Source organism: Salmo salar, chromosome ssa25 (genome assembly GCF_905237065.1).
Source record: "Salmo salar chromosome ssa25, Ssal_v3.1, whole genome shotgun sequence".
Taxonomy (NCBI): Eukaryota; Metazoa; Chordata; class Actinopteri; order Salmoniformes; family Salmonidae; genus Salmo; species Salmo salar.
Genome location: NC_059466.1, coordinates 26943700 through 27087878, shown reverse-complemented (window position 1 = coordinate 27087878; position 144179 = coordinate 26943700). Strand labels below are relative to the sequence as shown.

The 144179-nt window shown below is 42.3% G+C and overlaps 2 protein-coding genes across 4 annotated transcripts in view; both read left to right on the top strand.

The window, feature by feature from the left end:
- The first annotated feature begins 56102 nt into the window (after window positions 1–56102).
- LOC106586461 (pre-mRNA-splicing factor CWC22 homolog) lies at window positions 56103–116922 on the top strand. Of its 2 annotated transcripts, none has more exons than XM_014173806.2 (20): window positions 56103–56159; window positions 57749–57845; window positions 67574–67842; window positions 68855–68910; window positions 69080–69166; window positions 69437–69679; window positions 72703–72831; window positions 73013–73181; window positions 73368–73557; window positions 73806–74012; window positions 81314–81376; window positions 81688–81795; window positions 82642–82726; window positions 89827–89887; window positions 108026–108103; window positions 110029–110181; window positions 113109–113236; window positions 113435–113536; window positions 114133–114311; window positions 115708–116922. In XM_014173806.2, exons 1-20 carry the CDS (start codon window positions 56118–56120, stop codon window positions 116448–116450), a joined length of 3189 nt encoding a protein of 1062 aa, XP_014029281.1. In that variant the 5' UTR covers window positions 56103–56117; the 3' UTR covers window positions 116451–116922. The 2 variants fall into 2 exon arrangements, with proteins under 2 accessions (XP_014029281.1, XP_014029282.1); XM_014173807.2 differs by lacking the exon at window positions 56103–56159 and adding an exon at window positions 56363–56486.
- A 10755-nt stretch (window positions 116923–127677) lies between these two features.
- Window positions 127678–144179, top strand: part of LOC106586462 (zinc finger protein 385B) — a 170701-nt gene continuing 154199 nt past the window's right edge. The window contains exon 1 of one of the 2 annotated variants that reach the window (XM_014173811.2): window positions 127678–127789. Coding sequence is in view for 1 of the 2 variants with exons in the window: in XM_014173809.2 (XP_014029284.1) it covers window positions 127827–127875 (49 nt within the window). In the remaining variant the exon portion in view is untranslated. Of the gene's footprint in view, window positions 127876–144179 lie in introns of both variants that reach the window. The other variant, XM_014173809.2, reaches the window with a different exon arrangement.

The following is a 144179-nucleotide window of genomic DNA, read 5'->3' as shown; positions in this document are numbered from 1 at the left end:
CAATATCCATGCAATTGATGGAGACTTTTCATTGAGTGAGAGACTAGATGCAAGAATTGCATTATTTATTTTCGAGGACGGATTTTTTATTTATAAGTATGAAGGCTCTTCTGATTAGACATCAGGTTTACCTTGCCAGCGTCCAAATTAGAACACTAAAAATTAGTGCACTACATAGGAAATAGGGTGCCACTTGAGATGCTACCTAGTAAGTATATGTTTGACTGAGGATTTCCCTACACGTATGTTCATACCACAACTCAATGGATGATTTATGAGCAAGCACAGTTTGAGCATTCATAATGATTCATAATCTAGAATGAAACACCACATGTATTACTTCCTCCTCTCCATTTTTTTGTAGTTGAAAACCAATACAAATCATCTTGATATTTTGAAATATTATGTATTTTGTTACTGTGTCTATGGCACATGTCAGTGCAATGGGAGTAAGTTCACACAAGGCTCCAGTGTGTTTTTCTTCACAGTTTATCAGTGCTGTGATTCTGATGTGAATGGCTATTACTGTCTGTGGAGCATGGGCTATACATGTGTAGTGTGGAGGATAATGAAATTGAGATGCGTCCTGTGAAGAGCTGTATTACTGGCCTGTATTCAGCTGTGATACCCTCAGGAGAAGACACAGCAAATGCTATCTCACCAGGAGGATAGCAGCCTGACACCCCTACACAACAGACTACAAACTACACATACCCATACTGATTCCTTCACTCAGGCTACAAACTACACCTACCTACTGATTCCTACACAACAGACTACAAACTACACATACCCATACTGATTCCTTCACACAGGCTACAAACTACACCTACCTACTGATTCCTACACAACAGACAACAAACTACACATACCCATACTGATTCCTTCACACAGGCTACAAACTATACCTACCTACTGATTCCTTCACAACAGGCTACAAAATACACATATCTACTGATTCCATCACAACAGGCTACAAACTACACATACCCATACTGATTCCGTATCACAGGCTACAAACTACACATACTCCTACTGATTCCTTATCACAAGCTACAAACTACACATACTCCTACTGATTCCTTATCACAGGCTACAAACTGCACATACCCCTACTGATTCCTTCACACAGGCCACAAACTACACATACCCCTACTGATTCCTTCACACAGGCTACAAACTACACATACCGCTACTGATTCCATCACAACAGGCTACAAACTACACATACCCCTACTGATTGCTTCACACAGGCTACAAACTACACATAGCCCTACTGATTCCTTCACACAGGCTACAAACTACACATACCCCTACTGATTCCTTCATACAGGCTACAAACTACACATAACCCTACTGATTCCTTCACACAGGCTACTAACCCGTTGTAGTAAAGTGAGTGTGATGAATTAATTCATTTCCACACGGTGTCTGTCTTATTTGTGATGGTTTATTTAAACTCTCCGTAACAGTAAAACCCATTAGTCCAACTCTGAATTAACAGGACCCCTGCATAGTTATTTACCTTCTGTTTAGGTGGGGTTTATAATGCCTGTATAGAAACACGCCTGTAATACTAGAAAAATGATCTGAAAACACACAGACTACAAACTGAAAAGACTGGAAAATAGGCTGCAAACCCATAGACTGCAAAGTCCACCCCACTATACACTGAAAACATTTTTGTGAACAACACCTCTAGTCACCCAAAGAAATCTTAAGACTTGTGAATGAGATAGATCTATTCTATTGACGCCTGTTGTGTGGTGGTCTGTGCCACAGTAGAAGGACTCAGTCATATTCCGACTAAGACGGATACTGTAAGGGGCTGGTGGCTTGGTGTACTTGAGAAAGTCCTGGGTGATTAATCACAGTGACTCCTCCCCCTGCAACCTGCCATGGGACCCACCAACCTCCATGCCTCAGTACAGACAGCAGGGCCTGACCCAGACATACAGTAGATGCTGGGCCAAAACAAGTGCACTGCTAATGCACTGTGCCAGTCTGTGTGCACGTCCATCACAGAACAAAGGGGGTTCTTGTACAACCATGGATCTAATAGACACACAAGTATCATACCCCCATGACATGCTAACCTATGATATTTATGCCTCTAACTTTCTCACTCACCATTATTCACGGTTCATTTAGGACTATCTGTAATCATGGTAGCATCCACATTAGTGTCGAAGTGTTTAGAAACGTATTCTAATGTTGTTTACATTTAAAGTGACTGGGCACAAAATAATCTGAAACACAACCAAAACAAATAGCAAATGCATCCAACACATTTTTAATCACAAGCTTGATGTAGTCATTGCCTGCTATGCATTTGGGACCAAATACTACACTTTTGACTACTTTTAATACACATACAGTGGCTTGCGAAAGTATTCACCCCCTTGGCATTTTTCTTATTTTGTTGCCTTACAACCTGGAATTAAAATAGATTTTGGGGGGGGTTGTATCATTTCATTTACACAACATGCCTACCACTTTGAAGATGCAAAATATTTTTTTTATCGTGAAACAAACAAGAAATAAGACAAATAAACAGAAAACTTGAGCGTGCATAACTATTCACCCCCACCAAAGTCAATACTTTGTAGAGCCACCTTGTAACGGCTGTCAGCGGGAATAGAGGACCAAAACGCAGCAGGAATGTGGATGCTCATCTTGTTATTTATTTAAAATAAAGAGACCAAAATAACAAAAAAAACGAAGAACGCACGAACAGCAAAACAGTCTTGTCAGGCTCACACAGGCAAAACAAGAAACAATCTCCCACAAACACTTAACCAAACACATACCCATATATAGGACTCTCAATCAGAGGCAACTAGAAAACACCTGCCTCCAATTGAGAGTCCAACCCCAATAAACTAGACATAGAAATACAAAAGACTAGAGACCACATAGAAAATACAAACCTAGAACATAACCCCAAAAACCCGGAAATAATACATCAAACACCCTACTACATAAAACACCACCCCGAACCACATAAACAAAATACCCTCTGCCACGTCCTGACCAAACTACAATAACAAATAACCCTTATACTGGTCAGGACGTGACACACCTTTTGCAGCAATTACAGCTGCAAGTCTCTTGGAGTATGTCTCTATAAGCTTGGCACATCTAGCCACTGGGATTTTTGCCCATTCTTCAAGGCAAAACTGCTCCATCTCCATCAAGTTGGATGGGTTCCGCTGGTATACAGCAATCTTTAAGTCATACCACTGATTCTCAATTGGATTTAGGTCTGGGCTTTGACTATGCCATTCCAAGACATTTAAATGTTTCTCCTTAAACCACTCGAGTGTTGCTTTAGCAGTATGCTTAGGGTCATTGTCCTGCTGGAAGGTGAACCTCCGTCCCAGTCTCAAATCTCTGGAAGACTGAAACAGGTTTCCCTCAAGAATTTCCCTGTATTTAGCGCCATCCATCGTTCCTTCAATTCTGACCAGTTTCCCAGTCCCTGCCGATGAAAAACTTCCCACAGCATGATGCTGCCACCACCATGCGGGATGAGATTCTCAGGGTGATGAGAGGTGTTGGGTTTGCGCCAGACATAGCGTTTTCCTTGATGGCCAAAAAGCTCAATTTTTGTCTCATCTGACCAGAGTACCTTCTTCCATATGAGTCTCCCACATGCCTTTTGGCGAACACCAAACATGTTTGCTTATTTTTTTCTGGCCACACGTCCGTAAAGCCCAGCTCTGTGGAGTGTACGGCTTAAAGTGGTCATATGGACAGATACTCCAATCTCTGCTGTGGAGCTTTGCAGCTCCTTCGGGGTTACCTTTGGTCTCCTTGCTTCTCTGATTAATGCCCTCCTTGCCTGGTCCGTGCATTTTGGTGGGCGGCCCTCTCTTGGCAGGTTTGTTGTGGTGCCATATTCTTTCCATTTTTTAATAATGGATTTAATGGTGCTCCATGGGATGTTCAAAGTTCCTAATATTTTTTTATAACCCAACCCTGATCTGTAGTTCTCCACAACTTTGTCCCTGACCTGTTTGGAGAGCTCCTTGGTCTTCATAGTGCTTGGCGGTGCCCCTTGCTTAGTGGTATTGCAGACTCTGGGGCCTTTCAGAACAGGTGTATAATGTATGTACACTGAGATCATGTGACACTTAGATTGCACACAGGTGGACTTTATTTAACTAATTATGTGACTTCTGAAGGTAATTGGTTGCACCAAATCTTATACAATCCAAGGGGGTGAATACTTTACAGTACCAGTCAAATGTTTGGACACACCTACTTTCAAATTCTATTTTCTACATTGTAGAATAATGGTGAAGACCTCAAAACGATGTAATAACACATATGGAATCATGTAGTGCCCCAAAAGTTTTAAACAAATCAAAATATATTTTAGATTCTTCAAAATAGCCACCCTTTGCCTTGATGACAGCTTTGCACACTCTTGGCATTCTCTCAAACAGCATTTATGAGGTAGTCACCTGGAATGCATTAACATTTTGTATTTTATTTTTATTTCACCTTTATTTAACCAGGTAGGCAAGTTGAGAACAAGTTCTCATTTACAGTTGCGACCTGGCCAAGATAAAGCAAAGCAGTTTGACACATACAACAACACAGAGTTACACATGGAGTAAAACAAACATACAGTCAATAATATAGTAAAAAAATAAGTCTATATACAAAGTGAGCAAATGAGGTGAGATAAGGGAGGTAAAGGCAAAAAAGGCCATGGTGGCGAAGTAAATACAATATCGCAAGTAAAACACTGGAAAGGTAGATTTGCAGTGGAAGAAAGTGCAAAGTAGAAATAGAAATAATGGGGTGCAAAGGAGCAAAATAAATAAATACAGTAGGGGAAGAGGGAGTTGTTTGGGCTAAATTATAGATGGGCTATGTACAGGTGCAGTAATCTGTGAGCAGCTCTGACAGCTGGTGCTTAAAGCTAGTGAGGGAGATAAGTGTTTCCAGTTTCAGAGAATTTTGTAGTTCATTCCAGTCATTGGCAGCAGAGAACTGGAAGGAGAGGCGGCCGAAGGAGGAATTGGCTTTGGGGGTGACCAGAGAGATATACCTGCTGGAGCGTGTGCTACAGGTGGGTGCTGCTATGGTGACCAGCGAGCTGAGATAAGGGGGAACTTTACCTAGCAGGGTCTTGTAGATGACCTGGAGCCAGTGGGTTTGGCGACGAGTATGAAGCGAGGGCCAGCCAACGAGAGTGTACAGGTCGCAGTGGTGGGTAGTATATGGGGCGTTGGTGACAAAACAGATGGCACTGTGATAGACTGCATCCAATTTAATGAGTAGGGTATTGGAGGCTATTTTGTAAATGACATCGCCGAAGTCGAGGATCGGTAGGATGGTCAGTTTTACGAGGGTATGTTTGGCAGCATGAGTGAAAGATGCTTTGTTGCGAAATAGGAAGCCAAATCTAGATTTAACTTTGGATTGGAGATGTTTGATGTGAGTCTGGAAGGAGAGTTTACAGTCTAACGAGACACCTAGGTATTTGTAGTTGTCCACATATTCTAAGTCAGAACCGTCCAGAGTAGTGATGCTGGATGGGCGGGCAGGTGCAGGCAGCGATCTGTTGAAGAGCATGCATTTAGTTTTACTTGCATTTAAGAGCAGTTGGATGCCATGGAAGGAGAGTTGTATGGCATTGAAGCTCGTCTGGAGGGTAGTTAACACGGTGCCCAAAGAAGGGCCAGAAGTATACAGAATGGTGTCGTCTGCGTAGAGGTGGATCAGAGACTCACCAGCAGCAAGAGCGACATCATTGATGTATACAGAGAAAAGAGTCGGCCCAAGAATTTAACTCTGTGGCACCCCCATAGAGACTGCCAGAGGCCCGGAAACAGGCCCTCAGATTTGACACACTGAACTCTGTCAGAGAAGTAGTTGGTGAACCAGGCGAGGCAATCATTTGAGAAACCAAGGCTATTGAGTCTGCCGATGAGGATGTGGTGATTGACAGAGTCGAAAGCCTTGGCCAGGTCAATGAATACGGCTGCACAGTATTGTTTCTTATCGATGGCGGTTAAGATATCGCTTAGGACCTTGAGCGTGGCTGAGGTGCACCCATGACCAGCTCTGAAACCAGATTGCATAGCGGAGAAGGTGTGGTGGGATTCGAAATGGTCGGTAATCTGTTTGTTGACTTGGCTTTCGAAGACTTTAGAAAGGCAGGGTAGGATAGATATAGGTCTGTAGCAGTTTGGGTCAAGAGTGTCCCCCTTTTGAAGAGGGTGATGACCGCAGCTGCTTTCCAATCTTTGGGAATCTCAGACGACACGAAAGAGAGGTTGAACAGGCTAGTAATAGTGGTTGCAACAATTTCGGCAGATCATTTTAGAAAGAAAGGGTCCAGATTGTCTAGCCTGGCTGATTTGTAGGGGTCCAGATTTTGCAGCTCTTTCAGAACATCAGCTGACTGGATTTGGGAGAAGGAGAAATGGGGAAGGCTTGGGCGAGTTGCTGTGGGGGGTGCAGTGCTGTTGACCGGGGTAGGGGTAGCCAGGTGGAAAGCACTGCCAGCCGGAGAAAAATGCTTATTGAGATTCTCAATTATAGTGGATTTATTGGTGGTGACAGAGTTTCCTATCCTCAGTGCAGTGGGCAGCTGGGAGGAGGTGCTCTTATTCTCCAAGGACTTTACAGTGTCCCAGAACTTTTTTGAGTTTGTGTTGCAGTAAGTAAATTTCTGCTTGAAAAAGCTAGCTTTTGCTTTTCTAACTGCCTGTGTATATTGGTTTCTAACTTCCCTGAAAAGTTGCATATCACGGGGTCTGTTCGATGCTAATGCAAAACGCCACAGGATGTTTTTGTGTTGGTTAAGGGCAGTCAGGTCTGGAGAGAACCAATCTGTTCCTGGTTCTAAATTTCTTGAATGGGGCATGCTTATTTAAGATGGTGAGGAAGGCATTTTTTTAAATAACCAGGCATCCTCTACTGAAGGTATAAGGTCAATATCCTTCCAGGATAGCCGGGCCAGGTCAATTAGAAAGGCCTGCTCGCTGAAGTGTTTCAGGGAGCATTTGACAGTGATGAGTGGAGGTCGTTTGACCGCTGACCCATTACGGATGCAGGCAATGAGGCAGTGATCGCTGAGATCTTGGTGGAAAACAGCAGAAGTGTATTTAGAGGGCAAGTTGGTTAGGATGATATCTATGAGGGTGCCCGTGTTTACGGCTTTGGGGTGGGACCTGGTAGGTTCATTGATCATTTGTGAGAGATTGAGGGCATCAAGCTTGTAGGGTGGCTGGAGTGTTAAGCTGGGGTGTTACGCATGTCCCAGTTTAGGTCACCTAGCAGCACGAGCTCTGTAGATAGATGGGGGGCAATCAGTTCACATATGGTGTCCAGAGCACAGCTGGGGGCAGAGGGTGGTCTATAGCAGGCGGCAACGGTGAGAGACTTGTTTTTAGACAGGTGGATTTTTAAAAGTAGAAGTTCAAATTGTTTGGGTACAGACCTGGATACTAGGACAGAACTCTGCAGGCTATCTCTGTAGTAGATTGCAACACCGCCCTCTTTGGCGGTTCTATCTTGTCTGAAAATGTTGTAGTTACGGATGGAGATTTCAGAGTTTTTGGTGGTCTTCCTAAGCCAGGATTCAGACACGGCTAGGACATCCAGGTTGGCAGAGTGTGCTAAAGCAGTGAATAAAACAAACTTAGGGAGGAGGCTTCTAATGTTAACATGCATGAAACCAAGGCTATTACGGTTACAGAAGTCATCAAAAGAGAGCGCCTGGGGAATAGGAGTGGAGCTAGGCACTGCAGGGCCTGGATTCACCTCTACATCACCGGAGGATCAGAGGAGGAGTAGGTTAAGGGTACGGCTAAAAGCTATGAGAAATGGTCATCTAGGACGTCCGGAACAGAGAGTGAAAGGAGCCGGTTTCTGGGGCGATAAAATGGCTTCAAGGTATAATGTACAGACAAAGGTATGGTAGGATGTGAATACAGTGGAGGTTAACCTAGGCATGGAGTGATGATGAGACAGATATTGTTTCTAGAAACATCATTGAAACCAGGTGATGTCATTGCATGTGTGGGTGGTGGAACTGAGAGGTTGGATAAGGTATAATGAGCAGGGTTAGAGGCTCTACAGTGAAATAAGCCAATAAACACTAACCAGAACAGCAATGGACAAGGCATATTGACATTAAGGAGAAGCATGCTTAGCCAAGTGATCAAAAGGGTCCAGTGAGTAGTGAGGTCGGTTGCGGTCACGGCGATTCAGACAGCTAGCCGGGCCATGGGTAGCAAGTTGGCAGAAGATGGTGTCACGTCCTGACCAGTATAAGGGTTATTTGTTATTGTAGTTTGGTTAGGACGTGGCAGAGGGTATTTTGTTTATGTGGTTCGGGGTGGTGTTTTATGTAGTAGGGTTTTTGATTTATTATTTCCGGGTTTTTGGGGTTATGTTCTAGGTTTGTATTCTATGTGGTCTCTAGTCTTTTGTATTTCTTTGTCTAGTTTATTGGGGTTGGACTCTCAATTGGAGGCAGGTGTTTTCTAGTTGCCTCTGAGAGTCCTATATATGGGTATGTGTTTGGTTAAGTGTTTGTGGGAGATTGTTTCTTGTTTTGCATGTGTGAGCCTGACAAGACTGTTTTGTTGTTCGTGAGTTCTTCGTTTTTGTTATTTTGGTGTTCTCTTTAGTTAAAATAAATAACAAGATGAGCATCCACATTCCTGCTGCGTTTTGGTCCTCTATTCCCGACGACAACCGTTACAGATGGTCTGTTTTTAGCCCCCTCGTGCGTTTCCGTCGGTAGATTAGTGGGGTTCCGTGTGGTAGAGGGGACCAATCCAATTGGCAAAAATAGTTATATTTAAAGTGGCCCAAGAAAATTGGCCGATAGACCTATTCAGATAGCAGCCGATAACACAGCTAACGATTAGCTGGCCGCAGATGGGCGTTCAGGTTACATCGCGACGGAGGGGCCAGTTGGATAACTCCCTCGGGCAGATAACGTCGGTAGTCTAGTTATGAAGGCCCGATGGGGCTCTGCATCGGCAGTAAAACGGGTCCGGATAGGTGATTGTAGCCCAGGAGTGGCTGATGGAACTCTTCAGCTGGCTAGCTCCGGAATAATTGATGTTAGCTCCGAGACCGATGTTAGCCAATAGTCACTCGGATAGCAGCTAGCTAGCTGCAATATCCAGGTGTAAATGTCCAGAGCTTGCGGTAGAAATCCGGGGATATGGAGAGAAAATAGGTCCGCTATGCTCTGGTCTGAATCGCGTTGTACAAAACTGGCGATAGCTTTTCGAGCTAAGGGATAGCTGATGACCGCCAACCGTGGTAGCTGAATTCTAACGTTAGCTAGTGAACTGGCTAACTTCTGGCTAACTTCTGGCTAGCTTCTGTTGTGGATTTCAGATTTGAGGTATATAATACTTTTTTTTTTTTATTGGTGAGGCGGGTTGCAGGAGAGTGTTTTGAAGTTGAGTTTTTAGAAAAGAATATATAAAAATATATGCGAAGAAAAGATGTAAATATATATATATACACGGGACACAACAAGACGAGGACAAAGGACGTCTGACTGCTATGCCATCTTGGATTGTTAATTAACAGGTGTGCCTTGTTAAAAGTTTATTTGTGGAATTTCTTTCCTTCTTAATGCATTTGAGCCAATCAGTTGTGTTGTGACAAGGTAGGATTGGTAAACACAGTGGTGAAAAGTACAAAAAATAAAAATACTTGAAGGTACTACATAAGTCTTTTTTTGGTATCTGAACTTTACTTTAGTATTTACATTTTTTACCATTTTTACTTTTAGTTCACTACATTCCTAAAGAAAATGATGTATTTTTTACTCCATACATTTTCCCTGACACCCAAAAGTACTCGTTACATTTTGAAAGCTTACAGGAAAGGAAAAGGGTCTAACTTACACACTTATCAAGAGAACATCCCTGGTCATCCCTGCTGCCTCTGATCTGGCGGACTCACTAAACACATGCTTCATTTGTAAATGATATCTGAGTATTGGAGTGTGCCCCTGGCTATCAGTAAATTTAAGAAACAAGAAAATGGTGCTGTATGGTTTGCTTAATATAAGGAATTTGTAGTTATTTATACTTTTACTTCTACTTTTGAAACTTAAGTATACTTTAGCAATTACATTTACTTTTGATACTTAAAACCTCTTAAATGTAAATCCCCATATTTGGGGACTCTATTAGACTTTTTAAAATGTAATTTAGTCTGGTATGAAAACGGTAGCCCCTATTTGCAAAAGCAGGGTGTCTGTGGAATTATCTAATTTACAGACATATGCCACTTTGGAGAGGTTTTGGGACCATTGGAGAAGTCCCGTGACCACATCTGACACCACTTCCTAAAACATCCGCCCATTTCCAGATGTTTGGTCTATCAATCCCATTTTTTAATGATATTGTTCACATGTTGTGGAAGCCATCTGATATGTTTCCAGCTCTGGGCATCAATAATTCACTTATAGCTTGTCAATGAAAGATTACTTTCAAAATAAAAAAAAAGGTTATTTTGTGTGTGCTTGATATTGTGTATTCTGAACTATGTAACTCCTATCTTTTGATCATTTCCAAATAATCTCCCAGATGTCTCCTTTCTAAATATACCAAGGTTTGGCATGTCAGAATCATGTAATTACACATGAATAGCAGTTACTCTTGGGTATGTCTATTTAGGTGGAAATCTACATTTTGCCATTACATTTAAGAGGTTATTATATTTAAACCCAGATACTTTTAGACTTTTTCTCAAGCAGCATTGTACTCGGTGACTTTCACTTTTACTTGAGTTATTTTCTATTAAGGTATCTTTACTTTTTGTCAAGTACGACAATTGGGTACTTTTTCCACCACTGGGTATACAGAAGATAGCCCTATTTGGTAAAAGACCAAGTCCATATTATGGCAAGAACAGCTCAAATAAGCAAAGAGAAATGACAGTCCATCATTACTTTAAGACATGAAGGTCAGTCAATCTGGAACATTTCAAGAACTTTGAACGTTTCTTCAAGTGCAGTCGCAAAAACCTTCGAGCGCTATGATGAAACTGGCTCTCATGAGGACCGCCACAGGAAAGGAAGACCCAGAGTTACCTCTGTTGCAGAGGATAAGTTCATTAGTTACCATTCTCAGAATTTTCAGTCCAAATAAATGCTTCATGGAGTTCAAGTAACAGGCACATCAACATCAACTGTTCAGAGGAGACTGCATGAATCAGGCCTTCATGGTCGAATTGCTGCAAATAAACCACTACTAAAGGACACCAACAATAAAAAGAGACTTGCTTGGGACAAGAAACACAAGCAATGGACATTAGACCGGTGTAAATCTGTCCTTTAGTCTGATGAGTCCAAAAGTGAGATCTTTGGTTCCAACCACCGTGTCTTTGTGAGACGCAGAGTAGGTGAACGGATGATCTCTGCATGTGTGGTTCCCACCGTGAAGCATGGAGGAGGAGGTGTGATGGTGTGGGATTGCTTTGCTGGTGACACTGTCTGTGTCACCAGCATTCTGCAGCGATACGCCATCCCATTTGGTTTGTGCTTATTGGGACTATCATTTGTTTTTCAACAGGACAATGACCCAACACACCTCCAGGCTGTGTAAGGGCTATTTGACCAAGATGGAGAGTGATGGAGTGCTGTATCAGATGTACTGGCCTCCACAATCACCCAACCAACCTCAACCCAATGGAGATGGTTTGGGATGAGTTGGACCGCAGAGTGAAGGAGAAAGAGCCAACAAGTGCTCAGCATTTGTGGGAACTCCTTCAAGACTTTTGGAAAGAATTCCAGGTGAACCTGGTTGAGAGAATGCCAAGAGTGTGCAAAGCTGTCATCAAGGCAAAGAGTGGCTACTTTGAAGAATCTGAAATATAAAATATATTTTGATTTGTTTAACACTTTTTTTAGTTTCTACATGATTCCATATGTGTTATTTCATAGTTTTGATGTCTTCGCTATTATTCTAAAATGTGGAAAATAGTAAAAATAAAGAAAAATCCTAGGTGTGTCCAAACTTTTGGTCCCCTGAAATGGGGGGGACTATGTACAAAAAGTGCTGTAATTTCTAAACAGTTCAATCGATATGGATGAAGGTACCCTCAAATTAAAGCTGACAGTTTGCACTTTAACCTCATCGTCATTGTATCATTTCAAGTCCAAAGTGCTGGAGTAGAGAGCCAAAACAACAACAAAATTGTCACTGTCCCAATACATCTGGAGCTCACTGTATGTGCTTGGCTGATGGCTTTGTCTGGTCCCTGGAAGCAGCTGTAAAAGCCATTATATCCATTCAACCCAGTCACCTGTTGATGTCAGAAAACACACACACACAGACACACGGACCCAAACATGGACACACGCAGCATAGACTAGAGGTATGACCGAGTTGCTGAAGAATGTGGGTCATGATTTAGTCTTAGCTGTGTAGGTGTGTCTTTCTATGTGTATGCTTGTGTGTGTGTGTATGTGTAATGTGTAGGAACCCACCCGATCTTCCCCATAAAGGTTTGGAATCCATCTATGGGAGCCAGATGAATGTAAAGCATTTGTTTTGCCTTTACAGTCCCCATTTACTCTGCATCACCCCTAAGGGAGTGCCCATAAAACCCGCCCTGACATTTTACACAAAGCTAATTTGTCTCCTGTGTTAAAGGCAGGGCAGGGTATCACTATCACTATCGCACAGGGCCCAACCTCAGTAGGCTAACCATACCCACTTATGGCTGTGATTGGATATCATCACTCATTATTATATATAAGTATCATTGGACTTCAGCAAAAAAAGGAACACATGTTACAATAAAGTAATATCTTCTCATCATTATCATCCATGCAAATGTAAGCAGACAGCCAGGCAGACAGTGTGAGGAAAGAGACAGAACTGAAAGGGCCAGGTCTCAGGTTTATTGAATGACTCAAACAATCTCGATCATCTCCTGTGAGCTTCATCAATAAGCACATACTGTCGTTTTAAAGAGGCACATTTTTTTTTAAATACGCAGCACTAACGATGCAATTAATCCCACAGATCAGACTCTAGTCACAGCACACGCAGGACAGCTGGAACACATAGGCTTAATGCTGAGAATGCATTTCTTCTGCCTTCCAAAAAAATCCCCCAACAATATGGTTTACTCAAATATTTTTGGGCTAGATAACACAGTTCTCTGTAACAATGCCTTTGCTGTCTGTTGGGCCTGCTTGTCTGTGCATTTGTGTCTTAATATGTTTTCCTGTGTGTCTGTGAGGTTCCCCAGCTGAAGGCAGGGCTGAAAATGTGGGCCTACTGACAGAGACAGGGGAGAGGGGGAGACTGGGTAGAGAGGGGGGAAGACACATTCCCTCAGGGTAGCCTTTGGAGGAGGGAGGAGAATGAACAGCACAGGCACAATGGCAGCAGCAGCTGCAGCTGCATACTAAACAATGTGCTCACACTGTGGGGGCAGAGTGAGGAGGGGGGAGCTGGTCTGCATCCCAAATGGCACCCCTATTCCCTATTTAGTGCATTACTTTTGACCAGGGCCCATAGGGTTCAAAGTCGTGCACTAAATAGGGAATAGGGTGCAATTTGGGACACAAACTCTGTCTTACACATTGTTCCTCTACACTACATTAGACAACAGAATGGGAAGGGGCAGGTTGTCGTTGTCAAACAACTACAGCTCTATTTTAGGCTGGCATTAAGTCAGCGCAATTGTCAAACGCACTCTCCTTTGCAATTTCGACCTATTAAATCCGGCACTCTTCTCTTTTCAAACCCTAGCGCCAGGGCAATATATGAGGTTTGTCCTTAAAAAACAGACGCCAAAGTGGCAATTTCAGCAATGCTGATGAGGATATTCAAGACCAACCAAAATCTGGTTTAAGCGGTAACGCGGTTGGTTATGGCATGGGTTACGATATGGATTTTGACAGTGGAAGCGCAGCCTATCCAGCCGTGCCCATATGCTCATGGAACAAGAGATATGTGCTTTTTGTGCACGTAAACCTCGTATTTAGAAACATTAAAAAAGTATGTTTTTTCCCGTTTCGTTTAATTTGATTAAAAACCAAGTATTGCCTCCCCTCCTCTCAATGAAGGCTGTTTTGTTTTGTCCTGCCCAATGCATTCGCCAAGTAGTCTAGACTGTTGATAAAGCGTTTGGCTTGTGAGACCGCTTTGAAATAAATCTTAATCACTAAAGCTTTATTAAAATATCAAGTTTGGGAGCAGAAAAACAGTGAGTGGACATCCCCTTTTGATCTATGTATTGTACATTATTTTAGACAGCTCCTGTTATTATTTTGAATGTGCATAAAACTCCATGTAGGCTATATACCCTTGGAATGAGATGATCTGGTGACATTTGTATTTAGAAGAATTTAGGTTATTTTCCTGTAACAATTGCTTGTTTTCAGTTTTGTTTGATTAAAAAACAAGCCCTTATTGGCTACCCATACCCTGCTATTGTGCTCATAATTCCTGCAGTGAATATAGCAAAAATACTTTTGACACCTCCTGGACCTATCACACTACCCTTGGCACTAAGATTTTCCATGACATGTTTTTACATTTTAATAATTTAACAGACATTCTTATCCAGAGCATCTTACAGTTAGTGCATTCATCTTAAGATAGCTAGGTGGAACAACCACATATCATTCATAGTATGTACATTTCTTTCCTCAATAACGTAGCTATCAGCAAAGTCAGAGCTAGTAAGGGGAGGTTTGTTAAAATACAGCCCTTAGACCTGATCTGATCCCTAGTCAGGATGAGTTGTGGTGATTGTAGCAGGTAAAACAGGAATAGTGCTCAGTCTTGTCTGTCAGATAACCAGAACAGAATCCATCCAGGTCAGGTTGTTGAGGGTGGTTGCACATGGAGATGATGGAGGTGTATCTGTTTCTATCGGTCTCATCTTGCTCTGACAATGGAGGTGTATCTGTTTCTATCGGTCTCATCTTGCTCTGACAATGGAGGTGTATCTGTTTCTATCGGTCTCATCTTGCTCTGACAATGGAGGTGTATCTGTTTCTATCGGTCTCATCTTGCTCTGACAATGGAGGTGTATCTGTTTCTATTGGTCTCATCTTGCTCTGACGTAGGATGTGAGGTTGATGCGTAAACTCAAATAAGCAAGTAATATTGGCGAGTGCAGTGTGGAGGATTTTCATATCTTTCTTATGCTCAAGCCTTCATTTGGTGATCCTCTTCTCATGTGGACGGACACCATTATTCCACAGCCAGCCTGTGAGTCAGTGAAGTGTCTCCTCTCCTCTAAGGAGAGAGAGGGAGGAGGTGATGGATTGGGTGGTGTGGCCCCTGGGAAGCTAGCTGCAGCCAGGGACAGGGGAGGTACGGTGGCTAAGTCTGAGCCCTGCTCCATCCATCTGCAGCATCTGGCCCTCACACCCAGCCAAGTCAGCCTACTCCACTGGGGGACTGGCGGGGGACTGGCAGCCCTCTGTTCCGCTCTTTCATTCCAGGCTGAGAGGAAGAGAAACAAGCTCTGTCTGTCTCTGTCCTGCTGGGGAGTAAGGAGGAGAACATAGGAGCCAGGAGGACAGTTGCATGGCGCAAATCAGACTCTCTCTCCCTCTCCCTTCTTCCCCCTCTCCTCGTCTCCACAGTAGCTACTGTACATCCAGAAGTGTTGCATGGTGCAAATATATCTCTCTCTCAGTTTCCACAGTAGAGAAGCCAGATTAGGTTTACTCTATATTCTGGTAGTCTCCCTCTCTCAACACCCTTGGGATCTGTCATTCTCATTCATGTGCTGTAAAAGACCAGATAGCCGACTCCTCTTGTCTCTTGTATGGCATCCCGTGCCTGTGCTGCATTTGGCTCTAACTACAGCAAGGTGTTGTGTTGTGAGATTGTTTTGTGGAAGGAAGGGGGTGAAGAAGAAGAAGACTAGGGGGAATTAAATGAGCCTTGAAGGGAATGGGTTTAGGTAAGTGAAACAAGTTCAGGTGTCAGTTCACACACACAGGACATTTTACATTTTAGTCATTTAGCAGACGCTCCTCTCCAGAGACATACAGTAGTGAGTGCATACATTTTCATTTGTATTGGTCCCCCATGGGAATCAAACACACAATCCTGGTGTTGCAAGTCCCATGCTCTTTCAACTGAGCCACACGAGGCCATGTCCATGACTGTGTCATTGCAATGTGTCATTGATCATGATTCAAAGGAATCTATTACACAGTACGTGATGCATAAAGATAAGCTCACAAAACTGACCTGGCATCAGTCAATTATTGACTGATGAGTCAATTCTCATTATGGTGGTCCTGTGTGTGTTACTTCACTGACTTGATTGCTGATCAGCCCTCCTGACTAAGCTGATAACATAACATTACATTACATTACCAATTTTAACGTTGAACTTTTATAGACAGTTTAAGATAGTTACAGTTAAAGTTTCAAGATAGTTAACCACATTATGACAACATGCACCTATACTGTACTTCCTATTCTGATCCATGCTGCTTTGACAAGGCTTTCACCACAGAGATCTATTCTCCTGCCCTGTGCAACTGGGTCCTGGACTTCCTGACGGGCCAACCCCAGGTGGTGAAGGTAGGCAACAACACCTCCGCTCCACTGGTCCTCAACACAGGGGCCCCACAAGGGTGCATGCTCATCCCTTTCCTGTACTCTCTGTTCACCCATGACTGCGTGGCCACGCACGTCTTCAACTCAATCATTAAGTTTGCAAACACAACAGTGGTAGGCCTGAAGTCCCAACAACGACGAGACAGCCTACAGGGAGGAGCTGAGTGCCCTAGTGGAGTGGTGCCAGGAAAATAACCTCTCCCTCAGCGTCAACAAAACAAAAGAGATGATCGTGGACTTCAGGAGACAGCAGAGGGAGCACACCCCCATCCACATTGACAGGGCCGTGTGGAGAGGGTGGAAAGCTTCAAGATCCTCTGCGTGCACATCACTGACAACCTGAAATGGTCCATCCACACAGACAGTGTGGTGAAGAAGGTGCAACAGTGTCTCTTCAACCTAAGGAGGCTGAAGAAATGTGTCTACAGATGCACCATTGAGAGCATTCTGTTGGGCCACCTGGTACGGAAACTGCACCGTCCACAACAACAGGGCTCTCCAGAGGGTGGTGCGGACAGCCCAATGCATCAACGGGGTACACTGTCTGCCCTTCAGGACATCTACAGCATCTGGTGTCTCAGGAAGGCCAAGAAGATCATCAAGGAACACTTGAGCCACGGCCTGTTTACTCCACTATCATAAAGAAGACGGAGACAGTACAGGTATATTAAAGCTGACCGATAGACTGAAGTTTCAGGCCATCACTAGCAGGCCTCCACCCAGTACCCTGCTCTGAACTTTAGTCACTGTTACTAGTCAGCTACCACGCGACACTCAACCCAGCACCTTAAAGACTGCTGCCCTATGTACATAGTAATTGAACACTGGTCACTTTAATAATGTTTACATACCGTTTTACACACTTCATACAGTGCCTACAGAAAGTATTCACACCCTTTGACTTTTTCCAAATTTTGTTGTGTTATAGCCTGAATTTAAAATGGATTACATTGAGATTGTGTCACTGGCCTAAACACAATACCCATCATTTCAAAGTGAATTGTGTTTTTAGACATTTTTACAAAGGAAAAGCTGAAATGTCAATAAGTCAATAAGTATTCAACCCCCTTTGTTATGGCAAGCCTAAATAAGTTCAGGAGTAAACATTTGCTTAACAAGGCACATAAGTTCCATTGACTCACTCTGTGTGCAATAACACTGTTTAACATGATTTTTTAATGACTGCCTCATTGATGTACCCCACACATACAATTATCTGTAAGGTCCCTCGGTCGAGCAGTGAATTTCAAACAAAGATTCAACTGCAGGTTGTCCAATGCCTCACAAAGAAGGGCACCTATTGGTAGATGGGTAAAAAAATAAAAGCATACATTGAATATCCCTTTGAGCATGGTGAAGTTCAATGTATCAATGCACCCAGTCACTACAAAGATACAGGCGTCCTTCCTAACTCAGTTGACGGAGAGGAAGGAAACCGCTCACAGATTTCACCATGAGGCCAATGGAGAATTTAAAACAGTTACAGAGTTTAATGGCTGTGATAGGAGAACTAAGGATGTATCAACAACATTGTTGTTACTCCACAATACTAATCTAAATGACAGAGTTAAAAGTAGGAAGCCTGTACAGAATACAAATATTCCAAAACATGCATCCTGTTTGCAATAAGGCACTAAAGTAAAACTGCAAAACAATTTGGAAATGTCCTGAATACAAAGCGTTATGTTTGGGGCAAATCCAAAACATCACTGGGTACCGCTTTTCATATGTTCAAGCATAGTGTTGTCTGCATCATGTTATGGGTATGCTTGTCATCAGCAAGGACTAGGGAGTTTTTTTTTAACGATGTTAATTAACAGTACAGAACTAAGCACAGGCAAAATCCTAGAGGAAAACCTGGTTCAGTTTGCTTTCCACCAGACACTGGGAGACAAATTCATATTTCAGCAGGACAATAACCTAAAACACAAGGCCAAATATAAACTTAGTTGCTTACCAATACAACACTGAATGTTCCTGAGTGGCCTAGTTACAGTTTTGACTTAAATTGGCTTTAAAGTCTATGACAAGACTTGAAAATGGCTGTCAAGCAATGATCAACAACCAACTTGACAGAGCTTTAAGAATTTAAAAAAATAAAAATGGGAAAATATTGTACAATCCAGGAGTGCAAAGCTCTTAGAGACTTACCAAGAAAGACTCACAGCTGTAATTGCTGCCATGTATTGACAGGGGTGTGAATACTTACAGTACCAGTCAAAAGTTTGGACACACCTACTCATTGACATGAAGGTCAGTCAATACAGAACATTTCAAGAACTTTGAACATTTCTTCAAGTGCAGTCGCAAACACCATCAAGCGCTATGATGAAACTGGCTCTCATGAGGACCACCACAGGAAAGGAAGACCCAGAGTTACCTCTGCTGCAGAGGATAAGTTCATTAGAGTTAACTGCACCTCAGATTGCAGCACAAATAAATGCTTCACAGAGTTCAAGTAACAGACACATCTCAACGTCAACTGTTCAGAGGAGACTGCATGAATCAGGCCTTCATGGTCAAAATGCTGCAAAGAAACCACCACTAAAGGACTCCAATAAAAAGAAGAGACTTGCTTGGGCCAAGAAACACGAGCAATGGACATTAGACAGGTGGAAATCTGTCCTTTGTTCTGATCCACATGGAGAGATTTTTGGTTCCAACCGCCATGTCTTTGTGAGACGCAGAGTAGTTGAACGGATGATCTCCGCATGTGTGGTTCCTACCGTGAACCATTACATTTACATTTACATCATTTAGCAGACGCTCTTAGCAGACCATGGAGTAGGAGGTGTGATGGTGTGGGGGTGCTTTGCTGGTGATACTGTCAGTGATTTATTTAGAATTCAAGGCACACTTAACCAGCATGGCTACCACAGCATTCTGCAGCGATACGCCATCCCATCTGGTTTGCGCTTAGTGGGACTATCAATTGTTTTTCAACAGGACAATGACCCAAAACACACCTCCAGGCTGTGTAAGGGATATTTGACCAAGAAGGAGAGTGATGGAGTGCTGCATCAGATGATCTGGCCTCCACAATCACCAGACCTCAACCCAATTGAGATGGTTTGGGATAAGTTGGACCGCAAAGTGAAGGAAAAGCAGCCAACAATTGCTCAGCGTATGTGAGAATTTCTTCAAGACAGTTGGAAAAGCATTCCTCATGAAGCTGGATGAGAGAATGCCAAGAGGGTGCAAAGTTGTCACCTAGGCAAAGGGTGGCTACTTTGAAGAATCTCAAATATAACATATTTTTTGGTTACTACATGATTCCATGTGTTATTTCCTAGTTTTGATGTCTTCACTCTTATTCTACAATGAAGAAAAAAGTAAAAAAGAAAGAAAAACCCTTAAATGAGTAGGTGTGTCCAAACTTTTTACTGGTACTGTATGTAAATTAGATTTTTCTGTATTTCATTTTCAATATATTTGCTAACATTTCTAAAAACATGTTTTCACTTTGTCATTATGGGGTATCATGTGTAGATGGCAGTGAAAATAAACACATTTAATACATATATAATTCAGTCTGTAACAACAAAATGTGGAATAAGTCAAGGGGTAAGAATACTTTCTGACGGCACTGTGTACTGTATTCTAGTCAAGGCTCATCCTATATAAGTATTGCTGTACACACCTTTTCTATTCATATACTGTCCATAATGTCTATACACACTATCATATACATATATGTATTCATATTCTGGACTCTAACATTGCTCGTTGTATTATTTCTCGATTTTTAATTCCTTTCTTTTATTTATTTGTATTTATGTGTATTGTTCTTTTTGTATTGTTATGTATTGCTGCACTTTTGGAGCTAGGAACATAAGCATTTCTCTGCACCTGTGATAACATCTGCAAAATATGTGTACACCACCAATAAAGTTACATTTGATTTCTTCTATGCAGTAGCTTCAGTAAATGGCGACCTTAAAATATATGGGGTGTGAGGCACTTAGCCAGAGTCGTCTTGACTATAATGTGAGTCCCAGCCAAGCCTGCACACTGTGGGAACACCACTTTAAGGAAACCAGTGCTGATTACATGATTATATTCAAATTCCGTCTACTGATCTATACAGCAATTGACTCACATCTCTCAGATCCTCTCCACCTCTACATGTTAAATATAAAATCAGACTTATTTTCTCTCACCCAATAAAATCATAGGGAAAATATAATACACGGTTCCACAGAGAGTAGCTTCACAAAGAGCAGAAAGTGAATAATACATGATAACCAGAATACAAGATAACCAAGAGGGATATGACATCATCTTCATAACTAATACCCCAAGATATTTCAAAACAATGAAATAAAATAACAATTTCATTATAAATCAGGCTATACAGTACAGGTTTCCCCATACAACAGCATCAGGAAGGCAAATAAGAAACCCCAGCTACTGTATATAGCCTATGTGTGTGGTATGGTACAAAGATTACCCAAATTTTTGGGAACTTTGATAATGATAACAGTCTTGTCTAAGCAGCCCACTGGGCACATATGTCAATTCAACGTCTATTCCACGTTGGTTCAACGTCATTTATTTGAAATGACGTGGAAACAACGTTGATTCAACCAGTGTGTGCCCAGTGGGAGGTCTGTGTCAAACACATAGCCTACACAACCAAGAGTAGAGAGCAACACTTTTTCTCTGAGATCAGCGTACTAAGCCTCAGGAGAAAAAGAGGAGAAAGGAGAAATGTTTCGGCAGAGTTTTTGGCCCTGTAAGCATTTCTGTCCATACAGAGTAAATCTGGGGTGATGTGACATACAGACTTAATGAAGCAGTCTGTATGCCTATTGAAGCCTAGAAACTCAGCCTCTGGCTGGATTGCAAATGGCACCCTATTCCATATTTAGTGCACTACTTTTGATCAGGGCCCATAGGGCTCTAGTCAAAAGTATTATACAACTGTATATAGGGAATAGGGTACAATTTGGGACGCACCCTCTGTCTGTTTTTAGCCACCTTATGCTGTAGATAGTACTAGAATCATTGCACCTTGTAGTACTTCAGGATTCAAGAAGCGTGCTTCACCAGTCTGCCTGCTTGCCTGTCAGTGTCAGTGCTTGAAGGCTCAATGCTCATGTAAATCCCCTATAAAGATTAGTGTTGTATTCTTCACCAAAATCTTTTTCACTTGTCTTCCATAAGAGATAATACACATTATTTTCCCAAATGGCATCCTATTCCCTACATAGTGCACTACTTTTGAACAGGGCCCATAGGGTCCCTCACAAAGGTGGTGACCCCTCTGACATAAATAATTATCATCTAATCTCTAAACTGTCTTGCCTAGCGAAAATGTTTTAATCTTTTTTCCAACACACACATTAGACCTTTTCTAGCCACAAAATGTATTCTCAGTCCATCAGTCTGGTTTTCTGGCCAGGTCATAGCACTATATCTGTTGCTTCTTTGGTGATCAATTACATTGTAAATTGCATTGACAAAAGGCAGCTTGTGCTGGTCTTTTCATAGACCTGTCGAAGGTTTTTGATGCTGTTCACCACTGATTATTAAAAGTAATTTTTTATTTATTAATTTAACTAGGCAAGTCAGTTAAGAACAAATTATCATTTACAATGATGGCCTACACCAGCCAAACCCGGACGACGCTGGGCCAATTGTGCACCGCCCTATGGGACTCCCAATCACAGGTGGTTGTGATACAGCCTGGAATCGAACCAGGGTCTGTAGTGACGTCTCTAGCACTGAGGTGCAGTGCCTTAGACCGCTACGCGACTCGGGAGACCAAAATAGGGCATGCCTTCCGTTAAATAGCAGAAACAAATAATTCAGTCGACATTCAACCCAGTTATAGATTATGGTGAAATCGTCTATATGAATGCGGCTGCTGCTGTATTGAAACCATTGGACACAGTTTACCATAACGCACTGCACTTTATTACAGGCGACAGGTTCAGTACACATCACTGTCTTCTGTGTCAGAAAGTAGGCTGGCCCTCTCTTAAGTCTTGTAGATCAATTCACTTCTCTCTTTTTGATTATAAAGCTATCTTGTTCAAACAACCGATATACCTTACTTCATTATTAAATTACAGACATGCGAGTCACCAGACCCGATCACAGGGATGGCTAACTCTAGAGGTCCCGTTGATCTCTTCAGAATTAGCTCAATCTGCATTCAGTTTTTTTTGTGCCCTGTATATGGAATGTTCTGCAGAGCTCTCTGCACGTTGATTCTCTGCTGCCTCTTGGGCAGTTCAAGTTGTTAATGGATGACCTCATTGTTGAGGAATATGTTTTCTTCTTAAATTGATTGTATTATTGAATGTTTTCTGTATTATTAAAATGTATTTAAACAGAAAATCCCATTGAGACCAAGGCTTCTTTTACAAGGGAGCCTTGCACACAATCATACAAATTCAGAATATTTACAATTCCAACACAATAAAAACATACAATATTTACAAGCAATTTAAGAAAAGTAACATAAAAAACACGATCATAAAAAAAAACATTCCTCAGTAAAAAAGTAATCAACCAGCTGTCTGAAATGCCCTAGTGGTACCAAAACATCCAACTTTAGAGAGTTTTTGACATCATTCCACAAGTAAGGTGCAGATCTACCTAATTCAGTGGAGACCGAAGGGATCTCTAGAGTCAGCCATCCCTAAGATCCAGGTCTGGTGACTCATATGTCTGTAATTTAACAATGAAGGATGAAGAATGGCGGAAGTTTGCACAAGAGGGCTTTATAAACAAAGAGAGAGCAGTGCATTGATCTACGAGATTTATTACGTTGTATGTTTTAATGTTGTACATTTTATAAATTGTGTTCATGCAGGGCTCCCTTGGAAACGACACTGTAAGGTGAAAAAAAAAGAATGAAAACAAGTATAGGGGATAGGATGTCATTTCAGACACTGCCAGTGTCTCTCCTCATTGTGTGAGGAGACAGGCCAATGTCCTGAGACAGTGAGACCTCATCCTGACCACCTAACTTCCCTCTAGCCTGGCACACACGCGCACACACACACACGCACACACACACACACACACACACACTATAGCTCTGTTCCGCCACAACACAATGTCTTGCTTCACCTCTCCCACATCACCAGGCTCCATCCATCAATATATGTTGACTGACTGTCTCAGTTAACAATGTAGCAGGAGGAAAAAAGGCATTGTTCTTTGGTGAACAAAATGTGTAACATACACAAATTATTGGCTCCATAAAAGACACATTCCACATATCAATTTACAGTGTTTTTCAATTGCTAACATGCACTGGTCAAAACTGAAGTCACATTGTCAAAACTCTTCACACAGTCAGCAAAACAGAAGTGTATGTGTACCAAACTGTGAATCATTTTTCATTGCTTTCACACAAAATGCATCCAATCACCACATTCTCCAAAATCCATGAACTCTTTTCTCATTCACACTCCACCACCTGCAAAACTATATATTTGCAGCACATGTTTTCAAATACTAACACAAAACTGTTAAAAACACAATGAAAACAGAATGATGGCAAATGTTGTGCATTTCTTCAGTAACCAGATTGAAACATATAGAAAATCTCAGCAGAATATTTAATCATTCCAAACACAGCTGAAAGCCTACCCAAGTGTCCTGTTCTTAGTCTCATTACCAAACAGACAAAAGAGGACGGCTTAGGAATGATTTAGCTTGGAAACATGGATCAAGGAAGACAGGTTGGTGGGGAAAGAAGAGTGGCAGGGAGAGGGAGAATGTGTGGAGGACAAAGGAGAGGAAGACCAAGAGCGGTGGTCTCTGATGAGATAAGGGCCACAATTATTGACCATGTTGTAAACCATGGTCCCTCTTTGAGAGAGGACGGTTTAAGGGTGCAACCAAATCTTGAGCTGCATCAATCGTACGTATTTTCTGGCAAAACAACAGGTGAGATGTGCATGCTTCAATGACAATTGAATTACATATTACAGTATGTTCACATTTTTACATGTACTGACATTTTGAAATATATTGACTGTTTTGTGTTTTTCAGTAGGATCCAAAGGTTGCCTCCCACAGAAAGGAGAGGCAGAATATTATCAGATACGCAGGAAAATGCTATTGTTGGCGTGGTAATTGGCAACAATGCAATAAAACTGTGGGAAATTTGGGACAGAGTGCTGGCACTTTTGGGAATGTGAATACGATCAGCACAACGACAATTGCCAGAGTCCTAGAGAAACATAAAATAAGGATGAAGCAGTTTGAGGGAAACGGTGAATGTGTGAAAGAACATTCAATAATGTCAATTACTGTAAAACTGTGTATTTACTGTATTTTAGAGAGTAATGGAGATGGAAGTGCAAACTGCACACACATTCATCTTTATGGATGAAGCTGGATTCAACCTGGCAAAAACACACCGCAGGGGAAGAAATGTGATTGGACAGAGAGCAGCCGTGGATGTCCCAGGCCAGAGAGGAGTTAACATCACAATGTGTGCAGCACTGTCCAATGATGGTTTGCTGTTAAACAAACCACTCATTGGCCCCTACAATACAGAGAGGCTACTTTATTTTCTGGTTGACCTGCATAATCGACTTGTGCCAGCGGAGGAGAGAGGGACAAGAAACTCCCGTACCTTCGTTGTTGTGTGGGATAATGTGGCATTCCACCACTCTGCTGCAGTCACAGACTGGTTTACTACACATCCCAGGATGTCAGTACTATTCCTGCCTCCATACTCCCCCTTCCTAAACCCCATAGAGGAGTTTCTCTCTGCGTGGAGGTGGAAGGTTTATGACCACCATCCACATGACCAGATGTCCTTACTGGATGCCATGAATGTGGGGTGTGGAGACACTTCTCCTGAAGACTGCCAGGGTTGGATTAGACATTCCAGAAGATACTTTCCAAGATGCATCGCCAGAGAAGACATAAGATGTGATGTTGATGAGAACTTGTGGCCAAATGCAGGAGAGAGGGAGAACTAGAACCCTCACAGTACTGTACAGTATGAGTGATTATACTATACATGTTGATGAGAACTAGAACCCTCACAGTACTGTACAGTATGAGTGATTATACTATACATGTTGATGATGGTTTTTCATTTATTATTATTGCAGCCCTGGAATTTCAGGAATTTGTATTTTCTTTCAACTTTTTATTTTTCACAAGTAAATTACTATATGCAAAGATATAGAAAACATTATGGGTATTGAAGCATATTGCTGCTTTACTGATTCATTCACGTTCCATATACTTTAGTACAGTCAATAAAGTGAAAAGGTGTTATTCTTATTCTATAATGAAATACTGATTTATGTGAAAAATTATTCAAACTTCAAAGAGAAGAGTTCATCATTTATGTAATGCTCCCTGTTGTTAGTGTTTTTTAGCTCAGTGTGTTATGAGTGACAATGTATGCTTTCTGAGTGAGAATTGTTGCCAGTGTTATGGTTGAACAAGCTTATTTTGAGACATGTATGAAATGTTTTGGTGGTTTGAGTGAGTTTTGGAGGTGAGATTAACTGTTTGGCCAAGATGCATGTTCGTAATGCAGACTGTGTGAAGAGTTTTGAAAAAGTGGCTTCAGTATTGACCAATGATTGTTAGTAATTGAAAATAAAACTAAGATGCTCATCAAATACAATTTATATGGCGTTTCACTCCTGAGGGTTCACGGTTTTCAGGAACTCATATGCTTCAATAGCAAAGTACATAATTATACTGTTAATATGTTGTCTGCCATTATATTTAGCTGAAACAGAATTATTGGGAAAACAAGTAAGAGCATTGATATACAACCCGTTAGCGTACTTGATATACAACATGGACAATTAGACGTATTATTGTATACACTATTATTGAAGTGATCTGATCTTTATGATTAGGAACATATATCAATGAAGCAGGGCCGTTCTGCCGCCCTAGGCTAGACCAAAAAATGCTGCCCCCACAAAACTAGAATACGCTGAAGTTAGGTTCAATTTAGGTTCTCAATGAAAAGGTGAAAATGTATTTTCTCTATGTTTACAATACATATTTTCCAGTACGTTGAAAAGGCATCTTTTACAGATGTTGAAAATACGTATTTTCCGTACGTTGAAATCAGGTTAATTTTCGGTTCTGAATGAAAGTTTAAAATATTTATTTTCCTGATGTTGAAAATATGTCTTTTACAGACGTTGAAAATATGTATTTTCCAAATGTTGAAATCAGGCTCATTTTAGGTTCTGAATGAAAGTTGAAAATAAGTAATTTATAGGCATCTATGTTTGGGCCAAATGAAGGCTGGTCCAGACCAATGTCCGTGGATGTGGAAATTAAGTCCGGAACTGCACCAAAAAAGATGTCCAAAAGGCGTCGGTGTCGGTCCGTGCTTACTGAGGTGTAGCCTATAGTGTTGCCTGAAATTAAATTTTATGAATGCCCATCTATGTGCTAGGCTTAAAAAAAAAAGACATCCGGACAGGACCAAATAAAAAAGTCCAAAAGACATTGTTGGCTAGTGCTTACTGAGGTGTAGCCTACCATGTCGGCCCTTAATGGAATTTTATGAATGCTCATCCATGTGGTAGGCCCACCGTTTGTTAAACAGGCTGTTGCATTGGCTTTCTTAGTCCTGATTCCTGTGACTAATCAATTTGGCCATTTAAGCTTTGAATATCAGCTACCCAACTTTAACAGGAGTTATCGCGAGGCTATTTGCAATGTGTTTACACAGTGGGAGATGCACAATAATTTTATTTTTCACTATGACCAGCTTGTCAAAGATTGACAAATGCAAACTTGAAACCACTGATCATTACAATGGGGTGAAACTCCTGGACAACAGTTGTGATTGTTCATTCCATATTATGCATTTAACTTTGACCTGACCTGTTTTTAGGATGTGTTGTTTGCAAACATGACAGCTCATTTATTTGATTGAGGGCCATTTATGGTAAGGCTAGTTGATCGGAGAAACCTGCATGATGAAAAAAGTGTCCGTCTCATTACATTGTCATCCATTTTATCTCCAGTCTGTAGGCTACAGAAAAGGACACATACTCTTTCTACCATATCCTATATTTGCTACATGATTTATGTTAGATGATCTTTTTAACGGAACGTTGGTGGAGCACAGCAGAGATGCATCTCTCCAACAGAACCCTGGAGAGGCGGGCTGGGAACGGAAAAGGTAAATATTTTGCTCCAGATGAAGTGGGCACTGCTTATCGAAGGGCGGCGTCAGCGCTCACCTAAAAATGCCACTGGTTGAGAGAAATTGTCACTGTTTTTGAGGAGAAGTATGTGAGGTTTTATGTGTTGTTGGAGGTGCGTCTTGGTCAGTTTAGCTCAGAAAGTGCCACCCTCATTGACTCCAGAGGCGGCTGCCTACTCCTGCCTAATGAGCGGGCCGGTTGTGCACTGAAGGCATCTCTAAATGGAACTTTATGAAATCTCTTGAGTATAAACACCTCACATTTTTGCGGACGCTCTTATCCAGGACGACTTACAATAGTGAGTGCATACATTTTCTTTTTTCATACTGGTTCCTCGTGGGAATTGAACCCACAACCCTGGCGTTGCAAGCACCATGCTCTACCAACTGAGCTACACAGGACCGCCACTGCAGCCTGGCACTGGAGCATAACTTCAAACTAACATCAAACTTTATTAGTAGCTCAGACCAGCTTTATGGAGTAAGACGTGGGATAGGAATAGGAGACCATTATAAATGTCTCAACCCTGCATGTCTGAGCACCACAGGAGCTAGCATAGTCAACAGATCTACCACTTGGTGTTTTCCTATGGTAACACAGATTAATGTGTTACACAGTACAGTTCCATTGAGGTTGATGTGTTACACAGTAACTTCCCATTGAGGTTGATTGAGGGTGAAGAGAGGAACTGCAATGCATTACCCCTGTGGAATGAACGAATGAACAAATGAACAAAAGAACGAATGAATGAATTATGTCTCTGGAAGCATGCTTTGTGATTTTCATTTCACTTGGTGATGAATGATGAATGAACATCAAGTAATGTTTATGGAACCACTACTATGACCTTTTATGAGCTGTTCTGGATGGAACCACGTGACCTACTATGACCTTTTATGAGCTGTTCTGGATGGAACCACGTGACCTACTATGACCTTTTATGAGCTGTTCTGGATGGAACCATGTGACCTACTATGACCCTTTATGAGCTGTTCTAGATGGAACCATGTGACCTACTATGACCTTTTATGAGCTGTTCTGGATGGAACCACATGACCTACTATGAACCTTTATGAGTTGTTCTGGATGTCTGGGATCTCTGTCAGTTTCTCTCTCTCTCTCCCTGCCCCTCTCCCTCTCTTTGCCTCTCTCTATGTTTCTCTCACCCTACCTCTGTCAATTCAATTCAATTCAATTCAAGGGGCTTTATTGGCATGGGAAACATATGTTAACATTGCCAAAGCAAGTGAAGTAGATAATTTACTGATAATAATTTACTGGCATGGAATGAACCCTCCTCTCTTATGCCCTCTCCCTGCATAGGAGCAACGCAACAATGTCTGTTATATTAATTAGGTAAGGCTGATAATGGACTTTGAAGGTGGTTAGTAGAAGTGTAAAGGATATGATTAGAATGTCTGTCCACTGACTCCACTTAAGAAAGGATACAGGATATGATTACATTGTTGATGATTGGACAGCAGTTCACTACAGTTTTGATCACAAGGACTTGGATTTTGAATCTAAAAGGTACATCCTAATTGTTGTTATAGTGCAGATACAGTATGTCTTGCTGACAGAGGGATGAACAATCAATATATCCATCACATATCTTGTCTAGTTTAGATCCTCATAAACCACCTTTTAAAGCCATCAGAGCAGTTTCCCTCCTAGCTCTCTCGGTGACCCTCTACCACTGTCCTATTCTGTCTTCATGGATCAGTCTCATCTCTCATCAGTCAGTGTTTGAGGACAGACAGCTCTGAGTCAGTTACACCATTACCATCCCCTGACCTTGGTTTCTGCTGGAGGTTGTTTCTGCAGACTATCTAAGCAAGATATTGAACCAGGCAGTGATCTTTCTGTCCTGCTAGCTAGGCCAAACCCTCCACCAGGGAGGGCTGGAGGGATTCTTGTAGCCTGGTCCCAGATCAGTTTATGTTTTTTTGCCAACTTCTATGGTCATTGTCATGCAATAGCAGTACAAACTTGTGGCAAGACAGCACAAACTTGTGGCAAGACAGCACAAACTGATCTGGAACCAGGCTAGGATTCTTAGGCCCAACAGGCTTTAGTTCTCGAAGTCACCACGGGGTAGATAGATGAAGAGGACATGAAAAGGGCTGTGTTGCTGCTAACCCACTAGAGAAAACACTTCTGTTCCCTTCCCTCTTGGGCCTAATGTGAGCAGACAGTAATTGTTGGATCTGACAGGATAAAGCTAATTTGTTTGGCCAATCTCTGGGTGAATGAAGACCATGCTGATCAAGCAGTGAAGGCTGCTGAGGGGAGGACGGCTCATAATAATGGGTGGAACAGAGCAAATGGAAACCATGTGTTTGATGTATTCTCTACCATTCCACAAATTCCGCTCCAGTCGTTACCACGAGCCCGTCCTCCCCAATTAATGTGCCACCAACCTCTTGTTTGATCAGACCCATATGCAGACTTGACAACAAATGTCCACATAGCAACTGGGGGCAGACCCCAGTGTTGTCTCTGGGCAATTGAGCATCATTGGCAAAAGTGAGCATTAAGTAATACAGTAATACAGCACCAACACTCCAGTAAGTAGTGACAAACTCACCAAAATTATCCTATTTACACTTTGGAGTAAATGTATGTTTCTGATGTTTAAAACCAGAGAAGTTGGTTCTAAGAGGCAGTTGACCTTTAAGGGGTGACTGAACTTCCTGATTTGGCCTCGTTATTTATTTGGTTAATTAAGAAATGCTAGCGGCATGACTGAATTCAAATGTGAGACTGACTTTCCCATATGAAAAAATACAGTAACACTTGATTTGGATAGTCTGTCTAGCATCTACAGTTGGACTATCTACAGACTATCAGTAACATTTCAACTAACTATATGCTAACCCTAACCTTTGTCATAACCCTAAACTTAACCCTAACCCTAACCCTTATGCTAAACCTAATGCTAACCGAAACCTTAGCAAGCAGTTGCTTATCAACAGATAGTATGATTTTCAGATGGAAAATCTGGACTATCCAAATAAAGTGTGACCAAAAATACTACAGTTTACTATAGAATAATACAGTACTGGGGGCCTCCAGAGTGGCACAGCAGTCTAAGGCACTGCGATGCAGTGCTATAGGTGTCACTACAGACCCGGGTTCGATCTCGGGCTGTATCACAACCGGCAGTGATAGGGAGTCCCATAGGGTGGCGCACAATTGGCCCAGCATTTGGCTGGGGGGGCTTTACTTGGCTCATCGCACTCTAGCGACTCCTTGTGGCGGGCCGGGCGCCTGTAGGCTGACCTCGGTTGTCAGCTGAACAATGTTTCCTCCGACACATTGGTGCGGCTGGCTTCAGTGTTAAGCGGGTAGGTGTTAATAATTGCGGTTTGGCGGGTCATGTTTCGGAGGACGCATGACTCGACCTTCGCCTCCCGAGCCCGTTAGGGAGTTGCAGCGATGAGACAATATCGAAATTGTGGAGCAACAGGGGGTAAAATACAAAAAAATTATAGAATATACCAAAAAATTATAGTACACAAAATAACTTACTATATCATTCTGTAGGAACTGTAGTATACTGTATAGTACCATACTACACACTGTAGTAACCCTTGATCATATGTAATACTTACTTTATAATGTTGTCGTATACTGTAGAATACTATAGTAAATACTACAGTATTATCCACATAAAAACACTGTAGTAAATAATACAGTATTTAATTAGCATATACCCTACCCATTCCCCTCCCAATATCCCAATCTGTGCCACCCATAAGTGAGAAACCTACAGTACAAGTATAGACCATATATCGTGTTCCCTACAGGTTATAGTTTTGGGATTTGAGTGGTATTTTGGGTGGAAGGGATGAGGTTTGTATGGAATTCTTTATTTTGTTAGAAATTCAGGGTTAGTTAAGAGAATATAGTAGTATAGGTAGGCTGTGACTGGCCTCACACTCCAGTACAGAACGTGGCGGTGTATGCACCTTTCAGTTGGTTGCGAATCTGCCAATAAAAACTCAAATAAGATACAGGTTATAGAAAAGAGCAGAAGCTCTAAACTATCCATTCAGACCCCAGTCCTACCTACCTACAGGTTATGGAAAATTAGCTCTATTAGTATTTCTCCAGTAGGTTTACTCAAGGAGAAAGCATATCAAAGATAATATTATCAAAGATAATAAAACAAAAACCCTATAGTAAATACTGCAGTATTTTAGTATTTACTGCAGTAATATCCGCAAAAACACTACAGTATATTACAGTCCGCAAAAACATTCCAGCAAATACTCAAATATGCTACAATCCGCAAAAACACGACATTAATAGTATACACTACAGTTTTCTTTTACTCCAGTTTTAAATTATAGTTAACTGTCAATACTATAGTATAATACAGTAAATACTACTGTAAAGTCCACAAAAACACAACACTGGGTTATGACCAGAATGATCCTATTTACACTTTGTAGTCGATTTTGAATTAGAAGTTGGTTTTTAGGGGCAGTTGTTCTTTAATCTGTGCCTACAACACAGGCCCCTTATGTTGAAAATATAGGCTAGACACATCTTGATCAACCTGTCATAGTTCAAACCAGTCATTTCGAAACATTCTCTATCACATATTTACCAAGGGACAATTCATTCAGTGGATAATAACCCAGAGAGTATAGGTAGACTGTTAACAGTGTATTGGTATGCCATTCAGGTACACCTCACTCCTTGCGGTATACTCACACGCAATTCAATTTCTTCAAAAAGGTTGCCAAAGTTGGGAAATTGTCAGATCTCAAGCAAAGCTTTATCAGATGCAAATCACTAAACAGTTCCAGTATGACCAGCTCTGAATATGCCTCTCTTCATTGGCCTTCTACTGTACATAATACATACACACACACACACACACACACACACACACACACACACACAGTAGCAACATGCAGCTGTCACATCCTGACCATAGCAAGTTGTTATTTTCTATGGTAGAGTAGGTCAGGGCATGACAGGGGGTGTTTGTCTATGTTTTGTATTTCTATGTTCAGTTTCTAGTTTGGTATTTCTATGTTGGTTTTGTTTGGTATACTCTTCAATTAGAGGCAGCCGGTTGTCGTTGTCTCTAATTGGAGGTCATATTTAAGTTGATGTTTGTCCCACCTGTTTTTGTGGGTGATTAATTCTTGAGTAGTGTGTTTTCTCTCTGCGTTACGGTTTGTTGTTTTGTGTATTCAAGTATTTAGTGTTTGCATTTTGTTTCACGGTAAATAAAAAATGTGGAACTACGAACACGCTGCATTTTGGCCCGATCCTTTGAACAGCCGTGACAGCAGCACAGGGTGCCACATAAATGAGGAACCATTTTTCAGAGGTCACAGTCAGTGCCTTCTCTTCATGCGTTCAGTTCAAATTGAAATGAAATGCTTACCTTTCATACAGTGAACAGCAGAGCAGCAACATCTCTCCCTCCATTAGATCTCCAAGCCCTGAGGAATAGTCTGATAAAACCAACCGTCATATTCTGTATTACACCATTTATTTTACTTCGCAGGGCTCACCTCCAGTGGACTTGTAGTCTAATGACACACACAAATTTACACAGACGCATGCTTGCATGTGCACACGCACACAGGCAGACACACACACACACACACACATTTGTTTAAACTATTCTTGTGGGGACCAAAAAATGTATTCCTATTCAAAATACTATTTTCCCTATCCCCTAACCCTAAATCTTAACCCCTAATTGTAACCCTAACCCTAAACCTAGCCCCTAAGCATACAATATCATTTTTCCAGTGGGGACCGGTGAAATATCCCCGCTTGTCCGAATTTTCCTTGTTTGACTATCCTTGTGAGGACTTCTGGTAACCACTTCTATAACCACAAGGATAGTAAAATGAAACCACACACACACACACACACACACACACACACACACACACACACACACACGTGTATCCCAAATGACGCCCTATTCCCTATATAGTGCACTGCTTTTGACCTGCGCCCTAGTCAAAAGTAAAGCACTATATACAGTTGAAGTCGGAAGTTTTCATACACTTAGATTGGAGTCATTAAAAAACTCATTTTTCAACCACTCCACAAGTTTCTTGTTAACAAACTACAGTGTTGGCAAGTCGGTTAGGACATCTACTTTGTGCATGACACAAGTAGTTTTTCCAACAATTGTGTACAGACAGATTATTTCACTTATAATTCACTGTATCACAATTCCAGTGGGTCAGAAGTTTACATACACTAAGTTGACTGTGCCTTTATACAGCTTGGAAAATTCCAGGAAATGATGTCATGGCTTTAGAAGCTTCTGATAGTCTAATTGACATCATTTGAGTCAATTGGAGGTGTACCTGTTGATGTATTTCAAGGCCTATCTTCAAACTCAGTGCCTCTTTGCTTGACATCATGGGAAAATCAAAAGAAATCAGCCAAGACCTCAGAAAAAGAATTGGAGACCTCCACAAGTCTGGTTCATCCTTGGGAGCAATTTCCAAACGCCTGAAAGTACCACGTTCGCCTGTACAAACAATAGTACACAAGTATAAACACCATGTGACCATGCAGACATACCGCTCAGGAAGGAGACGCGTTCTGTCTCTTAGAGATGAACGTACTTTGGTGCGAAAAGTGCAAATCAATCCCAGAACAACAGCAAAGGACCTTGTGAAGATGCTGGAGGAAACGGGTACAAAAGTATCTATATCCACAGTAAAACGAGTGCTATATCGACATAACCTGAAAGGCTGCTCAGCAAGGAAGAAGCCACTGCTCCAAACCCGCCATAAAAAAGCCAGACTACGGTTTGCAACTGCACATGGGGACAAAGATCATACTTTTTGGAGAAATGTCCTCTGGTCTGATGAAACAAAAATAGAACTATTTGGCCATAATGACCATCGTTATGTTTGGAGGGAAAAGGGGGAGGCTTGCAAGCCGAAGAACACCATCCCAACCGTGAAGCACGGGGGTGGCAGCATCATGTTGTGGGGGTGCTTTGCTGCAGGAGGGACTGGTGCACTTCACAAAATAGATGGCATGATGAGGGAGGAAAATGATGTGGATATATTGAAGCAACATCTCAAGACATCAGTCAGGAAGTTAAAGCTTGGACGCAAATGGGTCTTCCAAATGGACAATGACCCCAAGAATACTTCCAAAGTTGTGTCAAAATGGCTTAAGGACAACAAAATCAAGGTATTGGAGTGGCCATCACAAAGCACTGACCTCAATCCCATAGAAAATTTGTGGGCAGAACTGAAAAAGCGTGTGCGAGCAAGGAGGCCTATAAACCTGACTCAGTTAGACCAGCTCTGTCAGGAGGAATGGGCCAAAATTCCCCCAACTTATTGTGGGAAGCTTGTGGAAGGCTACCCGAAATGTTTGACCCAAGTTAAACAATTTAAAGGCAATGCTACCAAATACTAATTGAGTGCATGTAAACTTCTGACCCACTGGGAATGTGATGAAAGAAATAAAAGCTGAAATAAATCATTCTCTCTACTATTATTCTGACATTTCACATTCTTAATATAAAGTGGTGATCCTAACTGACCTAAGACAGGGAATTTTTACTAGGATTAAATGTCAGGAATTGTGAAAAACTGAGTTTAAATGTATTTGGCTGAGGTGTATGTAACCTTCCGACTTCAACTGTAGGTAATAGGGTGCCGTCTGGGACAAAGTGTCATAAGCGTCGTTGAAGGGGGACCAAAACGCAGCGGGTAAAGTGCTCATCTTCTTATTTTATTAAAGAAAACACTTAATCAAAATAAACAAAAACAACAAAAACAGTCCAGTAAGGTGCACAGACTATATTAGAAACAACCACCCACAAAACACAAGTGAAAACAAACCCAACTAAATATGGCCTCCAATTAGAGACAACGACAACCAGCTGCCTCTAATTGGAGGTCATTGCCAAAAACCCAACATAGAAATAGAAAACTAGATATACACATAGAAATAGAAAATATAGAACATAAACCAAAAAACCCGAACCACACAAAACAAACACCCTCTGCCACGCCCTGAACAAACTACAATAACAAATAACCCCTTTTACTGGTCAGGACGTGACACAAAGCCAGCAGCGGTACAGCCGTGGAATAAACATGTTGGATCATTAAAGCCGTTATTTCCTGCTCTCTTGTACTGATAATATAACTTCTAATCCACATATAGAGAGAGAGAATAATGTATGTGGGGCTCAGACCAGTGGCAGCTAAAACTTACTAGCCATATTTAATGGATGTGGGAGAGAGATTAAAACAGTCCAGAAGAGGCGTTTATAGTGCTAAGATCATATAGGCCGCTATTATTTTTTATTTTACTGTCACAGGTGTTGGTTTGATCTATCCTTTTTAAATGTCACATAAAAGCAACACTATCCTGTTGTCTAAATTTCATGAAATGTATTTCCTCTTCATATTTTCTAGGATACCACCACCAGTGATAGAGTCTTAGAAACACGCCAAATGACAGGAGTCACAGTGAACCAAAATCAGATGTTTAAATTGAGGAAGAAGGATGGAATGAGACAAAACTTTAAGCACAGTAATTGTATGAAATAACCATTAGACCAGAGCACAGTGCCTTCTTTCAGGTTTGTCGCTGGGCTAATTCTGATCAGGCTGATTTGTCCTATCATGTCTCCTGCTCTATCATGGGATGGGAAATATAAAGATAAGTAGAGATAAAAAAAAAACACAGGTTTACCTTTGCTCTATGAATGTTAAAATGTTAGAGAGAGAGTGAGCGAGAGAGAGAGAGACAAAGAGAGAAAGGATGGACAGAGAGAGGCAGAGTCAGAGGCCCACAGTGCCTAAACGTTGTATGATTTCTAGATAGGTTTTCTGATGCCCCCATCCACACTCAGCTACAGTAAATCAATTGGCTGGAACGGTGCTATTCATTACTTCCATGACCTTTCAGCTTCTGACTCCTCAACCAGAGACCAAGGAGGAATTGTCCTGCTGCTGCTCACAAGTGTCTGTGTGTGTGTCTCAGTGTGTGACCCTGTGTGTCCGTGTGTGTGTGTCCGTCTGTGTGCGTGTGTAGCTATGTGTGGGGGTAACCTGATCCACATACGATCATGAGCCAGAGGTTTATATTGGTATTCGTCCTCACGTGCACTGCCTGGCTCACTCAAACCTACCAGTTGTTAGCTACAAATATTCGCTTCAGGAAATGATATTTCCTTTATATTAATAAAGTAAAGATAGAGACACTGTATTTGCTTGATAGACAGTAGTACACTATAGATGAGTCTCTTTTATGGTTGATACGAGTATGCAATCCATTGTCTGGTGGTCTCTTTAATACACAGAACATCCATTTTTCCTTTTCTCCACTGTGCATCAATGGTAAATATTGACAGTGGTGCACAGAAGTGGATTATTAAATACATTGTGATGAAGCCATCAGATTCAGCCTCAAAGCACACAGTGCGTTGTCTGAATAAGATAAAATGCTAAATATGATCTCACCACTAGTAATGTAGAACCAGCCAGATATGACTTTTCAAAAGACAGGAGGTCGACTAGTCTTGATTTATGGCGGAGAGATAATGTCAGTGTGTTTCACAATGACCAGTAGATGACAGTGTTGTATCTTTAACGGCTCATGTCATGGTTGCAGCTCAATTACAAAAACAAATGATAGATTGGCTAAGTAATAGTGAAGTCTATTACTATGCATTACATGTTGCCACTGGAAAAAACATTCCCTCCACATCCATCATACCAATCTTTGTGTTGAGACATAAATATTATATAAATAGAGAAGGATCTATTCTCTAGGCATCTCTTTTGGGTTGTACTATAAAAAGCTGTCTTGCTTATAATGAATCATCAAGAGATGCTTATGGTTTAAAATGTTTCTTGATCATCATGGCATATTTATTGTGTTCAAATAAATGCTTTTCATGGCTTAATATTGACAATAAAACATGTCAACACTGCTCCCTCTATGTATTATCTGTGGAACACTCAGCCACTGAATGTGGAGGACAGCTTGGTTCGCCCTAAACTGCAATATATGTTTCATATCCCTTGACATTAACACTATTGACACTAACTGCCTTGTGGGAAAATTCAAGGGAGAGAATAACAATAACACCAATGTAACACAGGTCCCTTCACAATGATCTGTTTACGGAGCAAAGTGCCACGGAGGAGAGAAAGGCAGCCTTGGAGGCATTGCTCTTGCACTCCAGCCATAGAAAATGCCAAAGACGTCCATGAGCAAACAGAGACACAGCATTCCCTCCCAAAAGAGCTATATAACGGAGGCCATTCACTGCTCCTGAGTTGCAGAGTGTAAAACAAATGTTTTATATCAAATCAAGTTATATTTGTCACATGCTTCGGAAACAACAGGCGTAGACTAAAAGTGAAATGCTTACTTACGGATCATTTTCAACAATGCAGAGTTAAAGATAAAAAATGTAATAGAAAAATAGAAATAGTGACATGAGGAATAAATACACAGTGAATAACGAATAACAATATATACAGGGAGTACCAGTACTGAGTCAATGTGCAGGAGTACGAAGTAATTGAGGTAGCTATGTACATTTGCACAGTAGGTAGGGATAAAGTGACTAGGCAACAGGATAGATGATAGGCAGAAACAGCAGCGTATGGTGTGTGTGTGTGTTGTCAGTATGCATGCATGTATGTATGTTTGTGTTGGGGTGTCAGTGTAAGTATGTGTGAGTGTGTGGGTAGAGTCCAGTGTGTGTGCATAGTCAATGCAGGTAGTCTGGGTAGCCATTTGATTAGCTATTTAGCAGTCTTGTTTAGCGGTCTTATGGCTTGGGGGTAGAAGCTGTTCAGGGTCCTGTTGGTTCCAGACTTGGCGTGCGATAGCAGAGAGAACAGTCTATGACCCTCAAACTCATCTCTGGACCTCGAAGTCAGTTCCACAGCGTTTTCCATTGTTCCCATCTAATCAACGACTGATGTATACCTGGGACACCAGGTGGGTGAAATTAATTATCAAGTTGAACAGAAAACCACCGCCTGGTATAGAGATCCTGGATGGCAGGGAGCTTGGCCCCAGTGATGTACTGGGCCGTACTCACCACCCTCTGTAGCGCCTTGCGGTCGGGTGCCTTGCAGTTGCCGTACTAAGTGGTAATGCAGCCAGTAAAGATGCCCTCAATGGTGGATCTGTAGAATATTTTGAGGATCTGAGGGCCCATACCAAATCTTTTCAGTCTACTGAGGGAGAAGAGGTGCTGTCGTGCCTTCTTCACAACTGTGTGGGTGTATGGACCATGTTAATTCCGTAGTGGTGTAGACACTGAGGAACTTGAAGCTCTCGACCCTCACCAAAACAGCCCCATTGATGTGGATGGAGGTGAACTCAGCCTTCCGTTTCCTGTAGTCCCTGTACTAAATACAGTGTACTAGATGTTAGTTTAACCTATTGTATATAAACAACAGAAAAATAATAGAATAGACTAGGCTGGAATAGAAAATGGCCTTTACTTTTATAACCCACAGAGCTTTGGTTGATAGCTGAATCCTGGAGTACCCTTAGGGAGGGAGCATAGGTCTTTGAGTGCCTGGATGGATGAGAGGATACTGAGGTTGTGATGCATGTCTATTCACATTTTTGAGATAAAGCCATGAAACAAATGTATTTATTTGATGAGAAGTCCAGGATCCTTAATTTTAGTATTCCTAGCTGTGTTTGTTTTGGTGAAGCCAGTGACCCAAACAAACTAACCCAGTCTGTGTGATCATAAGCCTTTGCCTGGTGGCATTCATTCACATTAGAGTGCTTAAGGCTAGGGGAGGGAAGCACAGTGACATGTCCTAGCTGCCACTGCCAGGCTGGCTGGTTAATTGAATTAGACCATAGTGTCTGTGTTTCATTGAGGTCACAGCAGGACTTGAGCTGTCTGTCTGGCCACAGGGACCTCGAATGCATCCCTATATAGTACCCTACTTATGGGCCTTTGGGGACTACTGCAATTCTTACGGACCTAGGGGCCCTGGTCAAAAGTAGTACACTATAAGGAATAGAGTGCTGTCTAGGACACAAACGTCAGGTTTGCGAGCAGACCTTGACAGTGAAAGGACAGGAGGAGAGCAGCGTATAGTAAGTCATTGATATATCTTGGAACCAGGGCAATGATATGATGGTATGTGGCCCATGCTAGATTTTGTATAAATCTTGTGTGGACACAACTACTGAGTAGATGGGGTCAGATTTTCAAATTCATAGTGGAGGATACTTAAAGATACATAATTTGAGCATGCCCATGGCCATAGTGTAGTCCTAAAATCAAACCCCAGGTTCTAGGCCCAATTTAGCTCTGGTCCACTGTCTAGCTAGGCCCATTTATAACTTTCAAAGCAATAAACATTTGCATTTTGTCAATCTTAAATAAACAAATCACTGATAGAGAAACTAACATACCTTATGAGCATATTCAACCACACACACCCCAAACAATTGGCAAGACAAGGTGGTTCTCAAATGTCTGCCAACGGCGCAGCAATGACATCGCAAAGCAATGACACCATCAGGTACAAAGCTCTCATCCAGGGTTGTAGCCAGAAATGTTAAGAAAGTTGAAGCTCATTTATGGCATTTCTATAAAATTCAAAAACTCTAAAATGCTATTTGAAAAAAATGACCCCAGCCATTATCACATTGGTTGCAGTAACTTCATTCACCTCAGTCGACCTACCTTTTTGGGCTACCCGACCAAATTCACATAGAAATGTGAGTTATAGATCTGTGACTCTCATTGAAAGCAAGTCTAAGAAGCAGTAGATATGTTCTATGTGCACTATTTCTATGCTTCCCATTCTGAAGTTTTGTTTTTGCATCTTTTACTTTCGGTTTTGTACACCAGATTCAAACAGCAGAAAACAACATGTTTGCTTATTGAAAATACTGTATATTTCAGAGGTATAGATGGTAAAATTATTAGCTTCTTTTTGTCACATAAACAGAAATTTGGAGGACTATTAGAATTTTAGCAACCAGGAAATGGGGAACGATTTCTGCATAATGCACTTTTAATATGTTATCTGTGTGAGAGTGACAAACAAAATCAATTTCGGCCCCCTGTAGGTCAGGTGCCCTGGGCACGTGCCCTGCAGATAGCTGGCTAGACTAACTAGACTAATTTACAAGTTAACATCTAAATAATGTTAACTCACATGGGCTAATAGAGCGACTGTCAGTGAGTGACATATAACAAGTGACAAAACTGCTAATGCACAACCAGGTTTCGAAATTGCTCCTTGTATTCTACTATTCTAATTCTCAGTTGAGGTCCTGATTTTTTTTATTGTGATTCATCAGGGTGTGCTGCAGCTTTAAGTTGCATAAGTGACAGCTCTTGCTCTGTCCACCATTTTATGGTCAGTATACAGTTTATTATGCCGAGTGGTGGTCATGTGTCCTTGCGGGCCACTTTATAGGTTACCAGCATACTAGAACTAGTGTGTAGCAGTGTATAGACTACAGCTGTATTCTGCTATTATAATTCATGCTCTCTTATACTGCATTATCCTTTAGATCAGGGTTCTTCAACTAGGTTTGGTCTTCAGCCGAAATGTTTCTGTGCTAATAGTTAGCTGGACACAACATTAGCATAATAGCACAATTAATAGGCCTGCACTACAAAATAATTTCAATCTGATTACACTCATAAAATCCCCAATGTCTATTCAATTATTATTTGTCTATTTCTCTATTTCCCTGCTAGCGAGAGAAAATGTAATTCTCAAAAAGTATCAAAAGAAAGTTTAAATCAAAATTTTCAGCAACAATTTTTCTCCATTGCAAGACCAATGTGTGTCTTATTTGCAACGAAAATGTTGCTGTTTGCAAAGAATTCATTATTAATCTAAGCATGGTACTTTCAACGTGGCCTTCCCACCCCAGACACAGGCCCTACGCAGAAAAATAGAAGCCTTAACCACAAGCTACACACAACAGCATAATCCTCCTTAGTGGCTTGACCCCATGGTCGGATTAATGCAGGGGCTTATCGGGGTGGAAGCCCCTGGACCCAGGCCTGTGGGGGACTCGAGGCAACAAAAAAAAGAATTACAAAAAAAATGAAATATATATATATATATACACACACACATACACACACACTATACAGTGCCTTCGGAAAGTATTCAGACTCCTTGATTTGTATACACAATACCCCATAATGACAAAGCGAATACAGGTTCAGAAGTTTTGGGCAAAAATAAATAAATAAAATACCTTATTTGCTATGAGACTCTAAATTCAGCTCAGGTGCATCCTGTTTCCATTGATCATCCTTGAGATGTTTCTACAACTGGATTGGAGTCCACCTGTGGTAAATTCAATTGATTGGACATGATTTGGAAAGGCACACACCTGTCATAAAGGTCCCGCAGTTGACAGTGCATGTCAGAGCAAAAACCAAGCCATGAGTTGAAGGAATTGTCCGTAGAGCTCCGAGACAGGATTGTGTCGAGGCACAGATCTGGGGAAGGGTACCAAAAAATTTCTGCAGCATTGAAGGTCCCCAAGAACACAGTGGCCTCCATCATTCTTAAATGGGAGAATTTTGGAACCTCTAAGACTCTTCCTAGAGCTGGCCACCCAGCCAAACTGAGCAATCGGGGAAGAAGGGCCTTGGTCAGGGAGGTGAACAAGAACCTGATTGTCACTCTGACAGAGCTCCTCAGTGGAGATGGGAGAACCTTCCAGAAGGTGTCATGCCCAAGAAGACTCAAGGCTGTAATCGCTGCCAAAGAAGCTTCAACAAAGTACTGAGTAAAGGGTCTGAATACTTATGTAAATGTGATATGTTTTTTTATTTGTAATAAATGTGCAACATTTTCTAAAAACCTGTTTTTGCTTTTTCATAATGGGGTATTGTGTGTAGATTGAGGAGAAAAAAACAATTGAATAATTTTTTGAATAACATGCTGACCAAACCGGACTCGCGCATGTAGATTTTGTTGACCCACACTAGAAGCGATCAGGATACGCAGGTTGAAATATCAAAACAAACTGAACCAATTATATTAATTTGGGGACAGGTCAAAAAACATTAAACATTTATGGCAATTTAGCTAGCTAGATTGCTGTTGCTAGCAAATTTATCCTGGTATATAAACATTGGGTTGTTATTTTACCTGAAATGCACAAGGTCCTCAACTCCGACAATTAATCCACAGATAACTGTAACATTACAAAATGCACTGTATAACTGGCCTAATAACTTGCTAACCAACAAAGAATATCAACAAATGTGCACAGGTAAGGCTCTAATCTGATTTTGCATTGAAAATAGGCTGATAGAATGTACAAACGTTTATCGATATAGTGCAAACTAATGGGGCGAACTCAGTGAAGTTCAATCTTTTGAATCTGTGCGGCATGGCATTTCTTCTGCGTGGCAGTCCTGGAGGAGGCACGGGCGCAACTTAGAGGGAACATTGCTTGCAAGTCCTCCTTTTCCTCTATGAATACAATTAAGACTCACGACAGGAACCAGTACAGACGAGGTTGCAGCTTTACATTTCAGCACCACAAAATGATCCACTGCCTGCTTTATTAGTTAACTGTCAAGCCACTTATTTAACTAGGCAAGTCAGTTTAGAACAAATTCTTATTTACAATGACGGCATACCCCGGCCAAACCCTAACCGGATGACGCTGGGCCAATTCTGCGCCGCCCTATGGGACTCTCAATCACGGCCGGTTGTGATACAGCCTGGAATTGAACCATGGTCTGTAGTGACACCTCTAGCACAGATGCAGTGCCTTAGACCGCTGTGCCACTCGGGAGCCAATTAGTTAACTGTCTCCTGCATTCTCTCTCCTCATGAATGAAGTAAAAATGTTACTTGTGCATTATTTAGGTAGAGTAACTTCCTTCTTGGGACATTGCATTTGGAACTTTTTGCATCTCGGGTCTGAGTTTTTTTATTATTATTTTTATAAAATGTTTATAAAATTCATAATTCATTTTGGGGGCTTTGGGGGGCCAATAATTTTGTTGGTGGGCCAGATTCAATATCCAACACAGCAACCTTGCTTAGCTATCAGAACACAGGTTTACACCTGCCCTATTTTACATGGTCCTTCAGAAGAGCCGGATATACCACCACAATCAAGAGGATGCACCAGCCTGACCCAACTATTATGCAGCCCCGGCGTGAGACTTGCCTCCCAGATAATGTGATATAACCTGGACCTCTCAGGTCAGAATCTGTTAGGCGCTTCTCACCCCCCACCTTGCCACGCACTGCTACGTCCAACCAAAGAGAAGAAGAGGACTTCTATGATCAGGCACTCTCCACCTCACCCAGCAGCAGTCCCCGTGAGTGGATTGTCACCTTCCGAGAGATGGAGCAAGAAATCAAGTACCTTGCAGCGAGGTTAGCCACCTGCACGAGTACAGGTTTACGTACCAAAACATAAAAATGAAGAATGCAGCCCTCCTGCGCAAGGCAAGAGAACAATCAGAAACAATAATAGAACTGACATGAGGCCACCAAGGATGACTATGAAACACTTCACTATGAGGTGCGAGAACTCAAGGCTCCAGATTCTACTCAGCTACAGACACCATGGCCAACCACATGTCAACACACCATTAAGCAACACCAAAGCCAGGAGACGCACGTCAGAGACAGACCAGTACCTGCCCCTCACACAAGGAGCTCCAGACAAAGATGACGATGTGTGTTCATCAGACCCCAACCTTGTGGCTGCGCTCAGAGAGCACATAAGACACACAGAGATGGCACAGGCCCCCTCCAGATCAGCAGCAGCTGTGTCACCTGACCGTGGTGAGTCACCAGACCACTCTGTAGCCACAAGCAGACGGCACCATCACACCGAAGACAGACATTGGCACCCTTCTCTGCGGGAACCCTGAAACCCCCCTGGCGACATCGGGACTACTACGACAGATCAGATAGAGGATACTACTCACCTGACTGACACCGTTCTGCTTCCCCATCGTGCATCCAAACCAGAAAAAAAACATAGACGGCCCCTTCCTACCATACCAGACTTTGTCCATCCTGGCCCGATAGAGTTTGCACGTATGAAAATAGCCCCAGAGAACATCTGTCAGCAGATACGACCGAAAGGTTCAAGTTCGAGATCCTCACCAATCACCTGAGATTGGAAGAGGCCCTGTTGATCGCAGATTCATACAGTAACTCCAGGTACCCATATACACTCTCACTAAGCAGTATGGATAACCACATCAGCTGTCCCTGCATCGCAGAGCTTACGGATGGCCTTGAAATTCGCAGTGGAGATGTTAAGGCTTTCTGTATGTTGGCACTCAAATCGGTTCCCTAGTGTCCATGTTGGAGCAGCTGGGAAGGAAAGGTGACATGGAGCGGGTCCAACGTTTCGCGGCTGTCAGGAAAGCTCCCACATGACCTAAGGTCCAACTTCAAGAGGTTTGTTCACCAGCTAAGAATTCACATTCACACACTACTCGACTTCGCTGACTCATTGGAATACGAAATCCTTATCCAAGAAGATGGGTCTGTGTTCACCAGTAACTGTGGGAAGGATCAGCGCAGAAAACACAAACCCCCTCTCAGAATAACCACCATTCTCCTCTATACTGACAAAATCGCCAGTCTCTGCCTCTCCTGCTCCAGAAACAACCCCCGATCCTGCTGCCGCCAAGACACAGGAAAAGTCTGTCCCTACTATGAAAACACCAAGCACTTTCTCAATGATTGGGCTAACTTCAAGCAGCTCACAAAAGAACAGACAATCAACTGGATAAAGAACAACCACATATGCTGCTGTTGGGGCCGAGGCCATCAGTCAGCCAAGTGTACACTGAAAGCATCATGCAAGGTCTACAACAGAAAGCACCTCACAGTCCTTCATGATGTGAACGAGAGAGGTAATGAGAGTCAGCAACAACACCCCAAACGAGAGCACCTGTCTAGAGAGAGCCTCTTTTACATCAACGCCCAGACTGCAGCAACAAGGTGATGTGAAAAGTCAGTTAAGTTCTGCTGCAGAATGGCAAGTGGTTTGCACCTGCCCTATTTATACTTTTAATAAAAACTTTTATTGAATACAACCACCGGCTTTTGCTCATTTGTGTTGCTCGTACAGTTGAAGTCAGAAGTTAAAATACATTTAAACTAAGTTTTTCACAATTCCTGACATTTAATCCTAGTAAGAATTCCCTATTTTAGGTCAGTTAAGATCACCAATTTATTTTAAGAATGTGAAATGTCAGAATAATAGTAGAAAGGATTATTTATTTCATATTTTATTTCTTTCATCACATTCCCAGTGGGTCAGAAGATTACATATACTCAATTAGTATTTGGTAGCATTGCCTTTAAATTGTTTAACTTGGGTCAAACGTTTTGGGTAGCCTTCCACAAGCTTTCCACAATAAGTTGGGTGAATTTTGGCCCATTCCTCCTGACAGAGCTGGTGCAACTGAGTCAGGTTTGTAGGCCTCCTTGCTCACACACACACTTTTTCAGTTCTGCCCATTAATGTTCTATAGGATTGAGGTCAGGGCTTTGTGATGGCCACTCCCAATACCTTGACTTTGTTGTCCTTAAGCCATTTTGCCACAATTTTGGAAGTATGTTTGGTGTCATTGTCCATTTAGAAGACCCATTTGCGACCAAGCTTTAACTTCCTGACTGATGTCTTGAGATACTGCTTCAATATATCCACATAATTTCCCTTCCTTGTGATGCCATCTATTTTGTGAAATGCACCAGTCCCTCCTGCAGCAAAGCACCCCCACAACATGATGCTGCCACCCCCGTGCTTCACAGTTGGGATGGTGTTCTTCGGCTTGCAAGCCTCCCCCTTTTTCCTCCAAACATAACGATGGTCATTATGGCCAAACAGTTCTATTTTTGTTTCATCAGACCAGAGGACATTTCTCCAAAAAGTACGATCTTTGTCCCCATGTGCAGTTGCAAACCGTAGTCTGGCTTTTTTATGGCGGGTTTTGAGCAGTGGCTTCTTCCTTGCTGAGCGGCCTTTCAGGTTATGTCGATATAGGACTCGTTTTACTGTGGATATAGATACTTTTGTACCCGTTTCCTCCAGCATCTTCACAAGGTCCTTTGCTGTTGTTCTGGGATTGAGTTACACTTTTTGCACCAAAGTACGTTCATCTCTAGGAGACAGACTGCATCTCCTTCCTGAGCGGTATGATGGTTGCTTGGTCCCATGGTGTTTATAGTTAAGTACTATTGCTTGTACAAATGAACGTGGTACCTTCAGGCATCTGGAAATTGCTCCCAAGGATGAACCAGACTTGTGGAGGTCTACAATTCTTTTTCTGAGGTCTTGGCTGATTTGTTTTGATTTTCCCATGATGTCAAGCAAAGAGGCATTGAGTTTGAAGGTAGGCCTTGAAATACATCCACAGGTACACCTCCAATTGACTCAAATTATGTCAATTAGCCTGTCAGAAGCTTCCAAAACCATGACATCATTTTCTGAAATTTTCCAAGCTGTATAAAGGCACAGTCAACTTAGTGTATGTAGTCTTCTGACCCACTGGAATTGTGATACAGTGAATTATAAATGAAATAATCTGTCTGCAAACAATTGTTGGAAAAATTACTTGTGTCATGCACAAAGTAGATGTCCTAACCGACTTGCCAAAAGTATAGTTTGTTAACAATACATTTTTGGAGTGGTTGAAAAATGAGTTTTAATGACTCCAACCTAAGTATATGTAAACTTCCGACTTCAACTGTACGTAAGATGAGATTCAATTGGCACATGCACAATCGTGCTGAGTTGAGCAACACAAATGACGAAAAGGTCAGTGGATGTATTCGATAAACATTTTTCTTAAAAGTATGAATTTCTGCACCCCGTGGAAGGACCGCAGTTAATTAGCTTATATAGTATATGATAATAAAGCTTTTGTCCTATAGGCTAATTCCGTGAATTCATATTTTTGGGTCAAAATGGTTTACTTCCCAGCTAGCATTGAGGAATTGGCCCAGAAGCGGCCCTCTTCCGGGGGGTCGGAACTGATTGAATCAGCCCGGAATCGGGTGTTGGACTTGGCCCGGAATCACAATGAATGACTGCCCAGAATAGGCCCAAGTCCATCCGGCCGTTTCCGTCTACCGGAATTCAGCCGACTTTTCTGGCATCTTACCAGATTCCCTCCAGAAGCGGCCCGATGCAAATTTAAATAAATGTATACAAAATTACCCGATTTAGTAATTTTAAACATTACTATTATACATTTTATACATACAAATTTTACCCATCCACAAAAAACATTTTGTGTTGGAGGAAACACCATACACCTTTCAGCATGCATGCGCCTGGCCCGCCACAGGAGTCCCTACAGCGTGATGGGACAAGGACATCCCGGGCGCAGCCAGCAGTTTGCACCGCAATGCAGTGTCTTAGACTGCTGAGCTAGTTGGGAGTCTCCATCTGACAAATGTTTTAATGCTTATCAATTGCCCTGCACAAAGTATCGAAATACTACACAGGACTCAAAGAATTTCATTTAAATGTTAATTGTATTTTTTGATTACAGAAACAATGATAAAATATGGAAAAATAAAGAATGAAATGTAACTTAATAAAGCAGCCCATGAAATAATCTGCCAGAGAGTAGCCCCAATCTGCCTGAGCCCCAAGTAATACATTTGGACCAGATTACTGACACCGGAATCAGCCCGAGCTCAATCCCCGCATCCTAGCCATAAGTAATAATGCTGAAGGCGGCCCAGACTCAGGCCACATGACGTCGGCCGAATCTGACTCTCAGCCTAGTGCCTCGACTCTCAGCCGGAATCAGCCCAGATCCGCTGTGTTAGCTGGGTTGAAGGCAAAAAAGGGATGTGACTATTGTGTTTCACAGCCTTCGACTAACCACTGTGCCACAGAGTTTTAATAAACAATGTGGAAGGAACTTTTATATGAGTGAACACCAGAAGCTACTTTTTATTGCTGACCAGCAGATGTCACTAATGTGCATTGTGTTAAAAGCTCTGAGTAATGAACGGTTTTTCAACACAATTTGGTGAAAGCGCCAAATGCTTCAGAACACCTGACATTCCCATCACTAGTTCCTACCCTCACAAGCATATTGACTCCAACTAAGATCCAGTAATATACAATCTAGCGTCCTTTTTTTCTAAGTAAATATCTAGCTAGTATCTTCAGGCATCCTCATTAGTGGTGCTTGGGTTAGCAGTTTGCTCACCCTTACCCGCCCGCAATTGCTAATAACCCATCCTCAACCGCCCAACTATATGTGATAAAGTGAAAATCTGATGCCCGCATCGGACCCAACCCGCCAATTTAGAAAATGCGCTTTAGGCTACAGTCAGAGTAGGCAGAACGATTTTTTGACAGGGGTGTAATATTTTTTTTGCCTGAAGATGTTTCGGACTATAATTTCTGACCTTTGGTAGGCTATTTGTTAGTCAACTTGTCTATAATTAGATATATGCAGCTTCTCTTCTGTCATTACGGCCAGGTGGACTGGGGACAGCAAGGAGTCATCATGTCAGGTAGTCCTGAGGCATGGTCCTAGGGCTCAGGTCCTCTGAGAGAGAGAAAGAAAGAGAGAGAGAGAATTAGAGAGAGCATACTTAAATTTACACAGGACACCGGATAAGACAGGAGAAATACTCCAGATATAACAGACTGACCCTAGCCCCCCGACACAAACTACTGCAGCATAAATACTGGAGGCTGAGACAGGAGGGGTCAGGAGACACTGTGGCCCCATCCGACAATACCCTCGGACAGGGCCAAACCGGAAGGATATAACCCCACGCACTTTGCCAAAGCACTGCCCCCACACCACTAGAGGGATATCTTCAACCACCAACTTACCATCCTGAGACAAGGCCGAGTATAGCCCACAAAGATCTCCGCCACAGCACAACCCAAGGGGGTGCGCCAACCCAGACAGGAAGACCACGTCAGTGACTCAACCCACTCAAGTGACGCACCCCCCCTAGGGACGGCATGGAAGAACACCAATAAGCCAGTGACTCAGCCCCTGTAATAGGGTTAGAGGCAGAGAATCCCAGTGGAGAGAGGGGAACCGGCCAGGCAGAGACAGCAAGGGCGGTTCGTTGCTCCAGAGCCTTTCCATTCACCTTCACACTCCTGGGCCAGACTACACTCAATCATAGGACCCACTGAAGAGATGAGTCTTCAGTAAAGACTTAAAGGTTGAGACCGAGTCTGCATCTCTCACATGGGTAGGCAGACCATTCCATAAAAATGGAGCTCTATAGGAGAAAGCCCTGCCTCCAGCTGTTTGCTTAGAAATTCTAGGGACAATTAGGAGGCCTGCGTCTTGTGACCGTAGCGTACGTGTAGGTATGTACGGCAGGACCAAATCGGAAAGATAGGTAGGAGCAAGCCCATGTAATGCTTTGTAGGTTAGCAGTAAAACCTTGAAATCAGCCCTTGCCTTAACAGGAAGCCAGTGGAGGGAGGCTAGCACTGGAGTAATATGATCACATTTTGGGGTTCTTGTCAGGATTCTAGCAGCCGTATTTAGCACTAACTGAAGTTTATTTTGTGCTTTATCCGGGTAGCCGGAAAGTAGAGCATTGCAGTAGTCTAACCTAGAAGTAACAAAAGCATGGATTAATTTTTCTGCATCATTTGTGGACAGAAAGTTTCTGATTTTTGCAATGTTACGTAGATGGAAAAAAGCTGTCCTTGAAACAGTCTTGATATGTTCGTCAAAAGAGAGATCAGGGTCCAGAGTAACGCCGAGGTCCTTCACAGTTTTATTTGAGACGACTGTACAACCATCAAGATTAATTGTCAGATCCAACAGGAGATCTCTTTGTTTCTTGGGACCTAGAACAAGCATCTCTGTTTTGTCCGAGTTTAAAAGTAGAAAGTTTGCAGTCATCCACTTCCTTATGTCTGAAACAGAGGCTTCTAGCGAGGGCAATTTTGGGGCTTCACCATGTTTCATTGAAATGTACAGCTGTGTGTCATCCGCATAGCAGTGATATTTAACATTATGTTTTCGAATTACATCCCCAAGAGGTAAAATATATAGTGAAAACAATAGTGGTCCTAAAACGGAACCTTGAGGAACACCGAAATTTACAGTTGATTTGTCAGAGGACAAACCATTCACAGAGACAAACTGATATCTTTCCGACAGATAAGATCTAAACCAGGCCAGAACTTGTCCGTGTAGACCAATTTGGGTTTCCAATCTCTCCAAAAGAATGTGGTGATCGATGGTATCAAAAGCAGCACTAAGATCTAGGAGCACGAGGACAGATGCAGAGCCTCGGTCTGACATCATTAAAAGGTCATTTACCACCTTCACAAGTGCAGTCTCAGTGCTATGATGGGGTCTAAAACCAGACTGAAGCGTTTCGTATACATTGTTTGTCTTCAGGAAGGCAGTGAGTTGCTGCGCAACAGCTTTTTCTAAAATTTTTGAGAGGAATGGGAGATTCGATATAGGCCGATAGTTTTTTATATTTTCTGGGTCAAGGTTTGGCTTTTTCAAATGAGGCTTTATTACTACCACTTTTAGTGAGTTTGGTACACATCCGGTGGTTAGAGAGCCGTTTATTATGTTCAACATAGGAGGGCCAAGCACAGGAAGCAGCTCTTTCAGTAGTTTAGTTAGAATAGGGTCCAGTATGCAGCTTGAAGGTTTAGAGGCCACGATTATTTTCATCATTGTGTCAAGAGATATAGTACTAAAACACTTTAGTGTCTCCCTTGATCCTAGGTCCTGGCAGAGTTGTGCAGACAAAGGACCTTTGGAGGAATACGCAGATTTAAAGAGGAGTCCGTAATTTGCTTTCTAATGATCATGATCTTTTCCTCAAAGAAGTTCATGAATTTATTACTGCTGAAGTGAAAGCCATCCTCTCTTGGGGAATGCTGCTTTTTAGTTAGCTTTGCGACAGTATCGAAAAGAAATTTCGGATTGTTCTTATTTTCCTCAATTAAGTTGGAAAAATAGGATGATCGAGCAGCAGTGAGGGCTCTTCGATACTGCACGGTACTGTCTTTCCAAGCTAGTCGAAGACTTCCAGTTTGGTGTGGCGCCATTTCCGTTCCAATTTTCTGGAAACTTGCTTCAGAGCTGGTGTATTTTCTGTATACCAGGGAGCTAGTTTCTTATGACAAATGTTTTTAGTTTTTAGGGGTGCAACTGCATCTAGGGTATTGCACAAAGTTAAATTGAGTTCCTCAGTTAGGTGGTTAACTGATTTTTGTCCTCTGATGTCCTTGGGTACATTTACATATTTTTTTTTACAATTCAGTCATTTAGCAGACGCTCTTATCCAGAGAGAATGCATACATTTCATACATTTAAAAAAAAATGTACGTACTGGTCCCCGTGGGAATCGCACCCACAACCCTGGCGTTACAAACACCATGCTCTACCAACTGAGCCACACAGGACTAGGCAGAGGGAGTCTGGAAGGGCATCAAGGAATCTTTGGGTTGTCTGAGAATTTATACCACGACTTCTGATGCTCCTTGGTTGGGGTCTGAGCAGATTATTCGTTGCGATTGCAAACGTAATAAAATGGTGGTTCGATAGTCCAGGATTATGAAGATTATCATTAAGATCCACAACATTTATTCCACGGGACAAAACTAGGTCCAGAGACATGTTGGACAAAACCCACTGAGTCGATGATGGCTCCGAAAGCCTTTTGGAGTGGGTCTGTGGACTTTTCCATGTGAATACTAAAGTCAACAAAAATGTGAATATTATCTGCTGTGACTACAATGTCCGATAGGAATTCAAGGAACTCAGTGAGGAATGCTGTATATGGCCCAGGAGGCCTGTAAACAGTAGCTATAAAAAAGTGATTGAGTAGGCTGCATAGATTTCATGACTAGAAGCTCAAAAGACGAAAACGTCTGGTTTTTTTTTGTAAATTGAAATTTGCTATCGTAAATGTTAGCAACACCTCCGCCTTTGCGGGATGCACGGGGGATATGGTCACTAGTGTAACCAGGAGGTGAGGCCTCATTTAACACAGTAAATTCATCAGGCTTAAGCCAGTCAGGCCAATCACATCAAGATTATGATCAGTGATTAGTTCATTGACTATAACTGCCTTTGAAATGAGGGATATAACATTAAGTAGCCTTACTTTGAGATGTGAGGTATCACAATCTCTTTCAGTAATGGCAGGAATGGAGGAGGTCTTTATTCCAGTGAGATTGCTAAGGCGAACACCGCCATGTTTAGTTTTGACCAACCTAGGTCGAGGCACAGACACGGTCTCAATGGGGATAGCTGAGCTGACTACACTGACTGTGCTAGTGGCAGACTCCACTAAGCTGGCAGGCTGGGTAACAGCCTGCTGCCTGGCCTGCACCCTATTTCATTGTGGAGCTAGGGGAGTTAGAGCCCTGTCTATGTTCGTAGATAAGATGAGAGCACCCCTCCAGCTAGGATGGAGTCCGTCACTCCTCAACAGGCCAGGCTTGGTCCTCTTTGTGGGTGAGTCCCAGAAAGAGGGCCAATTATCTACAAATTCTATCTTTTGGGAGGGGCAGAAAACAGTTTTCAACCAGCGATTGAGTTGTGAGACTCTGCTGTAGAGCTCATCACTCCCCTTAACTGGGAGGGGGCCAGAGACAATTACTCGATGCCGACATCTTTCTAGCTGATTTACACGCTGAAGCTATGTTGCGCTTGGTGACCTCTGACTGTTTCATCCTAACATCGTTGGTGCCGACGTGGATAACAATATCTCTATACTCTCTACAATCGCCAGTTTTAGCTTTAGCCAGCACCATCTTCAGATTAGCCTTAACGTCGGTAGCCCTGCCCCCTGGTAAACAGTGTATGATTGCTGGATGATTCGTTTTAAGTCTAATACTGCAGGTAATGGAGTCGCCAATGACTAGGGTTTTCAATTTGTCAGAGCTAACGATGGGAGGCTTCGGCGTCTCAGACCCCGGAACGGGAGGAGTAGAGACCAGAGAAGGCTCGGCCTCTGACTCCGACTCGCTGCTTAATGGGGAGAACCGGTTAAAAGTTTCTGTCGGCTGAATGAGCGACACCGGTTGAGCATTCCTACAGCATTTCCCTCCAGAAGCCATGAGAAAGTCGTCCGGCTGCGGGGACCGTGCGAGGGGGTTTATACTAACGTTACTATCTGTACTTACTGGTGGCACAGACGCTGTTACATCTTTTCCTACACTGAAATTGCCCTTGCCTAACGATTGCGTCTGAAGCTGGGCTTGCAGCACAGCTATCCTCGCCGTAAGGCAATCGTTCTCCTGTAAATTATGAGTACAGCGACTGCAATTAGAAGGCATCATGTTAATGTTACTTAGCTTTGGCTGTTGGAAGTCCTGACGAACCATGTCCAGATAAAACGTCCGGAGTGAAAAAGTTGAATGAAAAAAAGTTGAGTGAGGGAAAAACAAAAAATATAAACAGTAATTAAAAATTAAAAACCGTGAAGTTGTCAGGTAGCAAAGTAAGGTTGGCAACAAAATCGCACAGCTTCTGCACTACTCTGACTCTAGCCACTTCAACCAGCCTCTCACACAGGACACTTCTGATCAACAGCAACATGGGCACCCCTGCAGTTAATGCACACAACTTTATCCACCTTAACTACACAGTCCTCTGTCCCATGCCCTTCTGCACACTTCCCACGTTTTGGAATCTCCTTCCTACACATTGCTGGGACATGGCCATAAATATTACACCTGAAACAACACAGTGGATTCGGCACAAACTTTGTCAGGTAAAGACTGACTCAAAACTCAAAAAGGACTGACAGTGAATCCTCTGTTTTACCACTCTCCCCACCGGGTCTGCGACGCGCCAAGCGATGGGTGTCACAAACACCAGGAATCTTAAACTTAAATTGCTCCATCGCCACACTTAATGCTACCCCAGAAATCATTCCTTTCAATTGTGCCCTGTTCCTAAGAGCAAAGTAAGAAACAAATCTTGACCCAAGTTGCATGAGAAGGAGCACCCCCCTCCCTCTGATCAGAAGAGACACAAACAAATATCAAAAGTCCACTACAGGTTACCTTCACTGATTCAACTGAACCCAACTTTCTTACCCAGCTTTTCTCTCATTAAATTAAACTCCCACATTGTCCTTTTTGCCTCTGTGGATGACATTAACTTTTTCTGCCCGTTCCCTAAAGCATTTGCCGATTGGCATGTAGGCTTTTTGGTGCAAGTACAGTTAGGCCATAAAGCCTAAGCACTAATGCTAGACAGCCTAAAATAATGTAGAAAAACCTCAATGTAGCCTATAGATATAAATTCCACAAGAATTAGACATTGATGGACTTTGTTCTCTCTTTATTCAACCCGCCCGCCCTTCATCCAACAAAATATTTAAAGGGATACTTCTGGATTTCGTATCTACTTCGCCAGAAAAACTTGTGCATACCATAATTGTCTATGTGTCCAGTGTGAAGGAAGTTAGAGGAAGTTTCGCGAGCTAATGCTAATTAGCGTTAGCGTAATGACTTAGTCTGTGGGTATCTACTAGCATGGTAGCAGATACCCATAGTCAGTGCCTAACGCTAGTTAGCATAGAGCCCCACTGTGGAGGTGTCATAAAACCTAGCTGTCAAACAGGGAAATGGTCCCCATCATACATTTTATTCCATACAGGATTTTATAAACACCTAAAATAAGGGATGTGTTTCATTTAGGCTTACCATGGTGTGACGTTTATAGAACCATGTAAATCTCTCGGACAAAGCGACTTTTATCAATATATTTGGCTCCATTTACGCTCTGATTCAAAAATGATAATTAGCATCAAAGGAGACATCGTGCAAAACTAGAAATCCCTGCAAGCTACTGCCGTGATCTCAAGCTGACACTTTTGCTAAAAGGTATTGTGACAATTTAAAACCTGCACAAGACAGTTCTCAGAATTGTCAATTGAAATAAATTTTGCCAATTTATTGTTACATTTAGCTAAAATTAGAGTTAATCCAGAGATTCTTACATTCGCCTCAATTCGTCAGTCTCGCCCAGAGCATCATGGCATTTGTAGTTCTTTATGAAAGCCACATTAGCAGCTAATTAGCGTTTCATTTTGGGGGGTAAATACAGGTGAATATATTGATAAAAGTCACCTTCTCCTAGAGAGATTTACACGGTTATCAAAACGACACACCAGGGTATGCCTACATGAAAAACGGCCATTATCTTAAGTGTTTCTAAAATCCCCCATGGAAAAATGTATGGTGGAAAAACGATCGGAACCATTTCCCTGTTTGACTGCTAGGTTTTATAGGTATTATGACTCATACTGTGGTATTCTATCGGCTCGCAAAATTACCTTCCTTTGTGCTGTACATGGAGACATACAAATGGTATCCACGAGTTCATCTGAATCAGGTAAAGTAGATAAAGTATCCCTTTGATGACCGACCTACAGGGTTGAGTAAATCAGCGCATCACTAATCCTCATATCTGAGATCATCATACAGGGCACTCGCATTTTGCGGTGTACGGCAACATAGCTAATATACTTTGCTGTTTGATTTGTTCGCTTGCAAATTACATTAGAACAGTAGGCCTCATTGATTTCGCGTTTACGTGCGTTCTTTTTGGTCCTTACTGCTATCCGTAGCAAAACTTGCGGAAGAGTACAGGGGGGAAATGGCTACAAAGACAAACGACATCGATTTAGCATTGGAGTTGAGCTCTACTTCTAAAGAAGAGGTAAGAAGTATATACTCATATAAATCCACGAAAGATGAAAGACCATACATGAATACGGAAGTATTAGTTATTCTAAGTTGTGTTTTAGCCAGGCTAGCAAAGTTATTTATCGCGCTTCTCAAATGCAAGAAGTGGCACACATGGAGGAGAGCGCATTTGTAGCTAAACACTAGCCATGTAGCAAGGGGTTAGTTGCCGTTTCGCCTCGACGTAACTAGCTAGTTACTGGGTAGTTAGTTAGATTGCTAGATAGTCCGTTGGTCAGTAAAATGTTAATGTTTTATTGTTGGGTAAAAATAAAATCGCTAGCAGCAGCTAACTAGTTTCATATCGATGTTAGCTAGCTAGCTACGCCACATAAAAACAAAAACATGATAACGGAAACATGGAACAATGGTGTACATTTCAGTCCAAACCTCTTGTTCAACATTGTCAGTGTGTCGCCCGCTACTAGGGTTTTGTTAGCTAGCTATGTTTGTGTACACATTGATTGACAGAAAACATGACAGTGTCTAACGTTAGCTATCTGCAGACGGGTGTCTCCCCTATGTTCATAGTTAGATTCCCAGCAGCTTGGCAGTTTGTCATTGAATGTTAGAGGCACAGTCTAATTTCATGACGCGTTTCATTTATGCAGTGGAAAGCATCTGGCAGCAAAGCGTAGCCGTGGGTTGTTGCTTTTAGTTGCCTTTTTCTTTCCTACCCAGCTCCCTATCCATCTCCATCAGGGACTGGTTCAGCCCAGTGAGACTCGCCTCAGCAACACACGAGGGATGAGCTCAGACAGGCATAGGCCTGCTGATAGAGCACATTGCATTTGGATTGAAGCTGAGCTAGAGGCAGCATGGTTGGAAAATGGAAAAATGACCACTTCCTTTGAGATGTCTTGTACTGTTGTGGTTGCAGACACAGGCGTTGCTGGTGCATATAGGCTAATTGCAGGCATAATTTAGCTTCCTTCAGGTTTATTATAACCTGTGTTTATATAACCTCTACACTACGGCCTCTGATTTCAGTTTCCTTCCAGCAGTGGCAGCCAGAGCACATTGGCCCAGTGGCCTACAACATGATGTCAGTAATGATATTAATTTGCCTGCTGTTATGCATTTTAATGTCTCTGCTCAAGGAGGGGTTTGTTGTTCTGTGAGCAGCTTGCATTACCATTTGTTTCCAGGCCCTTTGCTTTCATAAAACATAACATCAAACTTCAGTTCAGATATCCATGTAGTCTAAACCAGCTGTGTCCTCTGTACGTCCTCCAGCATTCCAGGTCTAGTGGCATGGGTCAGCCCCGCGGGAGCAGGAGCCCGTCAGAGGAAGGAGAAAGGGAGAATGATGTGGCACAGCAGAGGAGCAGCAGTGAGTGGAAATGACTTTTTGCTCAGCTTAACAAAGGTTTTGTTACCTGAAGATAAATTGTAATTGTAATCTATGTAATAGGCCTAGATAAACATCTAAAAAGCTACCTTTTGTTTTAAAACGTGTGATGAAATCTTATCACTTACAAAATAAACCCTTGACTGGTGGTATAAAATGAACAACTAGGCTATCTACGATCAGATTCTGTTTAGAAGAACCCATATATTTTTTGCGCCGGCCTTGTTGAACCTTGGATCCTGCTATCTCCCATCTGTTGTTTATCTGATCAAACACTCCAGGTCTCCGTGGTTTCTCATCCTCATCACTGACAGACAGTTATAGCCTAGTTTTAGCCTCTTATTGTCCAGATAATGCTTTCAATCATCCCTTCTGTTAAGCTGTTGCAAATCCTTCCTCTGCTCTGAGAGAGAGGAGAGTGAGGGATGAGAGAGAGAGGGCAGAGCAGCACAAGCCGCCCTCAACCCAAGGGCATTTGAAAATTGTCAGAGCACAGAATGTGCTGTCTGCTGCTGATAGTCCCTTAACAAGTTCCTCTGTAACACCCAGGGCTTTCTATTCCAAATGCCACCCTATTCACTATTCAGTGCACTAATTCTGACCAGGGCTCATGGTGCTCTGGGCAAAAGTAGGGTTAGAGAATAGGGTTAGAGCTGTTGCATTTCCCCCCACAGAAGTCCAGTAGCGAATTATGCTATTTGTGTTCTTGCACAAAGGGAAAGAGGAACATTCTTACTCTCTTTTGGTTACAAATGGCTTCATCAATAACTTAATCGATGACGTCGTCCCCACAGTGACCATACATATGTACCCCAACCAGAAGCCATGGATTAAAGGCAACATCCACACTGAGCTAAAGGGTAGAGCTGCCGCTTTCAAGGAGCGGGACTCTAACCTGGACGCTTATAAGAAATCCTGCTATGCCCTCCGATGAACCATCACACAGGCAAAGCATAATTACAGGACGAGCCGATGTGAGTAAGACCTTTGAACAGGTCTTGGCTGTAATGGTGTTGATGGCTCACATCAACACCATTATCCCAGAAACCCTAGACCACTCCAATCTGCATGCCGCCCCAACAGATTCACAGATGATGCAATCTCTATTGCACTCCACACTGCCCTTTCCCACCTGGACAAAAGGAACACCTAAGTACGAATGCTATTCATTGACTACAGCTCAGCATTCAACACCATAGTGCCCTCAAAGCTCATCACAAAGCTAAGAACCCTGGGACTAAACACCTCCCTCTGCAACTGGATCCTGGACTTCCTGACGGGCCACCCCCAAGTGGTAAGGGTAGGTAACAACACATCTGCCACGCTGATCCTCAGCACAGGGGCCCCTCTGGTGCATGCTGTCACCTCCTGTACTCCCTGTTCACTGATGACGGCATGGCCAAGCACGACTCCACTGTCATTGTTTGCCGACGACTCAACAGTGTTAGGCCTGATCACCGACAACGATGAGACAGCCTATAGGGAGGAGGTCAGAGACCTGGTAGTGTGGTTCCAGGATAACAACCTCTACAGCTGCACCATCGAGGACATCCTGACTGGTTGCATCACCACCTGGTATGGCAACTGCTCGGCCTCCGACTGCAAGGCACTACAGACGGTAGTGCGTCCGGCCCAGTACATCACTGGGGCCAAGTTTCCTGCCATCCAGGACCTCTATACCAGGCGGTGTCAGGAAGGCCCAAAAAATTGCCAAAGATTCTAGCCTCCCTAGTCATTGACTGTTCATAAGACTCCTGAACAGCTAATCAAATGGCTACCTGGACTATTTGCATTGTCCCCACTAGAGGTCGGCCGATTTCAAGTTTTCATAACAATCGATAATCAGCCTTTTTGGATGCCGATTATGGCCATTGCAATCCACGAGGAAACTACGTGGCAGGCTGACCACCTGTTACGCGAGTGCAGCGTTAACCTGTTGGGGATAGGGGGCAGTATTTGCACGGCCCGATAAAAAACGTACCCGATTTAACTGGTTACTACTCCTGCCCAGTAACTAGAATATGCATATAATTGTTTGATTTGGATAGAAAACGCCCTAAAGTTTCTAAAACTGTTTGAATGGTGTCTGTGAGTATAACAGAACTCAAGATTCCAAACAGGAAGCGCTCTCTCTGACTATTTCTTGGCCTTCTTGATCATCTCTAACCAAAACAGGGGATCTCTGGCATAACGTGACATTTTCTAACGCTCCCATAGGCTCTCAGAAGGCGCCAGAACGATGAATGGTGACTTTGCAGGCCATGGCTGAAAAACAGTAGCGCATTTGGATAGTGGTCGATCTGAGAACAATGAGACTGGAGGCGCGTGGACGAGCCGACACCATGTTTTTATTTTTTGGTCTTTGAACGAAAACAGGGTTTCCCGGTCGGAATATTATCGCATTTTTACGAGAAAAATTGCATAAAAATTTATTTTAAACAGTGTTTGATATGCTTCGAAATACGGTAATGGAATATTTTGAAATTTTTTGTCACGAAACGCGTCAGGCGCGTCACCCTTCTTTACCCTTCGGATAGTGTCTTGAACGCACGAACAAAACGCCGCTATTTGGATATAACTATGGATTATTTGGAACCAATCCAACATTTTGTTATTGAAGTAGAAGTCCTGGGAGTGCATTCTGACGAAGAACAGCAAAGGTAATCCAATTTTTCTAATAGTAATTCTGAGTTTGGTGAGTACCGCACTCGGTGGGTGTCAAAATAGCTAGCCTGTGATGGCCGGGCTATCTACTCAGAATATTGCAAAATGTGCTTTCACCGAAAAGCTATTTTAAAATCGGACATAGCGATTGCATAAAGGAGTTCTGTATCTATAATTCTTAAAATAATTGTTATGTTTTTTGTGAACGTTTATCGTGAGTAATTTAGTAAATTCACCGGAAGTGTTCGGTGGGAATGCTAGTCACATGCTAATGTAAAAAGCTGGTTTTTGATATAAATATGAACTTGATTGAACAAAACATGCATGTATTGTATAACATAATGTCCTAGGAGTGTCATCTGATGAAGATCATCAAAGGTTAGTGCTGCATTTAGCTGTGGTTTTGGTTTTTGTGACATTATATGCTAGCTTGAAAAATGGGTGTCTGATTATTTCTGGCTGGGTACTCTGCTGACATAATCTAATGTTTTGCTTTCGTTGTAAAGCCTTTTTGAAATCGGACAGTGTGGTTAGATTAACAAGAGTCTTGTCTTTAAAATGGTGTAAAATAGTCATATGTTTGAGAAATTTAAGTAATAGCATTTCTAAGGTATTTGAATAACGCGCCACGGGATTCCACTGGCTGTTGAGTAGGTGGGACGCAAGCGTCCCACCTAGCCCATAGAGGTTAAAAGGACCTTGTGGCTGCAAGGAGCCAAGGTAAGTTGCTAGCTAGCGTTTAACTAATCTTATAAAAAAAACAATCTTCACATAATCACTTGTTAACTACACATGGTTGATGATATTACTAGGTTAACTAGCTTGTCCTGCATTGCATATAATCAATGCGGTGCCGGTGAAAAAATCACAATCGTTTCACAAATGTAACTAACCATAAACATCAATGCATTTCTTAAAATCAATTCACAGAAGTATATTTTTTTTAAACCTGCATATTTAGTTAATATTGCCTGCTAACTTTAATTTCTTTTAACTAGGGAAATTGTGTCACTTCTTGTGTTCAGTACAAGCAGAGTAAGGGTATATGCAACCGTTTGGGCAGCCTGGCTCGTTGCGAACTGTGTGAAGAACGTAATTAATTTGCCAGAGTTTTACATAATTATGACATAACATTGAAGGTTGTGCAATGTAACAGCAATATTTAGACTTAGGGTTGCCACCTGTTCGATAAAATGCGGAACGGTTCTGTATTTCACTGACAGAATAAACGTTATGTTTTCGAAATGATAGTCTCCGGATTTTACCATATTAATGACCAAAAGCTTGTATTTCTCTGTTTATTATATTATAATTAACTCTGATTTGATATTTGATAGAGCAGTCTGACTGAGCGGTAGCAGCAGGCTCGTAAGCATTCATTCAAACAGCACTTTACTGGGTTTTGCCAGTAGCTCTTAGCAATGCTTGATGCTCAGCGCTGTTTATGATATCAAGCCTATCAGCTTGCAAGATTATGCTGGCAATACTAAAGTGACAATAAGAACATCCAATAGTCAAAGGTATATGAAATACAAATGGTATAGAAAGAAATAGTTGACGCGTCATAATTCCTGTAATAACTACAACCTAAAACTTCTTAACTGGGAATATTGAACCACCAGCTTTCATATGTTCTCATGTTCTGAGCAAGGAACTTAAACGTTAGTTTTTTTACATGGCACATATTGCACTTTTACTTTCTTCTCCAACACTGTGTTTTTGCATTATTTAAACCAAATTGAACATGTTTCATTATTTATTTGAGACTAAATAGATTTTATTTATATGTTATATTAAGTTAAAATAAGTGTTCATTCAGTATTGTTGTATTTGTCATTAAGTGTGTGTGTGTGTATATATATGTATGTATATATGTATGTATGTATGTATGTATGTATATATGTATGTATGTATGTATGTATGTATATATGTATATATGTATGTGTGTATATGTATGTGTATGTATGTATATATGTATGTATGTATGTATGTATGTATGTATGTATGTATGTATGTATGTATGTATGTATGTATGTATGTATGTATGTATGTATGTATGTATGTGTGTGTGTGTGTGTGTATGTATGTGTGTGTGTGTGTGTATGTATGTGTGTATGTATGTATGTGTGTATGTATGTGTATATATGTATGTATGTATGTATATGTATGTATATATGTATGTATATGTGTATGTATGTGTGTATATATATGTGTATATATATATATATATATATATATATGTATATGTATATGTATATAAATAAAAAAAATAGTTTGCGTCTTTTTTTGGTCCTCCAATAATCGGTATCGGCGATGAAAAATCATAATCGGTCGACCTCTAGTCCCCACCCCACCCCCATTTTTATGCAGCTGCTACTCTGTTTATTATCCATGAATAGTCACTTTACCTCTACCTACATGTACATATTACCTCGACTAACCAGTGCCCCTCACATTGACTCTGTACCGGTACCCCCTGTATATAGCCTCGCTACTGTTATTTTATTGTTGCTCTTTAATTATTTTTTACTTTAGTTTATTTTAGTAAATACTTTCTTTAAAAAAAAAAAACCATGTTAACTGCGTTGTTGGTTAAGGGTAAGTAAGCATTTCACTAAGGTCTACACCTGTTGTGTTCGGCACGTGACAAATAACATTTCATTCCTGTGTCAACATTGAATATTAGAATTGGTATTATGCAAATCGCACAGTGCCAATTCTCAACAATGCATTGCAGAGGTGTGTGTGTGTGTGTGTGTGTGTGTGTGTGTGTGTGTGTGTGTGTGTGTGTGTGTGTGTAACAGAGCCGAGTGCTGTGGTAGCATCTAGAACTTGATATTGCTGTCGGAGACCTTTTAACTCTGATGGCAGTTGCCTGCAAGACACTCCGCACTGCTTTGGGATTCCAGCTATGAAATTAGTAGACCACTCTTATTCTCAAGTGATTTTGTAATTGTCTCGCTGTATGCATAGACAGCGCTTGAAGTTATTCTCACAATATTCAACTTTCATGTTTCATTGTTTCTTGAAAAGGTTTGCTGTAATAACTGCATGATGTGCTAAGTTAACATTGTCAGAGTCTACTTAGAAATCAGCCAACACGCATGAAGGAATGAGCTGAGGACTGGGCAGGAGATGAGTCACTGGTCCAACTAGGGATCTATCTCAGCAGGCCACTACAGTGCACTTCATCAATTATTTAATACAGCCTTCCTGTTCTTAAGCCTTCAGCACAGTCTGTTCTCTCATATAGAGCATTAACTGAATGTCAGTTGAAGTTCACTCTCGCTCCTTTTCGTTCTTGTTTGCTTGTCGATTGCTTGTGGTCTGAATGTAGATTGTCTACATATTGTAAAACACTCAAGACACATTTCCATATCCCACTTTCCTTAACAACACATTCAACATGTTCAACAACAGGCAAGCAAAATGTAATAATACTCTTAGCAAAAATGTTTCTTTTACAATCTGTAAACTATGAGAATAGAAAGGTTCAGAACTTTGAAACAGCACAGTTGAAAGAAATGTATGTAAAATATAAATCAAAACAGAGAGCGATCAGCGATAGATGGGAAGGGTTGAGGGGAGCTGAAGCTTGGGACTAAAAATAACAAAAAACAAGCTCACTAATGTTAAAATATACTGTGTCTGTAAAATGTATGTAGGTTTAGAATCTTTTTTGAAACGGCACAGCTGAAAATATGTCAAATCAAAACTGAATGGTGTTCAGAGATGGATGGAAGGGGTTGAGGGGAGCTGAAGGATGGGATTAAAAACAAACAATAGATAACTCATGTAAAATATGTGTCCATGAAATGTATATAGTATGTATAAGCTGGGAGTAGAAGTCTAAGTGTTGTTGTCCATTAGGGGAGGGTTAGTTGGGGGAAGATAATGGAAAATATGTTTAAAGTAATATATTTATAAAGTAAAATATATTTGGGGGATTGAAAATGATGCAGGCAATTACATTGATGGAAGCCACAATCTATTTGCAATGTTAAAGCTGATCCACCCCGTTAAATAAAAAATAAACAAGCGCAAAGAAGCTAAGACATACAGTGCATTCGGAAAGTATTCAGACCCCTTCTCTTTTTCCACATTTTCTAACTTATTCTAAAATGGATGACAAAAATATTTTTAAATCCTCAACAATCTACACACACTACCCCATAATGACAAAGCGAAAAGAGGTTTTCAGAAATGTTTGCAAATGTATACAAAATAAAAACAGATGCCTTATTTACATAAGTATTCAGACCCTTTGCTATGAGACTCAAAAATTATTTCTGGTGCATCCTGTTTCCATTGATCATCCTTGAGATGTTTCTACAACTTGATAAGAGTCCACCTGTGGTAAATTCAATTGAATGGACATGATTTGGAAAATCACACACCTGTCTATATGAGGTCCCACAGTTGACAATGTATGTCAGAACAAAAACCAAGCCATGAGCTGGCCGTCCAGCCAAACAGAGCAATCGGGATAAGGGCCCAGGGAGGTGACCAAGAACCCGATGGTCACTCTGACAGGGTTCCAGAGTTCCTCTGTGGAGATGGGGGAACCTTCCAGAAGGACAACCATCTCTGGAGCACTCCACCAATCGGGCCTTTATGGTAGAGTGGCCAGATAGAAGCCACTCCTCAGTAAAAGGCACATGACAGCCCAGTTGGACTTTGCCAAAAGGCACCTAAAGGACTCTCAGAATATTACAAACAAGATTCTCTGGTTTGATAAACCTCTCTGGGCCAGTGGGACGTCAGCGTCCCACTCTATTCAACAGCCAGTGGAATCGCATGGCGCGAAATACAAATACCTCACAAATGCTATAACTTCAATTTCTCAAACATATGACTATTTTACACCATTTGAAAGATAACTCTCCTTTATCTAACCACATTGTCCGATTTCAAAAAGGCTTTACAGCGAAAGCAAAACATTAGATTATGTCAGGAGAGTACCCAGCCAGAAATAATCACACACCCATTTTTCAAGCAAGCATATATGTCACAAAAACCAAAACCACAGCTAAATGCAGCACTAACCTTTGATGATCTTCATCAGATGACACTCCTAGGAAATTATGTTATACAATACATGCATGTTTTGTTCAATCAAGTTCATATTTATATCAAAAACCAGCTTTTTACATTAGCATGTGATGTTCAGAACTAGCATACCCCCCGCAAACTTCCGGTGAATTTACTAAATTACCCACGATTAACGTTGACAAAAAACATAATTATTTAAAGAATTATAGATACAGGACTCCTTTATGATATCGCGGTGTCAGATTTTAAAAAAGCTTTTCGGTGAAAGCACAATTTGCAATATTCTGAGTAGATAGCCCGGCCATCACGGCTAGCTAATTTGACACCCACCAAGTTTGGCCCTCACCAAACTCAGATTTACTATAAGAAAAATTGGATTACCTTTGCTGTTCTTCGTCAGAATGCACTCCCAGGACTTCTACTTCAACAACAAATGTTGTTTTGGTTCGAAATAATCCATAGTTATATCCAAATATCCTCCGTTTTGTTCGTGCGTTCAAGTCACTATCCGAAGGGGGCCGCGCCGACGCACTTCGTGACAAAAAAATTCTAAACATTCCATTACCGTACTGTAAAGCATGTCAAACGCTGTTTAAAATAAATGTTTATGCTATTTTTCTCGTAAAATAGCGATAATATACCAACCGAGCCACGTTGTTTTCGTTCAAAACACTGAAAGAAAAACATGGAGTCGTCTTGTGCATGCGCGCTCCAGTGTCATTGCTCCCAGAAGGACCACTAACAAAAACCCTTGCTGTTTTTCTCCCAGAGACCCCAGAGCTTTCGTTCAACTTTCTGGCGCCTTCTGAGAACCAATGAAAGCCTTAGAAAATGTCACGTTACAGCAGAGATGCTGTATTTTTGATAGAGATGCCCTAAAAGGCATTTTTATTCTTCAGTTGTGAACTGATCAATGCCCTCGTCTCCCTCACAATAATGGGTGCTACATCAAAGTCCTCTTTGGGCTGGTTTTAATTTTCCACTTACTCTATGGAATCTTCTCAGGTTTTGGCCTGCCATATGAGTTCTGTTATACTCAGACACCATTCAAACAGTTTTAGAAACTTTAGAGTGTTTTCTATCCAAATATACTAATTATATGCATATTCTTGTTTCTGGAAAAGAGTAGTAACCAGTTTAAATCGTACGTTTTTTATCCGGCCGTGAAAATACTGCCCCCTAGCCCCAACAGGTTAAAAACCAAGATTGAACTCTTAGGCCTGAATGCCAGCCGTCACTTCTGGAGGAAACTGCCGGGATGTTTTTCAGCGGCAGGGACTGGGAGACTCGTCAGGGTCGAGCGAAGATGAACAGAGCAAAGTACAGAGATCCTTGATTAAAAACCTGCTCCAGACTGGGGTGAAAGTTCACCTTCCAACAGGACAATGATCCTAAACAACACAGCAGTGGCTTCGGGACATATCTCTGAATGTCCTTGAGTGGCCCAGCCAGAGCTCGGACATGAACCCGATCGAACATCTCTGGAGAGACCTGAAAAAAGCTGTGGAGCGACGCTCCCCATCCAACCTGACAGAGCTTGAGAGGATCTGCAGAGAAGAATGGGAGAAACTCCCCAAATACAGGTGTGCAAAGATTGTAGTGTCATAACCAAGAAGACTCGAGGCTGTTATCGCTGCCAAAGGTGCTTCAACAAAGTACTGAGTAAAGGTTCTGAATACTTGTGATATTCCAGGTATTTATTTGTAATTTGCAACAATTTCTAAACCTGTTTTGCTTTGTCATTAGGGGCGAATTGTGTGTAGATTGATGAAGGGGGAAAAAACAATTTAATCAATTTTAGAATAAGGCTGTAACGTAATAAAATGTGTAAAAATTCAACGGTCTGAGTACTTTCAGAAAGCACTGTATGACTTTGTCTCCAAGAAAAAACAATGTCATTTTGGACTTAGACAACATTCCACCTTGTCCTACAATATCACGTAGAACTGCGTAGTAAAAGCCACTTATTAACCAAACTTTGTTTTTTTCTGCAGTGAAAGCTACAGAGGGGGCAGATAGCCCTGCAGCCAGTCCTGGACCCGACGATCCCAGAGCAGCCAGCCCCAGCTCAGAGGCCCCCATAGTTCTAGGCAGTCCTGGAGTGGCCAGTCCAGGAGTAGCCAGCTCCAGAGCCACCAGGGGTAGTAGGGCCCCATCCAGTGCCAGTGTCAGTCAGGAGGAAGATGAGTCCAGCGGCTCTGACGATGGGAGCAGTGATGAGGCAGTAGGCCGCAGGATGAAGAGCAGTGTGGCACAGATCATGGTGAGTGACTGACGCAGCCACATTCGTGGCCCATTTGCCAGACACAGTTTGGAAAGTAATCCTTCACCCCCAAAATACTTTCTGTTAGGGCTGGGCGTTATGGCCAATATATTGTATCACTGTATAAAAAAACAACTATTTTATGTTTTTGAAAAATAGAAGTTCTAAAATTGCCCTATGAGTAGTGTGTTACCCTGGTGTGGCAACACATACATTCTAAGTGGTTTCTTTCTCTATTCTGATTGTGTTATGCTTTCAACCCCAAAATATTTTCATAGATTTCTGCATTTCCTGTGCTCATTTGAGATCATTTCCACACTGCCACTTTGTTCACCCATATCATACAGCCAAATCTAGGCCTTATTTTTTGCCAAATGTTGCAATTGTGATTTGACTTGTGATTTAGAACCAACCACTTAAGTTAACTTTTGGAATCATGGCAATATAATGAATATTCTAATTCTATAGTTAGAATATAATAGTTGGTACTTTGAATACAGTGTTTGACATGACAACGAATGAAAATGCCAGGCAGGAGTTAATGTGACTGTGTAGGAACCAAAGTGTTAAATGTGTCCTAGAGGACAGTATAATCCATATAAAATATGGTCCTTGAGTGACGGGGCGGGTTCTAGGTCTGTGTGGAAAGCGAGAGAGATGACTGAAGTAGCAAAGTAAACTATGGACGTTACACATGGGGTCGGCATATCACATTTAACAAACATTCAAATACCATTATAGAAGGTTAAGTAAAAACCCAAACCGGTCCGTGCGTCACTACCGGTATATCGTGAAATACGATATACTGCCCAGCCCTACTGTCAGTGGAGATTTTTTATTGGCCATGCTTTTTAGTTGAGGACTAGGTTTCGTCTGTGTCTGACTGTCCGAGAAACAAACCCTCAACTGATATTCGTACATACTGTTAACGTTATGCGATTACAAAAGTTTGCAATGTGGTAATGTTGGTCGACACTGACCAGATGGGGGATTTTGACGTTGTATGTTCCAGCGTGGTCCAGATGACCAGAGTGCGAACAGAGGCAGGAGCCCCACCCCAGATGACATGTGAGTGACTATCTCTTAACCTGCAGATAAGAGCTAAAGGTCATCCCTTACTCTCCAGGCCTTCCCTCCTGATTCCGGGAATCCTTCAACTGGTATTTATGAAGAACCTGGTAACGTTGGGAAAGTCTCTGTAATTTTGCAACCCTACATCTGTTTCTCGTTGTTCCAGGGATGGTGATCGCCGCAGTTCCCGCTCTAGGTCCCGTTCCAGAAGTCGGGAGAGGGACCGGCGCCACGGTGGAGGAGGTTATGGCAGGTACGGAAACAGAACACGGCACAGTTTGGCTGCTTCCACTTGAGGTTTCCTTCTGGGGAGGTATTTCCTTGCCACTTCTGCTTGTTCTTTGGGGCCTAAGTTACTGTGAAGCACTTTGTGATGAATGTAAAAAGGGCTTTCTAAATATGATTGTTCTGTATCATGTTTACAGCTAATTTAGGGTAGGCCACATTTAGACTTGCCCTAGCTCCATTCTTAAAAAGATCTCCAAAGTACTGATATATTGACCTGCCTATGCCTCAACCACAGGTCAAGGGAGGATGATCGTAACAGGGACCGATACTATGAGCGCCAGTTGAGTCGTGACAGAGAGGCTGAGTTCAGGAGGAGAGGCCGGTCGCCCTCCCCAGCCCAGAAAGACCCTGCTGCAGAGGAACCACCAGTGAAGAAGAAGAAGGAGGAACTGGACCCTATCCTGACCAGGACTGGTGGAGCTTACATCCCCCCGGCCAAACTGCGCATGATGCAGGCCCAGATCACTGACAAGAGCAGGTGAGTTAAGCTGTTGTCTGAAAACATAGAAATATAATTATTAGAATGGACATTCCCATTTAGATTGCTGTGGTCTGAGGGGCTTTATCCATTCTATGGATTCTATATCTGCCTGTTATCACAGAACAAATACTCATGGATGGTGAAGTCAAACTCAAGACTACAATCAAATAATGAAACATTATCATATTTCTAATATAAAAGAATGCCCTAAATGAAGTGATTCTAAGATGCTGTCTAGTAAGTTGATGGCCACACAATAGATAATCATTTTTGGTCTGGTGGGAGCTAGGTGTTGAAGCTAGAGGCTAAAATGAACAGCTGATTCTCTAAGAGCGGCGTGAATATCTATGTTTCTGTCTGAAATGGCACCCTAATCCCTATGTAGTGCTATATAGGGAATCCCTGCATTGTACTATATGGACTTGGATGCTATTTCGGACATAGACTATCTGTAGTTCAAGGTGTTTTCACAGTCACCTTCCTGTCATTTCTTGGAATAGCATTTTGGCGCCTTGAGTCCGAGTACCCTGAGACGAGGTTCTGCGTCCCAAATAGCACCCAACTCCCTATGTAGTGTACTACTTTTCATCAGAGTGCCTTGGGCCCTGGTCAGGAGTAGGGTGCTATTTGGGACACAGAAAAGGTGGCGACGATAATGAAGTAGTGATTGGTTCAATGAGATCTTCTGGAGCAGAGCAGGGCAACGAAGGAGTTAGCCTGGCCTGCTATCCTTCTTTCCTCACAGAGCCTTCAAGCACATACATACACTCAGCACGTGCACACACACACACACACACACACACACACACACACACACACACACACACACACACACACACACCACGTCCACACAGGTACACTCTGAGCCTACTCTAGGGTCCCTGAATAAAGCATCACATCAATATATATATATCACACACAGTTGAAGTCAGAAGTTTACATACACTTAGGTTGGAGTCATTAAAACTCGTTTTTCAACCACTCCACAAATGTCTTGTTAACAAACTATGGTTTTGGCAAGTCGTTTAGGACATCTACTTTGTGCATGACACAAGTAATTTTTCCAACAATTGTTTACAGATTATTTAACTTATAATTTACTGTATCACAATTTCAGTGGGTCAGAAGTTTACATACACCAAGTTGACTGTGCCTTTAAACAGCTTGGACAATTCCAGACAATTATGTCATGGCTTTAGAAGCTTCTGATAGGCTAATTGACATAATTTGAGTGAATTGGAGGTGTACCTGTGGATGTATTTCATTGCCTACCTTCAAACTCAGTGCCTCTTTGCTTGACATCATGGGAAAATCAAAAGAAATCAGGATCTCAGAAAAAGAATTGTAGACCTCCACAAGTCTGGTTCATCCTTGGGAGCAATTTCCAGATGCCTGAAGGTACCACGTTCATCTGTACAAACAATAGTATGCAAATATAAACACCATGGGACCACGCAGCCGCCATACTGCTCAGGAAGGAGACGTGTTCTGTCTCCTAGAATGAGCGTACTTTGGTGCGGAAAGTGCAAATCAATCCCAGAACAACAGCAAAGGACCTTGTGAAGATGCTGGAGGAAACGGGTACAAAAGTATCTATATCCACAGTAAAACGAGTCCTATATCGACATAACCTGAAAGGCCGCTCAGCAAGGAAGAAGCCACTGCTCCAAAAAAGCCAGACTACGGTTTGCAACTGCACATGGGGACAAAGATCGTACTTTTAGGAAAAATGTTCTCTGGTCTGATGAAACAAAAATAGAACTGTTTGGCCATAATGACCACCGTTATGTTTGGAGGTAAAAGGGGGAGGCTTGCAAGCCTGAAGAACACCATCCCAAACGTGAAGCACGGAGGTGGCAGCATCATGTTGTGGGGGTGCTTTGCTGCAGGAGGGACTGGTGCACTTCACAAAATAGATGGCATCATGAGGAAGAAAATTATGTGGATAAAGCTTGGTCGCAAATGGGTCTTCCAAATGGACAATGACCCCAAGCATACTTCCAAAGTTGTGGCAAAATGGCTTAAGGATTACAAAGTCAAGGTATCCTGTGTGGCTCGCTTGGTAGAGCATGGCACTTGCAATGCCAGGGTTGTGGGTTCGATTCCCATGGGGGACCAGTATGGAAAAATGTATGCACTCACTACTGTAAGTCGCTCTGGATAAGAGCGTCTGCGAAATGACTAAAATGTAAATGTATGGAGTGGCCATCGCAAAGCCCTGACCTCAGCCCTATAGAACATTTTTGGGCAGAACTAAAAAAGCGTGTGCGAGCAACGAGGCATACAAACCTGACTCAGTTACACCAGCTCTGTAAGAAGGAATGGGCCAAAATTCACCCAACTTATTGTGGGAAGCTTGTTGAAGGCTACCCAAAACGTTTTACCGAAGTTAAACATTTTAAAGGCAATGCTACGAAATACTAATTGAGTGTATTTCAACTTCTGACCCACTGGGAATGTGATGAAAGAAATAAAAGCTGAAATAAGTCATTCTCTCTACTATTATTCTGACATTTCACATTCTTAAAATATAGTGGTGATCCTAACTGACCTAAAACAGGGAATTTTTACTAGGATTAAATGTCAGTAATTGTGAAACTGTGTTTTAAATGTATTTGGCTAAGGTGTATGTAAACTTCCGACTTCAACATTATTTATTTATCGGTGGAACTGGGAAAAGCAGTTATGTCTATTAACCAGGCTGAAGGTGTTATAAATTAGATAATTGTTTTGCGGTAGTCTTGTGTAGGTACTGACATTTTAGGAAGTATTGCTTTGGAAAGGAATTTGAAATATGTTCTGCTTTGTGGAAAGTGTGTTGTAGAAATGCACTGTTAGCATGTACTGTTATTATTACTTGGTTGCACACATCCCTGCTGCACTCACCATTCTGAAATGAGCTGAGTCAACTCAGCATGCAGCTGTAAGGCTGCGTTACTCTATAACTGCCTTTTGACTGCTGTTGTAAAAATGGCTATATGAATACATTTGATTGATAAGGATTTTTCTCCTGTTTCCAGTCTGGCGTACCAGCGTATGAGCTGGGAGGCTCTGAAGAAGTCCATCAACGGTCTGATCAACAAGGTGAATGTGTCCAACATCGCCATGATCATTCAGGAACTGCTGCAGGAAAACATTGTTAGGGGCAGGTAATGGCTCCAGCTTGATTTATCAATCAATTGTATTACTTTTTAGCTTTGAGACATGGATTATTTTGGTTAAGTCATTTTTAAGTGCAGATCATTAATGTGTGTTTGTCTGGCCGTCCGTCTCTGTCTGTCTGTATGTCTGTCTCGTATCCATGTCTGTCGGTCCATGTCCATTCTCCAGAGGTCTCCTGGCCAGGTCCACCCTGCAGGCCCAGAGTGCTTCGGCCACCTTCACCCACGTCTATGCTGCTGTGGTAGCCATCATCAACTCTAAGTTCCCTCAGATAGGAGAGCTCATCCTCAAGAGACTCATCCTTAACTTCCGCAAGGGCTACCGGAGGAACGACAAGGTGACTAGCTGCTGCCTTGTTTAGTTTTGACATCATAACCATGTGATGGAAAGACACAGTGACTGCTTCAGCTACTTCAGTCACTCCTGCCTCATTTATACATATAACGTTGATACATATTATGGAGAAGTTCAGAGCTCAGCTGTTTAACTCTTTCTAATACATTTTGTATTCTTTTTTTTTCAGGCACAATGTCTCACGGCATCAAAGTTTGTTGCTCACCTCGTCAATCAGAATGTGGCCCATGAGGTCTTGTGTCTGGAGATGTTGACTCTGCTCCTGGAGAGACCTACAGACGACAGCGTGGAGGTGTCCATCAGCTTCCTCAAGGAGTGTGGCCTCAAACTCACGGAGGTTTCCCCTAGGGGCATCAATGGTACATAGCTATACACTGAGGTCTCCCCTAGGGGCATTAATGGTCCATGGCTATGCAGAACACGTCCGCTCTTACAGTTTGACCAGGCTTGTGAAAAGGAAGCATTAGTTCCATCACAGCTACAGAATCCTTTTAGCACTCCCATCACAGCTCATTCAGAGAAATCAAGGGATTTCTTTATTTCTCTGGTGTTCTTATGTCCCATTTCGCTTGTTATCTAATTCAAACACTGTCTCTTCTGTTTTCAGCCATTTTCGAGCGGCTGCGCAACATCCTTCACGAGTCAGAGATTGACAAGCGGGTGCAGTACATGATCGAAGTGATGTTTGCTATCAGGAAGGATGGGTTTAAGGACCACCCTATCGTCCCAGAGGGGCTGGACCTGGTGGAGGAAGAAGATCAGTTCACACACATGCTGCCCCTAGAGGACGACTACAACCAAGAAGATATACTCAGTAAGATGCTACAGATTATGTTTATTAGGTACACCCATCTAGTACCGGGTCGGACCCCCTTTGCCACCAGAACAGCCTGAATTCTTCGGGGCATCGATTCTACAAGGTGTGGCGCTCAAACGTTGCTCAATTGATATCAAGGGACCTATCGTGAGCCAGGAAACCTTCCCCACACCATCGCCACCAGCCTGTACCGTTGACACCAGGCATCATGGGGCCATGGACTCGTGCTGCTTACTCCAAATCCTTACTCTGCCATCAGCATGACGCAACAGGAACTGGGATTTGTCTGACTAGGCAATGTTTATCCACTTCTCAATTGTCCAGTGTTGGTGATGGCGTGCCCACTGGAGCCACTTCTTGTTTTTAGCCGATAGGAGTGGAACCTGGTATGGTCGTCTGCTACAATAGCCCATCTGTAACAAGGACCGACAAGTTGTGCGTTCCAAGATGCCATTCTGCACACATTGTTGTACTGTGCCGTTATTTGTGGCCCGCCTCTTACCTTGCATTATTCTTGCCATTCTCCTTCGACCTCTCATCAACGAGCTGTTTTTGGCCACAGCACTGCTGCTGACTGGATGTTTTTTTGTTTCTCACCATTGTCGTGCGTGAAAAGCCCAGGAGGCCAGACGTTTCTGAGATACTAGACGATCACTTGGCACTTGTTTTTAATCGAGCAGTAACTGAATGCCTTGATGCCTGCCTGCCTGCTTTATATAGCAGGCCACGTGAACTCACTGTCTGTGGGAGAGAACCATTTTTGTGAACGGCGTCGTGTACCAAATAAACTGGCTACAGAGTGGCCCTGTGTATAGAATATATATATTTATTTTTTATTTATTTAACCTTCATTTAACTAGGCACGTCAGTTAAGAATGACGGCCTACACCGGCCAAACCCGGACGACGCTGGGCCAATTGTGGGCTGCCCAATGGGTTTCGCAATCACGGCCGGTCGTGATAGAGCTTGGATACGAACCAGGGTGTCGGTAGTGACACCTCTAGCACTGAGATGCATTGCCTTAGGCTGCTGCGCCACTCCAGAGCCTCTAGTAGAGAGTCCCTAGTAGGGACAGTTCACACCCATGCTGCCCCTAGAGGATGACTACAGCCAAGAAGATATCCTGAGTAAGGTAGTACCAGGCTTTCACATACTGTAGGCCTAACCAGCCAAGACTTTATTAAAAAACAAATTGTCCTCACCTAGGGCTGTGGCGGTCACGACATTTCGTCAGCCGGTGATTGTCAAGCAAATAACTGTCGTCCTCATGGTAATTGACAGTTAATTAACATAAACACATTTAGCATCTATTGGCTTCCACACACAGCCTACAAGACATTTTAAAAAGTCACCTTCACATTAAATCTATTATTTTAGACAGGTCTAAAGAAGCATGTAGTCTATTTCAGAAGAACAGAATAGCATACTATGAGTTGTCCTGATGTGGCTATGACAAATGGCTGTGGGCTACACTAGTTCATTTAGCAGACAAGATTTGCTTAGAATTCCGTGGCATTATTTTATAGTCTGAAGAATACAATTGAACAAAGCTGAATAAAATATAAATATTTTCTCAATGATTTGAGGGAGTGCTCACATGCGGCTACTATGTGTTGAGCGGTTAACAAAGAAATAGGTACTCCTATATGCTTCATTTGGTGTTATTAATGTAACTTTAGTAGTTCTACAAATGTTGGGCTACATGTTTAGATTTTAATGTTGTAAGGCTGCATGATGAGACTAATGATGATTTTGAAAAACGTGGCTTGAAAGGCATGAGCTCTGCTTTGTTTTTTGCGCAGGCTGTACACACTCCAGTAGTCTCTCATTCACAATTTGACAAGCACTTGATAATGCCTTGAATTTCACGGTGGCTTCCCCTTTGTGGCTGTAAGTCACCCTAAAAAAAATCCATGCCTTTTGTGGTCCAGTGCTGCATTGTGCCCTTCTCCCTGAGTGTGCTGTGCAATCCGAAGCGTCTTTCACTTACATGGCTCTCCGTCACGTGATCGGGTCTTTCTCACAGGCTACAAGTGAAGACCGACACATCGGGAATACAACTGCGCACGTCCTTATCCAATTCCGAGGTGCATAATGAAGATATTGGAAGAATTGTCCACATTTACTTTCCGTCAGCTAACAAGATGAGTAGGCCTAATGAACAGCAAAAGCACTATCCTATGTCAATCTACTATTCCCCATAGTACAAAGGTCTACCTATTCTGTGCGAGGAACACATATTTCAAACATAGTTGTGGGATGCGATAGATCCCAAATTAATACATCCATTAGCATCAAAAAAACGTTTAAAAGCAATGAGGCTGACTCAACAAATCAGAGTATTTATCTTCAAATGTTGGTAAGCTACTAGGCAATTTCTTCACATTATAAGCGCAGCAATGTGCCCATGGTAGTAGGCTATAAGCGTGAATGTTCCATTAGCAGAAAACACCATTAGCAAAAGTGACCGCAAATGCAGTTATGCATGTAATGCTTTTATTATAATGGTGCATTTTTATGTGGAAAATTATCTTCCCCAAACTTGAAACTCACACGCTGCTTATGTATGCCAGTTAGGCTCTACACCCCTTGTAAAGCGGATTAATGTGCTTCATTTTAAGAAGGTATTTGGCCAATTTAGTTGTGATACTACAAACCTTATTAAAACATATAGGCACATGGGCTAGGCTATTCAAAAAGGTGTGCGACTGATTAAAAAAAGTTGCCCAAAGAAGGCATTGTTTCTTACCTTATGCTGGGCATCATTCACAAGTGATAATATATAATTCACAAGTGATATTGTCACCCGTCAGACTATTCTTGATTTAATCTTGTCTTTACATGTACTAAATCATATGTCTGACATTTAATTTAGAATGGACCATTATCATGCACCTGTCTCGAAACAGGGGCAGCGGGAAAAAATACATGTAATCTATGCACTTAAATACCGAATGGAGGACACTTTTCCCCATTGTTTATTTTCACGTAGGCTTTACTCCTGTTGGAAATATAAGCAATGTGCTTAATATTAGGAAAGTTGAGAAATAAATATAGTAGGCCTAGCCTATAGAAAGCTGATGGAATCCTATTTTTATTAGCGGCTGTCACTGTTTTCTCGCGCAATTGCATAGCCTTTAGAAATGTTGTGCAACATGAGCTCATGGGCTCTCATGAAGTGTTTGATTAGATTTTCCATACATTTGCATTTATTTCATAGTGGTTAGAGGAACAATAGAGTGCTGAGTACCAGGCAATTAGCAAGTTTGGTAGGCTACTAATGACCAGCATCAGAGCTTGGAGAAGCCTAATTACTGTGACTAAACGTGTGTGATATGGCGCCGCCAGAGATGGTTGCTTCGCTTTCTTAGGAAACTATGCAGTATTTTTGTTTTTTTATGTATTATTTCTTACACTGTTACCACAGGAAATCTTAAGTCTTATTACATACAGCCGGGAAGAACTATTGGATATAAGAGCAATGTCAACTTACCAGGATTACGACTTTCCCGAAGTGGATCCTCTGTTTGGACCACCACCCAGGACAATGGATCTGATCCCAGTACGCGACCCAAAACAACAGCGCCACAGACGGAGTGGTCTTCTGGTCAGGCTCCGTAGACGGGCTTACCGCTCCCGAGTATACTACTCGCCAATGTCCAGTCTCTTGACAACAAGGTAGACGAAATTCGAGCAAGGGTTGCCTCCCAGAGAGACATCAGAGATTGTAACATTCTCTGTTTCACGGAAACATGGCTCACTCGGGATGCATAATCAGAGTCGGTACAGCCACCCGATTTCTTCACGCATCGCACCGACAGAAACAAACATCTCTCTGGTAATAAGAAGGGCAGGGGTGTATGCCTTATGATTAACGAGTCGTGGTGTGATCATAACATACAGGACCTCAAGTCCTTTTGTTCACCTGACCTAGAATTTCTTACAATCAAATGCCGACCGCATTATCTACCAAGAGAATTCTCTTCGATTATAATATACAGCCGTGTATACCCCTCCCCCAAGCAGACACCTCGACGGCCCTGAAAGAACTTCATTGGACTCTGTGTAAACTGGAAACCACATATCCTGAGGCTGCATTTATTGTAGCTGGGGATTTTAACAAGGCTAATCTGAAAACAAGGCTCCCTAAATTTTATCAGCATATCGAATGCGCGACCCGGGCTGGCAAAATTCTGGATCATTGCTACTCTAACTTCCGCGACGCATACAAAGCCTTCCCTCGCCCTTTCGGCAAATCTGACCACGACTCCATTTTGTTGCTTCCAGCCTATAGACAGAAACTAAAACAGGAAACGCACGTGCTCAGGTCTGTTCAACGCTGGTCCGACCAATCTGATTCCACGCTTCAAGATTGCTTTGATCACGTGGACTGGGATATGTTCTGGATAGTCTCAGACAACAACATTGATGAACACGCTCATTCGGTGAGCGAATTTATTAGCAAGTGCATCGGTGATGGTGTACCCATGGTAACTATTAAAATCTTCCCCAACCAGAAACCGTGGATTGATGGCAGCATTCGCGAAAAAATAAAAGCGCAAACCAATGCTTTTAATCATGGCAAGGCGACCGGAAACATGACCAAATACAAACAGTGTAGCTATTCCTTCCACAAGGCAATCAAACAAGCTAAGCGTCAGTATAGAGACAAAGTAGAGTCGCAATTCAACGGCTCAGACACGAGACGTATGTGGCAGGGTCTACAGTCAATCACGGACTACAAAAAAAAAACAGCCCCGTTGCGGACACGGACGTCTTGCTCCCAGACAAACTAAACAACTTCTTTGCTCGCTTTGAGGACAATACAGTGCCACATACAGTGTCCTTCACCGCAGCCAACTTTGAGTAAAACATTTAAACATGTTAACCCTCGCAAGGCTCTCTAGCCGCGTACTCAGAGCATGCGCAGACTAGCTGGCTGGTGTGTTTACGGACATATTCAATCAATCCCTATCCTAGTCTGCTGTTCCCACATGCTTCAAGAGGGCAACCATTGTTCCTGTTCCCAAGAAAGCTAAGGTAACTGAGCTAAACGACTATCGCCCCGTAGCACTCACTTCCGTCATCATGAAGTGCTTTGAGAGACTAGTCAAGGATCATATCACCTCTACCTTACCTGACACCCTAGACCCACTTACCGCCCCAATAGGTCCACAGACGACGCAATCACACTGCACACTGCCCTAACCCATCTGGACAAGAGGAATACCTATGTAAGAATGCTGTTCATCGATTACAGCTCAGCATTTAACACCATAGTACCCTCCAAACTTGTCATTAAGCTCGAGACCCTGGGTCTCGACCCCGCCCTGTGCAACTGCGTCCTGGACTTTCTGACGGGCCGCCCCCAGGTGGTGAGAGTAGGAAACATCTCCACCCCACTGATCCTCAACACTGGGGCCCCACAAGGGTGCGTTCTCAGCCCTCTCCTGTACTCCCTGTTCACCCATGACTGCGTGGCCATGCACGCCTCCAACTCAAGTCATCAAGTTTGCAGACGACACTACAGTGGTAGGCTTGATTACCAACAACGACGAGGAGGGGAGGGCCCACCCTCGACATCAACAAAACAAATGAGATGCTCGTGGACTTCAGGAAACAGCAGAGGGAGCACCTCCCTATCCACACCGACGAGACCGTAGTGGAGAAGGTGGAAAGTTCCACGGCGTACACATCACGGACAAACTGAAATGGTCCACACAGACAGCGTGGTGAAGAAGGCGCCACAGCGCCTCTTCAACCTCAGGAGGCTGAAGAAATGTGGCTTGTCACCAAAAACACTCACAAACTTTTACAGATGCCCAATCGAGAGCATCCTGTCGGGCTGTATCACCGCCTGCTACGGCAACTGCTCCGCCCACAACCGTAAGGCTCTCTAGAGGGTAGTGAGGTCTGCACAACGCATCACCGGGTGCAAACTACCTGCTCTCCAGGACACCTACATCACCCGCTGTCACAGGAAGGCCCCGCTATCATCCAGAAGGCGAGGTCAGTACAGGTGCATCAAAGCTGGGACCGAGAGACTGAAAAACAACTATCTCAAGGCCATCAGACTGTTAAACAGCCATCGCTAACATTGAGTGGCTTCTGCCAACATACTGACTCAAATCTCTAGCCACTTTAATAATAAAAAATTGGATGTAATAAATGTCACTTTAAACAATGCCACTTTATAAAATGTTTACATACCCTACATTACTCATCTCATATGTATATACTGTACTCTATACCCTCTACTGCATATTGCCTGTGCCGTTCGGCCATCGCTCATCCATATATTTATATGTACACATTCTTATTCATTCCTTTACACTTGTGTGTGTGTATAAGGTAGTTGTTGTGAAGTTGTTAGATTACTTGTTAGATATTCCTGCACTGTCGGAACTAGAAGCACAAGCATTTCGCTGCACTCGCATTAACATCTGCTAACCATGTGTATGTGACCAATCAAATTTGATTTGATGTGGAATTTGACTGACTCGTGACTGCCGGTGTGGCAGTAATATGGTCACCACAACAGTCCTATCCTCACCCTACTTAATTGCACTGTTCTGAAATAACTGACAATGTGAAAGCCAGCCAATGGTTAGCTTCCACCATGTGGTTTTCAACTATCAAGACTATTCAAATCTGTGTAAATGAAGGGGAGAAGAGAACATGTTTTTAAGAAAATCCGATTGAGCCATATCTGTGATGGCTTAGTTTTCAGCATGACTGTTCATTGCCAGGGGAGAGAGAATACCCTGTCCCATTATTCAGTCAATTCACCTGCTGTCCTTTAGGGCCCTAAGGATTATGAGCTAATTATACTGGTATAGCTGGGGGTTTCCTCTATCAGTCTCTCTATAGATGTCCCAGTGTGGAATGATGTTCTCTGAGAGGAGAGAAATCGCAGCGTTCGCCTCTGCCCTCTTTATCTCACTCCCTCGCTCTCTCGTAAAAGAGGGTTATATTTTCAGACTGACATTAAGATTCCGCTTCTATTTATGTTTGTTCAATTCAACAGATGATGAACATCTTTTCTGTAGCTTCAGCACATACACACTTGTCCTAATTGGAAAATCTATACAAGCGTCCCTTCAGGGTGCAAGAGAAGGGAAGAAAGCCATTATCACTTTAAGCCCTGATATGAAATGCATCCTAATACACAATGAGTGTGTTTTTATGGGTAATTACTTCTGATTGTGGCTCATTTGCAATGACTTTAATTGCTCTGGAATGTAGTAATTGCAAACGAATGGTTGCTATTAAAAACAATAATGTTCTGTATCTTGCAGATGTCTTTAAGATGGATACAGACTTCTTGGAGAACGAGGAGAAGTACAAAGCAATTAAAAAGGGTGAGTTGCTAGATGGATCACAATGCCAGTGATTGCCCTAAGGCAAAGCACAGCATTTGACTTTGAACTGAATATGGTTTAATGTGTAATGGGTTATTGTTGTCTGGCAGCTACCTAGCTAATGTTGCAGCTACTACATACAGACTTTATACGCTGATCAACTGAATTCCACCATAATGTGCCATAATTTCAGATGGTTATTGTAAAAGATGGTGTTCTCCATGACATACCTGGTTAAGTAAATACAAATGTTGGAGAAAGTATGTGTGCTAGTGTACAGTATGTCATATGACCATCTCTTTTCCCCACAGAGATCCTGGATGAGGGCAGCAGCGACTCTGGAGAGGATGCCGATGGAAGTGATGATGATGAAGATGATGATAATGATGGAGAAAAGGAGGGGGAAGAGGGTGGAGATGGTATGCATGCAACATCTTATTGATTTGAAAAATCACAGATTAACACAGAAGGACACTGACATTCAACAATTACAAAGAGAATGGTTCAAAACCCTAAACATGTGACAAGAGGAAGGATACTGTTATGTTAACAGTGCTCAGTTCAGTGACGTGTTCTGTCCTCTGTACTGCGGTAACTTGGGGACAGTGGTGGTTATAGTGGTGGCCTTGGCTGTCCTTGATGGTCCCAGAGGTAATCTGCCCCAGAAATCTCATCATCCCCAGTGGCTCAGTACTGCAAAGGAAATGCACTGCATACCAAGACCATTAGGTAGGAAGGAGACCTCTGAATCTCTGTGTGCATCCTAAATAGCACCCTATTCCCTATATAATGCACTATAATGGGTTCTGGTCAAAAGTAGTCCCTTATATAGGGATTAGGGTGCCATTTGGGGATGCACAGGGTCATTTCTCAGTGTCTCGATGCTATCCCATGGCAAGCAAGAGATCGGTCACTGCTTTTACGTTTCACTGACTGCTCTCTCCTAGATGGTCTGTCAGAACACTTCGGCACTCTATTCATTAAACTTTGTATCAACTTCAATGACCCCAGGTTTGTTATTATAATACATGCCACTTGGACACTTTTATCCACAGCGACTTCAGTAAGTGTATTCATTTTTAGTATCTTGCGGGAATCAAACACACGACTTTGGCGTTGGCAGCGCCATGCTTGAGAAATGCAAAAGAATGAGACAAACCGATTGACCTCTGTGTGGAGACCGATAGCATGACAACACCTGACAGTGTAACAATCAATATAACCCTCCTTCATCCTTATAACTTTGTACTGTTTTCCTTTTATAGAAGCAGAGAAGGTCACCATCTTTGACCAGACGGAAGTCAACCTAGTCGCATTTCGCCGTACCATCTATCTCGCCATCCAGTCAAGGTGGGTAGTTGTGCGTGTGTGTGTTAGGGCTGCACGATATGTGCCAAAAATCTATTTGTTTACAAAGATTGCGATTATCAATATTTATTGCAATTTAGATCAAAACACTTTGATCCCCGGGACAACCCATACGAAAAATATGTATGAACGCATGACTGTAAGTCACTTTGAATAAAAGCGTCTGCTAAATGGCATATATGCCTTAAAGTATTCATACCCCTTGACTTATTCCACATTTTGTTGTTCCAGCCTGAATTCAACATGGATTAAATAAAAACATTTACTCTCACCCTTCTACACACAATACCCCATAATGACCAAGTGAAAACATATATATTTTGAAATGTTAGCACATTTATTGAAAATAGAAATATCTCATTTACGTACCGTAATTTCCGGACTATTAAAAATTAGCAGTAAGCTTTAGTTGTCTTTTTGCACTGAGTCAATTCCTCACGCTGCTGTTTCCAACGTCTTATCATCGACTCATTAAGACCAAGCTCCCGTGCAGCAGCTCTATTTCCTTTTCCAACAGCCAGATCAATCGCCTTCAACTTGAAACCTGCATCATTCTCCGTGTCTTTGCCATGATGAGGGTGACAAAATGACTACCGTAATCAGAATGATGGGAAGTTTGAGAGCGCACGATTTAATCTAAACAGTAAACAAAAAAGTTGTTTGACCTTAACCCGTTCGGCAATTTCATTGGCTAATGAAAGCTTCATGCCGCCAAAAAACTGAGCATGTCACAGAATGTGTGTTTTTGGAGAAAAAAAATTGAAAGCGGGAAAAATCCATATTAGTCGCGTCATTGTTTAAGCCGCGAGGTTCGAAGCTGGGGAAAAAAGTTGCGGCTTATAGTCCGGAATTTATGGTAAGTATTCACACCCCTTTGCTATGACGCTCCAAATTGAGCACAGGTGCATCCAATTTCTTTTGATCATCTTTGATGTCACTAGAACTTAAGAGTCCACCTGTGGCCAATTCAACACACCTGTCTATGTAAGGTCCCACAGCTGACGGTGCATGTCAGAGCAGAAACTACCATGAAGTCCAAGGAACTGTCCATAGATCTCCAAGATAGAATTGTGATGAGGCATACAGTACCAGTCAAAAGTTTGGACACACCTACTCATTCCACGGTTTTTCTTTATTTTTACTGTTTTCTAAGTTGTAGAAAAATAGTGAAGACATCAAAACTATGAAATAACACATGGAATCATGTAGTAACCAAAAAAGTATTAAACAAATCAAAATATATATTTGAAATTCTTCAAAGTAGCCACCCGTTGCCTTGACAACAGCTTTGCACACTCTTGGCATTCTCTCAACCAGCTTCATGAGGTAGTCCCTGGAATGCATTTCAATTAACAGGTATGCCTTGTTAAGTTAATTTGTGTTTATTTCCTTAATGTGTTTGAGCCAATCACTTGCGTTGTGACAAGGTATGGGGTGGTATACAGAAGATAGCCCTATTTGGTAAAAGACCAAATCCATATTATTGCAAGAACAGCTCAAATAAGCAAAGATAAATGACAGTCCATCATTACTTTAAGACATGAAGGTCAGTCAATCTGGAACATTTCAAGAACTTTGAACGTTTCTTCAAGTGCAGTCGCAAAAACCATCAAGCGCTATGATGAAACTGGCTCTCATGAGGACCGCCACAGGAACGGAAGACCCAGAGTTACCTCTGCTGCAGAGGATAAGTTCATTAGTTACCAGCCTCAGAAATTGCAGCCCAAATAAATGCTTCAGAGTTTCAAGTAACAGACACATCTCAACATCAACCATTCAGAGGAGACTGCATGAATCAGACCTTCATGGTCAAATTGCTGCAAATAAACCACTACTAAAGGACACCAATAAGAAGATTTGCTTGGGCCAAGAAACACGAGCAATGGACATTAGACTGGTATGATGAGTCCAAATTTGCGATTTTTGTTTCCAACCGCCATGTCTTTGTGAGATGCTGAGTAGGTGAAAGAATGATCTCTGCATGTGTGGTTCCTACAGTGACACATGGAGGAGGTGCTGTGGGGGTGCTTTGCTGGTGACACTGTCAGGGATTTATTTAGAATTTAAGGCACACTTAACCAGCATGGCTACCACAACATTCTGCAGAGACACGCCATCCCATCTGGCTTAGCCCCACTATCGTTTGTTTTTCAGCAGGACAATGACCCTACACACCCCCTGGCTGTGTAAGGGCTATTTGACCAAGAAGGAGAGTGATGAAGTGCTGCATCAGATGACCTGGCCTCCACAATCACCTGACCTCAACCCAATTGAGATGAATTGGGATGAGTTGGACCGCAGAGTGAAGGAAAAGCAGCCAACAAATGCTCAACCTATGTGGGAACTCCTTCAAGACTGTTGGAAAAGCATTCCAGGTGAAGGTGGTTGAGAATGCCAAGAGTGTGCAAAGCTGTCAAGGCAAAGGGTGGCTACGTTGAAGAATCTCAAATATAAAATATATTTTGATTTAACACTTTTTGTGGTTACTACATAATTCCATATGTTTTTTCATAGTTTTGATGTCTTCACTATTATTCTACAATGTAAAAAATAAAGAAAAACCCTTGAATGAGTAGGTGTGTCCAAACTTTTGACTGGTACTATATATCTGGGGAAGGGTATAAAACAATTTGTAGAGTGTTAAAAGTTGGGAAATAGAAGAAATATGGCTTTGCCTAGACCAAACAAACTGGGGAACCGGGCAAGAAGGCCCTTGATCAGGGAGGTGACCAATAAACCTATGACCACTCTGACATAACTACATAGTTCCTTGGCTGAGATGGGAGAACCTGCCAGAAGGACAATACTCTACCATAAAGCTCAGATTGGTGAAGTGCTGTAGAGTGGCCAGACGGATGCCACTCCTGAGAAATGGCACATGACGGCACACCTGGAGTTTGCAAAAAGGCACGTGATATTCTGAGAGTGTGAGACAAAAATGTAACTCTGGCCTGAATGCAAAGCGTTATGTCTGGAGAAAACTAGGCACAGCTCATCACCCATCTAACACCATCCCTACCATGAAGCATGGTGGTGGCAGCTTCAGAGTGCAAAAGACCTTAGACTGGGGGCGAAGGTTTACGTTCCAAAAGGACAATGCATACAGCCAAAGCAAAGCTGGAATGGCTTCAGAACAAGAATGTGAAAGTACTTGAGTGGCCCAGCCAAAGCCCAGACTTGAATCCCATTGAAAATCCGTAGAATGACTTAAAGATTGCTGGTCACTGCGGCTCCCCATCTAACATAACATAGCTTGAGAAATCTGCAAGGAAGAGTGGGAGAAAATCCCCAAATTCAGATGTGCAAAGCCGATGCAGACTTACCCAAGATGACTCAAAGCTGTTATGGCTGGTGTTTGGCATGACAACTAATAAAAAAGACCAAATAGTAGAAGTTGTGACGGTAGAAACCAAAGCTGTAATCGTCGCCAAAGGTGCTTCTACATAGTATTGACTCGGGTGTGAATACTTGTGAATTAGATTTCTGTATTTCATTTTCAATATATTTGGTATTATTTCTAAAAACATATTTTTAATTTGTCATTATGGGGTATTGTGTGTAGATGGGTGAGAAAAAAAACAGATTGAATTCAGGCTGTAGCACAACAAAATGTGGAATAAACTGAGGCGTATGAATCCTAATTGAAGGCAGTTTGTGTGTGTGATGTGAACCATTGGAGTCATAGAAATAGAATGAGTAGGCTATTCTAATTATATGGCTGGTGTTTGGCATGAAAACGAATAAAAAAGACCGTATAGAAGGAGTTGTGACAGGGTAGAATCCAAAGTGTTTCCCAGGAGACCCGAAATACATTTTGAATAGAGATGTTATATTCAGACAAGATTTTAGAATGCTCTTCACATGTTCGTCTGACTCAGAACATGTCATTGCACAAACAACATGCGGCCTCAGTCACTGGCAGCAGCCTGTATTAGAGAAATTAACATAAGCAGCTAACACTTTTTTGGGGAGGCACTTGGTATGGAGCTTTAACTAACTAGCTGTTTGCAGAGATAAAGATACAAATAGTCTAATACAGAAAACGTGGATTGACACGAAGAAGCAAACAGAAGCATGCCGACTCAAGCTGAGTGACTGAATCTAACAGCCAGCTGTGCCTGCTTGAGTGACAAGGGGCGGGACTTGGTTTGTGTCGGAAGCAAGCAGCTGCATGAAAGCGAGGGTGACTGGATAGAGACGACAAACACATTGCGATTTGCGTATTGCACATGTCAACGTCGCAATTTCTATTAAAATTAAATGAATTGTGCAGCCCACTTACTGCAGCCCATCCTCTGTTTCTTATCCAGTATCAGGATCTGGTCAGCATGGTGTGTTTCCTATAACCTCGTGTGTGTGTGTGTTAAAAGGATTAGACGTGCTGTTATGTTTCCCAGCTGTCACTGAGCCCTCCCAAGTCAGGTGAAGTGGTGAAATGATCACATTTTGAAATTCAAATGAACCTTCAATTTGCCTCTCTCGCTCCAAATTTCAGCATCATTCTGCTAGCTTGGCTGACTTGCTTTTTTTTACACTACTTACATTGCATACCCCATACAAATTGTTCTGCACATAACTTTACTGCCTGCTTTGGCCTAAACCCCCTTTTTGATGCATTTTAATTTTGATAAATGCTGATTTTTCACCCTTTCCCACTTTTTCACAGGTTTTATAGAGTGAATGCAGAGTGCATCTGCAAGTTAGCTATACTTTTTGCAATGGTTCACTGATATGACTCAATCACCCTTATTGAAATCCATCTTATTTTTTGTGTGTGTCCGTGCTGCCTAAATGCGCTATTTTCATTTAAGAAAAGTAAACTAGATCTGCCAAACCAAACAGAATGGGAAAGGGTCCAGATCCAGAGATGTTTTCAGCAGAAATGGGGCAGTAGACTTTTCCTCTGGGCCAAACCTAGATGGCTGAAAATCACTCCATGTCCACAGCAGATAGACAAGTCTTGAAGAAAGCAGTTTATTTAAAGCTGTATTTGTGGAATGTTTTTTTCTTTTAATTGAATGAACATTTTTTGTTTTGCACGCATTCATAATTAATTGGCATGAAAACATTTTATTGGGTTAAGTTCTTGGTGACGCAGACTTCTGCAGAGCAGAATTTAATAGCATTGTGTTAAGGGATGTTGGGGTAGATTTTGAAGAGGAACAGACTTGTCTATTTTCATAGAGACGGGGGCGTTTTAAACCAGGTTTTAGTGACTAGCTAAAACATTGCTATTAGGGACACTGCTGCAGCAAGTGATGAAGTAGGCTATTCATTCATACGCAGCAGCCCTGCTGAAGTCTAGGATCAGAATGCACCATGCTCTAGTTTAATCTTTTTGGGAAGTTTTCTCTCTTTGCGCTGGGTCTTTTTCATTAAAGCACACCATACATTTATCCAGGTAGTCCAATCACAGTTTCTTCCATTTTCTGCCTAATGAAAAAAACCTGGCCATGTAGGTCAAAGAGAATGGCAACCATTGTTGGCAATTTTTCTTAGATTCTGCTTCTCTAAATCTGAGCTGGTCTTTTTCCAGCTGGTGTAGGAAGGAGAGAACAGAGCAGACTTACTCCCAAGACGATGTAGGTGGAAGGATGACACTGCAGAGCAATCCACATACTATCAGACACACCGCAATGTTTGGAAGACCAGAGTACATAGCCATCGACTGTCTCAGACATACTACCTCAGGGCCAGTCATATGTTGATGATGCTGAAAGCTCCTCTCCTCGTAAGCCCTTTCAGATAAGAGGTTATACGTGTGTGCAGTCTATTTTAACCTTGTTTCTGATTGAACGTCTAAAGGCCACTAATAGACAGGCTGAGTATTTCTATGTGCAGTGTAAGCCTCCCACATATTTTGTATTATATGTGTTTGCATACTGCAATGCACGTTTGTATAGCATGGGGACATAGACATTTGGCATATTTGTGGCCTTCCAGTAAAGGTAAGTACTTTGTCATAGCCTAGTTTGTCACATTTTCCATAATTCTTCCATAATTTCTGTGATATACTCAAATCAGTTTCCGTGGACCGGCCGGCTTGTCTGTCTGTGTGATAAATAGCCACACTGTACTCAATCTGAAAGAGGTAGTTCTGTGGTCCTGGTTCTCTCTTAGCCTTTTTACATTTTGCCGACCTGAATCGAACTGGGCTGGCTTGGCTATTTGTGTCTCACATTGGCCCAGTTCAACTCCACTTGGCCTATCTGGGTTTGGCTCTGTTGTGTGAGAAGGTTATCTGTTCCAGCTGGTAGAAAGGCAGTAACATCAACATGGAGAGAGGACTGAACTTTAGGAGCCCTGATAAGTGATCACATAGGAAATTAGATGAGGGTTTACCTCTACAGATGCGTGAATATAGCCGGTGTGATGCATAACCTGCGGAGTTACACGCAGATCGGTGTCTCTTTCAAACGGAGCTTATACAAATTGTCCTTTATGAATGTGATATAATAACGTTTGACATGTCACATGTATTGAAGAAGGCTATATAACCGTCACTGGGATTATCCAACCTCTGTGTTTTAACACCGTCCTATCAGAATTCCCCTGTCTAGTCATGGTAAAGGAAATGGTCGGGACAGTTTCTTTCTAGTGTTGTGTGGTTTTGGAGCACGTGGATTGTCAGCGGTTAGAGAATGGATGCAGAATGCTGGTGGAAATGTATGAATGAAATGAGAGGTCCATGGTGTTTATCACAGTTTTACACCATGTCTGCAGAATGCAGTATTGACTGCTTCCTAAATGCAGTTGGGTTGGATGGAATTTTCCAAAGTGATCAAACAACAAAATAAGACATCTTCCCCATGTTTGTTTATGGATATATAAAGTCTAAATGCGTACTGAATATACTTCTAAAATAAACATGAGGGCAGATAAAGTTTCTTTTTCTGTGATAAGTTTTTAAAATTCCATCCAAGCAAAGACATGACCCTGCCTAGTGCCTGGACACTCTGTCCATATGGCATGATAAAGCTTTTTGGAATATGATAATGCAAACTTATGCACTTATTGGCAAATTATTATTCTCTTATTAAGTTATGATGAATAGTGAATACAAGTTTCTCTTCTTTCAACAGTTTGGACTTTGAGGAGTGTGCCCACAAATTGATCAAGATGGACTTTCCTGACAGCCAAACGGTAGGTTCCAATACTTCTCCTCCCAGTACCCTTCCACCAGTATACTTTTCCCCTAGCTGCCAGACCGCCATATCATGGCCATCTAATCTAAAGAGCTTCCAGAGCTGTTTATCCAAACTTTTAGCTTCATCTAAATAGTTTCTGGTCTGCTGGGTTGTTGGATTCTTCAGTCACTCGGGAAGCATTTGTCATCTTAATTTCCTTGTTTTGCATCTTCGCCAGGCCAAAGAAAGCCCTCGTTTAGGAACTGGGTGTTCCCCACTGATTTAGCTGATCAAGGAGTTTGTTTCCCCAAAGTGTCCCTTTTTTTTTTTTTAACCGTCACAGTTGTGGACATTATAATAACAAGCTTCAATATCTTGTGGTCTTTACAGTAGAACCCCAGTAGAGAGGAGAGGAGGTTAGAGACCATCCTACACACCGTTAATGCACCTACACGTTTTATGTAATGCAACGCAGTGATTTACTGCCTGTGATTTATGTTACCTTAAAATAGCTGTGCGATAGGTCATGTTTTCTCATGGCCAGCCTACAGTACACATGTTTGTGGGTGGAAATAGTATTATGTGATCGCTCTCATGTACCTGTACTCTGCAATATATTTGGTCTCATATGCAATTGTAAGTTGGCTACTTCCATAAGAAATGAGTGTTAAAAATAATGCTATGATGTGTAAGTAAATAGTGAAAGAAAATATACCCAGGCGTCTTTGATACATCTGTCTTTTCCCTGCTTTATAAAGGAATCACTGAGGTGTATATCATGGGTACACTGTGCTATATAGCCACAGGGCCAGCAGTTGTATAACATATCAAATGGCTGCTTTTGTGAGCTTACTACTAGGTCATTTTTAACATCCAAATAATTCATCAGTTTGTGCCCATCTAGTTATTTTGTGTAGGAATAGAGTTGTGCATGACCAAGTTTAGTTGTATTCATATAGTACTATAGCTATACTGTTATTCTTAAACTTGTATTTCTCTTTTCTTTTTGCTCATGAATAAATTAAATACTAGACTATTTGGTTCATGTTTATGTAACGTGGTATTTTAATGAGCATGTTCTCTGAACCTATGGCTGTGTTTTCATCACCGCTTCTACATCAACATTACCTATTATAATAGAGTCTAGAACACATGCTGCTGTGTTCCAAAACATCATTGTGAGATGAAGACAATCAGGATTCTGCTACAGTTCTATTTTCTCATGGCTGTCATCCAGACCTTGATTGTAATTGTTTACTGGTCACTTGGTCCAGCTCAGACTGTAGAGCCTCAATCATAACCTGGGTAATAAGAGATTTAGGCTTGACTACTGTAACTTTTGGAAGTAGGGCCTAGTTTACTCTGCCCCTTCCTGCCCCACTCCTCCTCCTTATAAAATCAGCAAAAAAATAAACGTCCTCTCGCTGTCAACTGTTTATTTTCAGCAAACTTAACGTGTAAATATTTCTATGAACATAACAGGATTCAACAACACACATAAACTGAACAAGTTCCATAGACATGTGACTAACAGAAATGGAATAATGTGTCCCTGAACAAAGGGGGGGGGGTCAATATCAAAAGTAACAGTCAGTATCTGGTGTGGCCACCAGCTGCATTAAGTACTGCAGTGCATCTCCTTATGGACTGCACCAGATTTGCCAGTTCTTGCAGTGAGATGTTACCCCACTCTTCCACCAAGTCACCTGCCAGTTCCCGGACATTTCTGGGAGGAATGCCCTTAGCCCTCACCCTCCGATCCAACAGGTCCCAGATGTGCTCAATGGGATTTAGATCCGGGCTCTTCGCTGGCCATGGCAGAACACTGACATTCCTGTCTTGCAGGAAATCACGTACAGAACGAGCTGTATGGCTGGTGGCATTGTCATGCTGGAGGGTCATGTCAGGATGAGCCTGCAGGAAGGGTACCACATGAGGGAGGAGGATGTCTTCCCTGTAATGCACAGCGTTGAGATTGCATGCAATGACAACAAGCTCAGTCCGATGATGCTGTGACACACCGCTCCAGACCATGACGGACCCTCCACCTCCAAATCGATCCCGCTCCAGAGTACAGGCCTTGGTGTAACGCTCATTCTTTCGACGATAAACACGAATCTGACCATCACCCCTGGTGTGACAAAACCGCGACTCATCAGTGAAGAGCACTTTTTGCCAGTCCTGTCTGGTCCAGCGACGGTGGGTTTGTGCCCATAGGCGACTTTGTTGCTGGTGATGTCTGGTGAGGACCTGCCTTACAACTGGCCTACAAGCCCTCAGTCCAGCCTCTCTCAGCCTATTGCGGACAGTCTGAGCACTGATGGAGGGATTGTGCGTCCCTGGTGTAACTCGGGCAGTTGTTGTTGCCATCCTGTACCTGTCCTGCAGGTGTGATGTTCGGCTGTACCGATCCTGTGCAGGTGTTGTTACACGTGGTCTGCTACTGCGTGGATGATCAGCTGTCCGTCCTGTCTCTCGGTAGCGCTGTCCTAGGCGTATCACAGTATGGACATTTCAATTTATTGCCCTGGCCACATCTGCAGTCCTCATGCCTCCTTGCAGCATGCCTAAGGCACATTCACACAGATGAGCAGGGACCCTGAGCATCTTTCTTTTGGTATTTTTCAGAGTCAGTAGAAAGGCCTCTTTAGTGTCCTAAGTTTTCATAACTGTGACCTTAATTGCCTACCGTGTGTAAGCTGTTAGTGTCTTAACGACCGTTCCACAGGTGCATGTTCATTAATTGTTTATGGTTCATTGAACAAGCATGGGAGACAATGTTTAAATAAACCCTTTTCAATGAAGATCTGTGAAGTTATTTGGATTTTTACAAATTGTCTTTGAAAGCCAGGGTTCTGAAAAGGCTGTCTTTTTTAGCTCTCTCTTTATTTCACTCTTGCCTACTATCCTTTCCCCTATCTCTGTTACCATAGCAGTCACAGATAATTAGAGATGGAAGAAGATGGAGAAAGGTCTTTGTATTAAATGCGTAGACGAAGGTCTTTTAGTGAGGAGTGACTGAGTGCTGATGGGCTGTTCACACGGTGCTGTCATTTAGGGACAAGACACTTAAACCTGATTTATACAGGTTGACCTACAAATTCGGCAGTTCCTGTCTGGCTGAAATACAAGGTCATTAGACTGGAGGGGAACACAGGAATTGTGGTTGCTCTATATCCTCTCTTGATGATGTAATTACATTTACATTTTAGTAGGGCTGACCCCATTTTGTCGATAGGCTGTTGGTCGCCCGAGATTTCTTTTGTCATGGTGCACAAGACACCTGTCTCAGTGGACTAATACATTGTGGATGGCACATTCCATCACTCTAAGACAGGGCTCTCAAACCCTGTTCATGGAGAGCTACTGTCCTGTAGGTTTTTGCTCCAACCTGAATCTGGCACACCTGATTCTAATAATTAGCTGGGTGATAAGATTAATCAGGTTAGTTACAACTGGGGTTGGAGTGAAAACCTACAGGAGGGTAGCTCTCTAGGAACCGGGTTGGATAAAGCAATTTCACAGATTCGGCTGTTTTTTTATCTTTGCTATGCTATAATAAAGGCTTTACAATTGTTTTCCTTAGAACAGACTGGTATTACTTATAATTGATTTAGTGTTTACACTGTTCCAAACAGGCAGAAAAATATATGAATCTAACGGCACCTGTTTGTCACATAATATGCACGCAGCTCTCGCTCCTATATCCTCCCTTTTCTTGATGTCCTTATTGTTATTATTACAATTATTATGATCATCATTATAATAATAAGTAATGTCGTTATCATTAGTAGGCTTTGTACAACCACCCCCCTAGCTGTAGGCCTAAGAGCGTGTCCTGTTTAGTCTAAATACCATAACTTACTTAGGCCTATATTTCAAATATATAAGCTACTGTATCAATCAATCATTCATTTGTTCATGCCATCACAGCATACGAGACATTCATGCTTTGAAATGCAATCAAGCATTTTAGTTTAAAAATTAAATAACAATGGGAGCTTTGAATAATTAGCCTACACAAGAAATAAACCGCAATTCACAAATGTGTGCAACTGTTTTTTGTCTGCTGTAATAAAGGCTTTATATATTTTTTTCGTCAGAACAGACTCTGGGACACTTAGTTATTTATAATATTGTAATCTAAGAGCAACTGTGTGGCACACAATACTCACGCAACGCTTGCTCCTATATCCTCCTTTATCTTGATCTCTAGTAGTTTCCACAAATGAGTCTGACTTCCCCTTTCCCTCCTGAACAACCAGTAAACATTCGCCTGTTTCGAGTTTCTTTTTCACGTCCTCCGCATCTATTTTGCTGTCACTTGTTACTGTGTTCTGAATTTATGACCAATTAATTTGTGATTTATGATAAGCTATAGGTCAGGCCCTATTGGTCACATGCATGAGATGCGTACATGTTTCACATAAAGAGAGCAAGGGTTGAGGGAGTGTTTTTCCAAACAAATTGAGGATTTCAGTGACAGAACTTGTCAGTCAGAAACAAGTAAGAAACTAAATCGCTGAAATGATGTTGCAGCTTCAGCACGGACAGTGCAATAAACACTTGCTGTGGTGCCTTTTTGCTGAAGTAGGGAGGAGAGCGAGACAGTCGCACATTCACTCGTTGTCATTTTAAGTGTGACCATCGGGCTCTTTTTTTTTGGGTCATTTGTTAATTAATTATTTAATCACAGTGTGCTTAAAGCATCAGACAAGCTCAGTGCATATGTAGTTGATTTTAATCAAACACATAGGGTGTGTGTCCAATATATGGAAAAATAATGTTAAACATTTCTACCAATTGATTGGTAGAAAAAACAGGATGACTCTCTGTCGACCAAGATCATTTATTTGAGTTAGACAGCCCTACATTTTATCCAGAGCCACTTGCAGGACCAAGGGCATATTGGCAGATTTATTTTTTGTTACCTAGTTTGCTCGGGGATTCCAACCAGCGATTTTTCGGTTACTGGCCAAACGCTCTTAACCGCTAGTCTACCTGCCACCCACATTGAAGGCCAGTTTCCTGGATTCCGATTAAGCCTACTCCAGGGCTCCTAAGAAAGAACTTTAAATGGTGATTTTTTTTCCACTGACCATGCTGTTTAGTCCAGGACTAGGTTTAGGCTAATCTGGATCAGATAAACTGACCCTCAATGACTTTCAGTCCTCAATGTATAGTATAATGTCATAACTGGGATGAGCCTGTAAGCATCAAACCATCACCAGGCCTTTATTGCTAGATAGGCCTATATGACAGTCACACAGTACTCAGTACTTTGAAGCTCCTTTGGCAGCGACTACAGGCTCTTGGGGATGATGCTACAAGCTTGGCACACCTGTATTTGGGGAGGTTCTCCCATTCCTCTCTGCAGATCCTCTCAAGCAAGCTCTGTCAGGTTGGATGGGGAGCGTCGCTGCACAGCAATTTTTTGGTCTCTCCAGAGATGTTCGATCGGGTTCAAGTCGGGGGGTTGGCCACTCGAGGACATTGAGACTTGTCCCAAAGCCACTCCTGCATTGTCTTGGCTGTGTGCTTAGGATCATTAACATGTTGGAAGGTGAACCTTCACCCCAGTCTGAGGTCCTGAGCACTCTGGAGCAGGTTTTCATCAAGGATCTCTCTGTACTTCGCTCCATTCATCTTTTCCTCGTTACTGACTAGTCTCTCAGTCCCTGCCGCTGAAAAACATCCCCACAGTGTGATGCTGTCACCACCATGCTTCACCGTAGGGATGGTGCCAGGTTTCCTCCAGACATGACGCTTGGTTCAGGCCAAAGAGTTCAATCTTGGTTTCATCAGACCAGAGAATCTTGTTTCTCATGGTCTGAGAGTCTTTAGGTGCCATTTGGCAAACTCCAAGCCAGCTGTCATGTGCATTTCACTGAGGAGTGGCTTCCGTCTGTCCACTGTACCGTAAAGGCCTGATTGGTGGAGTGCTGCAGAGATGGTTGTTTTTCTGGAAGGTTCTCCAATCTCCACAGAGGAGCTCATTCAGAGTGACCATTGGGTTCTTGGTCACCTCCCTGACCAAGGCCCTTCTCTCCCAATTGCTCAGTTTGGCAGGGCAGCCAGCTCTAGGAAGAGTTTTGATGGTTCCAAACTTCCATTTTAGAATAATGGAGGCTGCTGTGTTCTTGGGGACCTTGAAAGCTGCAGAAATGTGTTAGTACCCTTACCCAGATCTGTGCCTCGACACAACCCTGTCTCGGAGCTCTACGGACAATTCCTTCGACCTCATGGCTTGTTTTTTTTTTTTTTTTCCTCTGATATGCACTGTCAACTGTGGGACCTTAATATAGACAGGTGTGCCTTTCCAAATTATGTCCAATCAGTTGAATTTACCACAGATGGACTCCAAGTTGTAGAAACATCTCAAGGATGATCAATGGGCACAGGATGCACCTGAGCTCAATTTCTTCTCTAGTAGCAAAGGGGCTGAATACTTCCTTTGTAGCCCAGAGAAATACCATAATAAGCTGCAGGGATGGTCAGAGCTGCATTGGTTTTTGGTAAGAAATTGCTCAGTAAATGAACCCAAAGCATGACTGCTCTCTTTCAACAAACTGCTTTCATGGTAATGAACCAAATATGTTATTTAAAGTGAAATCTCTCTTTAATGCTGCTGGGCAGCATGCACGCATAGAGAACTATTTCTATGTGGTTCTATGTCTCTGCATATATAATCCTCACACTTCCTATAGAGGCTACCTGAGCGTGTAATACCCACCCAGCTGCAAGGACTCAGGGAGTGTCAGTGATGGGGGTTTCTGCCCTCAACCAGGTGGACAAGGACACAAACATTCTATAATTCACATATTCTAGGCTATGGGTACACATGCATTTAGAGAATTCCTTGGACCGACAGCCAAGTGGATAGGATAAGAACAGAGACCTTGAGCTTATGGACTGCTCAATATCTTAGCTTTGATTGTATCGACACATTAGAAAAGCTAATGACTGAAGCAGTGATTGTCAACCAATTCACAACCACAGCAGAGTATAGCCCTATTCTCTTTTCACGGCTCACTGGACTGTGGGCACACACAGAAACGATGCCTGTCTGCCTCTGTTTTTAAAGGAGAAAAAATACAGTTGAAGTTTACATACACTTAAGTTGGAGTCATTTAAAACATTTTTTCTACCACTCCACACATTTCTTGATGACAAACTATAGTTTTGGCAAGTCGTTAGGACATCTACTTTGTGCAATATACAAGTAATTTTTCCAGCAATTGTTTACAGACAGATTATTTCACTTATAATTCACTGTATCACAATTCCAGGGGATCAGAAGTTTTCATACACTAAGTTGACTGTGCCTTTAAACAGCTTGGAAAATTCCAGAAAATTATGTCATGGCTTTAGAAGCTTCTGATAGGCTAATTGACATACTTTGAGTCAATTGGAGGTGTACCTGTGGATGTATTTCAAGGCCTACCTTCAAACTCAGTGCCTCTTTGCTTGACATCATGGGAAAATCAAAACAAATCAGCCAAGACCTCAGAAAAAAAATTGTAGACCTCCTCCACAATTCTAGTTCATCCTTGGGAGCAATTTCCAAACGCCTGTTCATCGGTACAAGCAATAGTACGCAAGTATAAACACCATGGGACCACGCAGCCGTCATACCGCTCAGGAAGGAGAGGCGTTCTGTCTCCTAGAGATGAACGTACTTTGGTGAGAAAAGTGCAAATCAATCCCAGAACAACAGCAAAGGACCTTGTGAAGATGCTGGAGGAAACGGGTACAAAAGTATCTATATCCACAGTAAAACGAGTCCTATAACCTGAAAGGCCGCTCAGCAAGGAAGAAGCCACTGCTATAAAACCGCCATAAAAAAGCCAGACTACGGTTTGCAACTGCACATTGGGACAAAGATTGTACTTTTTCGGAAATGTCCTCTGGTCTGATGAAACAAAAATAGAACTGTTTGGCCATAATGCCCATCGTTATGTTTGGAGGAAAAAGGGGGAGGCTTGCAAGCCGAAGAACACCATCCCAACTGTGAAGCACGGGGGTGGCAGCATCATGTTGTGGGGGTGCTTTGCTCCAGGAGGGACTGGTGTACTTCACAAAATAGATGGCATCATGAGGATGGAAAATTATGTAGATGTATATTGAAGCAACATCTCAAGACATCAGTCAGGAAGTTAAAGCTTGGTCGCAAATGGGTCTTCCAAATGGACAATGACCCCAAGCATACTTCCAAAGTTGTGGCAAAATGGATTAAGGACAACAAAGTCAAGGTATTAGAGTGGCCATCACAAAGCCCTGACCTCAATCCCATAAAATTGTGGGCAGAACTGAAAAGGCGTGTGTGAGCAAGGAGGCCTACAAACCTGTCTCTGTTACACCAGCTCTGTCAGGAGGAATGGGCCAAAATTCACCCAACGTATTGTGGGGAAACTTGTGGAAGGCTACCCGAAATGTTTGACCCAAGTTAAACAATTTAAAGGCAATGCTACCAAATACTAATTGAGTGTATGTAAACATCTGACCCACTGGGAATGTGATGAAAGAAATAAAAGCTGAAATAAATTATTTTCTCTCCTGTTATTCTGAAATTTCACATTCTTAAAATAGAGTGTGATCCGAACTGGCCTAAAACAGACGTTTTACTAGGATTAAATGTCAGGAATTGTGAAAAAAATGAGTTTACATTTATTTGGCTAAGGTGTATGTAAACTTCTGACTTCTACTGTAGATTAGAAAGGGTTCTTGGGTTAAAAACATGAAGGGAAATCCTTATTTTCAGTCAGCTGCCTGTCTCTGTCTCAAATCTATTCTCTTGGACTTAACCTGAACTGGAATTTACATCAACCACTAGTTATAAAAATGCTCTTGGAGTTGTATTGCTGCGGTGTTCAATGATGTCTTGCAGATGACTTTCCAAGAGCCTAACTTATTTCATCTAGCCTATTAAACTGCATGCTTTCCCGAGTCATACTGGGAGGACACAAGTTTTCCACAGCCATCTCTCTATCATTAATTTTACTGACACAAAACGATCCCACCTTGTCTAGCGTATTGTTTTGTTGACATTTGGAAAGTTTACCGTCAAATTAGCTGTTTCCATCAAGCCTGTTGACATGTTCACTGCATGGCCAAAGGTATGTGGACCCCTGCTTATTGAACATCTCATTCCAAAATCATGGGCATTAATATGGAGTTGGTTCCCCCTTTGCTGCTATAACAGCCCCCACTCTTCTGGGATGTTGGAACATTGCTGCGGGGACATCAAATCAAACTTTATTTGTCACATGCGCCGAATACAAGTTGTAATATTTGTGTTGTGGAGAAATGACCAGGCAGGAGACGGGAGTACAGTTCGTTTTCGTTTAGTCAAAACCTCTCGTGCTCCACAGCCCCCGGCACAGTAGTGCGCATGTGCATTTCCTATTAGGTGTAGTAACGTAACACTGCCGTAATACATTACTACTTAGTAACAGCATAGTAACTAATATAAACAGATGTAGATCCCAGATACTACACTCCTCCCCCATAGTGTTTAACTCCCAAAGAACAAGGTAAATATGTTAGGGAACTACTAATGCAATATCTGAACAATGCATTCTTAAAACATTTTTCAACTACTGGGTTGAAGCAGATTTTTCTGAGCCCAGCACAAATCCAGAGGATTATTCTGCCCCAAAAATTGAGTTTGTCCTCATAACTAACCCAGGTAATGTCCTTTTTTTCTTTTTATCTAGGACATATTAAAGTGTTTGTTTGTTTTACTGTCTGTTACCTCCTGAAACAGCTCAACTCACAGGTCAAGCTTTTGAGGTGCCCTTCGCTGTCGAATAGGATATCTCCGCTCTTCCTGGGCTTCCGGTGGTGGGCCAGGTTCAGGTGGAAGGTCAGGCTCTGTCTCTCCCGTACGTCCACAGTCAGGAGAATAGTCCTGAGGGTCGTTATTGTTCTTGTTCTCTCGGCATGTCTCTGCTGGGGCGTTGGACCGTAGCAGATGATCCACATGAACGTTGACCTGGCGATGACCAATTTGGACTTGGTAAGTCAAAGGTCCTCTGCGTTGCAAGATCACACCTGAGTTCCACAGGCGCTTGGGGTGTCTGAAATCACGTACTATCACCCTCTCTCCCTCTTTGAATTCTCTGACAGTCTTTGAGTGTCTGTCATGAGCTTTCTTCTGCTGTAGCTGGTGCTTTGCCTACGGTGCTTGACAAATCTGGTTTCAACAATGTCAGGCGGTTGGTGTTTCAGAAACAGTTCAACTGGTGTACATTCCGTTACCGTGTGTGGTGTGTTACGGTAAGTAAACAGGCCTTTGGGAAGCCTTTGGTGGGTGGGCACAGACTGAACCTCGAGTCTAGTCCAGGCCTTCTTAAAGGTTTGCACGGCTCTCTCTGCTGCTCCGTTTGATGCCGGATGGTAAGGTGGTGACAGGATGTGCCTTACTCCGTTGTTCTTGAGAAACATTTCAAAATCGTTTGACATGAAAGGAGGGCTATTGTCTGATACGAGCTCCTTGACTAGTCCGACGGATGCGAACAGGTGTCTGAGAAGATTGATGGTTTTCTCAGCTGTGGTCTGTTGAGTAGGGAACATTTCCATCCACTTGGAATGGACATCGACGACAAGGAAATGTTGCTTGTCAATCTCGGTGTAATCCACATGGATGCGTTCCCAAGGTGTAGCAGCCCAGGACCATGGATGCAGAGGTGCAGCAGCAGGCTTGTTGCAAACAGCTTCACAAGGTGAGCAGTGGCCTACATGCTGTTGAATGTCCTGATCCAGGCCACCACAGATAACGGCGGGCGAGTGCTTTCATTCGAGTGAACCCTGGATGTCCCTCATGCAGGTCAGATAGCAGTCTCCTCTGGAATTTGTGAGGTACCACCACCCTTGATCCCCACAGAACACATCCTTGATCAGTGGACAACTGGTCTTTCTTGTCGATGAATGGACGAAGGTTATCGTCATTTACGAAGGTTGGCCAACCGCCTAATGTTAAGTCCAAGACTTTGGAAAGCACTGGGTCTTTCCTCATTTCCTCTGCTATGTCTGAAGCAGATATGGGCAGTTCGTCAATGAGAGAGATCTGGAAGACTGCTCTATCATCTTCACTGTCGGAGTCACTATTGCATGGTAGTCTTGATAGTGCATCTGAATTTGCGTGATCACTGGATCGTCTGTACTAAATCTCATAGTCGTAGGCTAACAATATCAGAGCCCAACGTTGCATTCGAAGTGCAGCAAGGGTTGGTATAGCTGATTTTGGTCCAAGGATGGCCAACAGAGGCTTGTGATCTGTCAGCAGTTGGAACTTCCTTCCGTAGAGGTATTTGTGAAACTTCTTCACTCCGAATATTATGCTCAGGGCTTCCTTCTCAATTTGAGCATAATTGTTCTCACTTGGTGACAGAGTCCATGATGCAAATGCAATAGGGTGTTTTTCACCTGATGGTAGAACATGTGAGATGACGGCTCCTACTCAGTATGGAGATGCGTCACACACGAGTCTCAGCTTCATCTCTGTGTTGTAGTGGGCAAGCCACTTGCTCTTTACCAGACGCTGTTTGCAATTCTTAAATGCTTCTTCGCATTTTGGGGACCAATTCCACTTTATATCGGCCTGCAGCAGTTGGTGAAGCGGATGCAACAATGTGGATAAGTTTGCCACAAACTTTCCGTAATAGTTCAGGAGCCCCACAAATGACCTCAGCTCTGAGAGATGTGTGGGTGCTGGTGTGTTTACGATTGCTTCCACCTTGCTGCTGGTTGGGTGCAGGCCTTGTGCATCAATCTTGTATCCGAGATACTTCACTGAGTCCTGGAGGAACTCACACTTGTTGCATTTCATTCTCACTCTATTTCTCCAGTCTTGACATCACTTTGTCCAGCACTACAAGGTGCTCTCCAATTGTTGGTGCTGAAACGAGGATGTTGTCCATGAAGCACACAACATTGTCTATGCCCTCCAAGATCTGATCCATTGTGTGTTGGAATATTGCTGGAGCTGTCGAGATTCCATAGGCCAAGCGATTGAATCTGAATAGCCCCTTGTGTGTAATGATGGTCAGAGACTGTTCTGACTCCGGATCCAGCTTCAGTTGCTGATAAGCGAATGACAGGTCCAGCTTACTGAACCTTCCCACCAGCTAGAGTGGCAAACAGATCTTCAGCATTTGGTAGTGGATATTCCTCTGGTAGTATGCAGTGATTTACTGTAACCTTGTAGTCTCCGCACATTCTGACGGTCTTGTCTTTGGGACTACAACGATCGGAGCGGCCCAGTCGCTCCTCGCTACTTTCGTGATGTTATTTTTCTGTACGTGGTCCAGTTCCTTCTCTACTGCTTCCTTAAGAGCATAGGGAACTGAACTGGTTTGTGAAAGATAGGCTTGGTTCCTTCTTGCACTCTGACTTTGCTGTGAAGTCTTGTATTTCGCCGTAGCCATCTTTGAAAAGTTCTTTGTGCTTCTCCAGCATGTTAGTGAGTGTAGCCTGACTCACTGGTTTGTCATTTCTCAGACTAAAGATTTCTCCCCGGTTCAACGTGATCTTTTGTAGCCAGTTTCTGCCAAGCAAGGTAGATTTTTTTTTTCTCTCCTTTGACAATGACAAGCGGTAGCGTCCACTCCTTCCCCTCATACCGGACTGGTACCTGGATCTGCCCTAACACAGTAAAAGTGTCACCAGTATATGAAGAAAGGTGGATGGACGCTGGCTGAATAGGGCACTCTTCAGTTTTTCTTTGTAGTGTCTCTCTGGAACCAGAGATACAGACGCTCCGGTGTCCAGCTGCATTTGTACTGGTTTTCCCGCTAACTCCATGCTGAGATAGATTCCATATTTTTGTTGTTGAGCTGTGTACACTGAACAGTTCCAATACTGTTTCAGTTGTACCTTCCTCTTCTTGTGCTGCGTCTGACACTTTGTGCGCTCTTGCTGTGCGTTTTGGAGCTTTACACACTCTGTAAATGTCCAACCTTTTATTTTGGAATCGACATTCACTGGGCTGATGATTATCTCCCCCACATCTGTAGCAACTTGGCTTAGACCTTTGTGATGTGGGCTGCTTTGTTCTTGTGTAACCTTGAGGATCGGACTGAGAAAAGTGTGACTTTTGTGAGCCTTTTTCACCACGTGCATCACTGACCTTGTGAACACCTTTCTGACCTTCTGCATGTCCCGATAGCTCAATAGTATCCCAGTGGGCAAGCTCGAGTCCAAGTGCTATATCACAGGCTTTCTTAAAGGTCAGGTCCTTCTCTGACAGAAGCCTTCTGTGATATGCTTCACCTGTGAGACCACATACAAACTTGTCTCAAAGAGCATCATCAAGAAATCGTGCAAACTCACATGTACTTGCCAGCCTTTTCAAAGCAAGGATGTAGCCAGCCATGGTTTCCCCTTGACTCTGGTGACGTTGGTAAAATCTGAAACGTTCTGCAATGAGAATTTGCTTAGGCTTGAAATGCCTTGAAAGAGTTTCAGTCAGTTCTGCATAGTTCAACTCCACTGCTTTTATTGGTTCAATGAGACCTTTCAGCAATCCATACTCAGTTGGACCCAAAACACTGAGAAATACGTCTGCTTTCTTAGATTTAATTTGCAGCCAGCCAACGCTCAAAACGCTCCAAATAGGAATCAAAATCCTCTTTTGTAGCCTCAAACTCTGGTACTCGACCAATGGTTGCCATTTTCACAGTTAAATGTTCAGTGTCCTCATTCCTTGTATTGCATAATTTTCTGAATTTTCCTCTAATTCTTCACTTCAGAAGTTTCTGCAATTACTTCATTCACTGCGCTCATTTGTAATAATGTACACACCGTGTTACGTTTCTTCCTTTTTTATATATATTTTTTTACAATATTTCTCCACTGAGATCGCTTAATTTCAATGGGTTCCATGAGTTTTTTTTATTTATTTAACCACCAGAGAGCAGTGTTGCTATTCGCTACTCCAATAGTCTTGCTACTTGGCAGCTCCTGAACACTGTACCTACTAGCAGTGCCTTTTCTACTGGCGAAAGAAAATGTTACAAAATAACTGACGAATTACATAATTATTTTTCCCTTCAAGCAATGTCCGTTTAAGAAGTTTAATCACCTCGTCGCCACTGTAATATTTGTGTTGTGGAGAAATGACCAGGCAGGAGACTGGAGTGCAGGTCGTGGTGAGTAATTGCTGTTCTGATGTCAAGAAGTTATTTCCGGTCATAAGAGACAATAGCAGCAACATTATGTAAAACATTTTTTTACAAACAAAGCAACAAAACAAAAAACAATATAGCACAGTTGGTTAGGAGCATGTAAAACATCGGCCATCCACTTCGGCGCCAAGTACTTCCACTTGCTTCGGTTCAGCCATCAGCATTAGTGAGGTCGGGCACTGATGTTAGGCTTGTCTCGCAGTAGGCGTTCCAATTCATCCCAAAAGTGTTCGAGGGGGTTGAGGTCAGGGCTCGATGCAAGTCAATCAAGTTCTTCCACACCAATCTCTACAAACCATTTCTTTATGGACCTTGCTTTGTCAGGGATGTGAACTGGTCACCTTTTGGTGAAATTCGCCGTTTTGAATCCAAAATAGGTGACCTACGTGATTTGTGTAGATCCGATTAGTAAAGTGGGGTGGCATTGGATCACTACTGGCTGTAAGTGAACAAGTGATGCGCGTTTGGAGCAACACTGTCAGTATCCAACGCTCAGCCAATCGTTCACATAACAGAATGCAGCGCAGCACACGACTGAAGAGACAACCAATTTACTAGTTACAGCATCAGTGCGCGCTCTGGAAAGGCAGCTTTCCAGTTACAACAGCGCGTCCCCTGAACGAGAACGAAGAGGTAACGTTAGGTGAGAAGCCTGACCACGGAGACCGGGGTGAAAAGGTGATGAAGCGTACTTCATGAGCTGTAACCAAAAACAACTGGCATTTGGAAACTTTGAGGTGAGGGCGAAGGTGTGGTGGAACAAGCATTAGCGCTGTTAAGTATCTTGCTCGCTGGACCGAATTATCCGTTAGCTAGCCAGAGAAAGTTGAGCATTAGCCAACTTATCTGATCAGATAATTGAGTTTATGGTGTAAAAATGTGCTTGATAATAAAGTCAGACAGCTAACGTTACAACATCAGATGAGCTAACATTAGTAACCTAAACAATTCGCAATAGTATTAACTGGTATACGACTCCTTGCCGTTCCTCAAGTTATAACGCGTTCGTTGCTTAATGGACCCTGGCAATCTGTGTGACGAACTAACCATCTGCTAATGAACTGTTTTCCTTCTACAGTATGTGGTGCATTTTCATTAAGAGAATTAGGTGAAAATGAGGCGTTGCTTGTTAAACAAGTGGATTCAGGGATCAAGTGTAGCTGGAGCTGGGCCTGGCTTTAGCTGGATGCCACTATAGAGGTGAAAGGAACACCACACACTTTCCCTGTTTCTCACTTTTTCAATACAGTGGATAAAAAGGAGTATGACAGGTGTAGTCTCTGCCTGAAATAGATCAATTATTCCAACAAATGGTATCATGCTCTGCTGGCACATTGTAGAACAGATGTCCACAGGCACATAGTGTACAATGTAATAATTTGCAGTGTAGCCCAAGATATTGTTTTTGTTGTGTTGACAGTAACACGTGAGTGAGGTGAGGGGGATTATACATTTATTTTTACTCATTGAATGTTCTTTTTTCACACATGTAGCCTTGTGCACTTGATCGATGTCTACTATAGTGGCCACTATAATAGAGCAAAAATAGAATGCCTGTTTGTTTCATTCTATTTGTACTTTAAGATGTTTTTTTCCAAGTGCAATATTTATGTGTGTGGTCACAAGCGTTCTATTATAAAGGCTGTCATGGCTAACTGCAATATTAGTTTATATTGTTTTTTTTTTTCAAGACTTGAGTGTCATTTTTGTTAGTCTAAGCAACAAATAACATTGGATTGCTTTCTTTAAATTTTTTTAGATGTGAGTTAGGTTCACATTAACCACTTGATCATGTGGATCATTTTCTTTTGTTGTTTAATTAGTTAACCTGCATTTCCCCCTAGCAGGGATTTTTTTGCATGTTTCAGTGCAGCAAAAAAAAAGTGTTACCTTTTTGGGCCCTCAGCAGTTTGCATCTCTGTTTGTGCATTGTAATGCTGAAACAGGCATGGGCCTTACACAAATTAGTTTCCACAAAGTTGGAAGCACAGAATCATCTAGAATGTCATTGTATGCTGCAGCGTTAAGGTTTCCCTTCACTGGAACTAAGGGGCCTAGCCCGAACCATGAAAAACAGCCCCAGACCATTTTTCCGCAAATTTTACAGTTGGCACTATTCATTCGGGCAGGTTGCGTTCTCCTGGCGTCCGCCAAACCCAGATTAGTCCGTCGGACTGCCAGATGGTGAAGCGGGATTTATCACTCCAGAGAACGTGTTTCCACTGGCAGTGAGCTTTACACCACTCCAGCCAACATTTGGGCTTGTGTGTAGTGATTTTAGGCTTGTGTAAAGCTGCTCGGCCATGGAAACCCATTCCGTGAAGCCCCCGACTAACAGTTATTGTGCTGACGTTGCTTCAAGAGGCAGTTTGGAACTCTGCAGTGAGTGTTCCAACCGAGGACAGACCATTTTTGCGTGCTACGCATTTCAGCACTCGTTCTGTGGCCTACCACTTCGCACCTGGGCCGTTGTTGCTCCTTCCACTTCACAATAACAGTGCTTACAGTTGACCAGGGCAGCTCTAGCAGGACAGCAATCTCTAGTATCCCATCTCTGTGTCCATGTGCCAGAGTAAAGTTTTTTTTATTTTTATTCAACATGATTCTGGACTGCTGTGCCCAAAAGAGGACCTATGCCAAGTAGCAACAAAGGGGGGACAAACTCCATATTAATGCTCATGATTTTGGAATTAAATGTTCGACGAGCAGGTGTCCACATACTTTTCGTCATGTAGTGTATCATATTAAAACTGCAAACATTTCTCTCCACCTTATGGCAAAATGTGTATGGCAAAAAGTTCGCTTAGGGACCCCAAAAGGTTAGGATGTGGGTATGCAGACCCACAAACCACTACATCCCCTCATGGTGCGTAACGATTTCATGTGGCCCCCACCCCATCAAAGTTGCCCATCCCTAAACAAGGGAATAGGGTGCCATCAAATCAAATGTATTTGTCACATACACATGGTTAGCAGGTGTTAATGCAAGTGTAGCGAAATGCTTGTGCTTCTAGTTCCGACCATGCAGTAATATCTAATAAAAAAAAGCTAAATACTGCATAGTTTCCTAGGAACGCGAAGCGAGGCAGCCATCTTTGTCGGCGCCGGACAAATGTCCTCCGGGTGGAAAGCAGCTGAGATGAGAGGGGACAGACAGCAGTCTCATTGCATTCCCATCGTGTTGCCAGGCATGGACGGTGTGTGAATCATGCACGCTGTGTGAACATCACACTTTCAATCTCAGTATCACACAACATAAGTCTCCTGATGCTGCTGCCAGGGCTTCCTCTGTGGCCGAGAGAGACAGTCGCCAGACAGATTGGCTTCTCAGTAACAAACTATACATACAGTGCCTAGCCTCATACCCATCATTATTATAATAACTGCTGAGAGAGACATTGAATGAGGTGTTGTGTTATCTGAATGTGTTCCAATTAAATGTTCATATTTTAGTCAAACAAATAGAAAATACATTTTCCCATCTCCATATCATAGTTCTCCTATTATTAGCCCAAGATATTTACTTTCTCCTATCTCTCCTCACTACCAGTGTAATTTTGTCATGGCCTGTCTAGGACGTTAGTGTGAAGATTGATCATACCGCAGCCCATGGTCGCCCAAGGCTGGCTTCCTCATCGAAAATATAATCTTATGAAATCAATAACCTGCTTAGCTGGGATAATTGTTGGAGAATGAGAGAGGAAAGACAATGGCGCTGTCCGAAATAGCACCCTATTCCTACAGCGCACTACATTTGACCATGCCCAAATGGCATTATGTAGAGAATAGGGTCCTATTTCAGAAGCAGCCTGGCTACAGGAGGATGTAACAGATGGGTCTCCACTCCAGGCCAGTACAAGGTATTTTCTATCCCCCATAGGTGCAGCCCTGCCTGGCTCGGCCAGCATCCCCCCTCTATGTCCGTGTGCCAGTGATTAAAGCTATTTTTGTGTGTCTTCTCCCAACAGAAAGAGCTGTGCAATATGATTCTGGACTGCTGTGCCCAACAGAGGACCTACGAGAAGTTCTTTGGTCTTCTAGCAGGGGTAAGTAGACCAAATAATATATTTTTACATGTTTTATTATATGAAATATAACAAAATATAACCACAATATATATTTCATAGTAGCGGCAGGTAGCCTACCGGTTAACCTCTTGAGCATCTGATCCCGTTAGCGGGATCAAAATCCAGCGAAAAATCATATCGCCAATTAGCATAAAAAAATTATCATAATTTTTTACAAAAATAAAAAATATATATTTTTTTTTTTATAGATACACCTCTCCTGAATCGACCCACGTCGTCCGATTTCAAAAAGGTTTTACAGGAAAAGCAAATCATTAGATTATATTAGATGAGTCCATCGTAAAAAGCAGCTTCATAGCCATTTTCCGACCAACCACTTCCATCACATATTATCAATAAACAGCTAAATGTAGCACTAACCTTTTACAAACTTCATCAGATGGCACCCCTAGGACATCATGTTATACAATGCATGCATTCTTTTGTTCAATAAAGGTCATATTTATATATAAAAACAGCATTTTACATCTCTGTCTGACGTTGACTACCTAATTTCCCCTCAAAAGCGTCCCGGTAAACAATGCTACGTTTCAATAAATTGCTATACTATAACGATTTTTTAAATGTATATTGTCAATCTAACATTTATAGATGAATATCTCTTGAGAACACCCGTCATACCAGATTTTAAATTAACTTTACTGGGTAATCACACTTTGCGATAAAAGGAGATGCGATACTCAGAAAATCAGCTAATATACAGTGCTCGGCGCCATCTTGGACGCAACAGTATGAACCATCTCATCTTCTATAATATTGTCAATAATCGCCTACCTTTAGTTGTCTTCATCAGAAAGCATCCCAGGTCCACAACAGATGTATTTTCGGTCAAAAAGTCCATACTTCACGTTCCATTAGCCTGATGTTGGTAGCGCGTCCTATGGCTCTCTCCAAACGCAGCTCTGAAGTTCATAATGAAAGCAATCCTCGCGCATGTAGGTTCGTTCAAACATGTCAAACGTTGTATAAAATAAATGTTCAGGGCCTCTAACACCAAGAGAGCCAATAAGATTCGAGGGGGATGATGTCATGGCCTTTAAAACCGTTTCCAAAGGTGGGGGCAGACATGGCCGCCGGCGTCATAATGGTGATGGCCCATCCCCTGTGACCAATTTCAAACTCCTGTCATTCACTGAGTTTTGACTCTATAAGGCTCAAACCACTGTGAAAGGACTGGCGACATCTAGTGGAAGCAATAGGAAGTGCCAAAATATTCCTAAACCCCTGTGTTTTTCAATGGGATAGGTTTAAAGTCAATACAACACATCAGGTATCCACTTCCTGTCAGAAAATGTCTCAGGGTTTTGCCTGCCAAATGAGTTCTGTTATACTCACAGACACCATTCAAACAGTTTTAGAAACTTTAGAGTGTTTTCTATCCATATATAATAAGTATATGCATGCCCTATCTTCTGAGTTTGATTAGTAGGCCGTTGAAAATGGGAACGATTTTTTTTCAAAATGCGCTGTGGCGCCCCCTATCCTAGGGTATCCTCAAGAGGTTTTAAGAGTGTTGGACCAGTAACCGAAAGGTCACTGGTTCGAATCCCCGAGCCGACTAGGTGAAATTAAACATATGTCAAGGCATTTAACCCTAATTGCTCGTGTAAGTCACTCTGAATAAGAGCGCCTGCTAAATTACTAAAATGTAATACTTTTTTTATGCCTGAGACATTCTTTTATTTAGTTGAAGTCTGTTTATGTTGCATGGGGAAAATGGGAATTTCATCACCCTTGAAATTACATTTGTTGGTAAGCTTTAGGGTACAGTAGTACAGTTCACTAATGTGGCCTTTCACACTCCCCTTCAAGAGCACTAAGTTTAAAAACAACTTTATTCTATGATCAACTAACATTTTTAACCGTGACTGTTATTTTCTCAGAGGTTTTGTCTGCTGAAGAAGGACTACATGGAGAGTTTTGAGGCCATCTTCATGGAGCAGTATGAAACCATCCATCGCCTAGAGACCAATAAACTGAGGAACGTTGCTAGAATGTTCGCCCATCTCCTGTACACAGACTCAGTCCCGTGGAGTGTACGTATTGTAGCTCTCTACGGCGCCCTATTCCCTATATGGTGCACTTATGACCAGTAGAAAATATACAGTACCAGTCAAAAGTTTGGACACACCTACTCATTCCAGGGTTCTTCTTTATTTTGACTATTTTCTACATTGTAGAATCATACTGACAATGTCAAAACTATGAAATGACACATATGGAATCATGTAGTAACCAAAAAGTGTTAAACAAATCAAAATATATTTTAGATTCTTCAAAGTAGCCACCCTTTGCCTTGATGACAGCTTTGCACACTCTTGGCATTTTCTCAACCAGCTTCATGAGGTAGTCACCTGGAATGCATTTCAATTAACAGGTATGATTGTTAAAAGTTAATGTGGAATTTGTGCTTCTTAATGTGTTTGAGCCAACCAGTTGTGTTGTAACAAGGTATGGGTGTTATACAGAAGATATCCCTATTTGGTAAAAGACCAAGTCCATATTATAGTAAGAACAGCTCAAATAAGCAAAGAGAAACGACAGTCCATTACATTAAGACATGAAGGTCAGTCGCAAAAACCATCAAGTGCTATGATGGAACTGGCTCTCATGAGGACCACCACAGGAAAGGAATACCCAGAGTTAACTCTGCTGCAGAGGATAAGTTCATTAGTTTCCAGCCTCAGAAATTGCAGCCCAAATAAATGCTTCAGAGTTCAAGTAACGGACACATCTCAACATCAACTGTTCAGAGGAGACTGAGCGAATCAGTCCTTCATGGTCGAATTGCTGTTAAGAAACTATTACTAAAGGACACCAATGAGAATAAGAGACAAATTTGAGATTTTTGGTTCCAACCGCTGTGTCTTTGTGAGACGCAGAGTAAGTGAACAGATGATCGCCGCATGTGTGGTTCCCACCGTAAAGCATGGAGGAGGAGTTGTGATGGTGTGGGGGTACTTTGCTGGTGATACTGTCAGTGATTTATTTAGAGTTCAAGGCACACTTAACCAGCATGGCTACCACAGCATTCTGCATCGATACGCCATCCCATCTGGTTTGCGCTTAGTGGGACTATCGATTGTTTTTCAACAGGACAATGACCCAAAACACACCTCCAGGCTGTGTAAGGGCTATTTGACCAAGAAGGAGAGTGAGTGCTGCATCAGATGACCTTGCCTCCACAATCACCCTACCTCAACCCAATTGAGATGGTTTGGGATGAGTTGGACCGCAGAGTGAAGGGAAGCAGCATATGTGGGAACTCCTTCAAGACTATTGGAAAAGCATTCCTCATGAAGCTGGTTGAGAGAATGCAGAGTGTGCAAAGCTGTCAAGGCAAAGGGTGGCTACTTTGAAAAACGTGTTTAACACTTTTTGGGGTTCCTACATGATTTATTTCCTAATTTTGATGTCTTCACTATTATTCTACAATGTAAAAAAAATAGTAAAAACTTAAAATTAAAAAAAAATTAAATGTGTCCAAACTTTTGACTGGTACTGTGTCTATATATTTTTTTTTATGGCACACGGGACACCGCACAATGCAAGTCTCTAGCCGATGCGCTCTCCCGCCAATTTGTGCACCTTCATTGTTTCATAACTTAATTGTGTGAATTGTTTTCCTTGATTTAGTGTCTATTAATTCTCCACTATATATATATATATATATCACCACTAGTAGCCTACATTTACTGTTAATTCCTGTAATTTCTAATCTACAATGTTTGTTTGGTTATGGTAATTTCTGTTAATGCATTCAGTATATTATTCCAGTCTTTTACCGTTCTCATGGTCAGAGTAGACGCGTTGTTTGCAGAGCGCACAGCCTGTGCTACACTTGTGAGAAAGCGCTACTGTCAATGTTGAGTAAGGACGGGCACCTGATTAAGCATAGAAGTAGGCTACCTGGCCTGCATGCAAATGTAGGCATATAAATGTGCTCATTTGGGGATCTGATAGTATTTCTGATTGTCTTAACGCACTACCACTAATGAGCTGTGGAGTCTGTTTTTTAAACATCCATTGAGAATGACAATAGTTAATCAATGTATTTGGAAGGTCTTTCCAGTTCTCTGCCTTTCGATAATCACTCAGCGTGAAAGGGGAAAATGTCATGCTCTGATCCAGTGGAAACTTTATTTTTTTATAGGTCTACCTGATGACCTCTTATCCCTTACGGAAAATAGCCTATAGCTGTGTCTGTCCCGAGCTCACTGGCACAGCTGGACCCAAGTTGATAGTTGATAGAATGTTTCAAGTTCGTTGCAGACAGGCCATGTGTAGCCAGTGGGATTTATAGGATATTTTTTTTATCAGAATATTTTTGTTTTACCTGCAGGCTGCAATATTTTTATTTGTTGGCTTTATGTAGGATATTTTTTTACATAGTTGGCAATAGATGCAACTTTTTAGGTTTATCATTTTCATTTAGATTTGGATACATTTTTATTAACCACATGACAATGATTTTGAGATACGAAGACGCTATTATAAATGTAGTTGTTCGAAGGAAATGTGCATATGTAAACCATAGCAGGCACGCTGATTGGTAGAAATGTTCAGATAAATTGGCATGCCACATGACAAAGGTTTCCGACTCCTCGTGTAGCCTGTTACCGGCAACTTCAGGAGAGTAATGGCCGAATCTGCAAAAGCTAGCAGGAGCGGGAGGCGGATGGTCGGGTTAAGGGTTTTCTCTTCTGGTTATCTTGATCTCTGACTCCCTCTTGGGTAATTTCTGTCTTATTTCATCAAACAGAATCAGACAAGCATATAGTTGATTTTATTAAAATACATAGGGTGTGTCTATATGGAAAAATACACGTTTAAACATTTCAACCAATCGATAGGTCGAAAGAACAGATGACTTTCGGTAAGCCAAGATTTTTTAGGTTTGTTGATTTGATTTTCTTTAAACAGCTACTAATCTAGTTACACCGTCTGGGTTTTTCTCTCTCAGGTGCTGGAATGTATTAAAGTCAGTGAGGACACCACCACCTCATCCAGTCGTATCTTCGTCAAGATCTTGTTTCAGGAGCTCTGTGCCTATATGGGACTTCCCAGGCTCAATGAACGACTCAAGGATATGTAAGTCAATCTAGTCTTTTCCTCTTCCACTGTAAACTAATATATCACCTAAGGATGTTGATATTTGTAGTCTGGCTCTGTTTTTCTTTATTGCCCCTGAAAGGAAAAATAAAGTTGAATTTAAATTAATTTAACTGAATGGCAAATTAAAGTGAGATTTTTTTTCTTTCTGCATCTGGTCTTTTCTGTATCTTCCAGGACGCTGCAGCCCTTCTTTGAGGGTCTTTTTCCTCGTGACAATCCCAGGAACACCAGATTCGCCATTAATTTCTTCACCTCCATCGGCCTGGGTGGACTTACGTAAGTGCCTCCATCCTAATAATATGATAGTACGTGCCACCTAGCAGATGCTTTAACCCAAAGCGACAGCTCAATGTGTGCATAGATTTGATGTATGTTTGTGATCTACAGGAGGATGCTGAGGGGAGGAAGGCTTATAATAATGGCCGGAACGGAGGGAATAGAATCGCATCAAACTAATGGAAATCATGTGTTAGATGTATTTGATACCATTCGACTCATTCCGCTCCGGCCTTTACTAGGGCACTATAAAATCTGATACGGAGAACGCAGACTGAATCACTTAATCCAGACAACAAAAACGGAATTCAACTATCCCAAAATGTATTGAACTTAGTAGGTTTATCAACTAAATGTATTTAAAAATAAAACAGATTTTATAGGGCAGTCCTCCCCAATTAAGGTGCCACCAACCTCCTGTGTTGTGATCCCTGTGTGATTTGAACCCACAACCTTGGCATCTATAACAGGCTGGTGTATTGCGTCACCAGCCTCCTGTGATCTCTTGCCAGTGTCATAATTTCCACTCGCTCCTTCTCTCTCCTCTTTCATTCGCTCTCTCTCTCCTGCTCTATCTCTCCTCTTCATTACCACAGGGATGAGCTCCGTGAGCATCTAAAGAACGCCCCCAAGATTATCATGACCCAGAACCAGGAAGTGGAATCGTCTGACACCGACTCGTCCTCTGACTCGTCCTCCTCAGACAGTGACAGCAGCGACAGTGACAGCTCTGACTCCTCCAGTGACTCCTCCTCCTCATCCAGCAGCAGCTCAGGTACAGTCATTTTACCACCCTTACAGTAGCCTGGTCCCAGAGCTGTTTCTTATACTGTATCGACTTTGATCATTGTCAGCACAGACAGCAGTTTAAACAGATCTGGGACCAGGCTACCCTAACTAGGCTTTTTATTGAAATACTTAGGGAGTTGCAATCAATTTACAACCCAGCCCTCTTCTCACATCAATATCTGAATTATTTCTGAGGAATTCAAAGTGCTTGTCCTTTAATTCGTCCTTTGATAGTTGAGTATTTATTAACTGCCTGCCCTCCACATTCACCTCTACCTAATTATAATGCCTGTGTTGTGTCGGGGAGGTCCTGGTCCCTGATGTGAGGGTGGCACAGCCTGTTGCCCGTGTGTGTGTGCGCACGCCTGGGTCATGGGTCATCGCTTGCCTCACCTTGAAGAAAATCACTGTGCTGTACTCTGCCCCTCTCACTCGGCATGCTAATTATTTTTAATTGACCAGCTCTATTGAAATGAAAGTTGGATGTTTGAAGGACTTCACTGTTTCCCTTAAATGCTTCTCCCCATTTCAAATAATATAAAAATTCCATTTAGCAAAGGTTTTTATCCAAAGACTTGTTTAGGCAACCTCTTGTTTGATTGTGGGACGTTAAGATGGCTTTTCGTGTCAGTCCCTTGCTGATGACATGCAACCACAGCCAACTGAGGAAATGTCCAATGGCACTGAAATGTCCTCTGAGCTTCTGTTGGTTCTCAATTGTCCTGAACATGATATCAAGCCTGTTTGAGATACTAGAGGTGTTTCCTGCTGTGATGTTGATGTGGCTATTTACCATTCATCCTGTGTGTTTGTATGCAAATATCTATGAAAAACATGCACGCAAAGACAGTCAGTCAGTCCCTGCCGTGGCCACACACACTTACACAAATACACCCTCCCTGCAGTCAGTGCTCTGGTGACTGGTGTGGTGTTGGGTGTCCCTGGCCTGCTCTCTGTAGGGTAGAGTGACATGTTAACATGGCAGAGTAGGGCACCCCAGGCACCTGCTAAAAGCACAGTCTGTCATCGCCACACATTATCTGCACACACAGGTTGTGTCCGAAATGGCACCATATTTCCTATTTAGTGCACTGTTTTTGAACAGGGCCTACAGGGCCTAGAAGTGCACTATATATGGAATATGGTGCCATTTGGGGGACAACCTGTGTGTGCAGATGTGTGGCGATGACAGACTGTCATTGGTTGATTTCTTTTCTTTAGTTTTTTTACAGCATATGTAATGTCTCGCTCTATGGGATTGCAATGTGGTGTGCTGTTTGCATGCTTCTGGATTTATTTAGGTTCTTTGCTTATGTTTAGCAGATTTCGGTTCGAAGTCTGGAATTATCTCGAGTTTCTAAGACGTACTTACTGTTTTACAGATTCTGACTCGAGGCGTAAGAAGAGCAAGGGCCAGAGCAAAAATAAGAAGAGTGACAAAGACAAGAAGAAAGACAAGATGACCAAGTCCAAGGCTTCTTCCAAAAATACCTCCTCAAATCAGAAGTCACCTCTGGAGGAACGGCCCAATAAGAGTATGAGAAACGACAACCGTCGCCGTGATGACAGCAGTAGCGACGATGAGGCGGTGGCGGAGCGCGGTGAGAGGAGACCAGAGCTCGAGGACCACCACAAATCCTCTCGCCACCGGGGTCGTGAAGACGCACCGCAACCCACGTACGAGAGACCCCACCGCGACCGTGGGGGGCACCAAGATGAGGAGCAGCCTCGTGGCAGGCCTGACAGAGGCAGAGACTACGAGGACAGCGACAGACAGACAGAGTCCCGCAGGCACAACAGGGACGATGGGGGGAAATATGATGGGAAACGCCAAGCCCCCCAGGTTGACCGGGCTGACCATGACAGAGTCAGACACCGCAGCCCTGAGAAAGAGAAGGAACCAGCCAGGTACAGAAACAGAGAGAAGTCAAAGTCACAAGAGAAGAGCAGCCGCAAGGAGAAAGACATGGATTCTTCCAGGAACTCGTACAGGAACGGGGTGGAGCAGCAAGCAGAGCGGGCGGACAAGGAGAACAGGGAGAACCGCCATCACTCTGACAGATACAGAGAACCCAGGAGAAACGAGGAACGGAGCAGGGATAGCTCCCCACGTAGACGGAGATAGCCGGACGGACCTTACTCAAAAATGAAATGTAGTAAGCTTACATTCCAATGTCCATACTAGCATACTACTTCAAGTACATGTCCAGTACTTCATTCTAAGTAGTGTGCTAGTGGGAACGTTGAAACGGAGCCTACGTTATAGTCATGCTGTTCATAAGCCAGTTGTAAATTGGACTCATCCATCTCATCCTCTGCCATTGTCTGTGCCTCTCAATGTATACATTTTATGCATAGCCTTTAAAATGTATGTTTTATATCACCCAATTAAATGTCTTTCTTAGAAATGGTTCAGCGGTTGTATTGGAACAATAACAGTACAGAGCTCTGCTTGCAGAAGTAGTGTATATATGAAGGTTTCTTTCTGTATGTTCTATCAATGTAAGACTGGTAATGTCAAGAAAATATGTGAAGTTTGCATTTGCAGCCTATTTTGTATTAGTGCAACCTATTTTTTGGGGGGGAGGGGGGGTTAAAAAGAATGAGACAACATATTAAAAACCTTTCAACTGTTCAATTCTACTTGATTTATTACTAAATATTATACAGTATACTGAACATGTTTGCACAATATTGACACAGGTTAGAGGGGAAATACACCAGAGCAACGCATGGCAGTGTCCTTATAATTTAGCATATGCTTTTATCCAAAGCAACTTAGTCATGCGTGCATACATTTTACATATGGCTGGCCCCAGCTGGAATCCAATCCATGACCCTTGGTGTTTCAAGCTCCATGCTCTACCGACTGAGCCACACATTGTCCACTTAAAAGCGTCGGGTGCCGTCTAACCTGAACACCTGTGATTAAAGAACAGCCAGTTCATAAAATGTTTGAATCGCTGCCATTTTTCGACACCCAGCAGGTGATTGTTAAAACACAGATCAATCCAAGGATCCGTTCTTGACAAATCTGACATTATTCATGTTGAACACACTTGCAAGAATGAATTCAAGACCCTGTCATTATCACCCACAGTATACAATATGCATGAATACATGCCTCTTACATAATTTGCATACGTCTTCACACTGATCTCCAGATAGAGCCTACCTTATTTGACCTTCAGCATTCTCCCTAAGGGTGTACTGTATGTATCAAAACACCACAGGGTTCCACGAAAACTGGGTCATCTTTTATTTGTGTTTTGGCCAGTAGAATGGAAGATTGCTTCCGTTGGGATGGAATACGGAACTCTGGGAGATCACTGGAATGAACTGATGTCTGTCAGTAGAATCCTGCCTAGTGGAGAAGGGGATCAGGGGCAGATTCAAGCTTTGCTTTAAGATGTAACTGAAAAGTAGAAGCACAATAGAAAGGATAAAATCAGCATAGACTACATATTCTGTTAAGTTCTAGCACTAATATTTTGACTCATTTGGTTGGTTCTGTGCAAGGAAGGAAGACCATGATGCCAGTGTTTTGGTTTTGTTATGCTGTTAAATTCTTTAACTACCAGTGTCCCTCAATTGAATTTTTTTCTGTGCAATGTATTCCTTTTCAAATATTGGATTCCAAGAGAAGAATAGGGTTCATTTCAACTGTCTTATGATTAATACAAACGGTTAAGAATTCATGGAGAACAATAAACAAGTTTCCCATACTGCAGATTATAGTGCCTGGTAGAGTCTCAGTGGGTTGTCTTGAAGGAATCTGTGACTCTTTCTCAGTTAATCTTTCCTTGAATCCTTGCATCGATCATCCTCCTCAGAATGCATTGCATAAGAATGTCTGATAGGAGGGACCTTAACTCCAATAAGGTTGAAAAAGAAGCAAGGATATAGGATGCGAGGAATGATAGAAAACTAATTGAGATAGAACCATGCTTTTCCGTTATCAGTTGCACTGGGTTAAGACTGCTCAACTCCCGAGACACAGAACAGTTAAGCGCCCGTAAATGGAACGTAATTCCCGTTGGGGATGGTGTGTCTACAGATACACTGTATTCTGGTTTTGACTTAATTTTCTTCATAATTCCACCACCTTTACGCTTGATGAAACGAATAAGGTCGAGCAACATTATTTTCCAATAATTTTGTTCTGAACTGAACCATTATTTTTTGTTGCGTTCCATTGTTCTGACCAGCAAAATAAAAATTCTGAACCGGTTCAAACACCCAAAAAGTTTTAAACCTCTGAAATCGAAATTGTTTTTACATTTAGCTCGACATTAAATTACTTCACCAATCAGTGCGGATAGAGCAGCGTGCTATGGAGAGGGTCAACTATTTAATCTGTATAGGAAAGTCTTTAAGAGCAAATTGTATTTTGCATTAACAGCATGGTTTAATCATAATGAAAGACAATCACACACACTGTGCTGCCAGTAGAGGTACATGGGTAAAATCACTGGGGAAGCCAATCACTCTTGAAACATCATCAGTAGGCTATGGAAACCTATGCTTCAGAGGGGAGGGGCTGATAAGCCTACACACTATGGTTGAATATTTTCCTGGTATTTTACAAATGTTCCATCCCGAGAATAAATAGCTTTTTAGCTATTTCCCGCCAAAACCAGAAGTGTAATTCAAAAACATATTAAGCATATAAATAGGCCTATGTCTGAATTTGATTGGAAATTTGATAAAAAACCAAGCCTGATGCTAACGGAGCCCGATGAGCTATATATGAAATACATTTTATAAGCCCTCCATTAAATACATTTTATGAGCACAAGCCCAAAAAAGCCAAAATGAGTGTGCGGTTATCCAATACATTTGTGCATTTGGTAAGTATTCAAACCCTTGATTCTTTCCAGAACTTTGATACGTTACAGCCTTATTCAAAAAAAATATTTTTTTAAATCCTCATAAATTTACACACAATACCCCATAATAACAAAGCAAAAAAAGGTTTTAAGAACGTTTTACAAATGTATTTAAAAAAAAATGTCATCTAAAATATCACATTTACATACAGTTGAAGTCAGAAGTTACATACACTTAGGTTGGAGTCATTAAAACTCATTTTGCAACCACTCCACAAATTTTTTGTTAACAAACGATAGTTTTGGCAAGTCGGTTGGGACATCTACTTTGTGCTTGACAGACGTAATTTTTCCAACAATTGCTTACAGACAGATTATTTCACCTGTAATTAACTGTATCACAATCAAAGTGGGTCTGAAGTTTACATACACTAAGTTGACTGTGCCTTTAAACAGCTTGGCAAATTCCAGAAAATGATGTCATGGCTTTAGAAGCTTCTGATAGGCTAATTGACATCATTTGAGTCAATTGGAGGTGTACCTGTGGATGTATTTCAAGGCCTACCTTCAAACTCAATGCCTCTTTGCTTGACATCATGGGAAAATCAAAACAAATCAGCCAAGACCTCAGAAAAAAAATTGTAGACCTCCACAATTCTAGTTCATCCTTGGGAGCAATTTCCAAACGCCTGTTTATCTGTACAAACAATAGTATGCAAGTATAAACACCATGGGACCACGCAGCCGTCATACCGCTCAGGAAGGAGAGGCGTTCTGACTCCTAGAGATGAATGTACTTTGGTGCGAAAAGTGCAAATCAATCCCGGAACAACAGCAAAGGACCTTGTGAAGATGCTGGAGGAAACAGGTACAAAAGTATCTATATCCGCAGTAAAACGAGTCCTATAACCTGAAAGGCCGCTCAGCAAGGAAGAAGCCACTGCTATAAAACCGCCATACAAAAGCCAGACTACGGTTTGCAACTGCACATTGGGACAAAGATTGTACTTTTTCGGAAATGTCCTCTGGTCTGATGAAACAAAAATAGAACTGTTTGGCCATAATGACCATCGTTATGTTTGGAGGAAAAAGGGGGAGGCTTGCAAGCCGAAGAACACCATCCCGACTGTGAAGCACGGGGGTGGCAGCATCATCTTGTGGGGGTGCTTTGCTGCAGGAGGGACTGGTGCACTTCACAAAATAGATGGCATCATGAGGCAGGAAAATTATGTGAATATATTGAAGCAACATCTCAAGACATCAGTCAGGATGTTAAAGCTTGGTCGCAAATGGGTCTTCCAAATAGACAATGACCCCAAGCATACTTCCAAAGTTGTGGCAAAATGGCTTAAGGACAACAAAGTCATGGTATGGGGAGTGGCCGTCACAAAGCCTTGACCTCAATCCCATAGAAAATGTATGGGCAGAACTGAAAAAGCATGTGCGAGCAAGGAGGCCTAAAAACCTGACTCACTTACACCAGCTCTGTGAGGAGGAATGGGCCAAAATTCACCCAACTTATTGTGGGAAGCTTGTGGAAGGCTACCCGATACGTTTGACTCAAGTTAAACAATTTAAAGGCAATGCTACCAAATACTAATTGAGTGTATGTAAACTTCTGACCAATTGGGAATGTGATGAAAAATAAAAGGATTAAATGTCAGGAATTGTGAAAAACTGAGTTTAAATGTATTTGGCTAAGGTGTATGTAAACTTCCGACTTCAACTGTAAGTATTCAGACCCTGTACTTTGTACTTTGTTGAAGCACCTTTGGCAGCGATTACAACCTTGAGTCTTCTTGGGGATGACGCTACATGCTTGGCACACCTGTATTTGGGGAGTTTCTCCCATTCTTCTCTACAGATGCTCTCAAACTCTGTCAGGTTGGATGGGGTGCGTCGCTGCACAGCTATTTTCAGTTCTCTCCAGAGATGTTCAATCGGGGTCAAGTCTGGGCTCTGGCTGGGCCACTCGAGGACATTGAGACTTGTCACGAAGCCATTCCTGCGTTGTCTTGGCTGTGTGCTTAGGGTCGTTGTCCTGTTGGAAGGTGAACCTTCGCCCCCAGTCTGAGGTCCTGAGAGCTCTGGAGTAGGTTTTCATCCAGGATCTCTCTGTACTTTGCTCTGTTCATCTTTCCCTCGATACTGACTAGTCTCCCACTGAAAAACATCCCCACAGCATGATACTGCCACCACCATGCTTCACCGTAGGGATGGTGCCAGGTTTCTGGCCAGGTATTTACAGTTTTTTTTAATGTATACGTTTGAAAACATTTCTAAAATCCTGTTTTCGCTTTTAGAATAAGGCTGTAATGTAACAAAATATGGAAAAAGGGAAGGGGTCTGAATACTTTCCGAATGCACTGCATATGATATATAGGCTACTACACATTACGCATGACATAAAAACATAAAAGCCCATAGATGAAGCTAGCTATATGCTCTCTTGGGTAAATAAAATAAACAAGCTCCAGTAGGCTTTTATTTTTTTAGTGTGAACTGTATTACTGTAATATATTGTATTATACTGTATTATATTGACTGGAATTACGCACCTTCTTCAAATCATAAAGTTGGGAGAGAACATGCAATTCTGGTGCAGCACATACAGCCTACAAAGTTACATGTATAGGCTAGCAAATTAGATTTTCATTTTGAAATACTGCACAATAGGGCCTATTTGTATAATTAGTAGGCTGACTCATATATACCTTTTATGATATTTCCCATAATTTCATATCCTACCTCCTTTTTCTCTCTATTGGTGCTTCATTCCTCCCTCGCTTCCTCCCTTTGCTTGCATAATGCAGGACTAGAATTAAGTAGATGCAGACGGCTGTCACTTCTCGTCACAAAGGCTGAATGGGTCTGAATAAATAACTGCTATAGCCTACCGCAATCGCGTGTTCGCTCTTCTTTTAAACTACCCCTTAGTTCCAATGGCTTCTGTATTTAACATTCAGCAAACAAGAGCTTGCATAGGCTATGCTGCAGCAAATGTAGGGCCTACCCATCACAAGAAAATAAGTTACTATGATGGGATGATAGGTCTACAGGCATTGTGAACTGTGCTCCATACTGAGATGGGCTGTATGTTCCCACCCTGAGTGTTGATGATTGATCATGCAGAGGCCATAGAAAAGCCAGAGAAGTAAAATTTCACTTCATGCTGTTCATAGGGAGGAGGTCAGAGACCTGGCAGTGTGGTGCCAGTACAACAACCTCGCTCTCAAACAGAGCAAGACAATGTAGCTGATCGTGGACTACAGGAAAAGGATGGCCGAACAGGCCCCCATTAACATCGATGGGACTGAAGTGGAGCGGGTCGAGAGTTTCAAGTTCCTTGGTGTCCACATCATCAACCAACTATCATGGTCCAAACGCACAAAGACAGTAGTGAAGAGGGAACGGCAACACCTTTTCCCCCTTAGGAGACTGAAATGATTTGTCCCCATATGCTCAAAAAGTTCTACAGCTGCACCATCGAGAGCATCCTGACCAGTTGCATCACCGCCTGGTATGGCAACTGCTTGGCATTTGACCGTAAGGCGCAACAGATGGTAGTGCTTTCGGCCCAGTACATCACTGGGGCCAAACTTCCTGACATCCAGGACCTATATACTAGGCGGTGTCAGAGGAAGGCCCATAAAATTGTCAAAGTCTCCAGTCACCCAAGTCATAGACTGTTCTCTCTGCTACCGCACAGCAAGCGGTACCGAAGCACCAAGTCTAGGACCAAAGGGCTTAAGCACTTCTAACCCCAAGGCATAAGACTGCTGAACAACTAATCAAATGGCCACCCAGACTATTTACACTGCTGCTACTCGCTGTTTATTATCTATGCATAGTCACTTTACAAATTACCTCTACTAACCTGTACCCCCACACATTGACTCGGTACCGGTACCCCCTGTATATAGTTATTGTTATGTAAATGTATTGTGTTACTTTTTGATTGATTTGATCTTTTTTACTTTAGTTTAACTTTTCTTAACTCTATTTCTTGAACTGTATTGTTGGTTAAGGGCTTGTAAGTAAGCATTTCACGGTAAGATCTACACCTTTTGTTTTCAGCGGATGTGACAAATAAAATTTGATTTGATATAAATAATTTGTTATCATTTACCAGTTTTTCACAGTTGTTTATCCTGGGAAAAGGGAGTGGTTTTGGTCGGTAAATCTCTGTAAATCTCGGTAACCGGGTTCCTCCCATTCAACCCTAGTACACACATTTGACCCCCCCCTTTGTTGAGGGGCACATTATTCCTTTTGTCATGTCTGTGGAAGTTGTTCAGTTTATGTCTCAGTTGTTGGATCTTGTTATGTTCATACAAATATTTACACATGTTAAGTTTGCTGAAAATAAACACAGTTGACAGTGAGAGGGCGTTTCTTTTTTTGCTGAGTTTATTTATACATGGATTTATTTCATTGATCCCTATTATTCAGAAAAATTCTCTCCATAAATTAAAGTGAGTCTGTCGAGAAAACTCAAATTAAATGTTCACCAAATTTAACGGAATGGCTTTAGATAATGTGCTGAAAACCCTATTGAATGAACACTCCAAGAAATAATCTGTTGGCCAGCAAGTGTTAGAATTTTCTGTGGTTAAATGACATTTATTCAGCATGCAGAAGAGAACCATGCTTTTAAAGCCCGTTACACACCTGCATAAGGTAAGTCTGAATAGCAACTATTGAGAAGTGTGTAGGAAAGGCGTGCGTAGGAAATGTGTACATTTCCTAAGTCTGAATCGGGCCCTATGTCTGTAGAAGTGAATGGAAGTAAAGTGAAGTGGCACCAGTATCTGAAAGGAATGTAGCACCTCTGTGATTGGAGGTCATTTTAGATGCAGGGGTTTTAGACGCAGGCTACAGATTTTCACACTTTTTCTCATTTGTCTCTTGGATGATGTGCTGGAGATAAGATTGTAGCTCAACTAACTTTGCAACAATCAGGTATCTGTTTGATATTTTAGGCACAAGATGTGTACAATGTACTGTATATGGCATGGGTAACGTGCAATGTATGCATTGTGTAGATGTTTAATTGTGCCATGTACACTGCAGTGGAGGCTGATGAGGGGAGAACGGCTCATAATAATGGCTGGAACGGACCAGGCAGGACTGGCAAAAAGTGCTCTTCACAGACGAGTCGCGGTTTTGTCTCACCAGGGGTGATGGTTGGATTCGCGTTTATGACGGTGGCACGTTGAAAGTCACTGAGCTCTTCAGTACGGCCATTCTGCTGCCAGTGTTTATATGTGGAGATTGCTCGATTTTATACACCTGTCAGCAACGGGTGTGGCTGAAACAGCCGAATCCACTAATTTAAAGGGTGTCCACATACGTTTGAATATATAGTGTAAATAGTGCTACTTCCAAAGAATTTCAGTCCCTCATACCCACCTTGTTGTGTCCAAATGGCACCTTATTCCCTATATATGGCCCATAGGGCTCTGCTCAAAAGTAGTGCACTACATAGGAAATACTGTGCCATTTGGGACACACACCTTGACTCGTGGGACTGTTCCCTTCTCTATGGAGCTCCACAGGCCACCCTTCCACTACAGCCAGAACTAGGCAGCAAGGTAGTAGGCAGCCAGGTAGCAGACAGCCAGGTAGAAGGCTGCCAGGTAGCCAGGTAGCAGACAGCCAGGTAGAAGGCTGCCAGGTAGCCTATACACAAATACTGACACTATAGATCAAGCACGCCATCAGTGTGATGATTTCCCCTGGGCCATACACAGGATGAGTTTACAGTACATTCCCTGTCTCTACTATGCTGAAGAAGTGTCTCACTGAAGAATGCCTCTACAGTAAGCTAGGTAGAACTAGGGATGTGTGGATGGATGTAGCCTAATTGACTATTTTACTGGAGCAGTGTGCAATTTCATGTACATTTACTGGTGTCCCACTGAAGAATGTTTCTATCTGTACCGTAGGTAGGAAGATGGATGCATGTAACTATAGTACCGGTCTGGAACAATTACTAAGTGTGCAAGTTTTATTCTAAATTAGGATTTTTTTTTTACCGAAAATATGCTGAATAGGTGGTGTTCTATTAAAGAATTTAAATGTTATATTATAGATAGCCTACTACTAGAGATGCATTTGTGGATGTACAGTACCAGTCAAAAGTTTGGACACACCTACTCATTCAAGGATTTTTCTTTATTTTCTACATTGTAGAATAATAGTGAAGACATCAAAACTATGAAATAACACATATGGAATCATGTAGTAACCAAAAAAGTGTTAAACAAATGAAAATATATTTTAAATTTGAGATTCTTCAAAGTAGCCACCCTTTGCCTTGATGACAGCTTTGCACACTCTTGGCATTCTCTCAGCCAGCTTCATGAGGAATTGTCACGTCCTGATCCTAGTAAGATGTCATTTTCTATAGTAGAGTAGGTCAGGGCGTGACAGGGGGTGTTTTGGGTTGTTCTATGTTTTCTATTTCTATGTTTAAGTTCTAGTTTTTCTATTTCTATGTTGGGATTGTTTGGGTTGATCTCTAATTGGAGGCAGCTGATCCTCGTTGCCTCTGATTGGAGGTCATATTTAAGTAGGGGTTTTTCTTCCTGGGTTTGGTGGATAGTTGTTTTCTGCTTAGTGTATGTCACCTGACGGAACTGTTGTCGGTCGTTTTGTATATTCATTATAAGTAAATATGAGCTGCGCCTTGGTCCCCTTTATACGACCCGCGTTACAGGAATGCTTTTATAACTATCTTGAAGGAGTTCCCACATATGCTGAGCAATTGTTGGCTGCTTTTCCTTCACTCTGCGCTCCAACTCATCCCAAACCATCTCAATTGGGTTGAGGTTGGGTGATTGTGGAGGCCAGGGCATCTGATGCAGCACTCCATTACTCTCCTTGGTCCACTAGCCCTTACACAGCCTGGAGGTGTATTTTGGGTCATTGTCCTGTTGAAAAACAATTGATAGTCCCACTAAGCGCAAACCAGATGGGATGGTGTGTCGCTGCGGAATGCTGTGGTAGCCTTGCTGGTTAAGTGTGCCTTGAATTCTAAATAAATCACTGACAGTGTCACCAGCAAAGCACCATCACACCTCCTCCTCCATGCTTCACGGTGGGAACCACACATCATCCGTTCACCTTCTCTGCGTCTCACAAAAACACGGCGGTTGGAACCAAAAATCTCCAATTTGGACTCATCAGACCAAAGGAAAGATTTCCACTGATGTCCATTGCTCATGGTTCTTGGCCCAAGCTAGTCTCTTCTTCTTATTGGTGTCCTTTAGTAGTGGATTCTTTACAGCAATTTGACCATGAAGGCCTGATTCACGCTGATTCATGCAGTCTCCTCTGAACAGTTGATGTTGAAATGTGTCTGTTACTTGAACTCTGTGAAGTGTTTATTTGGGCTGCAATTTCTGAGGCTGGTAACTCTAATGAACTTATACTCTGCAGCAGAATTACTCTGGGACTTCCTTTCCTGTGGTGGTCCTCATGAGAGCCAGTTTCATCATATCACTTGACGGTTTTTGCGACTGCACTTGAAGAAACTTTCAAAGTTCTTGAAATTTGCCCCATTGACTGACCTTCATGTCTTAAAGTAATGATGGACTGTCGTTTCTCTTTGCTTATTTGAACTGTTTTTGCCATAATATGGACTTGGAAAGAAATTCCAAAATGTAACTTTTAACAAGGCACACCTGTTAATTGAAATGCATTCCAGGTGACTTCCTCATGAAGCTGGTTGAGAGAATGCCAAGAGTGTGTAAAGCTTTCATCAAGGCAAAGGGTGGCTACCTTGAAGAATCTCAAATGTAGAATATATTTAGATTTGTTTAACACTTTCTTGGTTACTGCATGATTCCATATGTGTTATTTCATAGTTTTGATGTCTTCACTATTATTCTACTATGTAGAAAATTGTAAAAATAGAGACAAACCCTGGAATGAGTAGGTGTGTCCAAACTTTTGACTGGTACTGTAAGTATTCTAACTATTTTACTAGAACTGTTACTAAGTGTGTGCATTTTCAAGTGGCTTTACTCATGAATACATTTTAATCCAGAGAAGGAGAGGGTGTAGAACCACCTAGCTAACTCGACCACATGAAGTTTATGAGAGGAGAGGAAGACCTCAGTGTGTGGGTTGTGTTCTGAACCCTGCACTTAACTTCTAAAATAGTAGATTTACAGGATGACCAACACTATAGCATACAATTAAGTCTCATCTCCCAATAGATTGTTAATGTTGATTTTATTATTTTGAATACTAAAATATAGTTTACAACTGTGCGTATTTACGCATGTTTATTATAGTAAACACCAGCGATTAATGTCAAAGTATTTTTATTTTTTAAATAAAGCTGAGAGAAAGAAAACACTTTTTTTCAGAGCAGGAAGACTCAAGGAAGACGGTACTGGTAGCATAATGTAGGCCATAGTGTACTGCGCGGGCTCAGGTAGTTCTGCTACTGCTGCCTCCGCCCCGGGATGAGCATGCGTGAAGGTTTTTTGGTCAAAGCAGAGCAAGCGCATGCAGCTCATAGCAGTCAAACATTCTGAGCGCGAGTCAGTGGAGAAGGCGTTTGGAACAACCGGCAAGAAAACGGAGACGGTTTTACTTTCCTGACATCCAAGGGTATCTACAGGTAATGCAATACACTGCAAGACGTGAGTTATTATCAAATGGATTTGAGCGGATTTCCTCATCATTTCACACCGAACCATTTGCAAGGTAAATAGATGGAGTCAACTGGACGTTCCCACTTTATTAACGAACTCCTTACATTTCTTCACTGAAATAATAGACATGGGGCATTATTCTTTCATTTTACGCGAAGTTTAGTCTGTTTTTGGAAGCAATTTTCTTAGTTGAAAGTTATTTGAAAATTGAATTGCAATAAAAGTGTTATTCTGTGTCTTCAGAATTTGAAAGCGAGCTTGACTGCGAGAATGTTATGCGAGACTGTTATGTCAACTGAGCATCGTCGTGCGTAGTTTGTTCTCCTATTTTGCGGACCAGTAATGCACGTGTTATTAATTTGTCTTGGCTCTTGCACACATGCCACCTGTTAGGAAATAAATCCATAGCTTCGTGTCAAGTAATGTCATATAATTTCCATGGTGGCTAAACAGGGCATGCATTTCATCCAAAAAAGAAAGAAAGAAAAGGACATCTCTCCATATAATTATTAGGTTTTAAGTTCGATTTCTGTCCTATTCAGTGATCGTTTTCAGGCAGGTCAGTCCACCTTGATTGTAGGCAATGAGTAAGATTGAAGAAATTAATAAATAGATCCAGGGGAAAAGACTGATAGTGGGCTAACGCTTTCGCTTTGTGCAGCCTAGTGATAATGCTGTCATTGGGCTACAAGCTTTGTTGTCATGAGATAATCCTTTACAAATCCATTATTCAAATTCTTGTCTTTTGTTGTCTGTTAGGTATATGTGTTTTGTTTAAAATGAAGAGCTGATCTGCCTACAGTGCCCAGAATGCTGCTTGATAATTTTAGAATAAGTGGATGATAAGTCAGTTAAGAACAAATTCATATTTACATTGACGGCCTACGAGGGAAGCGTGGGTTAAGTGCATTTTTCAGGGGCAGAACAACAGATTTTTACCCGGTCAGCTCGGGATTCGATCCAGCAACTTTTCGGTTACTGGCCCGACGCTAGGCTACCTAGTTACTGGCCCAACACTAGGCCACCTGCCGCCCCAATGACTGTATGTATCCACTTTTTGGATCTTGTCTGACATTGACAGAGTATTTTTTTTATACACATTTTACAGCAGGGTAGAGTTAAGTGACAACCATTTTTCGCATGTTTCTGTCTATTAGTAGACTATACAGCTCTTAGAGCAGAATGCTTATCTTTATTGACATAAGTTTTATGAAGTATCAAAGTAATGTCTTCTATTTAGATGTGCTTAATGTATTTGCATATTTAACCATTATTTATTATTATTATTTTTATTTTTATTTAACCTTTATTTAACTAGCCAAGTCAGTTAAGAACACATTCTTACTTACAATGACGGCCTACCCAAAGGCAAAAGGCCTCCTGCGGGGACGGGGGCTGGGATTAAAAATACAAATCAATTAAATAAAAATAAAGGATAAAACACACATCACGACAAGAGAGACAACACAACACTACATAAAGAGAGACCTAAGACAACAACAGAGCATGGCAGCAACACATGACAACACAGCATAGTAGCAACACAACATAACAACAACATGGTAGCAACACAACATGGCAGCAGCACAACATGGTAGCAGCACAAAACAGGGTAATAACATCATTGGCCACAGACAACAGCACAAAGGGCAAGAAGGTACAGACAACAATACATCACGCAAAGCAGCCACAACTGTAAGTAAGAGTGTCCATGATTGAGTCTTTGAATGAAGAGTTTGAGATAAAACTGTCCAGTTTGAGTGTTGCAGCTCGTTCCAGTCGTTAGCTGCAGCGAACTGAAAAGACGAGCGATCCAGGAATGTACAGGGACTCATGCTGAGACCAAGGTCTCTTTCACAGATGTGCACTGTATACACATCTAACACATCAATATACACTGAGTGTACAAAACATTAAGAACCTTGACACAAACCGGTGCGCCTGGCACTACCATACCCCGTTCAGAGGCACTTAAATCTTTTGTCTTGCCAATTCACTCTCTGAATGGCACACATACACAATCCATGTCTCAATTGTCTCAAGGTTTACAAATCCTTCTTTAGCATGTCTCCTCCCCATCATCTACACTGATTTGAAGGGGATTTAGCAAGTGACATCAATAAGGGATCATACTGTAGTTTTTACCTGGATTCCCCTGGTCAGTCTGTCATGGAAAGAGCAGGTATTCTTAATGTTTTGTACACTTAGTGTACACTATACATATCAATATACACATCAACATTCACATAAATTGCCCTAGAGGCACCAATTAATCCAACTTTAGTTTATCTTGAAAAGGGCAAAGCCAACAAATTAGCATCAACATCCTCTTCGATAACACTTGTTGCAGACGCTACACACTTTTAACTAGCCTACAACAAAGGCTAGCTAGCTACTGTTCACTATTGCAGTGACCTGTCTGCCTTTCCATAATTTTTTTTTTACAAGTCAAAATGTGATTGGTTGAGACAACTGTCGCTCCAAAATTCTGCACTAATACAGTTGAGGTGATTTGTTTATCTTGCACAGGATAAAAAGTGATTGGAATTAGTTTCGGAACAGGTCTGTCTCTGGACGTGAGCCAGGTGCCCTGTTCCAAGTCCACAGCGAAGTCGGCTCAAAACAAAAGTGACGTAGCCTAGGCTAGATTAAGCATGTAGAGAAATGAGTAGGATTCTGTGTTTTCACATGCAAAAGTGATTGCTTTTGATAAAGACGCTTTATCTGCTCACCAATGAAAACTAGTTTGACTGAGTGGCGCAGATTACGGTTCGATTTGAGAAGGGTGCTCCTCCCTTACCTCTTTTTCCCGTTCACGTCATGGTCCATAGACCGATGCACCATGTTTCAGGTTAATAGAACTCCCTCAATGGAAGATGCCTTCTATCTAGCTTCCGAGGGCTTAGCCAATGGCTGACTTAGCTAGCTAAGTTTATCTACCCAGACTACCAAAGAAAAATCCTGATTGGATCTTTTTTCTCTTCACCGTTAACCCTTTCCTTTCCAACACAAGACTAAATCAGAATATCATTGAAAATATTAATTTAATTACAATACCATTGAAATATTCTTGAAAGATTAAATAGAAATTAAAACAACATGTATATTTTAAAACTACAACAATTATTTTATAAATCCTTAGGGCTTCTCTGAAAACACAGGAGGCCCATTCCAGCCCACTTTAGGAGAGGCAGCCCCTATCCCCACTGGGTATAGTTGATTTAATAATAAGCTATTTTGATTGTAAAGAAATGGACTTGCTTTATTCAGTCACAAATTATCATGGCAATCTCATGGACTGACGCTCCTTGTATCTATAACGCTGCGTATGATCCCCAGCCCCATTCCTCAATTCCAAATCAAGCTGTTTTAGGCTGAAACAAACTCGGGGTTGATTAATCTCCATCTACTATAAAGTAATAAGCTATTATCACTGCAAACTTTGCTCTTGTGCAAACACTTAGGATAGGCCTATATGGTCCCTGCCCCTGTGACTGCTATTGTGTAGTGAGATGAGATAGCTTTTTAAGTGACTGGCAGACCTGGGTTAAAAATATATTTGAAGTCTTTAAAATACTTTTTAGCATTTGCTTTAAGTGAATTATATAGGGAATAGGGTGCCATTTGGGGTGCAGTCTGTAATTAGTCCCATTCTGTCTGGTATGATTTATAGAGCCTCCATCTTAGTGTGAAGGTGATCTATGGGATGCTTAAGCACTGAATGTGTCCCAAATGTCACCCTATTCCCTTTATAGTGCACTAATTTTGACCAGAGCCCTATGGGCACTATATGGAGTAGGGTGCCATTTGGGACACACCCACTGTATCTTCTCCTCAGCCCTCCACCTGTCCTGTCCTGTAGCTATGGTTCTAATCATTCTCAGTTTATTGGAAGATAATTGTCTTGTGATGGGGAAACAATGACATTGACACTGTTGACAGTGATATGATGAGCCTTGTCTAGCAGCACAACACTACTGTTTCACACCCAGAGGGAGAACCTGATATCACCGACACTATCTAGCTATGATATGAATAAGTGATGCTGACTGTAACCAACTTCATTGGCATTTATGGATTATATCAGTCAATGCTTTTGGCATATTATAAACAGTACATTACTTGCATTAACTAACTGCAAGATGTTTTCTCGTTAAAGGTTACATAATTATATAAACTGTTTACAAAGTAGAATTAGCTAAATTAATGAATTGCTATATATATGAAATATGCCAATACACACCTCTCTCTTTCTCTCTCTCTCATTCTCTCTATGTCTCTATCTCTCTCTCTTTCTTTCTGTGAATGCAGCAAATATATTCACATTCCACATGTGGGCCTATTTCTACTTTGGTGGAGCTGAGCCCAGGGGCTGCCTCTCCTAAAGTGGGCAGGAATGGGGCAGAAAGTAATATGATAACTGACCGCACCGTGCCCAGGAGACTGGGTCTGTGTCCCAAATAGCCACCTATTCCCTTCCTAATATATCCCTATATAATGAATATGGTGCCATTTGGGATGCATACTAGGGTGGAGGGATGAAGAGATGGAGGGAAGGTCAGCTAGTTTCAGTAATTAGCAATGATGGAAGGTAGCGGAGAGGAATCAGAGGAAGACTCTGATTTCTTTCTAAAGGGGTAATGAATCATATTGTGTTGTTCCTGACAGGACTAGGACGTTAGGTTATATATCAGGAGAAGAAGAAAGAGAAAGGGAACACTGTCTGTCAGAGAACAACCAATAGAGATTCTATGTGCAAAATCCATGCTGCAAACTTTTCTATACCATTTAGCTGACTTGCAACTTACAGTTCCGTGAGTGCATATATTTTGTTATATATATACTGTATGTGACACGAGCTGGAATTGAACCCACAACTCTGGTGTTGCTAGGACTATGCTATTATTAGCTGAACCACACAAAACCACACATGACTATTCTTAATTTTTTTTGTTGCCTTTATTAAACTAGGCAAGTCAGTTAAGAACAAATTCTTATTTTCAATGACGGCCTGAGAACAGTGATTTGTTCAGGGGCAGAACGACAGGTTTTTACATTGTCAGCTCGGGGATTTGATATTGCAACCTTCCGATTACTAGTCCAACGCTCTAACCACTAGGCTTCCTGCCACCTTCTTGTGTGTTTGTCTTTGTTACTTCTTCCCAGTGATATAGACGAGTCGCTAAACTTTTAGTCACTAAATCTTTAGTCCAAGTTGAGTCCCAAGTCCCCAGTGCTCGAGTCCAAGTCTGAGTCACCAATGGTCGAGTCACGAGTCCCTAAGGCAATTTTTAAAATTAATAAAATAATAATGATTTTAAAAATACTTAGTGCTGGTAATATGGGTCATAACTTTTGAACAGTTAGGGCTAGAAAAAAATCAGTTTTCTCTGTAGAAAAGAGAGAGGCTTGTCAGAACCTGGCTATGGAATGCAATGGGGAAAGTGGGAGGGTTGAGCAAGACAGTCTATTTTTCTATACCCAAGGGGGAGAAAGACAATCAAAGCTAGACTATTGTTTTACTGTTAAACTTAATACCATTGTTTTTAACTTCATAAAGCAGCTTGTGTTCCTTAACCAGGCAACTAACTACTATGGAAGGCTGGAAAACCAGTTAGCAAGAGTCACCTGCACGATGTGTATGATCGGAGGCTGAGTAGAGTCTGCCTGCCTGCGTGTTTTCCATTTACCAAACGCTCTTATCCTGAGCGACTTACATTAGTAAGTGCATACATTTTCATCCTGTCCCCATGGGAATTGAACCCACAACCCTGGTGTTGCGAGTGCCATACTCTACCAAGTGAGACACATCACTGCGGCTTCCATTTCACCTCTGATTATAACAGCTTATTGCAGCCAATATTTCTTTCCTTCAAGTGGACTTTTAATTCCTCCCCTGCATCGGATCTTGTCAATTTATCTAGTTGGCCTGTCATGTCCTGACCAGTAATAGGGGTTATTTGTCATTGTAGTTTGGTCAGGGCGTGGCAGGGGTGTGTTTGTTTTGTGTTGTCGGGGTTTTGGGGTTTTGTTCTATGTTTTGTATTTCTATGGTTTTTCTATGTTGTATATTTCTTTGTGTTGGCCGGGTATGGCTCTCAATCAGGAACAGCTGTACATTGTTGTTGCTGATTGGCAGTCATACTTAGGTAGCCCTTTTTCACCTGTCGTTTGTGGGAAGTTGTTTTTGCATAGCTGTGTTTAGCCTGCAATACTGTGCGTTAGTGTCTTGTCTTGTTACGTGTCTCAATAAAAGTTAAAATGAGCACTCAACCCGCTGCACCTTGGTCTACTCCGTACGACACTCGTTACATGGCCACAGTGCTGTGTGGCTCACTGGCATGACACCCTCTAACTAAGCTCTCTTTATGCATGTGTTATTTCTCTGTTTGTTTGTCTCTTAATCAAAATGCTAATCACATGGCACAGCTAGCACACTGACACGGGCTGCCAGGAAAAATGCTAATTTGACCATTTTCTTCTTGTCAGGAGCTAAAGTTCATATTCCAATGTTTGTGATCTAAAATATTAAGATATGCACTCATTGGAAAAGGCAATATACTGATGATCAGGGGATGGAACTGCATTTCAGTACTTTATGTATTATGTAATAAAATAGTGAATCATCAGTTTATCGTGACTCAACACTATTATGGAACGATATGCAATACCTCAAACATGGACATGCCACCAGTAAAAACAGAACAGCAGGTATTGGCACAGGTCAGGGCCGGTATTCACAAAGCGTCTCAGAGTAGGAATGCTGATTTAGGATCAGGTCTCCACTCGTATTCATTATGATTTAAGAGACAACACTGATCCTAGATCAGCACTCTATGAAATAACACATGGAATCATGTAGTAACCAAAAAAGTGTTAACAAATCAAAATATATTTTTGATTTTAGATTCCTCAAAATAGCCACCCTTTGGCTTGATGACAGCGTTGCACACTCTTGGCATTCTCTCAACCAGCTTCACCTGGAATGCTTTTCCAACAGTTCCCACATATGCTTAGCACTTGTTGGCTGCTTTTCCTTCACTCTGCAGTCCTCATCACTCCTTCACTCTGCAACTTATCCCAAACCATTTCAATTGGGTTGAGGTTGGGTGATTGTGGATGCCAGGTCATCTGATGCAGCACTCCACCACTTTCCTTCTTGGTCAAATAGCCCTTACACAGCCTGGAGATGGGTTGGGTCATTGTCCTGTGGAAAAACAAATGATAGTCCCACTAAACGCAAACCAGATGGGATGGTGTATCGCTGCAGAATGCTGTGGTAGCCATGCTGGTTAAGTCTGCCTTGAATTCTAAATAAATCATTGACAGTGTCACCAGCAAAGCACCCCCACACCATCAAACCTCCTCCTCCATGCTTTACGGTGGGAACCACACATGTGGAGATCATCTGTTCACCTACTCTGCGTCTCACAAAGACACGGTGGTTGGAATCAAAAATCTGAAATTTGGACTCATCAGACCAAAGGTCAGATTTCCACCGGTCTTATGTCCATTGCTTGTGTTTCTTGGCCCAAGCAAGTCTCTTCTTCTTATTGGTGTCCTTATTGGTGTCCTTTAATTCCACAAATTAACTTTTAACAAGGCACACCTGTTAATTGAAATGCTTTCCAGGTGACTACCTCATGAAGTTGTTTGAGAGAATGCCAAGAGTGTGCAACGCTGTCATCAAGGCAAAGGGTGGCTACTTTGAAGAATATATTTTTGTTTAACACTTTTTTAGTTACAACATGATTCCATATGTGTTATTTCAGAGTTTTGATGTCTTCTCTATTATTCTAATATTCTATTAATATTAGAATAATATTATATTATTCTTATTATTAAAATAGTAGAAATAAAGAAAAACCCTGAAATGAGTAGGTGTGTCCAAACTTTTGACTGGTACTGTAGGTCCTGGATGTTAGGAAGCTTGACCCCAGTGAGGTACTGGGCCGTACGCACTACCCTCTGTTGTGCTTTATGATCATATGCCGAGCAGTTGCCATACCAGTCGGTGATGCAACCGGTCAAGATGCTCTCGATGGTGCAGCTGTAGAACTTTATGAGGATCTGGGGACCCATGCCAAATCATTTCAGTCTCCTGAGGGGGAAAAGGTGTGGTCGTGCCCTCTTCACAACTGTCTTGGTGTGTTTGGACCATGATAGTTCATTGGTGATGTGGATACCAAGGAACTTGAAACTCTCGACCCTCTCCACTTCAGCCCTGTTGATGTTAATGGGGGGCTGTTCGGCCCTCCTTTTCCTATAGTCCACGATCAGCTCCTTTGTCTTGCTCACGTTGAGGGAGAGGTTGTTGTCCTGGCACCACACTGCCAGGTCTCTGACCTCCTCCCTATAGACTGTCTCATCGTTGTCGGTGATCAGACCTACCACTGTTGTGTCGTCAGCAAACTTAATGATGGTGTTGGAGTCATGCTTGGCCACGCAGTTGTGGGTGAACAGGGAGTACAGGGGGGGCCTAAGCACACAACCCTGAGGATCAGCGTGTTGTTGCCTACCCATACCACCTGGAGGCAAACTGTCAGGAAGTCCAGGATCCAGTTGCAGAGGGAGGTGTTTAGTCCAAGGGTCCTTAGCTTAGTGATGAGCTTTGTGGGTATTATGGTGTTGAACGCTGAGCTGTAGTCAATGAACAGCATTTTCACATTGGTGTTCCTTTTTTCCGGGAGGGAAAGGGCAGTGTGGATTGCGATTGAGATTGTGTCATTTATGGATCTGTTGGGGCGGTATGCAAATTGGAGTGGGTCTAGGGTTTCTGGCATGATGGTGTTGATGTGAGCCATGACCAGCCTTTCGAAGCACTTCATGGCTACCGATGTGAGTGCTACGGGGCAGTAATAATTTAGGCAGGTTACCTTCGCTTTCTTGGGTGCAGGTTAAGAAAACATTTGTTTTCCCAAACCCATAAACCTTACCCTAACTCCTAACGCAAAACCTAATCCCTTACCCATAAACCTAATTCTAACCCTGACCCTAAACCTAACCCCTAAGCGTGAAATTGCTTTTTTCCTTGTGGGGACTGGCAAAATGTCCAAAACACAAACACACTGATGTAGGAGTGAGTTTAACTGTATTGATGCAACGTCAGGTTATCTGCTTCTACGTTTCTTCATTTATTTAAGGAATATATGCATTGTATGTTTTATTTAATCTATCTGTAACCTTGGTTGAACCTTTCAGTTGGTCTGTCTTCTTCTAGGCCCTTACTGATATCTTGTTATGAGCCCTGATATCTTCCACTGGACCCATTACTCTCTTTGAGGTCAATGTTGTTTAAAAGGAAAAACAGCTCTTCTAGTGGGGTTAGAGTGGAGTGAAACCTTTAGTGTTTTAGTATACTCATGCAGAGGTGACCCTGGTTAAATATATATGTGTTAAATTATTTAGGGATTTCTAGAAGTAAGAGTTTCAGTGAGATGATCGGTTGAATGTTAGTTACCACTGACAATGAAGCTGTTGTCTTTTTTTCACATTAGATTTTAGAATTTCAAAATGTACTTAATCATGTTTCACTTCAGTTGAAATTGCCAAAGGCTACAACTGCACTGTCACACTATGATTCAAAGCAGACTTCCTGACTGACAGCGACTGGGTAAAATAATGCCTCATACGTACAGTAGGCTGTTGTCTTTTTTTCTCACATTTGATTTTAGAATTTCAGTGAGTCCTTAATCATTTTCCACTCAATTAATATTACCCTAGTTGTAGCAGCAGCCGCTTCTTTTTGTATGGATTTCAGTAAGAGTGATTGAGTCATCATATCAGTTACAAAAGTGCGAATCACTGCAAAAATCACAGAAAGCTTGTGGATGCACTGCGTGCTAACAGAACAGGACTGCGGGCAGCTGAGCAGAAATGGAGGAAAATTCATTAATCCTTCCCCTCCCTCCTCTATACCTTCTCTTCCTCTCTATCTGCTGCTAAAGTCAATTTCTATCACTCCAAATGTCAAGCTTCTGTTTCCAACCCTGGGAAACTCTTCTCCGCGTTCTCCTCCCTCCTTAATCCTCCACCTGCTCCTTCCTCCCTCTCTGCGGATGACTTTGTCAACCACTTTGAAAAAAAGGTTGACGACATCCGCTCCTCATTCACCTGAAGCCTACTGAGCCCACTGATCCCACTCACACAAAACTACCCTACGCCTTGACCTCTTTCTCCCCTCTCTCTCCAGATTAAATCCTACGACTAGTGATGTTCACCCAACAACCTGCCCACTTGACCCCATCCCCTCCTCCCTTCTCCAGACCATCTCTGGAGACTACCCCCCATTACTCACTTCCCTCATCAACTTATCCCTGACCACTGTCTGCGTCCCTTCTGACGTCAAGATGGCCAGAGTAACTCCCATCCTCAAGAAACCAACACTCGGCCCCTCTGATGTCAAAAACTACAGACCGGTTTCCCTTCTTTGTTGTCTTTCCAAAACACTTGAGCGTGCTCTCTCTCACCAACTCTCATTAGCTCTTTCAGAACAATCTTTTTACCCTTATGGTGGAAATTACAAGATTATGTTATAATGCTGTTATTGCATCAACTGGTTGTTTTATGCAACAGAATAAGGGTTGTTAGAACACTCATCTGTGCGTATTCTACTGAGGATGGACCTCTAGAAGATTTCCGATGTCTTTGGGTGATACCGCATTCCAGAGCATGAGTTAATGTTTCTGTTCTATAAGGTACCAGGGAGAGATGACTCCAGGGATAGACCCTGGTCTCAACACAGTGACATACTGTCTGCTGTGAATTATAAGTTTCTTTCATACTAATCTTATCCTTGTGACCCATTCCATACATCTGTTGTTTGTCATGTAGACTGAAGGAGGATGGACTTTGCTATAAAATGCTGTGGCTCAAACCAGCTCGTTAAGTTCTCAGTGATCACCTCCAGGGGTGATAACCGACCAGATCCATTACTGCAGTAATTAAATAATAAAGTTAGATTGTTTTGAAGAAATGTAAAAGTCTCTCCTTTTGATTACAATAACACCACCTCAAGCTCAACCTCGACAAGACGGCGCTGCTCTTCCTCCCGGGAAGGCCTGCCCACTCCAAGACCTCTCCATCCTGTTTGGCAACTCCACGGTCTCCACTTCCCAGAGTGCAAAGAACCTTGGTGTGACCCTGGACAACACCCTGACGTTCTCTGCAAACATCAAAGCAGTGATTCGCTCCTGCAGGGTCATGCTCTACAGCATCCGTAGAGTACAACATTTCCTCACACAGGAGGTGGCGCAGGTCCTAATCCAGGGACTTGTCATCTCCCGTCTAGACTACTGCAACTTTCTGTTGGCTGGGCTCTCCACTTGTGCCATCAAACCCCTGCAATTTATCCAGAATTTTGCAGCCCGCCTTGTGTTCAACCTTCCTAAGTTCTCCCATGTCAAACCGCCCCTCCGCACACTCCACTGGCTTTCAGTTGAAGCTCGCATCATCTTCAAGACCCTGCTGCTTGCCTACAGAGCAGCAAGGGGAACTGCCCCTCCTCCCATTCAGGCTATGCTTAAACCATACACCCCAACCTGAGCACTCCATTCCGCCACCTCTGGTCTCTTGTCCCTCCCACCCCTACATAAGGGCAGTTGCTGCTCAGTCCAGTCAAAGTTCTCCTCTGTCCTGGCATCCCAATGGTGGAACAAGTTTCCCCATAAAGTCAGGACATCAGAGTCCCTGCTCATCTTCCGAAAACGTCTGAAACCCTACCTCTTTGAAGAGTATCTTAAATTACTTTGCTGTTAAATACTTTGTTGAGGGGAAATTTACTTGATACGATTGTGATGTGTTGCTTTCTCACCCAGCTATCTTAAGATGAATGCCCTAATTGTAAGTCGCTATGGATAAGAGCGTCTGTTAAATGACTAGCATGTAAATGTAATGGATTCACTCTGTAAAACCTGTGCAAGAGAGAGAAGGAGTGAAAATCAACAAGGCTCAAAGTTAAAATGCATTAAAGAGGGGGGTTTCTGCCAAAGCAGGCATTAAGTTACATGTAGAATACTTTGTATGGAGTATGTAATGTAAGGCAGCAAAGCTTGAATAATGAGGCTGATGTAGATGGAGAGAGAGAGAGAGAGAGAGAGAGAGGTAGAGAAAGGGGGAGAGAGAGAGAGGAGAAGAGTGAGTGCCAGACAGATTCCACATGGAAATGCATGTGGGAAGCAAATTGAGGGTTCATTTGAATATTGAATCTAAATGTGATAATTTTACCGCTTCATCAAACTTGGGAGAGAGAGGGTGTTGACTCAGTTACAGCTGGGAAACATTAAAGCACCTCTAATCCTTTTAACACTGACACCACAGAGCCATGCAGGGCAGGGCAGGACACACACACACGATTGAGGTTATAGGAAACACACCACAATAACCAGATCCTGATACTGGCCGAGAAACTGAGTGAGGGTCAGCTACAGTCAGTGGGCCACACACACACACACACACACACACACACACACACACACACACACACACACACACACACACACACACACACACACACACACACACACACACACACACACACACACACACACACACACACACACACACACACACGGTCTGCTTCTGTCCCACAGTCCCTAACATCTGCACTGGGTCAATAGAAAAGGCCTTTTTATAGAAACATTAAATAGAGTGTACATTAAACATACTCCCTTATGGCAAGTGTACCACTGAGGGTTTTAAATAGAGTTTAACATGCTGTAGGCTGTGTCCGAAATGATACCCTATATAGTGCAGAGGGCCCTGGTCATAGTAGTGCTCTATAAAGGGAATAGGGTGCAATTGGGAGGCATCGATTGTCCCGTATGGCTAGTCGGCCACAGAGGGTAGCATAATGGTATTCTAATTCCCCTAGCTTGCCCTCCTTCTCTACCCTCAGCCTCAGGTCGGTGTTTCTGTCTGGGAGTAATATTACAGGGATCATGAAGATGTCCATTAACCGAAGTGCGCTGCTGTTTAATTTTTTATGGTTCCACTATATAAATGTGAATTGTAGTAATGGTGAATGGCTCACTGCACCTCCTTCCTCTTTGCACATGTTGTCATTATCCTCTCTGGGCCTGACAGAAATCACATCGGTCTGAAATCACTGCAGCCAGAATAGTCTTTATTTCTGTTGTATCTGACTAGCCTGGGATATTCTGTTTAATTTTTTACTCTCAATGTTGTGGTTTAATATTGTATGAGGCATTATTTTCCCTTTTTCAGTCTATTTGTCTACTTTGAATCAAAGTGTAGTGCAAAGTGTGGCAGCAGGGCAGTCACAAATGTAGTGGCTAGAAGTCAATAGCTACAGCAGGGTTTCCCAAACTCAGTCCTGGGGACCCCCTGGGCGCACGTCAAATAACCAAGTCATCATCAAGCTTTGATTATTTGAATCCGATGTGTAGTGCTTGGGCAAAAGCCTACCTCATCCCCCAACTGACCTCGCACTTACATCACAACCAGCTCTGTATACACACCTCTCTGCCATACAATACTACACAGATCTCACTGAACAACATTTGTAACCTGTCTGGTTCTTAGGGATAATCTATCCAGTGAGTGAGGATGCAAGTCAGTTATATTCGACGTAATCTGATTGCAGGGTTGTTTAAATTCTAGCACAAAGAGCCCAGCTTGTAGGTTAACAACCAGGCTTGGTAAAGGCTGTGAGTTGATTGGTTCAGGCCAGATTAGGATTACTAACCCAGAGATAATTGTGAGGTTAAATAATCATAATCCCGAATGTGTAACAGCTGTACGGCTCAACATTTCTAAAGCACAGTTATGATATTGAAAATAATTTCCTCCCCCATCATTCTGTCTTTCCCTCCATTTCGTGGTGTAACGATGTAGCTAGCTACCGTGATAGTAAATCGCTTGTGACCTTTCATCATCTCTAATCCAGTGTGTCTCTTCAGTACACAAAATATGAAGCGTAGGGTATTACATTATGTCACCCACTGTGAGTGATCGGTTTCCCCACTTCCTACCCTACTGTTGTGACACTGAGGAAACACAGCACATATCGTAGAGATAGATAATACACTGTTCTATTTCATTCTCTGACACAGCATGCCATTGATATTTATGTGTGATAACTGATTATGTACATTCCTGGTATTCTCCCACATGTATTTTCTATAGTCTCCGGAGTATTTGAAATTGAGCTTTTTCTAGTATTTGCGTTTGGTGGCGGTGTACACATTCAGTTGTTTGCTGTCTGTTTAATCTCCTGTAACTCTGTTAGTTCACTCTCACTTTCCACACAGTGTTCGTCCTGCTCCTTCATCTCTGTAAATAAATCGTGGCAGGACTCAGGACAAGACAGCACTTGAATAGTGTCCTTAACCTTTTGTTATTTTGCTGCTATCCTGGCTGTGTTGTCATCTTTTTTAAAGCCATTGTAGTTCTCAGTAAATTGGCTTCCTTACACCTGCATCGTTGGTGGAAGCCGGCCAATTCATTATAAAATGTCAACCCAAGCTTATAATGTTTTGCCAAAACATGCACAGCACATGGCACACTCTCCTAGTGGCTTGTTCTTGGCCTGTCCCTGATTCAGTAGCTCTGACGCATGCTTCTCCAGGCACCTGCTGAGAGCTGGTCTGTTACCATCTGAGAGCTGCTCTGCTCCCTGAGAAGTAGTCTGTTCTCTAATCTATAGTAATATCAGTAGTGGTAGGATTAGTTTTATTCACTGTATTGTCCTAGATGGGTAACTGGTTTGCAACATACTGTACATACTGTTCCCTGTAGCTCAGTTGGTAGAGCATGGTGTTTGCAACACCAGGGTTGTGGGTTCGATTCCCACGGGGGGCCAGCACAGGAAAAAAAATGTATGAAATTAAATGTATGCATTCACTACTGTAAGTCGCTCTGGATAAGAGCGTCTGCTAAATGACTAAAAATGTAAATGTAAAAATGTACACTGGTCTGTTCCTTTGTTCCATGTGCCTTTGTGTTTGGAGCACAACTGACTGGCCAATTGTTTTCCATAGAAATATGGTTTCCACCCCCACCCCCACCCTGCCACTGCCACCACCTCCACCACCCCCCCACACTGCCACCACCACCCTGCCACCACCACCACCACCATGCCTCCACCACCACCCTACCACTACCACCACCACCCTGCCACCACCACCACCCCCCCACACTGCCACCACCACCCTACCACTACCACCACCACCCTGCCACCACCACCACCACCACCCTGCCACCACCACCACCACCATGCCTCCACCACTACCACACACCCCCACCACCCCCCCCCCACACTGCCACCACCACCCTACCACTACCACCACCACCCTGCCACCACCAGCCACCACCATGCCTCCACCACCCCCCACACTGCCACTACCACCCTAACTAAAATGAAATGCCACCACCACCCCCACACTGCCACTACCACCCTATCACTACCACCACAACCGTGCCACCACCATCACCCCCACCACCACGCTCCCACCACCACCACACTACCACCACCACCATGTCACCCCACGCTGCCACCACCACCAACACCCTTCCAACACCACCACCACCCTCCCCACTATGCCACCACCACCACCCGGCCACCGCCACCCCAACCACTACCACCACCCTGTCACCACCCCCACCAGCACCACCACCCTGCCACCACCAGCACAACCCCCACCACAACCCTGCAACCACCACCATGCCACCACCAACCCCACCCCCACCCCACCATCCCTCCCACCACCACCTTCACCATAACTCTGCCACCACCACCAACCTGCCACCACCACCATCCTACCACCAGGAGGAATGTGTCCCATGTGAGATATGCAGTGTAATCAGAGCATGTTATGGGACACAGCCATCCATGATGTTAACTCGGATCGCCTGACTTGGTCCTTGTCGTCCTCTAGAATGCTACTCTGACAGACAGGCAGGCAGGGCTGCCCAGGCAATTACTGGGCCTACTGGGCACTATGACTTTCAGGTGTTCTCAGGGGGAGGAAAATAATTCAAAGAAACAAGTTGGATTTCCAACCTGTCAGAAAGCAAATGGAAATGCTTTGCCCTCTTGGTTAGGTTAGTCAGCTGCTTGGGCGAACAGCCTGAAGTTGTTAGGAATGAAGAGAAAAGTTTGAACAGGACTGGAGAGTCACTTTCTCTACTCTTAATGAGAGTGCTTTCTCTTTCTTAGGCCAAACAACCTATCTTAATGGTGTTCCTCTTTTCTGTTCTTTGCAATAGTGTGACATTCCACTCCTGTCTGTGGTGGGTGGGTTATGGTTATGTGCCTCTCATGTTAATAAGCTGCCCCTTAACCTCTGTGGCTTTATTGCCTAGCACCAAGCCATATGGTCCTCACAGCTTACAGGC

Excerpts from the sequence above, each read along its gene's own strand:
- LOC106586461 (XM_014173807.2), top strand. The coding sequence starts at position 56,424 with ATGGCTACAAAGACAAACGACATCGATTTAGCATTGGAGTTGAGCTCT. Across the intron at positions 56,487-57,748 it reads GCTCTACTTCTAAAGAAGAG|CATTCCAGGTCTAGTGGCAT; the intron begins GTAAGAAGTATA and ends TACGTCCTCCAG. Across the intron at positions 72,832-73,012 it reads GAAAACATTGTTAGGGGCAG|AGGTCTCCTGGCCAGGTCCA; the intron begins GTAATGGCTCCA and ends TCCATTCTCCAG.